The 125,604-nt window shown below is 36.4% G+C and overlaps 5 protein-coding genes across 10 annotated transcripts; 3 read left to right on the forward strand and 2 right to left on the reverse strand.

The window, feature by feature from the left end:
* The first annotated feature begins 4,263 nt into the window (after nt 1-4,263).
* On the forward strand, nt 4,264-15,675 carry ncl (nucleolin). 4 transcript variants are annotated; one of them, XM_079889883.1, is made up of 17 exons: nt 4,264-4,376; nt 6,298-6,396; nt 6,470-6,593; nt 6,680-6,811; nt 7,592-7,717; nt 7,831-7,947; nt 8,115-8,252; nt 9,364-9,453; nt 9,629-9,752; nt 9,838-9,974; nt 10,161-10,287; nt 10,370-10,500; nt 10,577-10,715; nt 11,854-11,999; nt 12,094-12,220; nt 12,467-12,744; nt 15,028-15,675. In XM_079889883.1, exons 1-17 carry the CDS (start codon nt 4,359-4,361, stop codon nt 15,084-15,086), a joined length of 2,112 nt encoding a protein of 703 aa, XP_079746009.1. In that variant the 5' UTR covers nt 4,264-4,358; the 3' UTR covers nt 15,087-15,675. The 4 variants fall into 4 exon arrangements, with proteins under 4 accessions (XP_079746009.1, XP_079746010.1, XP_079746011.1 ...); XM_079889884.1 differs by having other exon boundaries at nt 4,265-4,376; nt 8,124-8,252; XM_079889885.1 differs by having other exon boundaries at nt 4,265-4,376; nt 6,680-6,787.
* Nucleotides 15,676-19,069: 3,394 nt separating this feature from the next.
* Nucleotides 19,070-23,250, reverse strand: b3gnt7 (UDP-GlcNAc:betaGal beta-1,3-N-acetylglucosaminyltransferase 7). Its single transcript, XM_079890176.1, has 2 exons — nt 23,046-23,250; nt 19,070-21,264 (listed from the first exon to the last, which is right to left on the reverse strand). Coding segments are annotated over exons 1-2 (1,230 nt in total). The 5' UTR covers nt 23,048-23,250; the 3' UTR covers nt 19,070-20,036.
* A 15,705-nt stretch (nt 23,251-38,955) lies between these two features.
* On the reverse strand, nt 38,956-94,175 carry armc9 (armadillo repeat containing 9). 3 transcript variants are annotated; one of them, XM_079889694.1, is made up of 26 exons: nt 94,003-94,175; nt 93,540-93,625; nt 93,322-93,447; nt 90,311-90,481; nt 89,897-90,052; nt 89,568-89,660; nt 87,670-87,694; nt 85,915-86,072; nt 85,708-85,806; nt 78,157-78,192; nt 76,541-76,575; nt 75,932-76,043; nt 75,262-75,354; nt 74,001-74,091; nt 72,718-72,841; nt 71,263-71,402; nt 71,062-71,138; nt 70,080-70,154; nt 69,615-69,705; nt 69,164-69,228; nt 68,894-68,992; nt 62,862-62,971; nt 58,755-58,891; nt 57,034-57,142; nt 53,483-53,655; nt 38,956-39,596 (listed from the first exon to the last, which is right to left on the reverse strand). In XM_079889694.1, the coding sequence occupies exons 2-26, from the start codon at nt 93,612-93,614 to the stop codon at nt 39,574-39,576; spliced, it is 2,493 nt and encodes an 830-aa protein (XP_079745820.1). In that variant the 5' UTR covers nt 93,615-93,625; nt 94,003-94,175; the 3' UTR covers nt 38,956-39,573. The 3 variants fall into 3 exon arrangements, with proteins under 3 accessions (XP_079745820.1, XP_079745819.1, XP_079745821.1); XM_079889693.1 differs by having other exon boundaries at nt 38,957-39,596; nt 93,540-93,656; nt 94,003-94,054; XM_079889695.1 differs by lacking the exon at nt 78,157-78,192 and having other exon boundaries at nt 38,957-39,596; nt 94,003-94,172.
* Nucleotides 94,176-94,578: 403 nt separating this feature from the next.
* polr2h (RNA polymerase II, I and III subunit H) lies at nt 94,579-99,857 on the forward strand. Its single transcript, XM_079889696.1, has 6 exons — nt 94,579-94,728; nt 94,888-94,987; nt 95,711-95,794; nt 98,478-98,571; nt 98,836-98,919; nt 99,004-99,857. Exons 2-6 carry the CDS (start codon nt 94,915-94,917, stop codon nt 99,119-99,121), a joined length of 453 nt encoding a protein of 150 aa, XP_079745822.1. The 5' UTR covers nt 94,579-94,728; nt 94,888-94,914; the 3' UTR covers nt 99,122-99,857.
* Nucleotides 99,858-100,769: 912 nt separating this feature from the next.
* On the forward strand, nt 100,770-115,376 carry mfsd8l1 (major facilitator superfamily domain containing 8-like 1). The gene is made up of 12 exons (XM_079891382.1): nt 100,770-101,164; nt 103,487-103,672; nt 103,750-103,812; nt 103,892-104,011; nt 104,712-104,791; nt 104,870-105,173; nt 106,331-106,404; nt 108,257-108,470; nt 108,546-108,668; nt 111,500-111,630; nt 111,708-111,793; nt 113,467-115,376. The coding sequence occupies exons 1-11, from the start codon at nt 101,089-101,091 to the stop codon at nt 111,786-111,788; spliced, it is 1,452 nt and encodes a 483-aa protein (XP_079747508.1). The 5' UTR covers nt 100,770-101,088; the 3' UTR covers nt 111,789-111,793; nt 113,467-115,376.
* The last annotated feature ends 10,228 nt before the right edge of the window (nt 115,377-125,604 follow it).

The raw sequence follows: 125,604 nt of genomic DNA on the forward strand, positions 1-125,604 counted from the left end.
TAAACTCCGGGAGCAGGATTGAACACCCCTGCTCTACAGTAGGCTACTACATCGATATCTTAGAATGCACACTTTATTGTAGTATTTATTGTGTATGAATATTGATTTAGAATGTTACGAGTTGTGGAAAAATTCAGGAGAGGAATACAAAGCCACATCGATTCTCAGATAAATTAGAGTAGCCTAACCATGATGAGCGCATGGGGAACTGGGTTACTTTACAAAAACAGGCTATTTTTTTATATAATTTTTTTATTTTTATATTTTATTGGTTTGCCCTTTTGCAATTGTTTCCCTTTCTGGAATGTAAATTTATTTATTTATTTATTTGTATTTTTTTACAGGCTATTCTATATTTACTTTGTCTGCCTTCAAGACTCAGCTAAAAACGTATCTATTTATTATGTATTTTTGATAATGTGGCTATAAATGTTTGCAATGTGGGTGTGCAAATGTATTGTAAAGCGACCTTGAGCTGGGAAAAGGCGCTATAAAACTTCATTATCTAGTGGAAGCGTTTGGTACTGAAAGTGTTTCTGAAAGCTCATTTTTTTAGATATCAACCTCAAATTTGGAACACAACTTGGTTAGATTTATGGCTTTGATTTTCTCACAGTTTTAGAGTAAAACATGTTTTGCAAAATATATTTCATATACAATTTAAAATTCCAAAGCATTCAAGATTTACAACAGTTTAATTTGGAAATTTCATTCTCAGGTCTATGCTCAAAAAGTGATTGGATCAAAAATGGATCCATACATGTAATTTAGTACCATCAAATCCCATAAAAATACAAAATATGAAAACATTATCGAACTAAAATATAGTAGCCTACATTAATTTAATTGAAAGCAAATGTTCACATTGTAACGCATTCGCTGAACTGACACAGACTGATACACACTGTGCTGGTGCCGATCGATGTGGAATTGTCCGGAACTGTGTTGATGTATCATATTAATACAAGATGCAATTCCATGTTTCACCACAGATTTACAATGGAAACATGGGGGCGCTGTTGAGCTCCTAATGCCCAACCGGTCGGCCCAAACCATGCTCTACATTTAAAATTGTCTAGAAACTCCGAAAAATATTTGTTGAATAATTTTGACCACAAAATTAATTTGTTAATTAATACAAAGATAATTTTGGCCAACGATGCTTTTGGGAAACGCACCCCATAGGCTATAGTGTGTTTGTTATCAACAGTATAGGCTACGGACGCTTATAACTTGTGATTGTGAGTTTATATCTGTTATGAACTGCTCCGAGACACAAAAGGCTGTATAACACTGAATTTTGCATAATAGTTCCCCTTTATTAATTAACTTTGATTACTTAACATCATCAAATTAATCATCTGAAAATAAAAATTAGATTAAATATATGTAAAAACTGAATGATATTCTTGTACACTGCAGACTCACTCTATATCACGGCTTTTCAATCCTTTAGATGCCATGGATAATCCTAGTGCCAGGGACCCGGACCCCCATCCTAAAAGGCCTGTATATAGACACAAATATATTATCTTCTTCTCAATTTAAGATTACAATAAGTCTAATATAAAAAAATTAGTTTCAAGAGAAATTGTAACATTGATTATTTTCTCTATCTGCACTCCCTTCCAGAATATCAAGATCTCTTCACACTCCCACACACAGTGAAAGAAAGTACATTTAGGACATATGTCTGTAATATTCTTGTTGAATTTGTTTAATAATAATAATATTTTTTTCCAATTCTAACCATAGGTACAGTCGTGAGAAGACGAGAAAAAAAACAAAAACAAAAACATAAACATAAAGCCCAGCTCTATCATAAGGCAGATATAAAGTCTATTATTCCATATGAATTCAGCAACTATAGCCTCTTCAGTCTAGAAAATAATGTGCTTGGAGGTGCTAGAGGGATATTCAGAAGAACATATGGCAATACATTCATTTTTAATATATTTATCCTCCCTATTATGGGTAATGAGGTGCATCATTTGATGCATTATCAAAAACAGAATCATAATTTATTACAACAGCATTTAATACCCAGATATGTGGAGACTCTGGAAGTTTTAAACATAATAACATTTCTGCTATTTCCCCTTCTTCCTCATTCAACATCATAATAGAAGACTTTTAATTATTAATCCGATACCCTGATATTTCCCAAATATCTCACTGAGATGCAGTAGAGCAGGGGTGTATCCAGCTTCTTTAAAAACAATATTACATCGTCAGCAAAAAGAGCTTTTATGTTCAAAACCGGAAATATCTCTACTTCTTCTAATTGCGATTGCCTGAATGGCTAAGGCAGAGGAGAAAGAGGAGAGCCTCTAGGAATATGAAATGGCTTTGACAGTGTTAGTCAGGACATCAGGATTCTCATCACTGTAAAAAGTGAACAGTTGGATCAACTTAAAAAAATTACTTCAATTGGTAACACCTAAAGAATTTAAGTTTTCTCAACTTAAATTATCACGTTTTACAGTATAACAGTAACTCTCCCCGAGTCCATAACGAAAATCCCATTCAACCCTGTGTCTAATGACAACATTTATTTATTTGAATCATTTTTTTTATTTATTTTATTTATTTAGTTACTTGGTTCATGTTTATTTTTTTTTATTTTTTTACATTTTACACCACTTTGCTTTGTATTTAAATCAAGTTTTATTTATTTAGTTTTATTAAATTGTATTTATTTAAATAAATAAAAATATTTAAATTAAATTACACTTATTTTAAAAAAAAATGTTTTAAGAAATTTATATATTCATTTTGTTACATTTTTACACAGCCTTTCTTATTTAAATTAAGCTTTATTTATTTAGTTGCATCAAATGAATTGTATTTATTTAAATCAAATAGTATATATATATATATTTTAAAATGTTCTATATACTTTATATCTAATTAATTAATTATAATTTATTTTATTTATTTTTACTCAGCTTTTCTTATTTTTATATTAATCAATCTTTATTTATTTAGTTAGTTTTATCACATTTATTTTATGTATTTAAATCAAATTGTATTTATAATGTTTTTTATATATATATATATATATATATATATATATATATATATATATATATATATATATATATTAGGGCTCTCAAACGATTAATCACGATTAATCGCATCCAAAATAAAAGCTTGTGTTTACATAATTTATGTGTGTGTACGGAGTATAATTATTTTCTATATATAAATACACACACATGCATATATATTTAAGAAAAATGTGTTATTTATATATAAAATATTTATATATAATATAAATTATATATAATATAAATATATATACACAGTATATACATGCAAATATTTCTTAAATATATACATGCATGTGTGTGTATTTATATATAGAAAATAATTATACTCCGTACACACACATAAATTATGTAAACACAAGCTTTTATTTTGGATGCGATTAATCGTTTGACAGCCCTAATATATATATATGTGTGTGTATGTATGTATATATATATATATATATACATACATACAATATATATCAAATTAATTAATTAATGTATTTATTTTTTACACTGCTTTCTTATTTTTATTTAAATCAAGCTTATTTAGTTAGTTAGTTTCATCATAATTTTTTTTTTTATTTAAATCAAATTGTATTATTATATTTTGTTTTATTTAAAATGTTTTAGACTGTATATGCACAGATTATTTATTTATTTATTTTCACTTCAATGTAGTAGTATGTGCACATCCAGAAGTCTTGCACTGCTGCTTCCACAAATCTTACAATGTGCAGCGTTTCGACCCCAAAGGTCTTCGTCAGGCAAACTACAAGTCCCTGTGCAAGTAGACTATACTTGTTGTTTGCCTGACGAAGACCCTTGGGTCGAAACGCTGCACATTTGAATAAATTAATTATTTTGACTCCCATGTGGCCCCAGTGAGTCCCCGGACCCCAGTCTGAAACCCCTGAGTGGTGCAGGGATGATGACGTATTTGTTTTGCATTAAAAATATTGTGCGCGGCTTGGTTTCGGATTGATTGGCTGGATGGTGAGAGGACTGTTCTGTCCACGTTTAACTCTCTACACAAGTCCATGTAAATGTCAACCTTAACAGTCATATATGCCATGCGCGCCAGGATGCCGTGGCCCACCTGCTGACAAAAAGAATCACTGAATCGAAACGAACTGCTCAAACGAACCGACTCGCGGAATCGAGTACTACGGCGACGTCACTGGGCGGGGTTTCGCGGGCCGTACTAAAAGCGAACCCGCTCGCGCTCCTCTGTCCTGTAGCGAGAAGAACCACGTGTGACTGAACTCTTCCAGCCTGCGCCACTCTCACAGCTAAACCAGCTTCACAGCACAAACAGCTTCAGTCATGGTCAAGCTCGCTAAGGTAAGATCGCCTTTCTGGAACTATGCGATACATCACGCTTAAAATGCAAATTTTTTTTTTAAATATTTTTTTTATTGTATTGCTTGTAACGGGAAGGCCCACATGTGCGACACACGTATTTCCATTGTATGTATTTATAGCGTTGCTATGTAAACTCAAAAGTGCAAATTGTGTTTTAATGATAACTCGTGCCGTCTAACACGAGGTAATTTATATGTAATCTGTCTTTGTTTGTTTCCCCCGTTGTCCCGGGCTGACCACGCTCCTCCGTTTGGTAGGCCTCAGCTGAGACTCATTAACAATACGCGTTAGGTTTTAATTTTACACGTTTTTTTTAGTGTTGAGCGAGTAAATAAACCACTCTGCGCCGGTCAGCGAGGTTTGTAGCGCTGTTACCGTGTCGTGGTTTTGCGCGACTCGTGTGCTAGCCATGTGCAGCGATGCAGCTTGATGCTAACGCCTCCATTTTGGCTCTTTGAAGTGATCGAGCAGACATTTAACACGCTGCGTTAAACCGCGTCGCGTTGGTAATGCACATTTACGCGACTCACACGTGTATAATATCCCGAGCACGACGCGAGTATTGCTTAAGGTGAAGCCTAAGCATGTTATACGGAAAAAAAAATTATATTTACACTTATGGTAGCGCGCATGTGGGTTTTCCACGTGTAACGCGAACCCACGTGGGTTTGTTCACGCGCAGGTCTTTGCTTGTTGAATAGTCCTTTCAAACCCAAACTTTAACTTTTTAAACCTTTTTTTTTTTTTTTAACATTACTTTTCAGTTTTGGCATTTTAAGTGTATTTAAGTTTAGTTTAATTACGCACACAAACGTTTGAAATACAAAAATCAGCTTCGCGAGAGAAACACGTGGTATTTAAATGATCCACAGAATATGCAAATGTGTTTTGGCAATTTTGTTCGCATTACATACAAAATTTATTGTTTTTGATTAGGCTGCACCTCCAAACATTTGGTTTGCCAAATACATGCCATAAATGTGCATTCATGCAAGCACACACAACATAAAAGAGCTTTTGACTTGTTTAACTCTGTTTGGTGCATAAATATTACAATTTTAAATCTTATTTTCGTCAGTAATCTAAAAACAAACAATGGTTTCACCTCCAAATATTCGGTATTTCAAACGCCATTAATTGACATATTTTAAAGATTTATGTTTGTATGATATAGTAGTATTTGGCTTTTTAGGATTAGGAATGAGAATGATGTATAAAGTGTATGAAATATATGGCTTTTATTTTTTTTGATTTTTTTTTTGAAAGTTGTTCCTAAATTAAAGTGAAACTGAAACTACCAGCATGTGAGATGCGCTTCACTAATAAACACTCATACTCTTGCACAAACCTCATTCAGCAGGAAACACAATGTGTGCGGTTCACATGTTTTGTGTGCGTGACTTTAATCGCATTTTGGGCCCTTCGAAATCCTTTTTGCCCAGCTTTAACTTATGTACTTTGATTTAATGATTCAGTTAAATGTTAGTAATCAAAAAGCATCTCTAATTATTTGAAGCAATGAAACTTGTCCCAATTTATTAATCCATTAAATTTAATGAAAGCGGTCCTATGGCGTGCTTTTTACACAGTATCCGTGGGTTTTTGGTTTAATTTGTTCCATTTTCAATGATTTAATAATGTTATAGTCAAAAAGCATGTTTAATTAGTTGGATTCATAATGTAACCACTTGAGCAATAATAAAAAAATTGGCAATTTTCAAAAAATAATTTACATTTATGATTTAAAACATACATCTACACTAGGATTAAATGTCATAATTGTCTTTAAAGTTATGCGTAACTCTTATTTTGTCGGGTTTTTGTCAATACTTTTTGCGCCCTTTCATCCCAAACTTGCCGAATGGTTCCTGTAAATCCTATGATTTGTCCATGTTTGCAGGCAGCGAAGAAAGAAGCGCCGCTGAAGAAAAAAGCACCTCCACCTCCCAAAGATGTGGAAGAGGACTCCAGCGAGGAGGACAGCGACGAGGAGGAAGAGGTGAGGACTCGACTGACTCTGCAACAACTGCTTTATTTGCAGCATGATTCATAACCAAGTTTAATTCCAACAGGCTCCACCAGTCAAAGCTGCAGCGAAGAAGAGCGCCGCGCCGGTGAAGGCAGTGAAGAACGGGAAAGCCGTTGCCAAACAGGAGAGCGAGGAGGATGATGATGACGAAGACGACGATGAATCTGGTACGCACATTTTCCCATGATGCTTTTCTCAGCGCAGTGCTCTTTAATCCGAAGTCTAATTGGTATTTGTCTGCTCTTCCCGTTAGAAGAGGAAGCTCCTCCCCCCCCGAAGAAGGCCACGCCTGCTAAAGCGACCCCGGCTAAGAAAGCGGCGCCTGCTGAGGAGTCCAGTGACGAGGACGAGGATGATGATGGTATGAAAACACTGGCGAAGAACAGTATGTTTAATCTATTCTCATTTTGGAGAGCAGATATCGATTCTTAAATCCCAAGAATCGTTATTTGTTCAGTGTTTGGTGTGTGTGAGTTCACTAGCCGTCATTTGTGGCGCACCTTCCATCCAATAGATCGCAGTAAGATTATGTATGATTATGATTATGTACTTCATCTTGTTATGAAAGGCTCTTTACTGCTAGTTATAGCACCAAATGAACATGAATGGACATCTGAGGGAATGTTCAAATATATAGACGTCAATAAAACAGCTTGTAAACTTTACGTCACGTAATGTTATATTCGCCTCAGAGCTGTTCAGTGAACACATTTGTTGGTTAAAAATAAAAACTATTGCACAATCATTCTATTTTTACTAAAACACTTACTTATTGATTTATTTAAACTTTTATGACAGCCACTGTTTAAATGTGTATTGAGAAAGCAAATTGGGAGTGAAAGCCAATTATATCATTACTGTTTGTATACTAAAACATTGGTTTTAAAAATTGACTTGTACATCTTCAACTTTTTTATATATATATATATACACGTATAGCACATGTGAAAGTGACTTTGTTGGCCATGGTGCTTGACAATCTAATGTAAAAAGTGTATAAGTAGTTTAGAGCATTAGTAAGGGCTTCCCCCCTCTTAAATTTTACATTCTGCATCTGAATATCAAACGTATTGTAAAATGTGCCGATTCACAACCTTGGTGTTGTGCAATTTCAAGACGATGACATTCTAACAACTCTATTCGCACCATTTCCTGTCTTGTGTAGAAGAGTCAGAAGAAGAGGCCCCCCCACCCCCCAAGAAAGCTGCACCTGCCAAAGCCACGCCGGCCAAGAAAGCGGCTCCTGCGGCCAAAGCCGCTCCTGCTGAGGAGTCTGACGAAGACGACGATGGTGCGAACCGCTCTAATTATACATTTAAATATGATGGCAGGCAGTGTGAAGTCATTTTCACTCTGAACACGGCTTTGTTGTAAATCCCTGTCTAAACTTGTGTTCCTGATTAGATGAATCTGAAGAGGAAGAAACCCCGCCTCCTAAAAAGGCCGCTAAACCTGCAGCTAAAGCTAAAGCTCCCGCAGCCAAGGAGGAATCTGATGATGATGATGATGACGAAGATGATGGTGTGTGAACGGCTTTTTTTATTTTAATTAAGTTGCACATATTATGAACCACAAGTGACTTAATACTGAATGATTTGGATGATACTGTGGAGCGGATGTTTTTTGGTTTTAGTTTTTTACGTGAACTTTCTTACACTTTTCTCCATGATTTTGATTTTTTTTTTTAGATTCAGAAGAAGAGGAAATGGACACGACTCCTGCGCCCAAAGCCAAAAAGGCAGGAATGGTGAAAGCAAAGGAGGAATCTGAAGATGACGACGAAGATGATGATGATGAAGACGACGATGATGACGAGGAGGAAGAAGGTATGGTCGTGAAGTTTTTGTAACATTTTATTGTACTTCATACTACAGGGCCGTTGAATGCTTGAATCTGATTGGTTGACGAACGTTCTAAGGTGTGCATTATTTTCAGGGAAACGCACGGCTAAAGTAGTTCCAGGCAGGTCTTGACCGCATTACAGTTCCATATCACTTCGCGTAGTTAACGGCAATAACGGAAAATAGGATACAATTCAGATTACAATTCAGGATACAAGAAAAAAACATATAGCCCCATGCGCTTGATCTGGAATTTTCAATGTCTAGCTTCATAATCAATAGAAAAATGCAGTTTAATTTTAATAAAGTATATTCCTATCTATAATCAATAGAAAATTAAACTGAATATAGGCTAAATAAATGGATAGTCCTGCAGCACGGATTTTTATTGCAGATAATATAACAAAAAAATAATTATTGATGGGCCTTACTTGTTAAAAGGCTTTTTTTTTTCCATTTATTTGGCTAGTCTGTCATCTGTCAATAATAGAAAAAAAAAGAATGAAAGAATTAATTAAAACGATTTGAATTAATAAATAATAATACTGACATGCTTTTCTGTCTCATTATTGCAACATCTCTCTCTAATAACTGCATAAAGCCGAGCCGAGGACACACTTTAAGGCCGGTTATGAATGTAATTTGATGACTGATCATGTCCAAACTCGTGTTCAAAGTCGGTGTTTAAAATCTGTTGCAGTCGATGAACAGTCAGAATGTGTCAGCTAGTCGTGTGTCCTAGCATTAGTCTGCTATCAGTGGCTCAAACCTCCGTTACTAACTCTAAAATGACGTTTTGGAATTAGCAACGGAGGCATTGGATTAGATGCGTAAAAAATTAGTCCTACATACAAGAGCGTATTAATGACAAACTTTACAAACGTCTTGAAATACATAATCTGAACAATGTTTCGAGGTGTGGTAACTGTAGTATAAGCGGAATAATTGATATAAGCTCCGCTTCGCGTCGTGACCGCATTACCACCTCGGGTGTACATTATTTTTCTAATTCAACGGCCTGAAGTATTCCTTACTTAATGGTGCTTTGGAGTTTGGCAGTCTTTAATTTCTAAACCTCCCATGTTTTGTTCTCCAGAAACCCCGGTCACTCCAGGGAAGAGGAAAGCTGAGGCTAAAAAAGAGAAGGGAACACCGCCTGCTAAGAAAGTGAAAACTGATGGCGAGGGTGAGACTTGCGCACTATTCTTTAGTTCTTGCACATTTAACTTCATATGATGATCACAAGGGACTTAATACTGATGTATGTGATGTCACCTTTTATCAATTCTGATGCTGGTTTAAGGAGAAAGAGGTGTTTCCTTGTCGTGGTCTGGTGAACTAACTTTGGTGTATACTTTCAGGTTTCAGTCTCTATTTGGGCAACTTGAACTGCAATAAGGACTTTGATGAAATTAAATCTGCAATCTCCAAGTTCTTCTCAAAGGAAGGCCTAGAAATTCAGGATGTGCGACTTGGTGGGACCAAGTAAGGAGAATTTTAATCCTCTTTCAGTCAAATTCATGCAAAGGCATTGCAAGTGTTGATTTGACTCTTGAATTAACTTTTGCAGGAAATTTGGCTACGTTGACTTTTCGTCTGAAGAGGATTTGCAGAAGGCTTTGGCCCTCAATGGCAAGAAGCTGATGGGCCAGCCGCTGAAACTCGACAGGGCCAGAAGCAAGGAGGACTCCCAGGAAAGCAAAAAAGGTAATGTCCTACAGCTGACGCTTTGAACGTCAATCCAACCGAGTCTAGAAATGATGTTAGCTTATCAAACACCTGAACTCTCATGTGGATTCCTTGATGGTCAAGTACTGATCTGGATCCGTCGCCGCGCTATACGACAACTTTGAGTCTCCAGAATCCAACGTTTTATCGTTTTTCTTCCCTCAGAGAGAGATGCACGCACTTTGTTCGTGAAGAACCTCCCGTACTCAGTAACGCAAGATGATCTGAAGGAACTCTTTGACCAGGCTGTTGATATTAGAGTACCGATGGGCAGCAACGGTTCAAGCAGAGGGTAAGATTAAGCTGTGACTGTTTTAACAAATAAAACTTGTTTTGAGTAAATGGTTGACTGACCTCCTCAACTTTGGTGACAGAATCGCCTACGTTGAGTTCAAGACCGAGGAGATCGCCGAGAAGATGCTGGAAGAGGCACAAGGTGCCGATGTTCAGGGCCGCTCGATCACGGTAGACTTCACTGGAGAAAAGAGCCGGCAGGGCGGGAGATGTGAGTAACAATGCCATCTAGGTATCCTTGTTCCTGTTTTGTTTTTATCAATGCTAATGTGTCTCTTGTTTTCTAGCTCAATCAACCGGTGGTGCTTCAAACAAAGTCCTTGTCGTAAACAATCTGGCGTTCAGCGCAACTGAAGATTCCCTCCAGAGTGTGTTTGAGAAGGCCGTGTCCATCAGAATACCTCAGAACAACGGCAGGCCGAAGGGGTACGTCAGCGCTCAGTGTCTTTAAGGATGTGTAGGAGTATATTGATGCAGTATCAAGAGGAATAGATGTTATTAGGTCTCATGCACGTTCACACCAAACGCTAATGTTCGGCAAGAAAATTCAGTCTGGTTTTCGCATGATTTGTCTCGAGTAATGCGTGATAAAACGTCAGACTGGCTGAATAATGCAGTATCACACTGACAATGTTACTCTGGTACAAAAAGCATTTCGCAATATTTATTTTATTTTTCATTTGAGACCTGGATTCTTCCTCTATTTCCTGATATTATTTGGTAAATTAGTTACTTTGAGCGCCACCAATTTGCAGTTTTATTTTAACAGCAGCAGCTCTGGACATGTGACCTAAAGGCCAAAGTGTACTTTGAGTTTTATGCATACAAAAGGAGTCTGTGTACAGTGAGCGTGATGCTAATTTCATTGCAAGAATAGTATACGTATGTAATGTAATGGTACACTGGCCCGAAACCAAAGGGACTACAAACAACAAAATACTGGAGACTGCAGCAACAGCTCACATTGACAAGGTTGAGATGCAGGCAACATGAGTTAAAAAAATACAAAGACATTATCGCTCATAACTTCAGGAGAAAAATAGCGCAGACACTGAACAAAGGTGAAACTATCTAGTTCGTGCACGCTATCAAATGGAGTATGCTTTTGAAGGCAACACCTTTAACATCTATTTCCTGTGCGTGCGACTTCATTTCATTATCAGAATGGCTGTGCATTCAATTCTAAAGCTATTTGCGCTACAAAAAGTTAATATTGTAACAAAAAAAAGTTTGCAAATCAAGCCGCATAATTGTGCAGGTAAAATAACACTAACACCCAAAGACAGACACATTCAATTTACAAATGGCCGCTCCTGCTCTTACACTGAAGAAAACTGGCCAATCAGTCCACCATATTTAGTGGTAAATGTCTGTCCGTAAAGGTGTGGTGATGGCATACAAGTTTTCACGTCACTAATGATTGGCTGCTAATGTCTATTGAGAAAGTGAAATGTTTGAATTTTGGCTCTGAACATTTGTTTTGGTGTGATTAGTAGCCTCTTGTCGTTTTGTTTTTTCTCCAGCTTATTGGACTGGTTTTAATGTCTTGTTTTTGTTTTTCTAGATATGCATTTTTGGAGTTTGAAAATGTGGAGGATGCCAAGGATGCGCTGGAGAATTGCAACAACACAGATATTGAGGGCAGAAGCATCAGATTAGAGTACAGTCAGAGCGAGAGAGAGCGAGGCGGCGGAGGAAGAGGAAACTCTGGTTTGTAGATTTGCAGCTTAAAGTTTTATCCGTTTAATATTGTTTGCAAATGCTTAAGGATCAAAGTGCTAACTGCTTTTTCCACACTTTGTAGGACCTACAAAAACCCTGTTTGTCAAAGGTTTGTCAGAAGACACCACAGATCAGTCTCTGAGAGACTCTTTTGAAGGAGCCGTTGGCGCCAGAGTGGCCATGGACAGAGAAACCGGATCATCAAAAGGGTACGGATGTGTTTGATTCTCTCTCAAACCGTGGTTTTTGCTTCTCATGAGCTCCTCTCTGTCAGTTCAGTGGCGTTGTATGGATTCGCACGAGAAGTAGATTCAAAGTCACACTCAAACAGGTGTTTCCAGGTGTTTCATTGGAAAGTACCCATGTCTGATGTGAGACATCTTTAGCCGTTTCGATCCAGAAACCGCTGCTGGTTTCCCCCGTGAATGTTTACTGAATACGGTTTCCTCCCCCAGATTCGGTTTCGTAGACTTCGACAGTGAAGAAGACTGCAAGTCGGCCAAAGAAGCCATGGATGACGGAGAGATCGACGGCAACAGAGTGACCCTGGACTACGCCAGGCCCAAGGGCGAGGGTGGCCGAGGCGGGGGCTTCGGAGGCAGAGGAGGGTTTGGAGGACGAGGAGGTGGACGGGGGGGTTTCGGAGGCCGAGGGGGTGGCGGTAGAGGAGGCGGATTCAGGGGAGGACGAGGAGGACGGGGCGGCGGTGGAGGCTTCAGAGGAGGGAGAGGAGGTAGGTGTCAACTATGCAGAACACTTGATTGTGCCACATCTACAAAAGTCTGTAACCATTTCCAGGTGTCATACTTAAATTGTCCTAGAGTTTTAGTCCGATCAACATCATATTTGGTGCGTCTCATCTAAAGACATTTGCAGAGATCTTGAGGTTTCATGGCAGCCTGACAAAGTTTGTTTCGCCGTGAAACTGGAAGCTGTAGTAACTCAAGCATACCAGTCCTTGCCTAGAGACATCTGGGCCCTGTTTACAGCTGGTATTAAAGCTACACTGTGTAATTTAAGTTGATTCTTAGCAAAAAACACTTCTTTCTAAATGGTATGTGCTCATTAATGTGTTCTACCAACTAATCAAGTATTCTCATAAGCGTAGAATCTGCCATTTATAATACATACGAGCGACTCGCTCGAATGGCAGAAGCGCCTCCATTTTGAAAATACATTAGCTAAAGAGGGACATACCTGGAAATTCAAGCTTCGCCTTTCGCGTTTTTACACTCAGTGGCACCGTGACGAATGCGAGGGGGAGATTACTCGCGACTGCCGGCAGATTTGAAATAATGCGACCACCGTAGGAGTTAAAACGCCCTCGGAATGGGAGGGGCTAGAAAGTAATATTCAGTTGGTAGTCATAAACAATTTCCCAGCTAGATGGGAGAAAATCCTACACAGTGTAGCTTTAAAGATGTGTTTTGGTTGATCAGATCACAAGTAGACGAGGGAGACGCATTCCCGTTTACACCTGGTGTTTAATAGCCTAGAAATCTAGACGCACCCTAGCAGCAGCAAAATGTATTTTGCAGCCAGTGTAGTCTAGCAACTCTCTGTTGACATTCAAGCTGGAAAAACCAAACTCTAGTCAGGCCGATCACATCGTGTATAGAGTGGGTGGGCTTAACATAATGACTGCAGAGTTGCGACGGTTCCCTACTACTTGAAAACAAAGATGGCGGCTGCTGGCGAACAACGGTCTTTCGAATAGGCTTTGGCCGCGACTCTGGAGGACTTGGAGTTAAGCTGTTCTTTGAGAAGAGAACAAAGAACGGCACTTAAGTCATTCAAGGAAGATGTGTTCGTAGATTTGCCGACCGCATACGGCAAAAGTTTAACCTATCAACTAGCTCCGCTGTTGGGAAAACGCTCTGGTTGGTTGTAGCGCTATCCTATTGCGTTCAGAGGGAATTTGAAAGACAACCGTTTATCCCGCCCCTCGGATTGAGCCTTGCCAATGGTGAGTTGCCAGACCTAACATCTTGATGTAGGTCTGGCTTGCCAGGCTAGGTTTTTAAATCTCTTTAGTCCACTTTCAACCACTTCTGTCCTGATTTCTTCGAGGGGAGGGTCTATGGGTGGGTACATGTATGGGATTTTTCAGATCTTTTTATCTAATGGATAAAATAAGCTCACGCAATTTACTTATGAACAGCCGCAAGACCAGCCGAACGCTGTGAGTGCGTTAGAAATCAGGAATGGAGAGTATTGTATTTGTACCACATTGTTTTTGGTATGCTTTTCATCTTCAAACCAAACTTGGGTCTCCAGCCAAAGTTTAAATCCCGTCTGGCTAGCCGCTTCCCATAATGTCTACTCATTAGGTCAGTAGATGGTCTTTTGTGGCTGTTGAAACGCGTTCGAACACATGAGCGTTTGCACTACAAAAGCAACCTGGTTGACTGTTCGGCTACCTCTGGAAGTGGTTGAAAGTGGACGAGCTCAATGTTTTAGACCCCGTTTACACCTGTATTTAGCATCCACTTGTGATCCGATCGCGCATCTAACTACCAGCTGTAAACAGGGCCATGCATGTCAACATTCAGATAGTCATGACGCCACCTACTGGTTGCAGAAACTGGCGCACTCTCATAATCCTCCTATATTTACCCGTTTAAAAGCATATTGGGGCTTTCTTCACGGTTTTCCCGAGGCCACAGAGTGGCACTGACCTTGTATGCATGAGTTAATACAAAGTTTGTTTTGCCATGAAACGGGAAGCCGCAATAAACTCAAGATCTCTGCAAAGGCCTTTAGACGAGATGCACCATGTGATGTTAATCGGATTAAAACTCTAGGATAGTTTAAGTACGACACTTGGAAATGGCAAAATGCACAGAAAAAAAAGAACATGAACTGATTTTTTTCTGTCAGTTTGTATTAATGTTAATCACTACACATTTGGCAGTGTGCTGTTCTGAACATTTAGCCTTGGTTTAGCAACAAAACTACTAAATTATAAATTTAAGATGAAAATTAACTTTATTTTTTGTTTTCTTCTCCCCCTCAGGTGGACGAGGTGGATTTGGGGACAGGCCACAAGGAAAGAAGATTAAGTTTGATGATTAAATCTGTAATTGAATGAACTGTTTTCATTGCTTAAATCCACTTTTGTCAGAGCATTTCTAGGACATTCCAGAAAGCGTCAGTAACTGTACAGTGACCCCTGACCCCCGACCCCTCGCTCCCCATGAACTGAGAGTTCTGAGACGTCTCAACCATCCGCGTAAAAATGAAATGTGAATGTTGTAATTATGCTCTGCTGGTTTAGGTACATGTTGTACATGCTACGGTTTGTTTTCGTTTCTTTTGTTAGTGTGTTTTTTCCACTCTTCCCCCCCCCCCCCCCTCAATTTTTATTTAATTTCATCTTTTTTTTAGTTGCATTTTTAGGTGCAAGTTTAATGTGCAGTACCTTTTTAATGTGCAAAGCATATTGTAACGTATACATGGAGTTGACACCTATTTAGTAGTATTTAGAGATATAAATCTATATGAAAGTTTTGAATGTTGAAGCCGGACAACAGCTCTGTGAGGATGTCAAATTTATATATCCATTAAATTTGGCTTTTGTGACTAATGGTTTTTTTTTTCTTTTTCCAGTTCAGATTTTTCATAATGTAAAGAACCATTTTGATTAAACATGGTTTTTAAACTGTTTGGTTGTGATTTTTGAAAGTTGTGTATGTGTTGCAAATAAGATCTGCAACTCTATTCAGACTGATCTTAGACATTTTTAAAACTTTGATAATTCAATTAAGGACCCAACCGGTGACTTTCCTAGTCTGTCACAATGCAGGTTTGTGCTAATCACTCATTCAGTAAAGCCAACTAACGTCGATAAAACGTCGTTTTAATGCTACTGGAAGAACGTTTCTTCTCAACTATGAGAGAACTGCCACAATATTAGAGAAATACTGAAGAAAAAAAACCCTGTATGAAATATTGAGTCCTTTATAAGAAGACTACACTAGAAACACTTGCCAGAAAGCATGTTTTCCATCGATAAAGCATATTTAAATGAAATTGTTTGCTAGTTGGACAATAAGGGTTTTCAATGGGTGCTAGATAAGCTAATTTAACATATCCGTATGTTACAAATTAATGTCGGTTGTGTGAATGACAAACGCGAACTAATATGTGTGTCCTTTGACGGAGCTGATGTAGTCAGTAGAGCGACACAAGATGGCGCCGCTGCTTCTGTTGATCGAAGAGCGAAAGTATTTAATCGCTCGGGCGCTCCTTCACTACATCGCTAGTTATTTTTTTTGCTTTTAGTTACAAGACGATTACGAACTAAATTACACACAAAGTCTTCTACTGCCAAATTAAGTTATGAAGTCATAAAGTGTTTTAAGAGCATTGTCTTGCCCATAATCTCCTGCTGTAATGCTAGATGTCCAGATGAGGGCAGACTCCTCAAGACAGCTTTCCACAGCAGGAATAGATCATGTTAAAAACCAGTCATTGAACGTGTAGAGAAAAGAGGGCTTGTTACTGTCCCTGTAGCTTGTCTGAAGGGCAAATGAAGCTTATTTCTCCACAAGTTCTCTGTTTGTTATCCGATACAAGCTGTTTTGAGGTTGGTATCAAGCCAGTGATGGTCTGGGTTTCAAGCACTAAACTTTTTTTTTGTGTGTGAAATGTTTGCTTGAAAAGTGCTTTCTTTAAAATTGTCTTTTGAATATAATACAATAACGTTCACACCAAATGTAATTGTGTCAGCTGTCTGAATAAGTTTCGTGATGAATGAGATGTATTGTGTGGGAAACTACAACCACTAACACAATCAGCTATAATCATGACGTGTAAGCTCAAAATTGTGACATACATATGTGACATGCCAAGACAAGAAGTCATGACTTTCTGTGTTCATGCTATGACATCATGGAAAGTCATTATGATTTAGTGACATGAAATACATACTTCATCTATGACATTCACTTTTTGTATGTTATAATTTCGACTTTTTAATGTCATAATTTTGGACTTGGTATGTCATATTTTTGTCATACTTTTGACGACTTTTTAATCCCATAATTATGATTTAGTATGACATAATCAATATTTTTGTGTAATCATTTCTACATTTTTATGTCATAATTAAAAAATATTTTGTCCATTTTGACCATGTCATAAGTATTACTTTTTAGAATGTCATAATTTTAACTTTTTAATCTCTTAATTTGATTTATAATTTTGACTTTTTGTCATAATTTTGACTTTTTGTCGATTTCAACTTTTTAATCCCATAATTACCATATGGTATGACATAACTATGACTTTTTATGTCATAAGATTTACCTAAGTTTGTTGTCTCATGTGGCAGAAATGGCCTTCCATGGGGATTATTAATGAAGTTTTATATCTCTTCATTTTATTAAGGTGAACTTTGAAGTCTTTTTTTATAGATAACGGCACACGCAGACTTCTCAGAATGTTTCGAAATGCTGAATTATGCTGAACTGTGATGCTGACTTGCTGCTTTACACATATAGCGTTTGACGTTTAAAGAGTGTTTTTTCAGCATGTCAGATCTGCACTTTTAGATCAGGCCTTCACTGAAGAGTTCACAGCATTTCTTCATTTACTCTCAGAAAACAGATCACAGCTGCGTGTACCAACAATGTCTATTTCAAATAAATTTCATACTCCTCAAAAAACAATTGACACAATTGACTGAATTTTATTTTCTCAATGAATAATGAATGAATAATTTGGTCCTTGCCAAACCCCATTCATTCCTAACTTTAACGATTAGATCTAAGTAACTATGAAACTGCATTGCTTCCTGATTTCTCATTCGTGTGACATGGCTTTATGATTTCAGGCATAACTTGATCTCAGTCACCATTCATAGATACTACAGTATGTGCAAGTCAAACACTCTGGTGTGTCAAGATGTCTATCTAGCAGTTTATAGACCAACAGTATATACGTTTTATTTATTTTTTTTCGTTTGTTTGCTTTGCTGTGTTCCAGATGTTTGAAGTTCTCTCTTCTGTGTTGACTTTAAATAAGAACAAGAAATCTTACAGCATTTTTACTGTGTGTACCATCATCCTAAAAACATATACAGTGAACTTGAATTTTTTCTAGTATTTTAGACCATCTGGTTTTTGACCTGTATCTACTTTAACACTGTTTAGTTGCTGTAAAGTACATCTTCATTCTAGGAAAATATGCAAAATAATATCCTCATAGGCTAATGTGGGATTTATTTCAAAGGGTCAGAAGGGGGAAATGTGTTTACACATTAAGTAAATTTTATATATGCAATACTATATAAACCTATATTGTTTATATTTGACAATTTTCAAATATGTATGTTGAAATTTGAAGTGAATTTGGAAATTTGGAAATCAAACCTTTGACAAAATATTGTGTATTTATATGAAATATGTTATATATTATTATAATTTAAATATTTGAATTTTGTTGAAATGTGTACATTATGAAAAACTTTCACAAAATCACAAGCGGAGACAACGTTTTATATATACATTTATGTACACTTCTATGTTATACATTACTATGTGTGCATGTATATATGTGTGTGGGGGGGTGTATGTATGTATATATATATATATATATATATATATATATATATATATATATATATATATATATATATATATATGTATATATAAATATGCGTGTGTGTGTGTATATGCGTCCATGTATGTGTGTATTTGTGCGTGCATATATATATATATATATATATATATATATATATTAGTTAGATTAACCAATTTGACAGCACTAAATATTATATAAATTTGTTATATATTATTATATTTTAAATATATATTGATATATATATATATGAATTATGTTGAAATATACACATTATGAGAAGCTTTGAAAACCACTTTGAAAATCAAACCAAACTTGTTGAAATGCAATAAAATACACTTACACATACAATTTTCTAACTAATGCTAATTTTTTAACTTGAAGTCTTGAAAAAGACTAAAAATGCGAACTTTTCCCCCCTTCAAGGTCACTTACTTCAAAGGATATACAATCAAACACTTTGTTTTTCTTTATTTGAAGAAATTTTTATTTACAAATAATAATCCATTTTCACCTTAGTGTTCGTTCTACTCATATTCTACACAATCAGACCATGTCAGTTCTGATCACAAATGCAAGTGTTTTGCGTAACCTTCAAGTACAGTTAAATATCACACACCAGACTCCGCCCCTCTGATCCAAGGAGACATTTCATAAATTAAGTCGACATGTACATGTACCAGACAGTTTGCTGTTTCACAGTTTTAAAGTAAACCCTCTACCGAATGCATCTCGAGTCTATGGGCAAATCAAACAAAGCCAATGTGTAAAACACACAACGATAAGCTTTAAATGATGCCACCTCTTGAACAGCAACTAATTATGTAATGGAATTTTAAAAATGTACACCATTGCAGTAAAAAATAACAGTCTTATTGAATGAATCCACTCTGAAAACACGTGAAGGTAACATTCATCCACAGAGGGGCAGACTAAAACAACAACAGCGAGGTAGAGACTATTTCCTTCGATTTGGGACAATTACATTTAGTCTACATCAAGTCCTTTGACTTAAAGCAATTTGTTCACTCAAAAATGAAAATTCTGCCATAATTTATGTCCTTTTTCTTGTCTATACATTGAATGTCAATGGGGTCCAAAACATTAGACCACTTTGGCATTTTTCTAAATAAGTTTGGGTTCCACAGACGAGTCAAACAGGGTTGTAAACGATTTTCATTTTTGGTTCTGTAGCCTAAAGGTTCCCAAAAAAAAAAAAAAAAAAAAAAAAAAAACTAGGTTACCAAATGAACCCTTTACACATTATTTACACTATCCACATTACATACTACGTCATTTGGTACATAAATTAAAAATATCGTCCAGAAATCTCCTCAAAAAAGGAGTACTTTATCTTTGAGTCGCCTCAAAGTTCTCTCTCCGCAAGATCCTTCATTCCCTTCGCTCCGATAACGGATTCAGAAACACCAGCGAAGCCTCAGACTATAAGAACTCCGACTTCTGCGAACAGATCAAGTCACTGTTGACCAGTTTCCACATGTTTATTAGATCCGGCGGGAGCAACTTGTGCACCACTATCATGCTCTTAAAGAAGCACGGCTCCCGGTTCAACCGACTGGTTTTGTTCTTCACGAGCCCGAACGTTTTGAAAGCGTCGTGTTTTACCGGAGTCACCTGAAGCACCTCCAGGCACATTCCCAGAAACACGTCGTCGATGGGATAAAGCTCCAGAGTCTCGCACGCTTCGTAGAGTTTCCGCGCCAAGGGACCGTCCATCAGGAAACCTCCTCCGCCGGCGTACGGCGGGTACAGCGTCTTGTTATACAAGGCTTGCGGGATGTAATACTTGTTCTGCTTTTTGCGAATAGGCTTGGCTTTGAAGAGAACGTCTCCGACAAAGAGGTCCTTCAAGTCTTTACTGGCTTCCAGATACTCCAAGATGTTGGGAACGCTGACGAACACGTCGTCGTCTCCTTTAAAGATGTACTGGGTTCCTCCACAGTACGTGGAGAACCATTTCAAGAAGTGGATCTCCTTGAGGGTCAGGTTGAAGAAGCTATCCATGAAGTCCCATTGGAGGATGTCTCCGTAAATGTAATCCTCATATTCCAGGAGCTTCTGATGATTCGCACGCTCTTCAACGTTGGACGACGCTCCGAGAAGGAAAATGGTCTTGATTCGTTTCCCGTTGATCACTTGTTCTTTGCCCCAAGTTTGCCGAATGACCTCCCGCCGATCGTACTGCGTTATGACCGACTTGATGACCATCAGCAGGTCCACGTCTCCGGCGCACTTCTCCGGGTGGTTCATGAGGATCGGGAAGTACCGGCAGTGCCTGTAGAGCAGGAACTGCTTGAAGTTGGCTTCGAGACCCGTGAACCAGTCCGACGAGGAGAAGTTGAGGTTGATGCTGCAGTTGGAGGAGGTGACGTCCCAGCTCGTGGGCCTCTGCTTTTGGGTTGTCCTCGGACCGTCTGTGCTGGACTCCGGTTGTGCCGCGCTCTTCCAGAAGTTCACAGTAATCAAGGCCTTCCTCTGCAGCTCTCCGTCCGCCATGAGCTCCATGCGCGTCTGCCTCTCGATGCGGTCCGCCTGGAGGTCCTGCAGCGAGGTGATGTTCCCCCTCTGGACCACGGTGAGCGTGACCACGGCCAGGAAGAACATCAGGCTAATGCGTTTGTAAACTCGCCATCGCTCTCTGGTCGTCATCCTGGAGTCGGAAAAAAACGAGAATTGTGATCTCCTTCTAATCTAAAGCATGACCCAAACCCTTATTGTAACGTGTTACCGTTTTGGGTAACACTTTATTTTACGGTGTCCTTGTTACATATGTTACATGTGCTTACCATAGTAATAACAGTAAATTATGCATAATTACATGCAACTAACGCTCAACCAAACCCTAACCCTATGTAAGTACATGTTGTTAATTAATATTACTCAGTACTTAGATATATTGTTAACACTGTAACAATGACACCTTAAAATAAAGTGTAACCCCGTTTTGTTAATATTCTGTTTGGTTACACTTTATTTGGCAACACTTTATTGCAGTGTCCTTGTTGCATATGTTACATGTACTTACCATAGTAATAAATTATGCATAATTACATGTAACTAACCCTCAACCAAACCCTAATCCTACAGTAAGCACATGTAGTTGCTTAATATTACTCATTACTTAAATATATAATTACACTGTAACAATGACACAGTGTAACCCTTTATATTAAGGTGTCATTGATACAGTGTTATTATACATGGAGTTACTGAGTAATATTAATTAACATCATGCACTTACTATAGAGTTAGGGTTTGGTTTATGGTAAGTTGTTATAACTTCATTAAGAACATGTTACATATGTAACAAGGATGCTAAAATAAAGTGTTACCCGCTTTTTATTTTTTTTTATTTTTTTGATGGTTTATCGATATTATATTTAGAAAACAATATTAATATTATAAAATCCATAAACCAAAAACTAATAATATAATATGTGCATATTCAGTAATTGCATGTATAATAACAATGACACCTTAAAATAAAGCCGTATTAAAGCCTTGAAACATGAGCAAATTATATTGAGTTTCTTTCGAATGCAGCTTTACATCCAAACAATGGAAATATTGTTAACCTGTAATATGATCAGTGCTTGGCATAAACAAATTATCAGTTTCTTTTCCATGGAATGAAATTATGTTTGTCATAAACAGATCATTTAAATGAGATTATTATATGGCATGAGTCAAATCAGTTATTTGAATATTATATTATAATTGTCAATATTTAACATGTTAATGTAACATATCAGCACTGAATGAAGTGTATTTATATATGTCATAATATTTTACAGTACTGAATGAGGTGTGGATCTGAATATGGCAAACCTGCTGTCTTAGCCTAGATTTTATCATATTAATATTTTCTAGATCTAATATCGATTTCGATATCGAAGGAAAACTTCATCTAAAAAAAACAGGTAACACTTTATTTTAGTGTCCTTGTTAGTAACATGTATTTAATGTAGTTATAACAACTTACCATAAGCCAAACCCTAACTCTAAAAAAAGTGCAAGTTGTTAATTAATATTACTCAGTGATTAAATGTATAATCACACTGTAAAACGGACACTTTAAAATAAAGTGTAACCATATAGAACGGTACTTTACAATAAGGTCTGATTTGTTAACACTATTTAATGCATTAACCAGAACTAACTAGATTTAAAGCACTTATTAACCTTTCTTAATGTTATTTAACATATAATTGTCCATCGGTTGTTCACAGTGCATTAACTAATGTTAACAAATACAATTTTTTGACATAATACTATATTAGTAAATGATGAAATTAACATTAACTAAGAGATTAATAACTGCTATTGTTCAGTGTTAGTTCGTGTTAACTAATGTAGTAGTTACAAATGAAACCGTATTGTAAAGTGTTACAAACAACACAACAAACAAACACTTAACGAGCAAATACTCACATTCCGAGAGTTTGTCGTATATTATATTATATTAACCGTTATGTGAAACAGGTCTGGTGTTCTTCAGATGAATGAAAGGGTCTCTTTTTAGACAATCCGGTACATAGTTTCAATAAAGACAGAAAAGAAACGCGACAAAAAGACGATTGAAAGTAAGGAGATTCACAATTCACATGAAGATGCGAAGGCGAAGCACGACATCCTCGAAGCGCAGCCGCTCTCTTTTAAAGCGTGCGTGACTCTAATGCAAATGAGCAGGGCATGATGACTCCGCCCACCACACACGCACACGAGCACGCACACGCCCACGCGCACGCCCACTCGCAAAGCCAGCACAAAAAAATTGAAAATACAAAAAAAATTGAAAATACTTTGAAAATATAATATCGTTGCTTTAACTTCAGGCACAACTGAGCTAGCTCAAAATGAAAAGTTCATTTTGGTATATATATATATATATATATATATATATATATATATATATATATATATATAATTTCATAATATATATATATAACTCTCAAGGGTCAACTCTTTTGTTGAAAGAAATGCAAAAGTGGATTTTACATCTGATATATTTGTTTATACTTAATCTGAACCTGTGCAAATTTAACCCCAGTGGTCTGAAGTAAAAGTACAAACATTTCTCTAATATCCACCATGCTTAGGTCTGGATTTATGAATTGACGTATGTCAATACATTGCCAAACAGTTCTGCGTCAAACACTCCTCCTCCAGTAGTGGCTTTGCTTTATGTGAGTGCAAATGCAAATGATTGAATCAACAACAGAATAATACAAGAAGTACACTTACTCTGATGCAAAAACCTGCGTCATCGTTTTCTGGCACATTGAAATAACTTTGATATTTAATTATATAACATGTTTGATATATATATATATATATAAATAAGAAAAATATATATAAGAAAAAGATGACGCAGGTTTTTGCATCAGAGTAAGTGTACTTCTTGTATTATTCTGTTGTTGATTCAACCATTTGCATTTGCACACACATAAAGCAAAGCCTCTACTGAGGAGGAGTGTATATATATATATTAGTAATAAAGCTAAATAAAACAAGATTTATAGGTTTATCAAATGCCAGATTTTTTTTTTTTTTTACCATATATTGCTCTTTCAATATTTAAGAAAAAAATACATATTTTTTGACCATCATATATTTTGATACAAAAAAACAAAAAAAAAAAGAAAAAAAAAAAAACATAAAGTGTGCTTTAAAGTAGTATACCCTAAAAGGAATGATCAGGGCAACAGTGCATAAAATGACTTGGCTGAAGCAAGAAAGATTGCCCTCCCTGCAGTGCACAAGTGCGTTTAGCTGTTTAGTCATGGAAATAAAGGCAAAGGACAATATGAGGAAACCAGCTGCACATAATGAGTCACTGTCCAGGTGTCTGTAGAGTTGCCTGGCATGGGAACGAGTCAGCAACAGAGTGCAAAATGCAAACAATGATCATCAGATTTTGATTCATTTTACAAATGAAGCGTCATTGTGTTTTCAGTGAAGTGCATTGGCAGGTTTGAGAGTGTGAAGGGCCCTCAATGTCAGCGTGCTGGAGGACACTCCATCAGCCGTGTTTATCTGAGCCGGCGGTGTGCTTTACTGATAACAGACGCCCTCACACACACAATACACACGCGCCTTCTCACGTCCCAACCTGGGTTTACTTTCTCCAACCGTTTCTTTGGGTGCTTTTGTGTTCCTTGGATGATGTCCATTTTTTTCTGTTCGTTATGCGAAGGTCACATTAACACTTGGAATCTTTTGCCTTCATTTTATTCTTTTGTTGGCTTTTATGTTTATGGTTTAACCACTGACCCAGAATCCATCATAAAAATGTTCCGCAACACTTTATAAAGCTGATCCATCTTTAATGTTTTAATGTGTAGTTATTCATTAACGATGGAACAGTGTTACCAAATTCGGACCCGACCATCTGAATGATGCAGCAGAAATCGAGACTCATCAAGCTTAGGGCACGTTTACACGACAACGATACGCTTAAAATGGAGAAGTTTTTCCTTTGAGTTTTGGCCGTTCGTTTAAATTAAAAACGGAAACTTTTGAAAACGGGTTTCAAAGTGCAAGTGTTTGAAAACAGTCTCCGTGTAAATGGCGAAAACGTGAATCTCTGAAGACGATGACGTCATGCACATGCGTATTACGTGTTCAGTCTATAGTGTTTCATCGCCATCTACTGGCCTGGCAGCAGAATACAGCGTTTTTAGTCGTTTTCGCGGATTCGTGTGAATGGGGATCGTTTTGACAATGGTGTCGTCCGTACGCGGAAAACTCAAAGGAAAAACTTCTCCGTTTTAAGCGTATCGTTGTCGTGTAAACATGCCCTAAATGCATTGATTTGCTGCAATATGATTGGCTGATTAGATATTTGCGTTAATGAACAGTGAAAACTCTGAGTATGTTAACCCTGAAATGAGGGAAACTCTGAGTTTTCTGTTTCAGAATGGGAGGTATGTTAAACCTGAGAAAGCAGAGTAAGTCAAGCCCGTTTCTGAAAGAGAGGTAACTTATACTCAGAGTCAGTTACCATGGTAACTTACTCTGTGAACTTAACCTGGTCGGGAACAGGTTTTCTTCGGTAAACCCCGAGTTTCTATCGGTATCCTAGCCTTTTTTAAAGAGGAAGTGGTGTTTAAATACCTAATTCATTCTTTCAGTACATTTTTATTAATAAAATTAATCTTTTATTAATAAATAAAATATTGCTATTTTTAATGCAGTTTTTTTGAAGATGAAGTCTATATAACTCCTTAACTGGCAACTGAAAATACAGTAGATTAGAGTTACATAATGTAGTTCTAAACAGAATTAAACTGTGGCATTTACTGGAAATCACTGAACTGTTCATCTGTGCACCAGAAGTTGATGGACCGTCCTCCTGCTGTTCTTCCACACTGTGGGGGCGCGGGGGGAGATAATACCCGTTTATACTAAGATTTAAACTTATATTCTATAGGCTACTCCACATAAAAATGTGAAATAATCAGAATGTGTAGATTGTTTGATGTGTAAACACATAATATTAACATTACCTCTGTAGGCCTCTAAAATAGCCTATATAAAAAATTACACATATGTAAACCTCTTACATTTTATGAGGCCCTTGGATCTTCGGGAGTGACTGGCTCTGAAGTCCCTCCAGGAATTCCCTCAGCTGTAAATGCTGCTGCACTGCTAGACACTGGATGCTTTAGTTATTTAATATGTCAAATGTTTGTAAAGTCAGGTAGCCTACACCCATGATATGCTCAAGCCTTACTTGATTGAATTATGTTTTTATATTTAATTTTCAGCTGCTGCCATGTTCTTTTAATACCTGCAGGATTTCACCTACATGAACATTAAAATTAGGTTGAATAACATACTGTTCTTCCAGTTTCACCTCAGATATTATAACAGTTGGGCAAGTTACTTGTATTACTAACTACAAATGACATCTTCAACAGTGTAATTAGATTAATGTAATAATGACTATCTTTATAAAGTATTGGTCTAATTATTGCTAATTACTAAATCCCATATCAACCTCAACCACTTGAACAATTCAAGGAGAGACAAGAAACTGCACTTTTAATGCTTTCAAATAAACAATATACAATTGCATGAATTATTCTTGAATTGACCAAAGTGTGTAGAGGGAGAAGGTTACATTAAAAATATTCCTTTTAAAAATGTATGTTACAGAATTGTTCTATAGTCAGAGGTAGGCACAAATACATCAAAAACTATTTTGTTACAAACTACAAATACTGGCTCATGAAATGTAACAAAATAAAATACAAAATACTGATGTGAAAAATGTATTTAAATAAAATACAAGTAATTAGTATTTTGAAAATACAAAAATACTCCCACAATAATCTTAAAGGGTTAGTTCACCTAAAAATGAAAATTCTGTCAGTAATTACTCACCCTCATGTTGTTCCAACCCCGTAAGACCTTCGTTCATCTTCAGAACACAAATTAAGATTTTTTGATTAAATCTGAGAGTTGTCTAACTCCTCCATAGGCTTCTAAGACACTATAACTTGCTGGCCAAGAAAATGTATTAAAGACATTGTTAATATAGTCCAAGTGACTCCAGTGGCTCAATCTTAAGTTTATAAAGCGACGAGAATACTTTTTGTGCGCAAAAAAAACAACACAAAAATAACGACTTTATTCCACTTTTCATTTCCTTCTCTCTGGGCCTCGAGTTGGTTCACGTAGTGTTTTAGCGCAGCGCGTCTGTGTTACATGTCACCACGCATCACACACATGACCAGCGTCGGCCAATAGTGAGCCTACGTGTGACGTACAACACAGACGCGCTACGCTAAAACACTACGTGAACCAACTCGAGGCCCAGAGAGAAGGAAATGAATAGTGGAATAAAGTCGTTATTTTTTTATTTATTTTTTGCGCACAAATCTTTGTGCATCCTGGACATTGCCATTGCCAACATCAGACCGAAAATATGGCAAAATCATTTACTATGGTGATAAGCATATGGTGATTTTTCTTAAGTATTTAAGTATTTGAAATACTCTAAATACACTCCCTCAAAATATTTTGTTACAAACTACATTTTATTTTTTCCACAACTGCAAAATACAAATTACAAAATATACTAAAGTAATTAAATACGTATTTAAAATACATTTAATTGAAATACTGCCCATGTCTGTCTATAGTCTAATGCAATTACATCAGATTTAATTACAGAAGAATTAAGAGTAATCCCTTTAATTAAATTACAGTATTAATGTTCTAATACTGTAAAATTACAGTAATAATGTTCGTACTGGTGAGAAATATGAAGACCTCTTTTTGTCTGGCGCTGTTGCCATGGTGACTCATAATATCTGCGCTCCATTGATAATGGCTTTTTATAGTTGTGGTGTACGCGCTTAACTCAGAGTAGGTCAACTCAGAGTTGATTGAACTAACTCATTTCAGCTGTTCTGTAACCGAAAACTCAGAGTTTCCCATCTCAGGGTAAGTCAACTCAGAGTTCAAGTTTCAACTCAGAGTTGGTTGAACCTCCTTATTGAAACGGGCCCCTGGTGTACCTAATAAAGTGTCCGCATGAAGGTCTACCCCTAAAACTAAACATCAGTGGGGCATAAGCAGATCATACGGAAAACTGCAAATGAGATTTTACAAATTCATATGAATGAAGGCGTAAAATAGTCTCACAATATGATTGGCTTGCAAAGTGCATGTGATTCAAGGTAGCTGCATGACACTTTCTTCTATTATACAGAGGTTGCCATCTCGTCAGTGCTTTGTTTAGGCTTGGTTTGTAGGGAATTACAAACCTGCGCACATATATTCAAACGCACATAACTATAGAACCAATTCTTAATGCTCATGTGCACGCCATCAGCGTTTCTCACAGGATCGCGTTTAAAGTCTGTGTAGAGAGAATGGTGTCGTCTTAGCGGCCCCTAATTTAATAACAAATGATCGTTGCGACGGAAGCGAATCAATCAAAACTAACTTTAGCTGGAAAATAACTTTATTAAAGAACCGCTATAAAGCCAAAACAATCTCTGTTACCTTAAATTATACGTTTATCTCTGTAAAGCTGCTTTGAAACAATCTACATTGTTAAAAGCGCTATATAAATGAGGATGACTTGACTTGACAGAGAGAATCTGTGGACAATCTACAGACATCTGGGTCATCTGGAAGCCTTTGGTCTGTGTTTCACAAAGGAAGAAGATAACATTTGGCATTTGCACTAATATAACATGGATGCCTTCCTCTGGTCCTTCCTGAGCAGTCTCTGGCTGACGTAAGCACACACACACACACACACCAAGGTTATTATTTTTTTTATTTTAATATCATTTTCAAATTTCCGTTTAGTTTAAGTTAGTTTCATTAATGGTTTTGTTAGTTTTTATTTTGTGAACACATTTCTATTTAGTTTTGATATATTTAGTCTAATTATAGTTTAGCAGAGTTCACACAACACTTCCAGGTGAAGACGTTTAATTTCAGCAAAGTTTAATGTTTGCAGTGTACAGTTAACTCTTGTGAAAACCTCTTAATAATAAAAATAAAATAATTGTTTGAGGATGAACAAAGAACCAAACAAATGCAACTAAAAAGTAAACAATTATTCATTCATACTCTCATTCATACTAAAAATGAAATCTTGTTAAACGTGGTTAAAGCGTAGAAAATCCTTTCAAACATTATTCTACTGATCCATTTATGCTTTTTGTCTATTGCATCGTTTAAAATCATATACTCAATAGTTATACTCATATTCAAATGTTCTATTCTGACCAGACATTTAGTAGGCCTATACTTCTACTCTGACAAAAATACAAATGTATTTCTGGGCTATAGACATGGTATTTGTTTTTTCCGTTTTCTGCTCAGTGTGGTATCTTGTCTAACATGTGTGGTAGGCCTATCTTGTTAAGGCATACATCCCAAGTCTCCCGGAAGTTCGGGAGTCTCCCACATATTGGTAGCGGCTCCCTGATGCCTAGTCTGGCAAGCCAGACCTACATCAAGATGTTGGGTCTGGCAACTCACCATAGACACGGCTCAATCCGAGGGGCGGGATAAACGGCTGTCTTTCAAATTCCCTCTGCATGCAATAGGACAGCGCTTCAACCAACCAGAGCGTTTTCCCAACAGCGGAGCTAATAGTGGAGCGGCTAAGTGCTTATGTTTGGCAGAATTGTTCAGTTTATGTTACAAGCATGAAAATTGGCATGAGCAGTCTCCATGGGTCACTTGACAAGAAAATTGTCCGAGCCACTTGAAATTTCAAGATGGTGGCCATTTTTCAAGATGGCCGACACCTTAATGGAGCAGTTTAGTGATATAGTGGTTTATTTGGTGATACAAGCATGAAAATTGGCATGAGCAGTCTCTGTGGGTCACTTGACAATAAGCCACCTACAGCTACTTGAAATTTCAAGATGGCGGCCATTTTTCAAGATGGCCACCACCTTAGTGGAGCAATTAGGCTTAAGAAATCATTTAGTTGGTGATACAAGCATGAAAATTGCCATGAGCCTAATTGCTCCACTAAGGTGGTGGCCATCTTGAAAAATGGCCGCCATCTTGAAATTTCAAGTAGCTGTGGGTGGCTTATTTTCTAGTGACCATCAGAGACTGCGAATAACGTTTTTCCCCACTGTGCTATCGGGATGATTCGCCCTACTACGAGTTTGTTTACCAATCGAAATGACTTCGAAGCTGTTATATTAAGGTACAAATCCTGCATAGTGTGCCTTTAAAAGTTGAACTTATTTTGACTTGAGTGCCACATTTTTAGTGCGCCGTGTCATGCACGAGACGCGAGACTCAAGCGCAACGGTCATACATTGAAAAATCAACTAAAGTAGCGCAGTGGAATGGAAAAAAAGTGATTTAGTGAGCTTATTAATTACGAAAACGATAATTTTTTTTTTTTTTTTTTGCTAATTATTATTTTGTTTCAGTTCGTTTTTCAGTAACTTGTTAGTTTCGTTTAGTTTTAGTTTTTTATTTATGTTGAAATTTCTATTTTATTTCAGTTTACGAAAATGTTTTTTGACCAATAGTTTTAGTCTTAGTTTCAGTTTTCGTTTACGAAAATAACCTTGACACACACACACACACACCCCCACATTTCAGAGATAGATGTCCTACAGTCATGTTACGAAGCAACATTAAGCCTAAAAGCCTAAATCTAAAGCAGAATTGTCTTTTTTTCCCAGAATGCACGGCGATTAACTTCCTGGAAAAACTAAATGTTGGTCAATACACTATTTGTATGACAAAGGTAAAGTGCTCCAAGTCAGGTCACTTATACGGCTCATCCTAGCGCAAGGTTGAGTGTGGATGACATTTAAAGTACACTCCATTGTTCAGTGCATACGTAACGCACTACTTAGTGAACCTTTGTTTTCAACCATTTAAATCACTCGTGAATGCGCTGTTGTACACGATGATACAGAATCAGTGTTGCATGTGGATGGAGTGTGTGGACGTCAGCGGACTGTAATGATGAAATTTGGGTCTTGTAGACCATCCGAGAGCCGGAGCAAAACACGGACATGGGAAGTATCCTAATGTATATTTTCCACGTTCCACTCCATTTAGTGAACAGTTGAGTGTGGAAGCCATTCAAGGTACACTACTCCACTGACCGCAAGCTGGGATTGGTGCATACAGCGTGGGTTGCATAGGGTTGCATGCAAATGTTGTGCACAAATCAGCAGTCACGTGGACCGTTCCTGAGCCAGAGTGGAAGAAGGACGTATATATTTTCATCATTCTGCTCTGTCCAGTGCATACGGACTACCTAGTGGACCAAATGCTCGAATCACTGGTGCATACATTGTCCTTGCCACACGAGGATGGTGTGTGTAGTAAAAAGGTGGACTCTGCTGACGAAGACATCTGCGTTGCATTGACATGGATGAGCCGGAGTGCAACGCGGACATGGGAAGTATCTTTTCTTACATTTTCCACATTCCACATCCTTTTAGTGCACAGTTCAAAGCCCTTCAAAGCACACTCCACTGACCATGAGCACGGACTGACACATTTGGCACATGCGCACTACCTAGTGAACCTTTGTAGCAGAAGATACAGAGATTTTATGGCATGATTCATGTACCATGTTGGTTTAATTGTACACCAAGGCACTTCAAAGAATATGTCAAAAAATGTAGAATTCAAGTAATTTCACATAAGTTTCACATGATAGCTGCACTATAGTGTGACTGAAATGATTCATTGACCATTAAACATCCAGGTTTGAAACAACATAAGAGTGTTTCTCACACTTTACACAGTTAACACTGGGCCATGCTACACCCCGGGTAAACAGATCCCTGGGTTATCTTGCTTCACATTTCACACTGCACAAAATTGACCTTGGGGTTAACATTGTACATTTCTAAACCCTGGGTTAACGTCCTAATTTGCTGTGTCAGTGTCACTGACTGGACGAACGCCGCATGCGTTTCCCCATAAGCATTAGCAAATGCAATGTCTCGTTCACTCCTCTTAGGGAACAGAGGTTACGTGCGTAACCAGAGACGATATGTTACATAAAGGCTTTGTGAATACCCAAATTATGTATTGCCGACTGTACAATCAAGTTTAACCTGGGGCTGGTTGCATCAATCGCTAAGACTAGTCTTAAAATACTTTTTTAAATCAGTTACATAAAAACATAGATTGGCCTAATTTCATACAGAAAAGTAAGACCGACTGCCCCTGACTAACTACTAGTGGATCATACTAAAACTCAACATAATGGCTATGTTTATGGAACCGGCCCCAGAATGCTCTTTTCAGACTATAAAAGTAAGAATGAAAAAATCTATTCTTCACCCCAATTGTCACTCCTTTTGTCACCATTTGATATTATTTCCCATCTAATGCTGACATTAAGTCAAGTCACCTCTATTTATATAGTGCTTTATAGTTTCAAAGTAGCTTTACAGTGATAAGCAGCTTTACAGTGATTACTACATTACTACACTGTATGTAGTATGTTAGTACATTACTGTTTATACAACGTGCTGTGTTTCCTTCACTGTCCAAAACACTTGAATATAAGGCATGCGATTGGTTGTCTGTTGCTAAGCATCTAGTAATAACATTCTAATACTGCATTGTTTCACATTGTACAAGTTTGGCACACCGATGCGGGGTTAACACTGCAAAAGCGGTGTTAACTCTGCTCCGGAGCAGGGTTTCATTACCCTGGGTAAAAAGCATTGCTAACCCCACTTCTGAATTACAAGTGTGAAATGTTCCTTTACCTGGGGTTCAATGCGAGGTTTGGAATGATAATAACCTGAGATTAAGTGCAGGGTGAAAATCCCTAAATTGTGATTCCATTCTTACTATAACACTTTTTTGGAAGATGAAACCGCCATTAATATTTAAATAAAGGTTTTACAAATGTTCAGAATCACAGATCGAATTACAGTTTTTTTTCGAGCTTTTGTCTGTAGGGTTGTCACAATGCCAAGGCCTGCAGGAAATCTGCAAATGTAAGGTACAACACAGCTGAGGATTCAGATGTTTGGTACTCCATCATGCCGAGCTCAGCTTGAGTCATAAAAACATGTCCAGAGGGCTCGTCCCCTGTGGACAAGTCTAACCTCACCAGGAATTCTGTTCCAAAGAGCACAACGCTCCATAAGCAGGACAGTTTCCGCTAAAAGGACACTGCCATTCTTACCCTACCTTGACATCTCCTGATCTAGTAACTCTGCAACCTTGCTTTGGGATCTGCTAAGACAAGCCCAGTTTCGTCCATCATTAACAATAACTTTTATTGGACTTCCTCATTCCCAAGAGGCCGCAAGTCAGATTGGACAATATAATCTGTTGGGCACACTTGTCTGCCAAAAACTGGTGGCAAAGGAGTTGTTGTTTTAGGAGAGAGAAACAGAGGGAATTATGGTCCAAATACGGTCCATTTTCAGGTCAAAGGTGGGGGGTTGGGGGGGATACAGGAAAAATCCCCCTGAAGCACAGGATGCACATGGACAGACCATGACAGCCAGAATACAGCAGGAAATGGAGGGAGAACGAAAGGAAAAGAGGATTGTGGGACACAGCTGAAGTTAGATTAAATAATTCCTGTTTTTCAGTGCTGTTTTTTGTCCTGTTTGTGTAGCGCACCATGCAGGAAGCTGGAGAAACAGTGCTGTCGTCAGAACTGTTGGGTTTACACGTGTGGACAGTTAGATAGCAAAGCACTGCCAAATAAAACACATTAGTCACTTTAGTTAAACTACATTTACTGAAGAAAATGTGAGTGGTGTTTGCTTTGAAACTCACTGCCATTGCAAAGTGGGGGTAGCATTGCATTGCATTTGCTAGGGTGTCCTGGGTGATTGTTATAAACAACCCAGCAGTCCATTAGCTCTGAATGGATTTTAACATGTTGCTCTACATTTGCTTGAGTGTCCTGAATGGTTTCCGGCCCATGCCAAAATGATTGGCCCATGCCAAAAGAGCCCACATTAAAGTCTCTAGGGATGGTTCAGGTCCCTCCTTGACTATGTCGAATGGACTTTTTGCATGTTTTATATGCACTCACATTTACTTCAGGAAATGACAGTGTCATTGTGGACCTTTGATGTTATACTCAAACAAGCCAGTTATTGTTAGTACCTTCCTCTCTTCTAGAGAAGGTTGCTTAACATTCACTTACCATTTATTCAAATCAGGTACTTTTGTTTCTCACACTTCATAAACACGATATTTTGAGGGCAAACAGGTAACTCAATATGTGGAATAAGAGAACAAAAGACAGAAAGTGGATTAATGAACCCAAAATAGAAGCATTACAGACATGTGTTAGTGTTCGCTTGAGGTTTCAACACTGTTATGATTTGCGCAGATGTTCAGACCAACTGGGGAAAGATGTGACACACAGTAAGACTTCTCATCTGCTGCCAGTTGTGATCAAAATATTATGGGGAGAAAAAAACTGTCTGGTAGGAACGTTTTACACAACATAACCAATATAACAATTTTGACATCTAAATAAGCCTTTTGCCTTTAATATCTTTAAACGACATAAAAAGCACAGTCAAGAGTGCAGATTTGGTGGCTGCTCATCCATGATGTGAATCTCCCGTTCCACCACATCCTAAAGCTGCTCTATAGTATTGAGATCTGGTGACTGTGGAGGCCATTTGAGTTTAGTGAACTCACTGTCATGCTCGAGAAACCAGTTTGAGATGATTTGAGCTTTTGTGACATGGCCTGTTATCCTGCTGGAAGTATCCATCAGAAGATGATACACTGTGGTCATAAAGGGCTGGACACAGTCAGCAACAATACTCAGGTAGACTGTGGTGTTTAAACAATGCTCAATTGATACTAAGTGTGCCAAGAAAATATCCAATACACCATTAAACCACCAGCAGCCTGAACCGCGGATACAAGGCAGATTGGACCCATGCTTTCATGATGTTTACACCAAATTCTGACCCGACCATCTGAATGTTGCAGCAGAAATCGAGACTCATCAGGCCAGGCAACATTTTTCCAATCTTGTATTGTCCAGTTTTGGTGAGTCAGTGTGAATTGTAGCCTCATTTTACTGTTCTGAGCTGACAGTGTGTGTCTTCTGCTGCTGTAGGCCAATGGTTCTGAAACCTGAAGTAAAGGAAGTAATTATCAATTGGTTCCGATCAGTGGCTGATCATTTGGAGCATTCCTAGAAACTGTATGAAAAGGTTTTTCGTATCTATATTTGACCTCAAAGCATACAAGTTCCCTCTCAGGGGAGCGAGGACCTCAGGTTGGGAACAACAGCTCTTCTGCTTCAAGGTTTGATGTGTTGAGCGTTCAGAGATGCTCTTCTGCTTCAAGGTTTGATGTGTTGAGTGTTCAGAGATGCTCTTCTGCTTCAAGGTTTGGTGTGTTGAGCGTTCAGAGATGCTCTTCTGCTTGAAGGTTTGATGTGTTGACCGTTCAGAGATGCTCTTCTGCTTCAAGGTTTGGTGTGTTGAGCGTTCAGAGATGCTCTTCTGCTTGAAGGTTTGATGTGTTGAGCGTTCAGAGATGCTCTTCTGCTTCAAGGTTTGGTGTGTTAAGCGTTCAGAGATGCTCTTCTGCTTCAAGGTTTGGTGTGTTGAGTGTTCAGAGATGCTCTTCTGCTTCAAGGTTTGATGTGTTGAGTGTTCAGAGATGCTCTTCTGCTTCAAGGTTTGATGTGTTGAGCGTTCAGAGATGCTCTTCTGCTTCAAGGTTTGAGGTGTTGAGCGTTCAGAGATGCTCTTCTGCTTCAAGGTTTGAGGTGTTGAGCGTTCAGAGATGCTCTTCTGCTTCAAGGTTTGGTGTGTTGAGTGTTCAGAGATGCTCTTCTGCTTCAAGGTTTGATGTGTTGAGCGTTCAGAGATGCTCTTCTGCTTCAAGGTTTGAGGTGTTGAGCGTTCAGAGATGCTCTTCTGCTTCAAGGTTTGAGGTGTTGAGCGTTCAGAGATGCTCTTCTGCTTCAAGGTTTGAGGTGTTGTGTGTTCAGAGATGCTCCTCTGCTTCAAGGTTTGGTGTGTTGAGCGTTCAGAGATGCTCTTCTGCTTCAAGGTTTGACGTGTTGAGCGTTCAGAGATGCTCTTCTGCTTCAAGGTTGGATGTGTTGTGTGTTCAGAGATGCTCTTCTGCTTCAAGGTTTGATGTGTTGAGCGTTCAGAGATGCTCTTCTGCTTCAAGGTTTGACGTGTTGAGCGTTCAGAGATGCTCTTCTGCTTCAAGGTTTGGTGTGTTGAGCATTCAGAGATGCTCTTCTGCTTGAAGGTTTGGTGTGTTGACCGTTCAGAGATGCTCTTCTGCTTCAAGGTTTGACGTGTTGAGCGTTCAGAGATGCTCTTCTGCTTCAAGGTTTGGTGTGTTAAGCGTTCAGAGATGCTCTTCTGCTTCAAGGTTTGGTGTGTTGAGTGTTCAGAGATGCTCTTCTGCTTCAAGGTTTGATGTGTTGAGCGTTCAGAGATGCTCTTCTGCTTCAAGGTTTGAGGTGTTGAGCGTTCAGAGATGCTCTTCTGCTTCAAGGTTTGAGGTGTTGAGCGTTCAGAGATGCTCGATCTTCTGCTTCAAGGTTTGAGGTGTTGTGTGTTCAGAGATGCTCCTCTGCTTCAAGGTTTGGTGTGTTGAGCGTTCAGAGATGCTCTTCTGCTTGAAGGTTTGATGTGTTGACCGTTCAGAGATGCTCTTCTGCTTCAAGGTTTGGTGTGTTGAGCGTTCAGAGATGCTCTTCTGCTTGAAGGTTTGATGTGTTGACCGTTCAGAGATGCTCTTCTGCTTCAAGGTTTGGTGTGTTAAGCGTTCAGAGATGCTCTTCTGCTTCAAGGTTTGGTGTGTTGAGTGTTCAGAGATGCTCTTCTGCTTCAAGGTTTGATGTGTTGAGCGTTCAGAGATGCTCTTCTGCTTCAAGGTTTGAGGTGTTGAGCGTTCAGAGATGCTCTTCTGCTTCAAGGTTTGAGGTGTTGAGCGTTCAGAGATGCTCTTCTGCTTCAAGGTTTGAGGTGTTGTGTGTTCAGAGATGCTCCTCTGCTTCAAGGTTTGGTGTGTTGAGCGTTCAGAGATGCTCTTCTGCTTCAAGGTTTGACGTGTTGAGCGTTCAGAGATGCTCTTCTGCTTCAAGGTTGGACGTGTTGAGCGTTCAGAGATGCTCTTCTGCTTCAAGGTTTGATGTGTTGAGCGTTCAGAGATGCTCTTCTGCTTCAAGGTTTGACGTGTTGAGCGTTCAGAGATGCTCTTCTGCTTCAAGGTTTGGTGTGTTGAGCATTCAGAGATGCTCTTCTGCTTGAAGGTTTGGTGTGTTGACCGTTCAGAGATGCTCTTCTGCTTCAAGGTTTGACGTGTTGAGCGTTCAGAGATGCTCTTCTGCTTCAAGGTTTGGTGTGTTAAGCATTCAGAGATGCTCTTCTGCTTCAAGGTTTGATGTGTTGAGCATTCAGAGATGCTCTTCTGCTTCAAGGTTTGACGTGTTGAGCGTTCAGAGATGCTCTTCTGCTTCAAGGTTTGGTGTGTTGAGCGTTCAGAGATGCTCTTCTGCTTCAACGTTTGATGTGTTGAGCGTTCAGAGATGCTCTTCTGCTTCAAGGTTTGATGTGTTGAGCGTTCAGAGATGCTCTTCTGCTTCAAGGTTTGACGCGTTGAGCGTTCAGAGATGCTCTTCTGCTTGAAGGTTTGATGTGTTGAGCGTTCAGAGATGCTCTTCTGCTTCAAGGTTGGACGTGTTGTGTGTTCAGAGATGCTCTTCTGCTTCAAGGTTTGACGTGTTGAGCGTTCAGAGATGCTCTTCTGCTTCAAGGTTTGGTGTGTTGAGCGTTCAGAGATGCTCTTCTGCTTCAAGGTTTGACGTGTTGAGCGTTCAGAGATGCTCTTCTGCTTCAAGGTTTGGTGTGTTGAGCGTTCAGAGATGCTCTTCTGCTTCAAGGTTTGACGTGTTGAGCGTTCAGAGATGCTCTTCTGCTTCAAGGTTTGACGTGTTGAGCGTTCAGAGATGCTCTTCTGCTTCAAGGTTTGATGTGTTGAGCGTTCAGAGATGCTCTTCTGCTTCAAGGTTGGATGTGTTGAGCGTTCAGAGATGCTCTTCTGCTTAAAGGTTTGATGTGTTGAGCGTTCAGAGATGCTCTTCTGCTTCGAGGTTTGGTGTGTTGAGTGTTCAGCGATGCTCTTCTGCTTCAAGGTTTGACGTGTTGAGCATTCAGAGATGCTCTTCTGCTTCAAGGTTTGACGTGTTGAGCGTTCAGAGATGCTCTTCTGCTTCAAGGTTTGATGTGTTGAGCATTCAGAGATGCTCTTCTGCTTCAAGGTTTGACGTGTTGAGCGTTCAGAGATGCTCTTCTGCTTCAAGGTTTGACGTGTTGAGTGTTCAGAGATGCTCTTCTGCTTCAAGGTTTGACGTGTTGAGCATTCAGAGATGCTCTTCTGCTTCGAGGTTTGACGTGTTGAGCATTCAGAGATGATCTTCTGCTTCAAGGTTTGACGTGTTGAGCGTTCAGAGATGCTTCTTTGCAGACCTTGGTTGTAACGAGTGCTTATTTGAGTTTCTGTTACTTTTCTATCAGCAGAGACAAGACTGGTCATTCTCCTCTGACCTCTGGCATCAACAAGGCATTTTCTCCCATAGAACTGCCGCTCACTGGATATTTTCTTCGGTATATTTTCTGTAAACCCTAGAGATGGTTGTGCGTGAAAATCCCAGTAAATCAGCAGTTTCTGAAATACTCACACCAGCCCGTCTGACACCAACAGCCATTCATGCCATTTTCAAAGTCACTTAAATCACCTTATTTCTTCATTCTCAAGCTCAGTTTGAACCTCAGCAGATTGTCTTGATCATGCCAACATGCCTAAATAATATGACACAACAGGACATTTTATTTTTATATAAAATGTATTATATTTAATGTAAAAAAATATTCACAATCTATGACTTCAAAACACTTTAAAGCACAAAGCTAATTTTAAAATGGCAAAATATATATCCAAACAATAATCTGGTAGTTCAAAGTTACCTGTGTTAGTTTCCTCCATCAGGTCTATTTTACACAGCACAATCATGCAAAACAAACTACAAGTGAATTTGAAGTTGTACGACTCTGCAGGCTATCTGAAACAAGGTTACATAAGCTGCAACAACAATAAAACCATGAGTGCGATACAAAAAACACAATTAACATTGAGTGAAAACGCCTTCATTTTTTAATGTGTTTTTAAATACATCTGCTTCCTCTGAGTGAGGGTGGTCGAGGTTCACGAGGAACAAAGCCGGAGTGGAGCAGCAGGCGTTTGGAAGGTTGTGGGATAATGAAAGTACTTGTTGTGATGATTGCTGAAGTGCGTTGTGTTACAGAGGCGCTCTATGGCAGGGGCTGAAAGGTCCTCAGGAGCCACAATCCTCAGCTTTGTTCCACAGGCCCACGGCCTGATAAGAAATTTGGATGCTGTTACAGGAAGCTGGATGCTCCTCTGGCGATAGGCTTCTGCTGAAAGCTTCCCTTTTTCACTTTCTGTTCAACTGGCTGCCTGGAAGGTGAAAAGAAGGTGTGCAGTATAATAAACATGTGTGTCACATTTATAACTAGTCACTTTAATTACTCGTTAATGCATTCTTTTGCAATTTTGTTATCTCTTTAAATCTATAATTGCAGGTGATAAGTATAAGAACATAATTAAATGTAAAGGATCATATGGTGAAATACAATATGCATAAGAAATATCCAAAATCAAAAAACAACAAATATTTTTACATAAATTACATTTTCCATAGAGACTTTTTTTAAGAGCATTAAGTTTTTTTAAATTGTGAAAATATTTAACCAAAATATTCTCATTATTTTCCATTGATTTAAATCATTATAAATGCAATAAATACTAAAATAATGTATATATATATATTTTACAATTTAAATAATATATCACTATTTTAATGTCATTGAGAATTTTTAATACATACAGTGTGTGTGCACATATATATATATATATATATATATATTTTTTTTTTTTTACTAATAAACTTCTGTTAATTAAATTATGTTAATTGATATGAGGCTGAAATTAAATATAAATACAGTAAATATTAGTTAAAAAATTTAAATAATTCAAAATGTGAAATGTTGGCTTGGCAATAAACTGAAATAAGAATAACTAAAATTACTAAAATTATTAAATGAAAATAAATAAAAACTAAAACTGAAATGCAAATAAAATTGCAAATATATATATATATATATATATATATATATATATATATATATAAAAAGAAAGAAAAAAAATAAAATAAAATGACAAAAGCACGTAACGTGAAAACTGAAATCATAAAAATTAAGACATTAACATTTTTGTTCGTCAATATCAAATGTAAATTTGGTGCAATTCATTAAAAAAGTGCTATAAATGAACACAAATATAATGCTTTTTGACCCGTACATAAAAAAAGGTAATAATATTTTTTTTTCTACAATCGGAACAATGACAGAACAGAACACAACAGTATTTCCCTCCCCAAGTTGGACTATTTTGTTGTTTATTTTATCGTCTATTAAATTATTTTTTCATCTGCTACAACCATGCAATGTCTTTGAATCATTTTTATCTGAGGGCTTTTCTTATGTAATTTCTGTAATTAATTTGATTAAAAATAAAAAAGCCATAATTTTGAGACAAAATATGACCCATAAATGTTCTTGACAGGTTTTGTGAGCTTCACCCTTCTAGCAGTGATCTCACATTGGGTAATGTTGTATTCTTAGTTCAACAGCCATATTCCTTGTGGTCTTAACTGATCAGATTGTGGTCAGAACAGACACACTGAGTGCCTTTTCCAATTTGTAATATTACGATCGGTGAGATAAAAAGATGGAGCCCTTAACCGGAACTGAACATAATGTGGAGCCTTGACCATGTGTGCATTATAGAGGATAATTGATTTTCCAGTAATGCATCAGGCAGGAAGAAGTCACCATTAAATACACTATGGGCAAGTCTAATTCCATTCTCATTTCTGAAAGACAGACCTCATAGTGGAATGGATATAAAATGTTTGATATGGCCTTATAAAAAAAAATAAAATAAATAAAACATTTTTTTTTATTTCTGTCCTGACAACTGTCCTGAGTGTTTGGCATGGTATTGGATATGCCAATGTTAATATGTTTGTTCTTGGCGGAATAGATCTGCTACACTGCTGCTGATGTTATTGTTATATAAGTTTACTGATCGTTGGAAACGTCACGTCGTTGTTCTAACCGACGTTATCAGAAGAATCCATTCAACATGGCGGACACTCGCAAGTGACCAGAGCAAACTTAATGGAACAACTTGTAAGTCCACTACGCAATAATGAGTGTGTCTCTGTGTGAAGTGAATGAGTGTATGAATGATCAATCTGCTGAGTTGCTGTTGCCTTTCCATGTGTTTCATAGAAATCAGAGCTTGGCAAGAGTAAATCAACTGAAATACTACATTATACACATGTTCTACAATTTTATATAATTTTATAATACTAGTGCAAAGTGCCCGTGCAAAATCAGTTTTTGTTTGTGTTTTTAGTAATTGTTGGTTTGGTGTGTTTGAGTGTTCATTGTTACAATTACACAGCAAAAGTTCAGTGACATTTTTATTTGTGCATGGTAGAAAGCAAATACTGATACTGACATAATGACATACAATAAATGTGGAAAATTGAACTACACGATTGAGGGAACAGGCTACACTGTGAACTCAAAGAAAACGCTACACTTGAGCAAACAGTTTGTGAATAGGCTACTACAATAGTAGCGGATACAGATATGAATCATTTTGAGATTGTTACAGATACAGATACAAATACAGATCTTGGCTCCGCTGCACACCACGAAATGATGCATAATTGCATGCTACTGACCATAAACCAAACCCTAATCATGATTAATTATTACTCAGTAATTAAATGTATTACACTGCAACAAGGACACCCTAAAATAGTGTAACCCTGTAACTTTATACAGTAATAATACATGCATTTACAGTAAGAGTAAATTATGACATTGTAATGTCAAGACAGAATGACTGTTTTAATGTTACTTCGGTTTTAGTAAGTTACTTGCACATTACCACAACTGTTAAAATAAAGTTATGTGCGACAAAAACAACTTAGCAACCACACAACAATGCCCTGGCAACCATCCACAACACTTTACCAACCAACTAATAACCCTGTAAACATCTAGCAACAAAGCCAGAACACCTTAGCAGAACACTGCAGATGCTAGTGTTGTCAAAAGACCCGGTACTTCGGTACCAAGTCGGTAATAAAAAAATTTAAACGTCACGGTACCAAGTTTTCTTAAGTACCGGTGGTACCGAGGACCCGTTCAAACCCGGTTCCTTGATGCGCATGCATGCATGCATGCACTGAGCGCGTGCAGTTGCGCGTCCTCTTTATTAAAGCTGAGACATGGCGACCGGCGGTGCTGCTGATGTGGTGGCTGTAAATCCACTTGTTGATAAAGGAGGAAAGAGACACATACGGAAATATTTTGGATTAGGCTAATGTCACATTGCCATAAGTGGCCGTTCACATAGCGCGTTTTTTGCACGTGCAGATTCGTTATTCCAAATGTAGGCGCGGTCGTTTTTCCAGGCGCGCCTATGTTCATGGTTGCATAGCAACGACAGACGCCACGGGAGAGCAAGTGCTTGTGGAAAGGAGAAACTTGTCGATCTCCGAATGCAACGTTACATGAGGAGAGTAAAGATGGAAAGCTTTTAAGATTAGTTCCATATAAATTCACGGATAATTTGTTGTTTTGTCGTTAGTGAAAATCAATATTGACCTTGTATTTAAAAAAGGATCCTCATATAAAAACAATACTAAAATTCAGAGTAAGTTCATTTGCATTCGGAGATCGACTATTGAAACGGTGCGAACTGCGCTCTCCATGATGACGAGAAAGTATCAGCAAAGAATTTATTGATTTCTAGCCCTTTGGTACCGAAATTGGTACCGAGAACCGTGGATTTTCACTGGTATTGGTACCGAATACTGAAATTTTGGTACCGTGACAACACTAGCAGATGCAATCTAAAACACCCTATAAATCACCCCGAACACTAGCAACTGCTCAGCAACAACCCCGAACACATTAGCAACCACCCATAATACCTTAGCAACCACCCAAAACAACCTATCAATCACACAGAATGCCCAAAAAAAACACCTACAAAACAACCCAGAACACTGTAGAAACAACTAAGAATGCCCTTAAGCCAAAAAACACTGTAGCAACAAGTCAAACACCTTAGCAACAACCCAAAACACTGTACCAACAACCTAGCAATCAAACAACCGCCAGAACACCCTAATAACCCAGAACAAGCCCTAGCAACCACAAGGCAACAAATTAAACACCCTTTCCTTCACCCAGAACACCTATCAATCACTCTGAATGTGTTAGCAAAAACAGAACACATTAGCAACCACCCAAAACACTGTAGCAACAACCAAAGCCACTCTAGCAACAATCCAGAATACCTAGGCAACCGTCCAGAACAATGATCAATCAACAATTAGAAACCACCTACCAACAACCCAAACACATAGCAACCAGCCAGAACACTCTATCAATCAACCAGTTTTCTCTAGAAACCACTTACCAACAACCCTAGCAATCACCCAGAATGCTGTTTCAATCACCCAGAATGCCATATAAACCACCTACCAACGACCCAAACACCTAGCAACCACCCATAACACTGTATCAATCACCCAGAATGCCCTAGAAACCACCTAACAACCACCCAGAACACTCTATATATCAACCAGATTTCTCTAGAAACCACCTACAAACAACTCAAACACCTAGCAACCACCCAGTACGCTGTATCAATCACCCAAAATGCCCTAGAAGCCACCTAACAATGATCCAAACATCTAGCAACCACCCAGAACACTCTATAAATCAACCATATTTCTCAAGAAACCACCTACAAACAACTCAAACACATAGCAACCACCCAGAACACTCTATAAATCAACCAGATGTATCTAGAAATCATCTACCAACAACCCAAACACATAGCAACCACACAGAACACTCTATATATCAATCAGATTTATCTAGAAACCATCTACCAACAACCCAAACACATAGCAACCACACATAACACTCTATATATCAATCATATTTATCTAGAAACCATCTACCAACAACCCAAACACATAGCAACCACCCAGAACACTCTATAAATCAACCAGATGTATCTAGAAATCATCTACCAACAACCCAAACACATAGCAACCACCCAGAACACTCTATAAATCAACCAGATTTATCTAGAAACCATCTACCAACGACCCAAACACATAGCAACCACCAAGAACACTCTATAAATCAATCAGATTTATCTAGAAACCATCTACCAACAACCCAAACACATAGCAACCACCCAGAACACTCTATAAATCAACCAGATTTATCTAGAAACCATCTACCAACAACCCAAACACATAGCAACCACCCAGAACACTCTATAAATCAACCAGATTTATCTAGAAACCATCTACCAACAACCCAAACACATAGCAACCACACAGAACACTCTATAAATCAATCAGATTTATCTAGAAACCATCTACCAACAACCCAAACACATAGCAACCACACAGAACACTCTATAAATCAATCAGATTTATCTAGAAACCATCTACCAACAACCCAAACACATAGCAACCACACAGAACACTCTATATATCAACCAGATTTATCTAGAAACCATCTACCAACAACCCAAACACATAGCAACCACCCAGAACACTCTATAAATCAACCAGATTTATCTAGAAACCATCTACCAACAACCCAAACACATAGCAACCACACAGAACACTCTATAAATCAACCAGATTTATCTAGAAACCATCTACCAACAACCCAAACACATAGCAACCACACAGAACACTCTATAAATAGACCAGATTTATCTAGAAACCATCTACCAACGACCCAAACACATAGCAACCACCCAGAACACTCTATAAATCAACCAGATGTATCTAGAAACCATCTACCAACGACCCAAACACATAGCAACCACCAAGAACACTCTATAAATCAATCAGATTTAGCTAGAAACCATCTACCAACAACCCAAACACATAGCAACCACACAGAACACTCTATAAATCAATCAGATTTATCTAGAAACCATCTACCAACAACCCAAACACATAGCAACCACCCAGAACACTCTATAAATCAACCAGATGTATCTAGAAACCATCTACCAACAACCCAAACACATAGCAACCACACAGAACACTCTATAAATCAATCAGATTTATCTAGAAACCATCTACCAACAACCCAAACACATAGCAACCACACAGAACACTCTATATATCAATCAGATTTATCTAGAAACCATCTACCAACAACCCAAACACATAGCAACCACCCAGAACACTCTATAAATCAACCAGATTGATCTAGAAACCATCTACCAACAACCCAAACACATAGCAACCACCCAGAACACTCTATAAATCAACCAGATTTATCTAGAAACCATCTACCAACAACCCAAACACATAGCAACCACCCAGAACACTCTATAAATCAACCAGATTTATCTAGAAATCATCTACCAACAACCCAAACACATAGCAACCACACAGAACACTCTATAAATCAATCAGATTTATCTAGAAACCATCTACCAACAACCCAAACACATAGCAACCACCCAGAACACTCTATAAATCAACCAGATTTATCTAGAAACCATCTACCAACAACCCAAACACATAGCAACCACCCAGAACACTCTATAAATCAACCAGATTTATCTAGAAACCATCTACCAACAACCCAAACACATAGCAACCACACAGAGCACTCTATATATCAATCAGATTTATCTAGAAACCATCTACCAACAACCCAAACACATAGCAACCACCCAGAACACTCTATAAATCAACCAGATGTATCTAGAAACCATCTACCAACAACCCAAACACATAGCAACCACACAGAACACTCTATAAATCAATCAGATTTATCTAGAAACCATCTACCAACAACCCAAACACATAGCAACCACACAGAACACTCTATATATCAATCAGATTTATCTAGAAACCATCTACCAACAACCCAAACACATAGCAACCACCCAGAACACTCTATAAATCAACCAGATTGATCTAGAAACCATCTACCAACGACCCAAACACATAGCAACAGGGTCCGAAATTAACTTTTTGGCTCACCTGCCACGGGGACTGGTAGATGAAAAAATCCACCAGCCAAGCATATTTTTTACCGGCCAAAATAATAAACAGCCTTTTTTTTTTGTCACATATATATTCATTTCAGTACTTTTAATTGAGATACTGTAATAAGGTAGGCCTATTATGTTGAATACAAACATAAAAAATTGTCCAGAGCAAAATTTGAAATGTATAATAATAATAAAAAAAATCTATATATGAAGAGTTCAGATGCAAAAGCCTCTAAGTTGCCATCTGAAATTTTCTTCTAAAATGATCATTTTTATCAAGCTCATTTATTTAAGTTCAGTAATTTCACTTAAATGGCAATTAATAGGTAATTTTCATTGCCATTTAAGTGAAATTACTGAACTTAAATATACGAGCTTCATAAAAATGATCATTCTAGAAGAAAATTTCAGATGGCACTTAGAGGCTTTTGCATCTGAACTCTTCATATATTGTTCAAAATGAGAGAAATATAAATATTAGCCTACTTTCATTGGGGTGAAATAAAAATGTTTTTTGTCAGTTTTGTTTCCTGACTCATGTGGAAGGGAAGGCAGAACTTAGGCTACTCGGTTAAGTTACTTACATAACCTCGATTCCCTGAGAGATAAGGGAACGAGTATTGCGTTGCAAACGCTATGAGAAAACTCCTTTTCTCGAGAAAAGAACGGTCATGGTGTGTAAAGCAGAAGCAGCCTAGCCAGCGGCGGAGTATGCACGATCCGCGAGTGCTGAAGACGCTCTGCACGGCTGTGATGAGCAGGACACAAATAGGCGGCGACCGCTTCTTCCAGTCGCGGGAGCTTCACATATCCTTTTTCCTCAGCGCCGTCAACAGATAAAGCGTTAACTGTACGTACACACCGCCGCCGACTTAAGCTGCAAAGAAGCTCTGGCCGCCCTGTCAAGGACGCTTATCAAAAAGTACGGGGAAGCTTGACGCTCAGCCGCTCTGTGCGTGCGCGCGCGCGGCCGGGGCTATCTCTCTGCTCGTAAGAGGCAGAAGACCGCGTGCGCGCTGAAAATGTTATATTTTGGTATGAACATTCACCCGCCACTGTGGCGGATAGCCTTATGAGATTTACTCGCCAAACGGGAAATCTACCCGCATTTGGCGCTTGGCGGGTGTTAATTTCGGACCCTGCATAGCAACCACCCAGAACACTCTATAAATCAATCAGATGTATCTAGAAATCATCTACCAACCACCCAAACACATATCAACCAACCAGAACACTCTATAAATCAACCAGATGTATCTAGAAACCATCTACCAACAACCCAAACACATAGCAACCACCCAGAACACTCTATAAATCAACCAGATTTATCTAGAAACCATCTACCAACAACCCAAACACATAGCAACCACCCAGAACACTCTATAAATCAACCAGATTTATCTAGAAACCATCTACCAACAACCCAAACACATAGCAACCACACAGAGCACTCTATATATCAATCAGATTTATCTAGAAACCATCTACCAACAACCCAAACACATAGCAACCACCCAGAACACTCTATAAATCAACCAGATTTATCTAGAAACCATCTACCAACGACCCAAACACATAGCAACCACCCAGAACACTCTATAAATCAACCAGATGTATCTAGAAACCATCTACCAACAACCCAAACACATAGCAACCACACAGAACACTCTATAAATCAACCAGATTTATCTAGAAACCATCTACCAACAACCCAAACACATAGCAACCACCCAGAACACTCTATAAATCAACCAGATGTATCTAGAAACCATCTACCAACAACCCAAACACATAGCAACCACACAGAACACTCTATAAATCAATCAGATTTATCTAGAAACCATCTACCAACAACCCAAACACATAGCAACCACACAGAACACTCTATATATCAATCAGATTTATCTAGAAACCATCTACCAACAACCCAAACACATAGCAACCACCCAGAACACTCTATAAATCAACCAGATTGATCTAGAAACCATCTACCAACGACCCAAACACATAGCAACCACCCAGAACACTCTATAAATCAATCAGATGTATCTAGAAATCATCTACCAACCACCCAAACACATATCAACCAACCAGAACACTCTATAAATCAACCAGATGTATCTAGAAACCATCTACCAACAACCCAAACACATAGCAACCACACAGAACACTCTATAAATCAATCAGATTTATCTAGAAACCATCTACCAACAACCCAAACACATAGCAACCACACAGAACACTCTATATATCAATCAGATTTATCTAGAAACCATCTACCAACAACCCAAACACATAGCAACCACCCAGAACACTCTATAAATCAACCAGATTGATCTAGAAACCATCTACCAACGACCCAAACACATAGCAACCACCCAGAACACTCTATAAATCAATCAGATGTATCTAGAAATCATCTACCAACCACCCAAACACATATCAACCAACCAGAACACTCTATAAATCAACCAGATGTATCTAGAAACCATCTACCAACAACCCAAACACATAGCAACCACCCAGAACACTCTATAAATCAACCAGATTTATCTAGAAACCATCTACCAACAACCCAAACACATAGCAACCACCCAGAACACTCTATAAATCAACCAGATTTATCTAGAAACCATCTACCAACCCAAACACATAGCAACCACACAGAACACTCTATAAATCAATCAGATTTATCTAGAAACCATCTACCAACAACCCAAACACATAGCAACCACCCAGAACACTCTATAAATCAACCAGATTTATCTAGAAACCATCTACCAACAACCCAAACACATAGCAACCACACAGAACACTCTATAAATCAACCAGTTTTATCTAGAAACCATCTACCAACAACCCAAACACATAGCAACCACACAGAACACTCTATAAATCAACCAGATTTATCTAGAAACCATCTACCAACGACCCAAACACATAGCAACCACCCAGAACACTCTATAAATCAATCAGATTTATCTAGAAACCATCTACCAACAACCCAAACACATAGCAACCACACAGAACACTCTATATATCAATCAGATTTATCTAGAAACCATCTACCAACAACCCAAACACATAGCAACCACCCAGAACACTCTATAAATCAACCAGATGTATCTAGAAACCATCTACCAACAACCCAAACACATAGCAACCACACAGAACACTCTATATATCAATCAGATTTATCTAGAAACCATCTACCAACAACCCAAACACATAGCAACCACCAAGAACACTCTATAAATCAATCAGATTTATCTAGAAACCATCTACCAACAACCCAAACACATAGCAACCACACAGAACACTCTATAAATCAACCAGATGTATCTAGAAACCATCTACCAACAACCCAAACACATAGCAACCACACAGAACACTCTATAAATCAACCAGATTTATCTAGAAACCATCTACCAACGACCCAAACACATAGCAACCACCCAGAACACTCTATAAATCAATCAGATTTATCTAGAAACCATCTACCAACAACCCAAACACATAGCAACCACCCAGAACACTCTATAAATCAACCAGATTTATCTAGAAACCATCTACCAACAACCCAAACACATAGCAACCACACAGAGCACTCTATATATCAATCAGATTTATCTAGAAACCATCTACCAACAACCCAAACACATAGCAACCACCCAGAACACTCTATAAATCAACCAGATTTATCTAGAAACCATCTACCAACGACCCAAACACATAGCAACCACCCAGAACACTCTATAAATCAACCAGATGTATCTAGAAACCATCTACCAACAACCCAAACACATAGCAACCACACAGAACACTCTATAAATCAATCAGATTTATCTAGAAACCATCTACCAACAACCCAAACACATAGCAACCACCCAGAACACTCTATATATCAATCAGATTTATCTAGAAACCATCTACCAACAACCCAAACACATAGCAACCACCCAGAACAATCAACCAGATTTATCTAGAAACCATCTACCAACAACCCAAACACATAGCAACCACACAGAACACTCTATATATCAATCAGATTTATCTAGAAACCATCTACCAACAACCCAAACACATAGCAACCACACAGAACACTCTATATATAAACCAGATTTATCTAGAAATCATCTACCAACAACCCAAACACATAGCAACCACACAGAACACTCTATATATCAATCAGATTTATCTAGAAACCATCTACCAACAACCCAAACACATAACAACCACCCAGAACACTCTATAAATCAACCAGATTTATCTAGAAACCATCTACCAACAACCCAAACACATAGCAACCACACAGAGCACTCTATATATCAATCAGATTTATCTAGAAACCATCTACCAACAACCCAAAAACATAGCAACCACTCAGAACACTCTATAAATCAACCAGATTTATCTAGAAACCATCTACCAACGACCCAAACACATAGCAACCACCCAGAACACTCTATAAATCAACCAGATGTATCTAGAAACCATCTACCAACAACCCAAACACATAGCAACCACACAGAACACTCTATAAATCAATCAGATTTATCTAGAAACCATCTACCAACAACCCAAACACATAGCAACCACCCAGAACACTCTATATATCAATCAGATTTATCTAGAAACCATCTACCAACAACCCAAACACATAGCAACCACCCAGAACACTCTATAAATCAACCAGATGTATCTAGAAACCATCTACCAACAACCCAAACACATAGCAACCACACAGAACACTCTATATATCAATCAGATTTATCTAGAAACCATCTACCAACAACCCAAACACATAGCAACCACCAAGAACACTCTATAAATCAATCAGATTTATCTAGAAACCATCTACCAACAACCCAAACACATAGCAACCACACAGAACACTCTATAAATCAGTCAGATTTATCTAGAAACCATCTACCAACAACCCAAACACCTAGTATACATTTACTTCAGGAGAAAGACATTTACCTATGTGCCTCAATTGCAAGTGACTTTAGATAAAAGCGTCTGCTAAATTAATATTTGTAAGTGTATTCATGTCCAAATTGTAATTTACGCAGAATGGAACCCAAACCCAAATCTGATCAGAATAAAATGATTACTCAATTATATTACTAAGAATAACTTGTTAAACCAAGAACCCTTCACTTTAATCAGCTAATTAAAATATGTTAATGCACATATAAGGACGCCTTTGTCAATCTCCAAGACACACTGTCCTTTGACGTCATAACACACTCAGCTGTTCTGCAGCTGTGCTTCATACTGCTTGACATCTGTTCCAATAAAAACAAGAACAAACGACTGAATGCGAGAGTAAATAAATAAAGACACGTTAAAGTGTTCCCTTATCTCTAGTCAAATATCTCCATATTTGCATTAATAGTAATCTCTCTCTTTTTTAATATAATCTTAAATGACTTTCCTTCAAAAATTTACTTCACGCTATTATTTACTGTTCATAATTTTACTTTAATTGATCACTTCATGTAAAAAACTGAGCTTAAACTGTAAAAACTTCTGTAAACTAAGCTTTTCCTCCTGAAATCAAATACTCTGGGAACACCGGTCAACCTAAACTACTAGATTTCCATTAAACTCCTTTCATTGTTCAAATGTGATTTCTATGGGGATCAAGTAAAAGTACAAGGAAAACCATGTTTTATGAAGAACAGAATGAGAGTTTTGGCTATCAGACAAAGTGGCACTTTTTGCATATTTTCTGTTTGTAAATAGTGTACGAGTGAATGTACTGTAAAAAGTGAATTGTGTAAATGTTGTGTATCACAATATTAATAAAAATCTTACAAAATAAAATAATTAATTAGTATTAAAACGTAATAAAATTAATTAAATAAATCACAAATTCTAACAAAATTAAATAAAAAAATTAAAAAAAGTAATTTATTTTCAACAATTTTGTGTGTGTATGTGTGTGTGTGTGTGTTCTTGTTTAACCAACACTGAGAGAGCCAAATGTCCTTACAAAGATATTAAAATGTGAAAATGTTGACATTGTGGGGACATTTGGTCGGGCCCCACGAGGAAAAGAGCTTATAAATCATACATAGTGATGTTGTTTGAAAATGTGAAAATGTAAAAATGTGGTGAGTAGGTATAGGGGTAGGGTTTGTGTAAAATTTACAGTTTGAACAGTATTTCTAACAGTAAAAATCATTATGTCTATGGACAATCTACATAAAGATATAAAAACAAGTTTGTGTGTGTGTGTGTAAATAAATATACTGTAATATACACAAGTGTACAGCACAACTAGAGTCATCTGATTCCTGAAAGAATGACTCTTATGAGCCGGCTCTTTTTAATGAACCAAAAACATTCAGCACCATCAGTGTAATCTAATCTGAACAAATTAATCTTCTAATCTGGTTCTTTTTAGTGAATCAAATACATTATTGCAACCTGTGCAGTTTGATTCCTAAACAAATTACTCACATTATGATTCATTTTGTCATTATAACATTAAATTAATGAATGAAATATGTTACAGTACATTTAAAAAAAAAATTGTTTAGTTTGTTTTCTTTTTTTAGGTATTAATAATTTAATATATTGTTAAGGCCAGTTACTGGACTGCATTTATTTAGCATCTGAAAACACAGCAATTAAAAAGTTAGAGTATAAAACTTTAAATTGATTAACAAATAATTTCTCAAATTACATTTTTTCCCAAATTAGTTCTCAAAAGTATTTAAAAAATCGTTAACGCACCTAATAAATGAAGCAAAACCGTTAATGCGCCTGTTAAATAATTATAGGGTAATCTGAACCGGAAATGTTAACACTCTTTGACCATAGTAAAATCATTGTAAGTAATGGCCTGTCATCGGTGTGTATTTGCTTTATACATAAGAGCTCACAATGATGTTACACAACATATGGTACATTAGAGAGTACAAGTATATAACAAAGGCGTTTGTACTTATACTGCACACATACAAAATGTCAAGCAGCCATTGGATTTACATTAAAAAGGGATTCACAGGGATAGTCTTCAAACATGGGTGGGATTGGTGACTGATCCCATAGATAAGATAAATGCACACAAGTTTTGTTTGAGAGACGATTTTGAAAGTATTGGTTTTTATGGGAAAGTTGAGTGCATGACTCACTCAGTGGGCTGGGCCGTCCCCCGGAGCTTCCTGTCGACCCGGGCCGGCTGGCGCTCTGCTGGGGCTCGCTGTTGGAGAACTGGGGGGCCAGGCGAGACCTGCCAGCGCTGCCTGCGTCACTGTCAGGGGTGCGAGGAATCTTTGGCCGGCATGCAAAGCCCACGGTCTGGCCACTAGAAAGAAGAGAATGAAAGAGAAGCCACTAAGTTTACATTTGCAATTTGCCTTTCGTCCAGCGCTGCTCAGAGTGACTAGCAGACTCATTTGAATCCATTTGCATTTGCTTCTCAATCAAATGTTTCTAGCTGAGGGATTTTTTTTTTACAGTGAAATGAGACAAAATTAGGTTTTTAAAGAGATATTTTTATTTGTATAAAAAAGATTTCGTTAAAAAAAGCAGAAATAGCATTTTAGCTTAGCATAAAGCTAAATGTTCATGACAAGTTACTATTTACACTACTCAAAGTTTGCTTCAACAACCAACTGAGTGTAAAAAAACAACTTTTAATGATGATATGTGGATTGTTTTCATAGAATGAAGTGGGAAATATACTATTTGTAGCTTTCTATACGATGCTAACGGCTAAAGCATTTTTCATATAAACATTGCTTGAAGGATGATAACTAAAATGATTCAGATCTGGTTCTAAAACTCTCTCTAAATATAAAAGAATAGCAGAGTCGATGTATCAGAATGGTAATGCATTTTATGTATTGCTCTCTACAACTTTGGACACATAACGGTAATTAATATGATTAGCCTTTTCTTGAATACGTTATCAAACAGCTAATAATGTGTTGCTAATATTACACAAACCATGTTCCCGTTCGCCATCTCAGTCTGCCTTCTAACAATCAGGATCTTTGGGGTGGTACTCGGTGTGTTTCCACCACAGGGACCAGGGTCTAAATGAAGTTCTGGGTAAAAATGTCCTCCTCAGAAAACCCCTGCTCGAGAGGTAGTGCTTATTTAAAAGTTCAGGAACTTTCGGGGGTGGGACTTGGGCGCTGAACATGCCGATTGGTTCACGAGTTCACGCAGCATTTTGATTGGCTGACTCCAAGCAGCATTTTATTTCAACCACCATTTTTAAAAGTCTGTTGCGGAGTTGTTTGCTATTCGAATCAACAGTGGAGTTTAAAAAATACGTCCGATGGACCGCCGACGAGGTTCAAGCTTTATTAAGCTTATATGCGGAGGACGAAATCCAGCAGGAACTGGAAAGTCGCGTGAAGTCCTACGTCACCTGACTAACTTGCCTAATCCTCACGGTACTTTAGACCATGTTGGAAACGCAGAAAGCAACAGGTCTGGGGGTGAAAAAAGTTCCTGGAACAAATTGTTTTGGGTAATTTTGGTGGAACGGATATAGGGCCCTATCTTTCACCCAGCGCAATTGACTTTGTACACCAACGCATGTATCATTCCTATTTTGCACCCGCGCACAGTGGACTTTTCCCTCCACAGACGCACGTCGGTAAATTAGGGTATGAACTTGCGCTCCCGGGGGCGGTGCAGCGAAAAGAGGAGGCGTGTTCCGGTGCAAACGTTCCCTGGTGCTATTGTGCAGTTTCAGAAAACAATTCCTCCACTGACCAGGAAAAACCTAGTCTAAAGTCAGTGGCGCATTCTGCATGTTATTCAGATGCTATTTTAAGGGCGCATGCTTGGCCATAATCAATAGCCGCTTTCCGACCAAGTAGTTCTAGGAACTGTCCACTTCTAAACAGTTCTAAGAACTACTCTCCCCCAAACTCGGTTTTGCTGTTTGCGTTCGCACTGGCCAAGTGGCCATAGGAACTGGTAAGAGGGGTAAGGGAGTGACGCAAGCACGGTGACTTTTATTTTGACGGCGCGACATACCTTTATTTTGGCGGCGCTGAGAACGCCAGAGCAAACAATGCTCGCATTCTCTGTGTTTATTAGTTAGCGATCTGTCTAACAGTACTGTTTAATATCTTATTAGATAGAACTGTTATAGAAAGTAGACAGTATATGAAAAAAGGTTATTAGCCTATGCCGTGTGGTCGATGTCCAGTGTTGCTAGCTGGGCAGATAAAGATCATGTTTGGCTTGGTCCCCTCAAAGTTGCGTTGGATTTTCTCTTCAGCATAAAGGTTTAGAGACCCATCTATCACTGTTTTCCATGTTTAAACTTTGTATAGTTAGTTTATGGAGTATATAGGCTATAATCTGTGTGTTTACATTATAGCTGTTTTCAAAATGGCGGGTGCTGGCGTTCCGCGTGCGTTCGGTGAATCAGCGTACACTAACGTCACGGGTAGTTCCTATAGTGCTGGTTTAGTCCCTACTCTGAAGTTGGACCTAAATTAGTTCCTACAAATGGAGTTCCTAGAACTAAAATCGTTCCTAGTTCCTGCGGTGCGAACACGCCGGACATCCGGGTACTTTAGCCAATAGTTCTAGGAACTGTGAAAAGGTTCCTCCGGTCGGAAAGCGGCTAATGTAGCGTGTGCACAACGCGCATACAGTTTGCTTCTCTCATCCACACAGACGCAGCAGTTTTCATTTTTGCAAACCATCCATAATTACAAGGAAAAATATTCCACATGAGGGAAATCATTGTTGTGTCCATCAAGATGTGAATAAATAGGCATAAATCTAGCTTACACATTTACCCAAATTATCATACGCCTGTTTAACTGAAGCTAATTTGGGTGTGTTTCTCCATCCCCAATGTCACTTCTCTGTGTTTTATGGCCCTGACGAGAACGTCGGTCTCCTCGGCTGTGAACCGCTCCTGGCAAATCCGCCGTTATAATAGCAATCCGCCATGGAACAAGCGAGCCTGCTCTTAAAGGGAATGTGAGATGAGGCTCTGATTGGTTTATTTCACGTTACGCCCAAACCACACCTATGAGTAATGAAGCTACTTCAGACCACCCCATTTTAGATTTGTGTCGGGCGCAAGAGTCACTTATCCCGCCGGTATAATAGCAACAGCGCCCAAGACCCGCCCACAAAGTTACTTGCGTTTCGCGCTTGATACTTGCGTTTCAGATCGTTAAAACAGGGCCCATAGAGTGTCTTAAAAATAAATAAGACGATGAATATTTCAGCTCATACTCTTGATTGGCAGTTTGGATGAAAGTGTAATAATATCTTTACACAAGAGAATGTAGTGCACGTGTGTTCAAAGACTCATTACATGCACAGGTCTCCAGGAGTCAGGTTGGACAGGGATTTGGGAAGAAAGGTACCTGAATAAGCCCTTTGTTTAGCAGTTGTTGGATTCTCATGACAAACTCTGTCCTGTGGCAATGCAGACTCAAGGTTCGATGCCTCGCTCCCACCCCAAATTCCTTTGGTCTCTCTCTAGCTCGCTGCCTTCCAGAGCTAAGTTACAGCCTGTGACATGCTTGATAACACTGGATCCTGTGGACCTTTACATTTTAGATGTGCCATGCCACAGTGAGCATGGAATGTCGCACCCGGATCCTTAAACCTCTTGTTAATGTAAAACTGTTGTGGAAGATCCCAAGATGAGTAATGTTGGGCTAAAAATACGCTGAACGGGCAGCAAACCCACCTGTAGGATTGGCCGTTGGTGTTGTTCTGGCCTGGTGGAGGCACACGTCTCTCCGGGGATCCCGCGAGCCCCGATTCCACAGAGGAACGCCAGCATTCAGAATCGGAGGCTGTTTGGAGAAAGATTAGAAGACGTCACACACACCTCACATGCGGCTGACATCATTAACACACACGCGCCACAGTGAAGGACTTGAGAGCTGTTCACTTTCACAGGGAAATGCAAAGTGGTCTAGGAGAGATGTGCTATGTGGTTGCTGTTCGCAAGGAAATTGAATAGGAATTGCTGCTAAGAGAGAAAAAGTCAGTGAGAAATAAATTAAACAGGTGTCCCATATTTTTGATGACACAACCGCTACTAAGACAAATGTTAATTTCGACCAATTTTTGATAGAAACGATGAAAAGCTGTTTTTTTTTAACATAACTGTTTGATATTTTTGGTGTTTGTAGCTGCAAACAGCTTTGAACATGGCTCATCCAATCAGATTGTAGAACCAGCACCATTAATTTTATGGTGCTTTCCAAATGTTGGGTACACATTGACATCAGACGACTTTTTTTAAAAGCAAGGAACAAATCCCATATGTTGACCAAGTTCAAGCATTTAACCATGTTGCTTAAGTTATCAAGCATTCAACTCTGTTACCAAAGTTATCAAAATTATTAAACATTTAACTCTGTTTCCAAAGTTATAGTAATGACCAAACTTTGGTAACTTTGAATGTTTCGTCAACCGTTTCCAAAGTAATTAAACCCTGTTGAAAGTTTATATATAAACTTATAATAAAGTTATTAAAACAGTTAATTCAACTCTGTTACCAAAGTTATCATAAGTTACCAAACATTCAACCGTTACCAAACACTCAACCCTGTTTTCAAAATTATTAAAGATGATAAAATACCCAACCCTGATCAATTTTATTTAAATTATTTGAATTGCAAATTTAACAACTACCACCAAATAAGACTCAAAACTATTAAATAACTATTTATATTTTAATCAAGGCTAAATTGATATCTTAATGTAATGTTAAATCTACAACTCTGTTATCATTTTGAGCATTTGTGCTAATATTATTTGATCTTTTTAAACATATAAATTATTTACTTTTTAATGTTCTTCTTCTTACTACTATAAATCATTTACAATTTATTGTACGTTTACGATTTTACCAATTACATTTTTTTTCTGTTAACAATCACCCAAATCAATGATTTAAACTCTATTTAGACGGTCCAAACAGGGAACAGGGTTGAAAAAATTGCAAACCTGATAGAAAAATAAAATAAAATATTAATAAAACACACCTCCTCGAGTGGATAAACAACATTTTTGACATACATACCTTGATTCACTACTACTTATGTTTCAGAGGGAACGATTAAAAGAAAATGTCAGCACTTGCAGGAATGAACTCCTTCATATCTGGGTTCGTCTGAGCATTCTCAGACGAACCCTCGCCTGCAGCCACTGAAAGCCACATCAAAGTGATTTCCTCAAGCTGTGCATTTGGAAAGCGTCCATGAAAAACTGAATCATGGAAATGAAACGTTGAATATTTATTAAAGATGGAACTGTAATCTCATCTTTCTGAAGGGTTGCAAAGACAATGATATTTTTATTTTTCTGAGATAAAAGATAATTTTTATTCAGAGAAAAAACAGTACAAAAATAAATAAAATAGCACAAGAGCACATATGTAATATATGCCACACGTACCCAGTGTTTGGTGCATGGACTCAGCAGTGCTGGGCCGACTGCCGGTGCGAGTAGGGGGGCGGGAACTGAAGCGAGAGTGGGCGGGGCTTCCTTCACTTCTCAGTCGGGTAACGGGGTACACTCCGTCCCCACCAGCTCTGCATAGGCAAACACACATACACACACATGAAGACCTCCGATGCAAAAGCCTCTAAAAGCCACCTATGTCAAAAATGAGAATGATATTGAGTGAATGTTCTCTGCACATAGTATACGTTCATCAAATGCTTTCACTTCAAACTCACTAAATCACAGCCTCAGGCCATTCAGAAATGTCGGTAATTAGGTAGAAACCTATACATAGGAGCTTGATAAAAATGTTAATTAAAGAAAATCATTAGACGGACACATCTTCACATGCACAAATCAACATTAGCATGTCCAACATGGCAATGTAAATGAGTAGCCTAATAAGATTGTGCAGACAAAAATTCAGTTCCTATTTTGACTATAGGCACAAAAAAAAGTGTTGTAATTTAACTGATGCAACACTGAAAATGCTGACAAAGTTAGATTAACAGCAATTTGATTACTGTTCAGTCCAACAATATGATTTTGACATGCTTCAAAAATTGTATTTAAAAATTGTACACTACCAGTCAAAAGTTTTCGGATCGGTAAGATTTTTAATGTTTTTAAAATAAGTCTCTTCTGCTCACCAAGTCGACATTTATTTAATTAAAAATACAAAAAATAAATAAAAAAATATGTAAAAAATAAACACATTTCAAATAAATGCTGTTCTATTGAACTTTCTATTCATCAATAAATCCTGAATAAAATTGTACACAACTGTTTTCAACATTGATAATAATAATGAATGTTTTTTGAGCAGTAAATCATCATATTATAATGATTTCTGAAGGATCATGTAACTCTGAAGACTGGAGTAATGATGCTGAAAATTCAGCCTTGATCACAGGAATAAATTACACTTTAAAATATATTCAAATAGAAAACAGTCATTTTACATAGTCATAATATTTAACAATATTTAACAATGTTTCTTCTTCTTACCGATCCAAAACTTTTGACTGGTAGTGCATGTAGGTTAATATTAATGTTTATACTATGCATTGTTTGCATATATTGGTGCTTATAAATTAACATAATTAAATATACTGGCGGTGCAAAGTTTGGAATAATTACGATATTTTAATGTTTTTGAAAGAAGTCTCTTCTGCTCACCAAAGCTGAATTGATTTCATCAAAAATACAGTAAAAACAGTAATATTGTGAAATGTTATTACAATTTAAATAACTCTTTTATATTTGAATATATTTTAAAATGTAATTTATTCATGTTATGTCAAAGCTGAATTTTCAGCATCATTACTCCAGTCGTAAGTGTCACATGATCCTTCAGAAATCACTCTAAACTTGGTCTACTCCAAACGTCCTTCGGGGAGATGGTAGTAAATATATTATAAATATAATATACAATATATTATAATATACAATATATTATAATATATATATATATATATATATATATATATATATATATATATATATATATATATATATTATCTTTAAAAAACACACGCTCTGATAAATTCTAGCCCGATAAAGGGCATAAATACAATGTTGTTTTCTTTCATTCACATTTTTCTAAACGGCAAGGTCAAAACATTGACAGTCACGCAACCAATTGTCCGGGATTGTTCCCATCACTGATCCATATGCTTCATTAAGTAGAAACAATGAGGATATATCCAACTGAGGATGAAGTCTTGTATATCCTGCTTGCACATTAACACGTTATTTGACTTGAGGGCAGAACTATTGACTTCTCCCTTATTGACGACAAGGCCATGGGTGAACATCAACACATTTGCACTTCAGCTGTGAGCGATGTTTGAGGTATTCTGTTTAATTAAACATCTCTAATGACAACACTTTAATTGGTAAAGGAGAAAAATAACTTTTTGTGGTTACTGTACCAACAAGAAAGTGTAGTACACAGGAACTTATTATAGTAACTCGACATGCACAAGAACCATATCTGGGCGTGCTTTAAAATTTCACACATAATTTAAGAGTTTGTAAAATTCATTAGATTTGTGATGGACAGAGGAAGATTTCTGAATGATCCAAATGTTAATATGTGAAATACTTCATTAGGTTATACTTCGATAGGTTGATTTAACTGTTTCCTTATAAGTCTTCATTTGGTGTGAATCTATAACATCATTCCAATGTGAAATTCCTTTTAAGTAGTGGTAGACTAATTTTATAGATCCAAGATGGCATTAAAGTCGCAAAGTTGTGTACTTGTGTTACCGACTCAAGGCCTGTTCATACCAACACGAATGTTCGGCACAAAAATGCTGTTATATTTTGCGAGAAAAAAAAAATCAGAATCCAAATTCACTCTCTGACTGTACTAGGTGCCGCTTATAGAAAAGCTATATCTTAAAGCTATATCTTATATCGTAAATCTTAGTAAGTGGCCAATTTTCTACGCAGTGCGACATAAAACAAATCAGAACTACTTTTTTTAAAGCAAGGAACAAATCCCATATGTTGACCACATTTGTCAAGTTCAAGTATCCAACCCTGTTTCCAAAGTTATCAAAACGATTAAAAATTCAACTCTTTCATACCAAAATTTTTAAAATGACCAAACTTGAATGTATGATCGTCAACCCTGTTTCCAATGTTATCAAAACGATTAAAAATTCAACTCTGTTAACAAAATTATTATGATGACCAAACTTGAATGTATGATCGTCAACCCTGTTTCCAAAGTTATCAAAACGATTAAAAATTCAACTCTTAACAAAATTATTATGATGACCAAACTTGAATGTATGATCGTCAACCCTGTTTCCAAAGTTATCAAAATGATTAAAAATTCAACTCTGTTAAGAAAATTATTATGATGACCAAACTTGAATGTATGATCGTCAACCCTGTTTCCAAAGTTATCAAAACGATTAAAAATTCAACTCTGTTAAGAAAATTATTATGATGACCAAACTTGAATGTATGATCGTCAACCCTGTTTCCAATGTTATCAAAATGATTAAAAATTCAACTCTGTTACCAAAATTATTAAAATGACCAAACTTGAATGTATGATCGTCAACCCTGTTTCCAATGTTATCAAAACGATTAAAAATTCAACTCTCTTAACAAAATTATTATGATGACCAAACTTGAATGTATGATCGTCAACCCTGTTTCCAAAGTTATCAAAACGATTAAAAATTCAACTCTGTTACCAAAATTATTAAAATGACCAAACTTGAATGTATGATCGTCATCCCTGTTTCCAATGTTATCAAAACGATTAAAAATTCAACTCTGTTACCAAAATTATTAAAATGACCAAACTTGAATGTATGATCGTCAACCCTGTTTCCAAAGTTATCAAAACGATTAAAAATTCAACTCTGTTAACAAAATTATTATGATGACCAAACTTGAATGTATGATCGTCAACCCTGTTTCCAAAGTTATCAAAACGATTAAAAATTCAACTCTGTTAAGAAAATTATTATGATGACCAAACTTGAATGTATGATCGTCAACCCTGTTTCCAAAGTTATCAAAACGATTAAAAATTCAACTCTGTTACCAAAATTATTAAAATGACCAAACTTGAATGTATGATCGTCAACCCTGTTTTCAAAGTTATTAAACATGCAACTCTGTTAGAAACATTATTAAATAGTTACTTCAACCTTGTTACCAGATGTATTAAAATGATCACTCTGTTACCAAAGCTATCATAAGTGATCAAACATTCAACCGCTACCAAAGTAATCAAAAACTAGCAAATTCTCAGTCCTGTTTTCAAAATTAGCAAAGAAGAGCAAATAATCAACTCTGTTACTAAAGCTGATATGATACATTTTCTTTAAATTCTTTGGATTACAAATTTATCAACATCTACCAACTAACACTTGGCTCCGTAACTCATTTTGTGGCATTGACGGCATGTGTGAATGTTTGAGTCGGTCTGAACAGACGCGTTAACAGCCGTCGATTTGAATTAATGACCGAATTTTCACACCAAATATCCGTCCTGTTATGAGCAGGGGTTCAGAATGAGGTTCTTACATGGAGTTTTTGTGAGAACTGGGCGTAACCGGCCGCTGGAGGGGCTCGTCTGTGCTGTGAGACGATGGAGGATAGGATCTTCTCTTCATCTTCACCATGTTGGTCATTATCTACAAAGCACCAGAGAGACACTTAGCACACAAAATACAGCTGACACATCTCAAATTAATCGCAAAACCACAGTTTCTCAATGAATAATGTACATCTTCCTATCAATAGATTATGAAAGTGACAGAAGGGGAACAAATACTGTGTTTACATTGCCTGGCTGATATATCAGTCTACAACTATATGCACCCGAGACGCATGATAATACCAGGATTAGGGCCAGTTCATAACAAGAACGATAACTATTTGATAACTATATTAGCATCCTCACCATCAGACGATAACGCTGTTTATTGTATATGCGCGCTACATTTATGCTCGAGTTCTTTAACGCGGTGTGGATTCTGATTGGCAGTAATTGTTTTCATTGTTGGAAAAAAAAAAATCGTACTGAAAGCGATTAACTATTTTGTTCCACTGCCGTTATATGGACATTGCTATTCTCATAAAATTTGAACGATTATTAAACTTTATAGTTATCGTCCTTGGTATAAACAGGGCTTCTGATCACTTGTCACCACTCCTGTGTTCATGTGTTTCTTATTGAAACAGGAAGTTGGGGTGGGTCATATTGAAGGTTTTGTAATCAATAGCCATTAAGGCCCCAATATTCTCTTGTGATAGTTCTTTTTAGTTATTCAATAGGGGTTAAAATAAGTTTGAAACGCGTGACCAGCGGTATACTGTTAGCGAACATCCTGATGCCGTCCACGCTCTTAGATGAATATGTGTGCTGCACAATTTCCTCTCAATAACAAACTAAACACACAACAAAACTGACAGTTTTCGGTGAGAAAGCACCTGATCATAGCGATGTGGATGTTTGCACCAGCTCTGCAATTCAGCTCTCTTTAACTTTAATTACTACTATAAAGCTGCTCTCCAGTGTTCATGCTTTTACTCGCTGACGTTTGACCTCAGCGGACTAAACAGGAGAAATAAACGTCACATCTAAGAAGGCGGAGCCTCAGAGTCACACCCACCTATTGCATCATCATCACAGACCAATGGTAGTTCGAAGGCGTTTACCAGCTTTTGGAAAGTTCGCTTTGGCAAGCTGTTTCGAACTTCCAAAACGCACTCCAAATGAACTGGCCTAATTTTGTCCAAAATGATGTTGCACCAGTTCATCTTTTGCTTTGGCTACCATGTATATGTTGATTTCCTAAAAGAGTTTGTAGATTTTCAACGTCGATAAAGCACTGATTGAAATCAGAGATTTTAACATTCACGTACATAATAAAAATGATGCGTTAGGGGCTGTGTGTTTACAGATTTACTTAACTACTTTGGGGTCAAGCAAAACGTCACTACTCATCATTTTAATTATACACTAGATTTAATTATATTGCATGGAACCAATCCTACTGATATAGATTTTCAACCGCAAAGTGATGATCACTACCTTGTAATGTGCATACTGTGTACTGCTGATATTTGTCATATTGTGCCGCGTTATCATCCAGGTGGAACAATTCTCCCAAATACTATCGATAGATTGACAAATAACCTGCCTGATCTGCCTCAGCTTCTCAGTGAACCCAAGCACACAAATGAACTTGAGGAAATGACTAGCAGTTTTTGCACCATTTTCTCTAGTACATTGGAAACTGTTGAACGGTCAGATTAAAAAAGGTCAGAGAGAAAAGTAATGCACCGTGGTACAACAGTATTACTCACGCTATCAAGAGAGAAATTCTTAATCTAGAGTGCAAATGGAGACAGGCATTAAGGTGGTTTAGATCGTACCTATCAGACGTTACCATTTTGTCTATTTAAATGGGGAAAAATCTAAGATAATGTCAGTAAATTATGGAGTGCAGCAAGGATCTGTGTTAGGCCCTCTGCTATTTTCAATATATACACTCACCTAAAGGATTATTAGGAACACCTGTTCAATTTCTCATTAATTAAGGTGATTTAAGCAATTTTGAGCATGGCATGGTTGTTGGTGCCAGACGGTCCGGTCTGAGTATTTCACAATCTGCTCAGTTACTGGGATTTTCACGCACAACCATTTCTAGGGTTTACAAAGAATGGTGTGAAAAGGGAAAAACATCCAGTATGCGGCAGTCCTGTGGGCGAAAATGCCTTGTTGATGCTAGAGGTCAGAGGAGAATGGGCCGACTGATTCAAGCTGATAGAAGAGCAACTTTGACTGAAATAACCACTCGTTACAACCGAGGTATGCAGCAAAGCATTTGTGAAGCCACAACACGCACAACCTTGAGGCGGATAGGCTACAACAGCAGAAGACCCCACCGGGTACCACTCATCTCCACTACAAATAGGAAAAAGAGGCTACAATTTGCACGAGCTCACCAAAATTGGACAGTTGAAGACTGGAAAAATGTTGCCTGGTCTGATGAGTCTCGATTTCTGTTTAGACATTCAGATGGTAGAGTCAGAATTTGGCGTAAACAGAATGAGAACATGGATCCATCATGCCTTGTTACCACTGTGCAGGCTGGTGGTGGTGGTGTAATGGTGTGGGGGATGTTTTCTTGGCACACTTTAGGCCCCTTAGTGCCAATTGGGCATCGTTTAAATGCCACGGCCTACCTGAGCATTGTTTCTGACCATGTCCATCCCTTTATGACCACCATGTACCCATCCTCTGTTGGCTACTTCCAGCAGGATAATGCACCATGTCACAAAGCTCGAATCATTTCAAATTGGTTTCTTGAACATGACAATGAGTTCACTGTACTAAAATGGCCCCCACAGTCACCAGATCTCAACCCAATAGAGCATCTTTGGGATGTGGTGGAACGGGAGCTTCGTGCCCTGGATGTGCATCCCACAAATCTCCATCAACTGCAAGATGCTATCCTATCAATATGGGCCAACATTTCTAAAGAATGCTTTCAGCACCTTGTTGAATCAATGCCACGTAGAATTAAGGCAGTTCTGAAGGCGAAAGGGGGTCAAACACAGTATTAGTATGGTGTTCCTAATAATCCTTTAGGTGAGTGTATGCTGACACTAGGTATTATTATAAGAAAACATGGAATATACAAATGTATTATGCATTTCATCACGACCAGATGAATTCTCTAAATTATCTAAGTTGACAGAGTGTGTTGACTTTTTCTTAATTTTCTTCTATTAAATTCAGCTTAGACTGAGGTATTACTTATTGGACCAAAAACCTGTTCGCAGAATCTCTTAGAATACAATTTGCATCTAGAAGGATGTACTGTAACTTCATCCTCTACAGTTAAAGACCTGGGCGCTATATTAGACAGCAACTTGTCTTTCGAAAATCATATTTCATATGATAAAAAAACAGCCTTCTTCCACCTCAGAAACATTGCTAACCTATGGAACATGCTATCTGTTTCTAATGCAGATAAGTTAGTTCATGACCTCTAGACTAGATTACTGTAATGCTTTACTAGCTGGTTGTCCTGCATCCTCAATAAAGAAACTACAGTTAGTCCAAAATGCAGCTGCTAAAGTTTTTACCACGTCAAGAAAATATAGTCATATAACACCAATTTTATCATCTCTACACTGGTTGAGTTCCTTATCAATTACAAAGTATTGCTACTGACCTATAAGGCCCTAAATGGTTAAGCTCATTTGTATTTAACAGCGCTACAATCCATCACGCTCTTTAAGATCACAAAACTCTGGGCTTCTGATAGTACCTAGAATATTCTATAATAGTCCACTAAAGAAGGGAGGGCGTTTTCACATTTGGCTCCTAAACTCTGGAATAGCCTTCCTGATAATGTTCAGGGCTCAGACTCACTCTTCCAGTTTAAATCTAGATTAAAGATGCATCTCTTTAGCCAAGCATTCATATAATGCATCTCATAACCTAATGCTCCAGTTATATCAGATCAAATGCACATGATTATTTTTGCTTAATGTTACGAACAGCAGCTACGCTAATTACTTTTCATTTGCTTCTCTGTTTTATCTCGGGATGCCCATCCTAAGGTAAATAGAGAGTTTGTCAGCTCTAGTTTGGATTCTGATCCTATCATGAAGACTTCAGATGGCCAACACCTGTGAAGAGACAACGCCAACCCCTGCGAAGACTTCAGATGATGAATCACTCTGAATCAACATGCATCAATGCTATATTTTTCTATATGTCATAAGCTCATTGTTTTCTGCCTAACTGTGTGATTTGTATATGTACATTTTTGAAATGCATAACTTGGACACAGTCACCTCTGATAGCAGATCACTCTTAATTGTAATTGACATGAATTGAACTGAATTCTTCATTTACACTCAAAGTATATTTACGTTAGAGCAGTGAACTATGAATTGCTGCTGTAAAGTCACGAAGGATGCGTAACTGCTTTCAGATTTTTGATATCTTGAATGTTGTTTCCTTTGCGAGGGATTTAATTAATGACAAAAACGAAGGTGTGGCACTTATATTTAAGGGTCCTGACCATAGACTGTAAAAAACATGGACAAAGCGTCTGTGACGTCACCCATAGACTTTCTGAAGAACGGGTTTGAAGCCGTTTATGGGGGGTATGGGCGGCGCCATCTTGGAAAATCTTGGGAAATCCTAACCCCGCCCACCTTCTGACACAGCGCGCGTCACTCAGCTCACTGTGCTACTTCGGTTATCTCTGTGTATATTTTAGGCAACGAAATATGTTATAAAACACCACACTAACTCTTTTCGTTTTCATTTAAAGAAATCTTAAACATTATAGCCACACAAATGTGGTTCAGGCAACGCATATTGATTATATTCACTGCACATAACGTTTGCCTATTTATAAAAAAAACAAAATCTAAAACACACCTGCCTCTTTTCGTTTTAAATATAATATAAAAATATTAAACATTTTAATATGGTCCAGGCAATATGTGCATTTGTACTAAACAACAGATTTTGCAGTAAACAACATTACAGATCATCTTCGTTGTATTAAAATTTAAAATGACAAAACTCAACCCAGTCTCTTTTTGTTAAATTTCAGTTTTATCAATATTAGCCATTATAAAAGTATAAGTAAAAGGTAAAGTTACAAGAAGCTATACAAATAAAGCAAACAATTCAGTCAAACATACAAATTCAGCGCTCTAGTCTTACCATACAACGGTAAAGTTGATAGCTTATAAAGTTATGAAACTTCCCCACAGCCAAAACGATTGGCAGGGAACAAATTATAGATTTACGAGACCAAAAATCGCCCATTACATATACACAAGACGAATTATATCTCATGTTTAACCACTACAGAGACGCCAGAGTCCGCGGCAAACCTCAGAACGACTAGCCGAGGAAAGGCTGTTCCCGGCGGGGTACATGAACGCCGAGCGCCCGGTCATCGCTGGATCTCACAACTGGATACAATTTTCATAAAACTTTATAAATAAACCACAGATTTGAGCTTTAAACAACTACATTCTCGCCTGAAAAACTCTTAAAACTACATTTCATGATACAGAAACAGTAGTATTATATGTCAACTGTATTAAAAAATGGCGCTTCTTATGTTGTCATTCTCCGTGGCGCTGCCTTGTCAGCTGTCAATCAAGCTGTCAATCAAAGTTAACCACGCCCTTATTGTCATACATTTTATATCTAAATACGATCTAAACTAACGAGTTAGAAAAAAATTCACCCCCCTCACAGTTGTCAGGCACTCGGAACCTATCGAAAAATACAATAAAAGTCCATGGGACCAACCTGTAAAAACATGAATTTATGCTGTGAAAACGGACATTTTAACATGGGGGCTATGGACATTTGCTCCCTTTTGGGACCTGCCCCTAGCGGATTTTCGATGTATTGCAGTTTTTCGCACTTCTGGGTAGGCTTCATTTTTCAGATCAGAATGTTGCCGCTTGGTCCTGACTCTTGACCAACAAGACCCTTGTGTGTGAAGTTCTTAGCCTGGATTTGGTTTCTATCGTCATATAAATGTAGTGTGATGTTTTACCCCTAGATACTCGGTTGTGAGTAAAGACTCTCCGCTGAGCTCTTTTGGCTGAGACTGCAGGACTTCCTCTTTATCCAGGTCTGCCTCCATAACATCTTCCTGTTAACAAGATTGAAGAATTACAGACAGGTCAGGTGACTAAACAGTAAATCATCTGAACACCGCCAATACTAATAAAATAGCATTGATAGCCTTTCCTGTAGATTATAGGACGTCAGAAGTCGTGTTGAGCAATAATCTTTCTCAGAAGACAAGATTAAAGTGAATTACCTCATCATCATCGTCGTCATCATCCTCTTCATCGCCCGACTCAGGTTCATGCTCGGGAATGTCCGCTGTGTACGACAGAGTTATGAATGAAGGCAAATGAATCACTGAAATATGGAAATCCATCTGTCTTCATTTATTCACCCTCATGTCGTTCTAAACCCATATGACATCCATGGAACGCAACATATTAACAGTTGAAAGTGACAAGCATTATAAAAGTAGTCCAAATGACTCATATCCGTTATTCCATGTCATATGGACAGAGTTTATGATGCATTTATGGTGTTTTCCGTCCCTTTTGAAGCTGATAACCCAGTCCTCGTTCACTTTATTCTACTGAAAACGCTGGCCAGGATATTATTCAAAAAGGCACTTGGGTTGAGTAGGATGAGGACAGATATTTTGTTTTTAAGCGAACGTTTTTGAGGTGATCGGCTTTTTTTCGTCTTACCTGAGTTAAGCAGTTTGATGATGAATTCGATTTGTCTGTTGAGTTCAGGATTTTCTTCTTTACTGTAACAGCGTAGGGTCTCTTCCATACTCTAAACGCAACAACAAAATACTCACATTATTTGTATTCTGTGAAGTAACCACTTTCTTATTCATTTTTACCAAAAACATTTAAAATATATATATATATATATGTTTGACAGTGACTTTTCTGATTGGTGGATTTCACTTAAGGATAATGGGTAGTGTAGTATTTCACCAGGAATTTAACTATCAGACATTTTTTTATTTTTTTATTCCCTCCTTACTTGTGACGTCTACATGGGCACACATCACTGTTTAACTTTGAAAGGTTTGAATGTTATCGCTAAAGTAATGATAATGAATGGGATTTTTATGACTCAAAGAATTGGAGTCTAGGCTATATTGCCTAGGATTTGTGAATGAACAGTGATTAAACACGTACCATCTGTTTGGCTTCCTCTCGTATCTCTGGCATGGACAGGATGCTGTATAAAGCTCCATTCACATAGTAGCGAATCTATATTTACACACAAGAAAACAAATGCAATGGATCTTTGAAACTTTGGCATCTCAAAAAACAAAAAAAAAGCTTGAAATGAGTTTTGTTTGAAGACACTCCTGTCTTCTGTAGAGCATAACTGAGGAATTGTGAGACATTTCCACTAATTTTCCTGTTTATTACTGTAAAGCTGCTTCGAAACTATTAGTATTGTATAAAACATTATGACTTTACTTATAAATTGCGCCTATTTTTTATTTAAATGGGTGAAGTGGACTGGATATTAAAGGAAAATCAATTACTTTTATTTTTATATATTACTTGTTATTTTATTATTCTACTGTATTTATTACACAATGAGTTAAAAATGTTGGAAAAAATAAATAAAAGTATAGAATGTATATTATATACAGTATGTTTGAACCACAGCGAAGGTTGAATCAACTACAAATACAATATATTTTGTTGTAACACACACATATATTATATATATATATATATATATATATATATATATATATATATATATATATATATATATATTATGTAACATAATATTTGTTAGTTTTTTTGCTCAGCTTAATAGTTTATTATTAATAGTTATTCAATTAATACTACTAAGTTTCAATATTGCAATGAATTTTTGAGGCTGGTGAGCAAATTTCTGAATATAATATAAAGTGTAGGCTTGACTCTCCACTTCTAAAGTTTCAAAAAGGGAGTGAATAGTTCATGGTACATTTGCAAGACAAACTATTTTTAATCCAAAGTTGACAAAAGCCCTCTTATTTGAGAACAGGTTGACGTAAAAAGGACTAAGCTGATTTACGCCTTCAGTTTCAGTAATCATGAAGGCTGTAAGGGGAGAACAAGCACAAATAACACACCTTGTTTGTGGATAGCGGATGAGCAATTAGCAATGTACCTCATGGTTCTCATGTCCTAAGAGCTCCGTCAGCACTTTCAGGACGTGCTTGGCCATCTCCGCACACTTTTCCTTTCCTGAAACATGAGCGACATGAGTAAACATTGATTTGCTAAAATAAGCAATGCAAATAAAAGTCTAAAACAAAGGATGATTGACGCACAATACACAATGTCTTAGATTAATAATTCATTGTGTCACCTTTAGTGCGCAGGCAGAGGTTCATGAGGAGGGAGATGGTGTATTCAAGGGTGTAGTCGGATAGACAGTCGGAGTCGTGGAGCTCTTTGACCAACCAGCCAATCAGACCATCTCTGATCATAGCAGACTGTTGCGCTCGCCTGCTCACAGCAGAACATATACACACACACACTGAGCAGCTTTTAGGCTTTTAATATGATATATAATAAATAATAACATATATTTTTGTAAAGACCCCTTGAAATCACTTGAAGTATTTCCTGTTGAAACCACATCAATTTGTTTATTTAAAAAAATAGCCATTGGGTGTTTAGTACGGAAGCTTGTTTTCCGCCACAGAATAAAAAAAAAAGTTAAAATTGCAAGTCAAATCTTGCAAATTGCGGAAAATAAAGTTTATATATCGCAATTCGGACTTTCATATCGGATTTCATACATTTTTGTTCATAACTCACAATTCAAAGTTTTTTTCCTCAGAATTGCGTGCTATAATCTCAAAATTTTGAGATATAAATTTGCAATTAAAAAAGGTAATTGGAACTTTTTATGTCACAATTCTGACTTTTCTCCCAATTGACCGTTTGCCAAGACCCTTTAGTTACTGTTGCTATGTCTGAGACAAGCCACACCATGTTCTCACGCACTGAACAATACATGGAGGAGCAGAGAGGACACTGACAACACACTGAGACAGGACAGACCAGGTTACTTTTGATATGAAACAAAGTCTCAACTTTCAAATTTGGTCATTTTTTAAAGAAATTTAAACAATAAATAACGCTTTGTGGCTCCTTAATGTGTCTGACAGATCGCTGTAGAGCCTCAGTGCTCATGAACGATCATCTCTTCCTTCTAGTTCATTTATAGCATCAAATAAACATGAATGAACATCAGAAGGAATGTTGTTTTAACCGCGGAAAGACATCAGTACACTCCGTTTTTTAAAGTTCAAGACCACAGAGGTTAATCTACTAACTCTCCTGACTGCTTTGTCGGACAAAATGGCGGATTCGGCGGATGGCGGATTATGATTGGTCAGATCGCCTGTCAATCAAACTCCCTGCCAAGGGTGAATTGCGAGTATCTCGCAAATTTGGACTTTATACCTGGCGATAGCAATTTTCTCGCAATTCTGACTTTTTCTCTCGCAATTAGGAGTTTATATCTCACTTTATAACCCAATTATGACTTTTTTCTTAGAATTGTGAGATATAAACTCGCAACTGCAAGAAAAAAGTCAGAATTGTGATATAAAAAGTCACAATTACCTGTTTTTTTTCGCGGCGGAAACAAGCTTCCAAGATTAGTTTACGTCACAGCCATGAACCTACTTGCTAGTTTGTTGCAGGTCGTATTGTTTGAAAAATGTTTTTGACTGGACAAAAACTGGAATCGTTAATATTTGTTTTAAATGTTTCTAAATATATTACCATTTATATTAACAGAGTGACATACCTGAGGCTGAGTTTCTGCAGCGCCGCAAGCACGTTTTCTCGAGTTACAGACTCTTTCTCTTCAGTCTTCAGACAGTCAAACAGAATCCTCAGTAAAGAGGGTATCTGAGACAGATACATGCGTCCTGGGAGTGCAACAAGGCATAAGACCACAATAAACACGTTTCAGAACTAAAGACAGAGGTGTATATACAATTTATACAATTGCCATTGTAAATATGATGAACCAAAAATTTTGAGAATTGAGAACCAGAAATGAATTTAAATTTTACTTTAATCTGTTTGGGCCAGGGCCAAAAAACGTACTGGTGGGTAAAAAGGTAAATGTTTTACTGTCAATAGTGATAACCATCAATACAAGAATGTAGAGTAGCTATCAGAGCAACGAATCCGCGTGACCAACTTGTACACAGAGAATTATAGCGTGTGATTCCCAATTATGTGCATTCCTACATTTAGCCTGTGGAAATTTGACCAAACAACAGTAAATGTGACCATACCTTAAAAGGGTATTCTCAAAATGGGCTTTCAATAAAACTTGGCTGCCTATGCGGTAGATTGGCGAAACAAAAAACTGAAATATTGCTACATGACTAGAGAAAACAGAAAAACAGTCTTCCCTTTTGCCAAATAGGTAATAGACACCCATAATGCACTGGGCATGTTGTTGTCCAAGACCACTCCTATTGGATACGCTTGACCAGAGTCAAATACCGGCTTGCTTGAGTAGGAAATGCTTCTTAGCAAACTTTTAGTCACAATAATGTTAAGTATAATAACGAATGTTTTCATATTGTTCTTTATTTTCAGTGATAAACCTACTTTTACAATAAGTGTTCTGTTAAGAATCTGTCAAATCAACTGTCTGTGGGCGGGGATACAAAAATGAGGAAGTATAATCTGTAGTCAAGCGTCTAGACTTTTGCTGACAAATAAAAGTATATTTTTTAGGTCCAGGTAACACGGAGAACGAGTAAACATTGTTCATTTACACAGACTACCAACATTGTAACAGTACAAAGCGGATTGAAAATTGTAAAGTTCGAAAAACGTAAATAAAAATGCGAAATGGCGGAAAAAAAGGTGGAAATAACAAAATCCACAAGCTCAAATGATTCAGAGGCAGATTTTTGATTCTAGCCCATAGAGTTCTGGAGGTACATAACAACTTTGCTTATTATAGCGCCACCTAGAGCGATGGAGGAATGTGTGTGTTTATGATTGGTGGGTCCTTGTTTGCTTAACTGCTTTAAGGAACAAAAAGAAAAAATATTTTTCACTTACCATCACACAATGAGGCAAAGGCATTGATGAGTCTTGCCATATACTGTCTGACAATCTCATTTTTGGATTTTATTAGATGAAGAACAGTTTTCTGCAAAGTACACAAAACGATTATGTAAAAAGTTACTCTTGGTACAATGTGTTGTCTGCAAAGGACAATTTCATTTGTTCTGGATTACAGTAACATGAGATATTATCTTCCAGCCTGCACAAAGACCGAAAGATATCTGACTAGACTGTCCCACAAGGAACTAGATGACACTGACTGGAAATTAGTCAAGTCACGTTAACTGCTGAAACCTGATCGTCCACATTTATCATAAATACCTGAGATTACACATTTTAGAAGAGTTTGATACCTGTCCTCATCGTGAACTGCCAAAAGCAATCACGTATCAAAATTAATGTTTTCAATCGGAATGCAATTTGAATACACTGGAATGATATAAAAGGGGTCGATTAAAAGGGGTCTATTTTCAAAACTGATTTAGCATACTATCCAGGGATGCACCGATATGAACATTTTGGCCGATACCGATAACCGATTATTCTTTATATTCGAAAGCCGATAACCGATATATTGGCCGATAAATCTAAATCCAAATTATTATATACTTTTTGAGAGCCTGAATACAAAAACAAAAGTCTCACCCTTAAAATCCGTGTCCCAAACACACAATTATAATGTTCTCATTGTAATTTTATGTAGCCTATATGACAGACTAACTATATTTTCCTTTTTGAAGTGATTCCAATCATATTTCAAGCACTTCAAAAACATCATGTTGAACAGTGCACATCTGAGGTGTCTCAGCTGAAGGACATAATCCAGTATTTATCAGCTTTAATATATCTGCCTAATTTTCTTATTGGGCCGATAACGATAACATTAGAAATGAACATTTATCGGCCGATACCGATTTGGTGGCCGATATATTGTGCATCCCTAATACTATCCTAATATATAGTCCATACAGAGAATAGGTTAAACATGTTTTTATGTGGAACTCTGTTTAATTATAGTAAAGTAACAGAAAGAGAGATGTTCGACATTGAACATTGATAAGCATAAAAAAATAAATCTTTGCGTATTTGCATTGAGGCAGCATACGGATGTTAAGAGTTGGAAACAATGTGTCAAAATAGCTAAATACACGATATCAGCGCCCCAATAAATGATGTTATTTTAAATATTAGGCTATTTTAGAATTATAAAATGATCCAACATGCAGTTTTCCATGACAAGGAGTTTGTTAAGTACCTGTTCGGTACTGTACCGCTCCAGAAGATCATTGCTGATGAAGGCCTGTAGTATTGTGTCTCTTTGCTCACCATGAAGAGATCGAGTCAACCTCTGCCGACCAATGGAAAATTACAAGAAAATTGGCATGTGATGCGAATGCATATTCCATAGGACAGAAAATACCTCAAAGAGACTGAGATAAAACAACAAAATATCCCTTACAAAACTAAACTAACCCTTAAGTTTAAAGGATTTACATTTGCAGTTTGGCCATGCACACACTGCAGTGGTTCTTAGCATGTTAGCGATTGCTCAGGGATTTTCAGTGGATGTCAAAAGATCCCACTCCAAAATCTTTATTATTTTCTTGGGTTTGAGCAATACTATCAGTGATCCTTGACTTAGAAAACACCTAAGATTATGGTTGGGTGTCGTTGGAATTTTAACGATTCCGATTCTTATCGATTCCAATAAGGTAAAAAAAAACAACAAAAAAACCTTAAGATATAATTCATATTTATTCTAAGTCTTATTGCAAAACAAGACTCTTGAATGATTTAAAGTCATATTAAAATGCACACAAAGGAATCGATAAGAGGAATTGAAATTGTAATTTTATAACATGTATCCGATTCCCAACCCTGCGATCCCGCCAGCAAAAGTGCTGTTGTTTTTCGTTCTGAGTTACCCAGCGCAAAGCTTGAAGCAGCAAAGCCTTCAGTCGATCTGATCCGTTCACGAGGTCTTTCTTCAGCTTTTCGTAGTCAAGCGAAGGCAGCAACGGCACGTCTTTGGGCCTCCTGCGAACAGGAAATAAAAAAGATGACAAATCGGCACATGAGATCTCGCTCTTCAGGTTTCAGCTGCCAATTCTATGGAGTAAAAAAATAGTAGATCATGTTTCCAAGGTCTGGTTGGATTGCATTTACAAAATTACATTTAAATGACTTGGAAAGTACAAGATGCCAGAGTTAATAAGCTGGTTGAGATAATATTTTAATCAATTCAAAACATTTAAAGAATGAGTGTCTGTAAAGTCTGTAAAGTTTTATCGACAGCTGTAGATTTTGACATATCAAATATTTATAATATAATACAGCTAAATATATTTATATATACCATAATAATATTTTATACTTGCTTCGGGTCAATGAAAATACAGGGCCATACAAACGGATGTGATACAAAAGTGTGATCCACATCAAGTTATCAAATGTTTAGCAGATATACCCTCGATTACTCCCAAAACCACTTTCCACCAATCTTTAATCAATCTCAAAGTAAAAAAACAACTTACTGAGGTGCGACAGATGCCCTCAGCAGTGAGGATGCCTAAATCAAGAAGAAAAAAATAATTTGTTGATACATCGGCTTGCAAATAAAAACAAAATGCCTGTGTGTGTGTGTGTTAGTGAACTTTTCGCTAGTTATTCTATCTCAACGTGAGTATTCAGTAATAAACTAGCATGCGCTTTACAACAGTTGCGACCGCATGCAGTACGGGGGGGTTACGAGTACATGCAGTGAATGACCTGAAACAAATAAATGACCGGTCCGCAAAGCTGGAAGGTTCTAGGACGGGGCGTTAGTGAAAGGAATTCCCCAAGATCATTATAGCGCTGCACCTGCGGGATCTAATTTCCAACAGAGCAAATTCTGGCATCTTAAGGATGCAATTAGACTCTTTCCCATGGGGGAGGGATACACCGAAACCCAGGAGAAGGTGGATCGAGTGGGCATTATTTGGAGAATAAGGATTGATATCTAAGATATTCAGGTTCATGAGGCATGAGGACCTGTCAAATGTAAACATCCTTCTCAGATGGGCTGTTCATATAATGCAAGTTTGACTTCAAACTGGTTTGAGGAGAACATTCCGGATAGCCGGAGTTATTCATGCGAACATTCCTAAGTTTGGCCAATCTTAAAGTGTTTGCTTAGGATATTTGCAGCCGGTCTGCGTATGTGGATTTCACAATCAGGGTTTGCACATAATGAGCCTATCCTGGTTGAAGGAAGTCTCTTTTGCTCACAGAGGCTGCATTTATTTGTTAAAAAATACAGTTTAATCAGTGACATTTAAAATAACTTTTCGAATATGCTAAAATGTGAATGTCAAAGCTGAGTTTGCAGCATCATTACTCCAGTTTTCAGTGTCATATGATCCTTCAGAAATCATTTTAATATGCTGATTTGATGCTCAAGAAACATTTATTACTATCAATGTTGCTTAATATTTGATCAATGCCATGCACCAAGCATATTGTGTCATTATAAGAATCACAAATTAAAATGATTAATTATTGTTGTCGTATTGTTCTGTAAAAATATACAGGATGTTATTTTTTTAAGATAATAAGACTTGTGTTCAGAGAATGTTGAATTAATGTAAGTTGGCATATTACTTATTTTTGGTGTATTTATTTTTGCCGACTTCCTCCTTCAACACAATCCGGTGACTCATGTTTCTGAAGCACAAAACCTGGCACTGATAACAAGCATAGGCCAGCATGAGATTTGTTTATCTGATGCCTGGAAGTCAGAGATTATATCAAAAGGGAAAAAGGAAATATTTTTCATGATATGACCTGCAATATATAGAACTGTTGTCAACTCTGGGGAACAAGAGACAAATAAGTGAAACCAAAATACTAAGCAGTCTTCAAAGTATTCAGCATTATGTGCTTCCTTTGAGATTCAGCAACAATGTACATGCCTGTTGGACAAAGTGGATCATTCTTAGACTGAGCAAGAATGTACGTCCCATGACACTAAGGCGGTCTAATGGGAACTAGATGAACTAGAAGGCTTTGGGACGAAATACAAAGGAGGAAGAAGACAGGCAGAGCTAATGGTTACGCAGGCAAGACCAGCACGGCAGGAAGTACGACGATGAAACATTCAGCAACTTACATATCCATCATCATAAGGGCTCATAGAGTAATATCCCTTCATGAACAGATGGTCAGACACACACAAACAAACACAGGAAGATATGATTGAGGACACACTAGCTCCAAAAGCAAGTCAAATATCAAACATTTTAGGGAATGTCAGATTATCCAACCGGCTCTGAATGAGGAAAATGTCCGGTTTTCAATATTACAAATACTCATCACATACGTTATGTAACACTTTAGTTGCGTTACGTTAATAAATCATGAAAAAAACAAAACAAAAAAAACACACAGACTATATCCATAAAACCAAAACATTAAAAAAAGCTCCAATTAGTGTATCTTTAAAGTTGTGTCACATTAGTAAACTTTCAGTGAAATTTCTCAATGGTAATTCATTACTGTAATAATATGAAAAATATTGCTTTTAATTTAAATGAGCATTAATTAAAGTGACAAATACTACAACAATCTATAACTGTACATTTTTTATTCGCATTACGGTAATGAGAATTCGATTTCCATGCATTACGGTAATGACAATTTGTTAAGTAAATGTGCTTAATTGTTTCGAATATATAGTCACAATGCAAAAGTCATAATAGTTTTAGAATAAGCTTATTTTAGTTACAATATTTTAGTTTTTATTATATCTTATTTAGATTTTGGGGTAATACGCCAAATATGAATCACACTGTCTGAACACACAAGCAAAATTTCATTTGCGAATCTGTGCGTGGAAATCTTTCATTTGGATTACTATTGAACTGACTGGATTTCGTCAGCGAAAATTCACCGAACAGCGGTAAATGTGAACACAGAACGTGCTTTTTTAAATTATTTTTTTAATGTAAGAAACAGGGAAGTGAAATGATTAATAATGAAAGGTATATATTTTAGAACACATATGACACATATGAACATATGAAAAATCATTTTGCACTTAAAATTAAGCTTATTTTAGGATTACTATGATTTTTTGCAATTGTTAATCATTATCTTTATGATGATCAAGCACATTTCCTTCCAAATTAGTCATTACTGTAATGCATAAAAACCTATTCTCATTACTGTAATGTGATGACAAAAATACAAATTACATATTCTGGTAGTGTTCGCCACATTAATTTATGCTGATTAAAAAAAAAGAAGCTTTTAAATATTATTATGGTAATGAATCACCATTGAAAAAATATCAAATATAAAATATACCATTTCTGGATGCATCATGGTAATGAGTCTTTTTCACAAAAGACGTGAGGTACAACGATCAAACACGTTTGTCTAGTGCATGTTTACATAGAAAAATGATGGAAAAGCATGGGGGGAGGGCATTTCGCGAGATGGAATGAAAAAAAAAAAAAAAACTAGTTATGTGTGCAAATTCATAACTGTGGTGATTGAGTGAGTTGCAGAAGGTATGTCATGACGGACATGAGCAGATTTAAAAATTTTCGGTTTCTGTGCTCTCAACAAAATTGTATTTTGCATTTGTAACTACTTTCATGACAATTAAGTATTTTTAGTTGTGCCGTCCAATTTTTATTAACGTATAAAAAAAAATAAAAAAAAAAACATTACCATAATGCATCCAGACATTTTATTTTTGAGACTGTTTTGTATTCTCAGTGTTGATTCATTACTGTATGGAAAATAACATTTTGATTTTAAATTAAAGTGGCTAATACCACAATCACATATTCACAATTTGAATTACGGTAATGAAAATGACATTTTTATGCATTACGGTAATGTCAATTTGTAAGGAAAATATGTGCTTAAATGTCATGAATATAATCTCACAATGCAAAAGTCATAATCCATCTAGAATTAGCTGATTTTGGGGACAATATGATTTATTATACCTTTATTTTGAATTTGGAGTGAATTTAAGTCATTAAATGAGTAGTTCACTTTAAAACGAAAATTAGCTCATGATTAATTTGCCCTCAAGCCATCCTATATGTGTATATGACTTTCTTCTTTCAGACGAACACAATCAGAGTTATATTAATAAACACCCGGACGCTTCCTAGCTTTATAATGGCAGTGAATTGCAACCAACAGATTGAAGCTCAAAAAAGTGCATCTATCCATCACAAAAGTGCATCTATCCATCATAAAACTGCATCTATCCATCATAAAAGTGCATCTATCCATCATAAAACTGCATCTGTCCACACTGAAAAAAATGATTCTGACCCCTTGTAAATGTTACATGTTTTTATCTGGTTAATTTCACTGATTTTAATGTGTTAGTTAATCCTACTTATTTTGTATTATTAATTTTCAAATTCACTGCCCTTGTTTAAAACAAGTTAATTTCATTCAATTAAAAGTAATTAGAAAAAAATAAGTTTAATTTAATTTCCATATACACTGTAAAATGAATACGCTATATCTACTCAATAAAATTGTGCTGATTACAAGCAATATTATTAATTAAATTTAACACATTAGAATTGAGTAATAATTAATCAAATTAATTCCTTAAAAGTTAACCATTTAAATTTTTTTAAACAAAAATATCTGAATAACAGACAGATGTCAAAGATGAATTAAGAACTCTTTTTTTTGTATTGCCAACATTGAAGACACCTGATGTTAACAAGCAGAATCACTGAAGGAGAAAACCGTAATGTTAAAACCGTAATTTTAAGTTACCATCATGGGGATCAGTGTGTGTTTTAGTTGGGCTCTTTACCCTTAAACTGTTAACTTTAGATTTTGTTTGGCTGCTGTACCTGAGTTATAACAGCCAGATGAACAAATAGAAAAGGTGATCTGATGGTGTTGATAGTGATTTAACATTATCATTATTTCACAATCATTTGACCTGAATCATTGAATTCAAATAGAGCCCATAATATTATACAGCATAATATTTTTTAGCCTTTTCAATGAAATTCATATGATCAAATCAATTAAAAAAAAATTAAAAAAATAGTTTTTATGTAGGCACACACAGACATCAAGAATTTGCATATGAATCTCAGCAATGGTGACAAACAGATCACCTCTGATCATAAGCTCATTATTTATTCATGCAGCAATGCATGATGGGAGCCATGAATGAGTTTTGATTGGTGGCACCCAGAATGCACTGCAACATGCTTTATAATTGTCACCATTGTTGAGATTCACAGGCTGATTCTTGAAAAAATTGAGTAAATTCAACTCAAAATAGTTTAGCTAAAATTATGAATATAATTCATCTGAAATTACTTATAAAATATAAGTACAACCAATTTACAAAATATAAGTACACTCAAATTAAAAAATATATCTGGATTTAGATACATTTATTTCGTGCAACGCCTTGACATAATAAAATTAAGTAAAGTCAACATAACATTTTTTTCAGTGCATCATAAAACTGCTCCACACAGCTCCAGGGGTTTGATAAAGGCCTTCTGAAGCAAAGCGATGAGTTTGTGTAAGAAAAATGTACATATTTAACACTAACAAAGTCAAATTATAGCTTCCGGCCAAACGAACATATACACAGTGAGTCTACTTGCGCCTAATGCACAACTTGCGCAACTTGTGATGTCAGAAGTAGCGTAGTGTGTCATGGCGTAGTGTAAATATTAGCAGTACATCGCATTACTCGCATAAGTTGTGCTTTACACTTAGGGCAAATCCGTATGTTTGTTTGGCTGGAAGCTAGTTATTTTACTTCATGAAGTTTTAAATATGAATATTTTTCTTACACAAACTCATCGTTTTGCTTCAGAAGGCCTTTATTAACGCCCCTGGAGCTGTGTGGAGCAGTTTTATCATGGATGGATGCACTTTTATGATGGATAGATGCACTTTTATGATGGATATATACACTTTAATGATGATAGATGCACTTTTATGATGATAGATGCACTTTTATGATGGATAGATGCACTTTTATGATGATATATGCACTTTTATCATGGATATACACTTTAATGATGATAGATGCACTTTTATGATGGATAGATGCACTTTTATGATGGATATATACACTTTTATGATGATAGATGCACTTTTATGATGATAGATGCACTTTTATGATGGATAGATGCACTTTTATGATGATATATGCACTTTTATCATGGATATACACTTTAATGATGATAGATGCACTTTTATGATGGATAGATGCACTTTTATGATGGATATATACACTTTTATGATGATAGATGCACTTTTATGATGATAGATGCACTTTTATGATGATAGATGCACTTTTATGATGGATAGATGCACTTTTATGATGGATATATACACTTTTATGATGATAGATGCACTTTTATGATGATAGATGCACTTTTATGATGATAGATGCACTTTTATGATGGATAGATGCACTTTTATGATGGATATATATACACTTATGATGATAGATGCACTTTTATGATGATAGATGCACTTTTATTATGGATATATACACTTATGATGATAGATGCACTTTTATGATGATAGATGCACTTTTATGATGGATAGATGCACTTTTATGATGGATATATATACTTTAATGATGATAGATGCACTTTTATGATGGATAGATGCACTTTTATGATGGATATATACACTTTTATGATGATAGATGCACTTTTATGATGGATATATACACTTTAATGATGATAGATGCACTTTTATGATGGATAGATGCACTTTTATGATGGATATATACACTTTTATGATGATAGATGCACTTTTATGATGCACTTTTATGATGATAGATGCACTTTTATGATGATAGATGCACTTTTATGATGGATAGATGCACTTTTATGATGGATATATACACTTTTATGATGATAGATGCACTTTTATGATGCACTTTTATGATGATAGATGCACTTTTATGATGATAGATGCACTTTTATGATGGATAGATGCACTTTTATGATGGATATATACACTTTAATGATGATAGATGCACTTTTATGATGATAGATGCACTTTTATGATGGATAGATGCACTTTTATGATGATATATGCACTTTTATCATGGATATACACTTTAATGATGATAGATGCACTTTTATGATGGATAGATGCACTTTTATGATGGATATATACACTTTTATGATGATAGATGCACTTTTATGATGATAGATGCACTTTTATGATGGATAGATGCACTTTTATGATGGATATATACACTTTTATGATGATAGATGCACTTTTATGATGATAGATGCACTTTTATGATGATAGATGCACTTTTATGATGGATAGATGCACTTTTATGATGGATATATATACACTTATGATGATAGATGCACTTTTATGATGATAGATGCACTTTTATTATGGATATATACACTTATGATGATAGATGCACTTTTATGATGATAGATGCACTTTTATGATGGATAGATGCACTTTTATGATGGATATATACACTTTAATGATGATAGATGCACTTTTATGATGGATAGATGCACTTTTATGATGGATATATACACTTTTATGATGATAGATGCACTTTTATGATGGATATATACACTTTAATGATGATAGATGCACTTTTATGATGGATAGATGCACTTTTATGATGGATATATACACTTTTATGATGATAGATGCACTTTTATGATGCACTTTTATGATGATAGATGCACTTTTATGATGATAGATGCACTTTTATGATGGATAGATGCACTTTTATGATGGATATATACACTTTTATGATGATAGATGCACTTTTATGATGCACTTTTATGATGATAGATGCACTTTTATGATGATAGATGCACTTTTATGATGATAGATGCACTTTTATGATGGATATATACACTTATGATGATAGATGCACTTTTATGATGGAGAGATGCACTTTTATGATGATAGATGCACTTTTATCATGGATAGATGCACTTTTATGATGTTAGATGCACTTTTATGATGATATATACACTTATGATGATAGATGCACTTTTATGATGATAGATGCACTTTTATGATGGATAGATGCACTTTTATGATGGATATATACACTTATGATGATAGATGCACTTTTATGATGGATAGATGCACTTTTATGATGGATATATACACTTATGATGATAGATGCACTTTTATGATGATAGATGCACTTTTATGATGATAGATGCACTTTTATCATGGATAGATGCACTTTTATGATGATAGATGCACTTTTATGATGGATAGATGCACTTTTATCATGGATAGATGCACTTTTATGATGTTAGATGCACTTTTATGATGATAGATGCACTTTTATCATGGATAGATGCACTTTTATGATGTTAGATGCACTTTTATGATGGATAGATGCACTTTTATGATGTTAGATGCACTTTTATGATGATAGATGCACTTTTATGATGGATAGATGCACTTTTATCATGGATAGATGGACTTTTATGATGGATAGATGCACTTTTATTATGGATATATACACTTTTATGATGATAGATGCACTTTTATGATGGATAGATGCACTTTTATGATGGATATATACACTTTTATGATGATAAATGGACTTTTATGATGATAGATGCACTTTTATGATGGATAGATGCACTTTTATGATGATAGATGCACTTTTATGATGGATAGATGCACTTTTATGATGGATATATACACTTTTATGATGATAGATGCACTTTTATGATGATAGATGCACTTTTATGATGGATATATACACTTTTATGATGATAGATGCACTTTTATGATGGATAGATGCACTTTTATGATGATAGATGCACTTTTATCATGGATAGATGCACTCTTATCATGGATAGATGCACTTTTATCATGGATAGATGCACTTTTATGATGGATAGATGCACTTTTATCATGGATAGATGCACTTTTATGATGTTAGATGCACTTTTATGATGGATAGATGCACTTTTATCATCGATGGATGCACTTTTATAATGGATAGATGCACTTTTATGATGATGGATAGATGCACTTTTATGATGATGGATAGATGCACTTTTATGATGGATAGATGCACTTTTATGATGGATAGATGCACTTTTATCATGGATAGATGCACTTTTATGATGTTAGATGCACTTTTATGATGGATAGATGCACTTTTATCATCGATGGATGCACTTTTATAATGGATAGATGCACTTTTATGATGATGGATAGATGCACTTTTATGATGATGGATAGATGCACTTTTATGATGGATAGATGCACTTTTATGATGGATAGATGCACTTTTATGAGCTTCAATCTGATGGTTGCAATTCATTGCCATTATAAAGCTTGGAAGCGTCCGGGAGTTTTTTAATATAACTCCGATTATATTGTCTGAAAGAAGAAAGTCATATACACCTAGGATAGCTTGAGGGTGAGTAAATCGTGGGCTAATTTTCATTTTAAAGTGAACTACTCCTTTAAGTAATATGTACAGAGACTGAACAAAGAGTAATTTGCTTGATAAACAAATTGGATTTGGGTGCAGTGTGAACAAAGCCTAATATTTTGAATAGTTTTTGCAACTTTTTATCCAACATTCTGGTAGCCAAACGCATATAAAGTTGTATTCCCATCTAGGATTCATAAAAGCACAGAAACAGTGAACGCAGAGACTCACAGTGCCGGGTCTGGTGAAGTCTACACTCTGAGCAGCGCTCTGTCTCATGTGACTGTTGAAGAGCTGCATACACACACCCTGCAGGTACTCTGGGGAGATCTGCAAAACATCAACCACATTCCCTTGAGCGTTTTAGCTTTGTCATGTGCAATTATCATCCTTAATTTTTTAATTGTGGGCGTAATGTGGGTCTTGCTGTTTGCTTGCCATCTTTCCACGGACTGTGGCCTCCAGTGAATCCACCAGCTCGGCCGTGACGCCGATGAGGTTGTGATGGTCGGCCTGCAGCTTAGCGAATCTCCTCATGTAGATGGTGGCCTTCCTTTCTGCCTCAGTCACATGGAGCTGCATTTGCTGAATCACTTCTGGATGACAAAAAACACAAAGTCAAATCAGGGGTTGGTGTGCATGCATGAGGCAAAAGAGTCACATCAGGACAGAAAGTTAACAATTTCAGGGTATAACAGTGCATTTTAACCTAAATGAACACTAAAACAGCTAAATAAAACCATTATTATTGACACAATTCTACATATTCGTATTATTATATTATATTTAGTTCTGTCAAATCGATGAATCGCAATTAAACACATCTAACATAAAAGTTTGTAAAAATGTGTGTAGAAACAAACACACACACACATTTACAAACCTTTATGTTAGATGTGATTAATCACGATTAATCGATTTGACAGAACTAATGATATTATATTATAATATTATGTAACACTTTATTTTACAGTGTATTTGTTATATGTTACATGTACTTATGCAACTAACCCTCAACCAAACCCTAATCCTACCCTAACCCTATAGTAAACACATGTAGTTAATAAATATTACTGAGTACTTAAAGGGGGGGTGAAATGCTATTTCATGCATACTGAGTTTTTTACACTGGTAAAGAGTTGGATTCCCATGCTAAACATGGACAAAGTTTCAAAAACTAAGTTGTACGTTTGAAGGAGTATTTTTGTTCCAAAAATACTCCTTCCGGTTTGTCACAAGTTTCGGAAAGTTTTTTTCGAGTATGGCTCTGTCTTACGTAAGATAGGGCGGAATTTCCTTATATGGGTCCTAAGGGCACTTCTCCGGTAAGATCGCGGCCGCGCGCGCACTCGTAGACCAGAGCAAGAGAGTGAAAGCAGTTCGCCATCAAAGCGCCCTGCCCGGCTTTTGGGAAGTCAATGTCACCAAAGAAGTGTGTTTTTGGTTGCCAGGGCAAGACAACCCTGCACAGATTCCCAAAGAACCCAGCGTTAAGGAACCCGTGGCAGTTTGTTTTCCTGAGCATAAACGGAGTTGTGTAAGACTTTTGTTCCCTGCATTTCGACGATGATTGTTTTATAAACAAAGCCCAGATCTACGGATTTGCAGATCGTCTAATGCTTAAGGATCGAGCAGTCACAATGATAAAGGTTCGCGGTCGTGCGTTGGAACCGGACGGTGAGTAAAACTGTTTGTTGAACAAATGTCTCTGTGTGTTGTCACTAGCTTGGCGCGTTAGCACAGCTAAGCTTCGCCCACACGGCCCGCCCCCAGCCGCTCGGTTTTTTCCGGAAAGACTCGGTACAGCCTATCTTTATGTTAAAAATTTAATAAACAAAATACTTTTTGGAGATATGAAGGATGCAATATTACTCTATAGGTACTCAAGATTAACAGGAGATTGAGTGAAAATGAGCATTTCACCCCCCCTTTAAATGTATAACGACACGGTAACAATGACACCTTAAAATAAAGTGTAACCTAATATTATATTATATTATAAAAAATGTAATTACTTCCCATCATCATGATTTACAATGCGACTGGAGATTCAGGATTAAAACTACTTCCTCTATATGCTTCCCTCACCTTGTGACCAATTAATTACTTGAATTATATTAAAATTTAGCCTATTTTTGGGCTCTACCAACAATACTACAGTAACAATCTAGGAAGTGCTTCAGAATAACTCACCTTTGTTGCCTTTTCCACCATCGTTCTGGTTTCTTTGTGTTAAGGAGTCATGCCAACAAGTCATTTTTCATTTTGATGGATTCATGTCAGCAATTTTCCTTCCCCTTAAACACCATCAGTTTGCTCATTAAACATCATTCAGAGGACTTGTTTTCACAATCCACAGCCCATTGTTCTGACACAACACCAGAACATGTGCGTTTTACCACTATATACCATACACATGCACAATGTTTAAAGATTATGCAATCATAATCCTCAGGCTTTCCTATATTACGACAGAGGTTCAGCCATCAATAGCTGAGGTGGACAATTTATTGTTTATTGTAAAGCAGCTTTGGTTGATATCATAAATTCATTCAAAGGTGCATTGTTCAGCTGCTCTTTCACAATTACTAACTAAATGCTCTCACAATTACTAATGAAATACTCTCACAATTACTAATTAAATACTCTCACAATTACTAATTTAATGCTCACGGCTATTTCAGGTTTCGGGTAAACTATTTAAGGGCTGTTTCAAAGGCATGTATCACTTTCAATATGGCTTATAATTAGGTTCAGTGATTAAAACATTCCACTAATTGTTTTCATTATTGCTTTACAGTATACACACTGCCAATACTGCATTTTGTTCTGCTTAATATCTTTATGGAATATGTGATACATTTTTTTCAGAATTCTTTGATGAATAGAAAGTTCAAAACAACAGCATTTATTTGAAATAAAAAAGGTGTAACATTATAAATGTGTTTACTGTCATTTAAACGGCAGTTTATATACTCTATTAAAAATGATTATAATAATATCATTTTTATGGTTATTGAAACAGCATTTTATGACACTTCTTATGTAATTATTAGTATATGTACGTTTTAAGTGAGATGAAGGTTATAAGTCATACTAGTGCAAAGTGCCCGTGCAAAATCAGTTTTTGAGTGTGTTTTTAGTAATTGTTGTTTTGGTGTGTTTGAGTGCTCATTGTTACAATTACACAGCAAAAGCTCAGTGACATTTTTATTTGTGCATGGTAGAAAGCAATAATGTTAAGCGCATCAGACTAAAATATAATATTTAGAAATAAACAGTGTAGCTGAATTACAGATTCAGTTAACATCCACAAATGAATAAGCGCGCCACAGTGAACTCAGAAAAAAACGCTATGCTTGAGCAAACAGTTTGTGAATAGGCGACTACAAATGATGGGCGTAAATAAGATATAATATTCAGAAGTAAACAGTGTAGCTGACTTAATGTTTAGCTGACAGAGTGTTTATATCACACTAAGTGCTTCTTTTACCGATATATTTAACGATATCTTTTGTATTTCTAATCCAAACAACGTCAAACTTGGCACTGCACTTACTCGTGCCCGAAGCGAGACACCTGTCAAGTTTGAAATCCATCGGACTAACGGTTCGAGAGATATGCGAATAACACACACACACACACACACACACGTTTCTGATAAGATAGATAAGTAATCTAGAACACATTTATTCAATAAAATGGTATGTCCTCATGTCGCCATGTTAAGATCACATGACCAACAGAATACTGATTTATCTTCATTATCAGATACCTTTGTGCATTTAACACTACTGCTGTGTTAACCTGTAAAACACTGTTAAATGTATCTTTAAACCGTTCACAATGTACAACACTTCTGCTTTTTTCTGCTTTCCACATACAGAAGCAGTTACCATGAGATTAGAAAAGGGACATTCGATAAGCTTTAATGAGTCAATAAAAGTTAATAATTTTCATTGAAGAACCTTCTGAACACAGAACAAATGTAATTATTACCCAGGATTAATTAAAACTACTTTATCTAAGTACTTTCCACAAAACAAAGGTGTGTATATATATATATATATAAATGGGGGAAAAAAGGATACATATAAAGTCAAAAGCCTCGGTTTGTTTGACGCTTTCAGAGTCACTGAAAGAAACTTCTCCAGCCTTTCTCTCAACTCTGGCATCCAGGAATCCTATGATCAAGTAGAGAAAATATGACAACGCTTCAAAACTTCTTCTGCAATTGCTCAGTGTAACTGATGTTTGCCACACATAAATATTTGAATTTCTCAATATGCTGCTAGTATGATGTACCTATAAGACTGTATCTCGTATCCTATTCTAAGTTTTCAAAGTAATTTTTTTGCAGTGACTTTTAATCAGCTGGTGTTTTGGTGATTGTTAGTGTGTGTGTGTGTGTGTGTTGCACCTGGAAGAGCTCTTGGAAGGACGGGTGCACCGTGGGATTGGGCACAAACGGCAGGGCGTAGAAGGGCAGGAATTCAGTGGTCTGGCTCAGCGCCGCCCCTCTGGTCTCCAGGTACTGTTTGAAATGTGTGATCCTGTTCTCAAACTCTCCTTTATCCTGCATTACACAGTTATGTTTTCACATTAAACAAAAACTTAATTAGATTTGTCTGAAAGCCAATACAATGTCTATTAAATATTGATTTAAATCATGCATTTGACTGAACGAGAGGTTTGCTTGAATATGTTATTTTATGGGGACATCTGTTGGTCGAACAGCGTACATGCATGGTATATTTACCTATGTCAATACAGTCATTTCATTTAAAAGTAATAGGTCATTGTATTTGCATTACCAGAAATAAAGTGCCCTTACGTGATTTCCTACAGGAGATTTCAGTGGGTATATTGTAAAATGAATTTGTAAGTAGAATTCCAGTTTCTGTGCCGCTGGATCACAATCCCGAATCTCTGGAGGAATGTTTTTAGCCCACAGCTCAGAGAACACCTTATAGTCTCCATCATTAAAGGAGCTGAGGAAATCATCCTATAGGAAAGAGAAGAAAAAAACAAAATTATCAAATAATGAACTTTATTTATAAAAAATAAAAATAACAACTTTTCAGTTGCTTTTCTATTTTTAATCTTTTAAAATTCACAAATACTAAGCATTTTGGTAATGGACAAAAATAAATTAAAAAAAGATGTTCTCTGATCACTGAGTAAACATATTTAAATTAATTATATTTCGTTTTAAACTCTTATTCTTTTAGAAAGAAAAAAAATGCTTTGTAAAATGCTTGACAGGTAATGACAGCAGTGATGCAGCTTCAAGTTTGAAGGTTTTAAGTTTAAATGTTTTAAGTCTGAAATAGTTTTAAGTTTTATATTAGTAGTTTTAAAAGCTAGAATGTTTTAGAAACAGACAGACAGACAGACAGACAGATAGATAGATAGATAGATAGATAGATAGATAGATAGATAGATAGATAGATAGATAGATAGATACTGTAGACAGACAGACAGACAGACAGACAGACAGACAGACAGACAGATAGATAGATAGATAGATAGATAGATAGATAGATAGATAGATAGATAGATAGATAGATAGATAGATAGATAGATAGATAGATAGATAGATAGATAGATAGATGACAGACAGACAGACAGACAGACAGATAGATAGATAGATAGATAGATAGATAGATAGATAGATAGATAGATAGATAGATACATACTGTAGATAGACAGACAGACAGACAGACAGACAGACAGATAGAAAGATAGATAGATAGATAGATAGATAGATAGATAGATAGATGACAGACAGACAGACAGACAGACAGACAGATAGATAGACAGATAGATAGGTAGATGACAGACAGACAGACAGACAGACAGACAGATAGATAGATAGATAGATAGATAGATAGATAGATAGATAGATAGATACTGTAGACAGACAGACAGACAGACAGACAGATAGATAGATAGATAGATAGATAGATAGATAGATAGATAGATAGATAGATAGATAGATACTGTAGACAGACAGACAGACAGACAGACAGACAGATAGATAGATAGATAGATAGATAGATAGATACTGTAGACAGACAGACAGACAGACAGACAGACAGATAGATAGATAGATAGATAGATAGATAGATAGATAGATAGATAGATAGATAGATGACAGACAGACAGACAGACAGACAGACAGACAGATAGACAGATAGATAGGTAGATGACAGACAGACAGACAGACAGATAGATAGATAGATAGATAGATAGATAGATAGATAGATAGATGACAGACAGACAGACAGACAGACAGACAGATAGACAGATAGATAGGTAGATGACAGACAGACAGACAGACAGACAGACAGACAGATAGATAGATAGATAGATAGATAGATAGATAGATAGATACTGTAGACAGACAGACAGACAGACAGACAGACAGACAGATAGATAGATAGATAGATAGATAGATAGATAGATAGATAGATAGATAGATGACAGACAGACAGACAGATAGATGGGTAGATGACAGACAGACAGACAGACAGACAGACAGACAGACAGATAGATAGACAGATAGATAGGTAGATGACAGACAGACAGACAGACAGACAGATAGACAGATAGATAGGTAGATGACAGACAGACAGACAGACAGACAGACAGATAGATAGATAGATAGATAGATAGATAGATAGATAGATAGATAGATAGATACTGTAGACAGACAGACAGACAGACAGACAGACAGACAGATAGATAGATAGATAGATAGATAGATAGATAGATAGATAGATAGATACTGTAGACAGACAGACAGACAGACAGACAGACAGATAGATAGATAGATAGATAGATAGATAGATACTGTAGACAGACAGACAGACAGACAGATAGATAGATAGATAGATAGATAGATAGATAGATAGATAGATGACAGACAGACAGACAGACAGACAGATAGACAGATAGATAGGTAGATGACAGACAGACAGACAGACAGATAGATAGATAGATAGATAGATAGATAGATAGATAGATGACAGACAGACAGACAGACAGACAGATAGACAGATAGATAGGTAGATGACAGACAGACAGACAGACAGACAGATAGATAGATAGATAGATAGATAGATAGATAGATAGATAGATACTGTAGACAGACAGACAGACAGACAGACAGATAGATAGATAGATAGATAGATGACAGACAGACAGACAGATAGACAGATAGATAGGTAGATGACAGACAGACAGACAGACAGACAGACAGATAGACAGATAGATAGGTAGATGACAGACAGACAGACAGACAGACAGATAGACAGATAGATAGGTAGATGACAGACAGACAGACAGACAGACAGACAGATAGATAGATAGATAGATAGATAGATATATAGATAGATAGATAGATAGATACTGTAGACAGACAGACAGACAGACAGACAGACAGATAGATAGATAGATAGATAGATAGATAGATAGATGACAGACAGACAGACAGACAGACAGACAGATAGACAGATAGATAGATAGATAGATAGATAGATAGATAGATAGATAGATAGATAGACAGACATTTGACAGAAAGACAGACAGACAGACAGACAGACAGACAGACAGACAGATAGATAGAGAGATAGATAGATAGACAGATAGAAAGATAGGTAGATAGATAGACAGACAGATATATGACAGAAAGACAGACAGATAGATAGATAGATAACAGATGGACACACAGACAGACAGACAGACAGATAGTTTATAATAAGATAATAAGGCAAGTTCCTCCACTAGAACACTGCCGATGAGCATGTGTTGTTGTGTGTGAATGAGATCAGGAACTCTCACATGAGTGATGCTGGTTCTGGAGTCTCGGCGTGTCGCTCCGGAGCTTTTCAGGGCAGGTTTTCCTTTGCGTTTGATTTCCTTCTCAAACACTCTCGCAGTCTCTTCAAACTCGCCAAACTTCAGATACTGTAAACCGTTACATCACATTTGTCATTATATGTCCATATCTGTGAAATATTACTTAAATAAATAAACTGATAAAAGTGCTGTAAGCCCACCTCATTGATCATCGACAGAAGATCACTTTCACTGGCCAGATTCTCACCCATCTTTTCAGATTTTCTGGAGCTCATTGATCCACAATCTAAAACAACAAACCATAAACTTTAATAACACTGGAATACAGAGAAGAGCATAAAGAAAATATTACATCTCAAGACGAAGATGTCACTGCTAAATACTAAATAATACTTTTATAAACCCACACAAAACAAACAAAATACACAATTTGCTTTACAATTAAGTCACTTGAGAACTATTTTCCTATCTTCAGTCCAAGGCTAAACAAATAAATAAACCATATATATATATATATATGATGCTGAAAACACTACACATATTTTTAGGTATGTAATAATGAGTAACGTTAGAATACACATATAACGTATAACCCATATAGTTAACTTACGTTAGCTAGCTTGTTTGATAGCCAGTTTACAGTCTGAGTATAACAGAACTCACCGCATTAAGAATATTTTACTGTACAACCGTCGCTCAACATATCTGATGTGTTTTATGTCAAATCTGTCGAGACATATGTAGTATTAAAGATGATTTCCGCGGGATAAACAGAAGCTGTTTGGCTAACCGTGGCGGTAACCATGAGGAAGACGCTTTCTCATAACAACCGCAACGAAACTACGGTTGCCGGAAAGCAGTGTCGTAAATTGTTTGTAGTTTTACGTGAGATAAAATGTAGTCTTTTGTATTTTTCTCGATGGCTTGAGCGTTTTTTTTTTTTTCCAATAAATGAAAGTTATTGGTTTGTTTATTTGAGAATTGATTTATTATAATCAACATTGGCATATTTTTTAAAAATTATTTTATGTCGTGCAAGCCTTCTAAAAAGAAGTTATATTTATTTATTCTTATTTATGTATTACTTTTTCTATTTATGTAAATATATATATATTTTTTAATACGACTGTGTAATTTACTACGATGGCGGAATATTTATATTTTAGAGCAAAGTAAAATGATATATATTTAATCGTAGCAGAGAATGTCTATCGTAGTAAATCGCGCCATGAACCGGATGCAGTAGTAAGTCACGTGGCCGGAGGTGAAGCACATTGTTTCGCGGCATGTTTCATATTTGTGTTGAATGAGAAGAGAGTTGTTTATTTATACAGTTGTTCTCTCACATTTTTAACTGGAACGATATCACGCACACTATATCTGGAGAAAGTATGTCATATTTGCAGAAAAGCGTTTATTTAAAACGCTATGTATATTTGATACTAACGAGAGTGTTAGTATGAGGCTGTATGAAACATCGACATGCAATTCATTCATATTTTACAGAGTCACGTGCTAAATATTGCCCTCCTTGTTTTGTTTGACCAGGATAATACATCGCCAGTTTGAGGACAGATGGCTGGGATTCTGTTTGAGGACATCTTTGATGTGAAAGACATTGATCCGGATGGGAAAAAGTTTGACAGAGGTGAGAATATGAAATTAATGGTTACTACTTTAAGAAATACAATTTTTCTTTCGTTTTTTACAGCCGATATCCATTATTAAAGTAGTATCTATATAATAAACTAGTATTTACTTAACACTGGCGGCCAAAAGTTTGGAATAATCAAGTTTTTATCAATCCTATGTATTCTTATTGAGTAATATTTCACAATATTGCTGTTTTTACTATATTTTTGAGCATATAAATGCAGCAGAAGAGACTTTTTTTCACTTAATCTTATGTAAATGCTACATTAATAATTGATACTACTGAGCATTCAACATTAAAACAAAAAGTTTAAAATGAAGTACAAATAAATAACAAGAAAATACAAATATTTAACCTATTACTTAATATTTATTTGAATGTAAATGCTACTTTAATAATGGATTTTGGGAAGATAACAACTAAATAAAAAACATATCATGCCTGAACAATATTTGGTTTCGCCTTATTTCGATGGTCTATTTTGACACTCTTCTGACTATAAGTGACTTTGCACATTAGAGTATTAGTAGACTACTTACACTATTAACCCGAACCTAATACTCTACTAATACGCAAATGGCTGCTAGTTGACATGTAGTTGCAAAGTTACTGAAGAATGTCTAAAGTACTTTTAAATCAAACTCAATGTTGTCCAAATACACTGGCAATCTATAACACCAAAATATTAAAAATTCATATTTGTTTTGTTTTTATTAGTATCTCGTCTTCACTGTGAAAGTGAGTCTTTCAAAATGGACCTGATCCTTGATGTGAACATCCAGATTTATCCTGTTGATCTCGGTAAGTCATTGATGTTCAGTTGTCATATATATAAATAAACACAAAATTGCTGCTTCTTTTTATTATTTTTAATTTTTTTTATTAAACTATGTGTCTCTGTGTTTAATTAAATTCTATTATAATTAACATTTTCTTAAAGATAAAAAATGTATCTTTGCTAATGCTGTAAACTATATAGGGAGCCCTTAATTACACATTACTATAATATTAAAGGTTACAATTAACAACAGAGCCCAAATGATTAATTCAGTTCAACACTCAGATTAAAAAAGGTACTTTATAGTGCACATAAGGCAGGTTTTGCATTAACTCTTAAATATAATTATAAAAGTTAATTTTCTACACCAATTATTTTTTTTAAATATAATAATTTACACAGTGGCTGTCATAACTCACAGAAAGCACACAAATGTTGACTTCACTTTCAAGTTTTGTGCTTGGACAAATTTACACAAAAATGATGTCAACAAGCCCATCTCGGTGAGTATCCTAGCAGACATTACGTGAAAGTGAACAGTCGAGAAAGACAACGTGTGTGTGTAACAGTGTCAGTGTACTGAATCCGTGCATCAGGTCTTAAAGGTGTCATATTAATTTCAGCTCAAAATCCCCCCTCCCCCAGATCATTTATTATAACTTGTCAAATTTGTCCCTTTTTGGGTGTGAGGAAAATCACGCCGTTTTTGTGTGTGTCCCTTTAAATGCAAATGAGCTGCGGCTCCGCCTCCTTTCAAAAGAGGGCGGAGCCTTTACACAAGCTTCAGATACAATAACAAAACACGCGAATAATCTCACTCATCCAAAATCTCCGAAATAACCAGTGTCGAGTGCAGCCTTACGGAGAGACTCAGGAAAAGGTTCGACTTTTATACGCATATTTATATAGTTTGTAGAGTTACATTGATTCATCTCATCGACTTGTACCGGCATGTTTAACTTTTACACAAGTTGACACAGTTCCCTGAGGTCTAAATAAGACAACTGTGACATTTTTCTTTGGTCAAATAGTGTTCAGTGCTTGTCTGTGCAGCAACGAAAGTTTACATGCTTTGCTTTGGAAACGTGCAGATTAAAGGAGACATATCATGCTTTTAAATCGTTCCTTTTTACATATAAATCATACATTTGTAGTCTATATAAAGCGGAACTGCAATGCTTGGGTCTGAATTCCTCATTATTATAGCTCCACAGGCCCCTTTTCGACCCCTTTTCTGATGTGCGTCTGAGAGCAACTCGTTTTGGTGCGGTCTCTTTAAATACAACTGAGACACTTCATACCCCGCCCCCTCTCCAGGTGACACTCGGTTCAACTCCACCCCGTTCGGCCATTTTTGTAGTTTGATAGCAGAGATACGATTATCTAGCGGCACAGAAACTTTTTATTCACACGTTATTAACAAAATGTCAACAACGGAAGACTTGTCCAGCCAGCCTTACATGTTCGAGCCAGAGTCGGACCCGGAGCGAGATGAAAATGAAGACGACGAACCTGCAGAACAACGTCTTCATATGGATGTATCGCAATGGTGTGTTACTGTATTTACACATGAAACTTTGGTCTTCCGACCTTTTACCACCGTGTCGATTTATTTTGATTAATATGTGCGAGGGAGAGAGAGCTCTAGTTTGGAGACGGTGTCTTGTTTACACTTTCGCCTGGCTCCGAAGAGAGAGAGTACGCGCGACCGGGTCTCTCTCTCTCTGCTCGTTCTTTCAGTTAAACATGCGCCCTGTCACAAGCGCAGCAGTTCATCTACATTAGACGGTGTAATGAAGCGTGTGGGTTACTACATCCAACAACCGAACATTTGAACTTACCCTCTCGTAACTTCTGCATCTTTTAGCTTGGACTACAAAATCACAGCGAGAAATAAAAATGGCGGATTGCTCGAAGTGTTGGGCTGGAAGTCAATGTCCTTATTTGGCAGTTCCGCTGCAAATACTGTGACGTGATAGTTCACAAAACGTCATAGAGAACAGAAAAATCTGAACAGGTTGAAAAATATGACCAAAACAGAATATAAAGATATCAACGAAACACCTGAAGAGAATAATGTCAACTTTTCTGTACTTCTAAACACTCCAAATATACAACAAAATGCATTTAACGGCTAAAAAAGTGGATTTAGCATGATATGTCCCCTTTAAGGGACGTAATATTATAATAAGATCCCTTTCCTACGCCAGAAGCGGAGCAAAATCTGATCGGCTTATTTTTTACATGCTTGCAGAGAAAGGCTTACCGAAACAAACTTACTTGGTTATCACTTTTCATGTTTTCTGGGTTGGTAGATGCACCAGGGACCCGATTATAGCACTTAAACACTGTAAGAGTCCGATTTTCATGATATGTCCCCTTTAAAGTGACAGTAGCCTAATATTCCTGCTCTCTGTGCTTTTAATCAAACAACAGCAAAAGACAAGGAAATCCCTGACAGCTCTTGATTGAATAGCTTTTGTAACTTGAATAAGGATTAATCTGTAAATAAATGTTATTTTACATTTGATCTCTTTATTCAAACTTCTGGTACCAGAAAAACACTGTTTATTTTATTTGTATCTTTGCTCTGTTGTGTTTGTTGGTGCTGTTGCGTGTAGTTTGGACATTTGAACCGTACCGAAACCGTGACACAAAGCGAACTGTGAGTAATTTGAACCTAATATATACGCACCCTTTTCTCAGGTGACAAGTTCAGATTGGTGATCGCCAGCACACTGTATGAGGACGGGACGCCGGACGACGGCGAGTACAACCCTCAAGATGACAGACCGTCTAGGTAATCATGTGGTCATGATATAACATATGTAACTAAAAAAATTGACTAAATCAACATTTATTGGTTATAAACGCAATATGAAAAGTCTTGTTTCCCCTATTGTGACGTATATATCCCAGAGAAACGGCACATGATCATGAACAAATGTGGGCGGGGCTTGATTTTGTCTGTGGTTTGCTATTGGTGGATCTGATGTGATTGACAGGTTGACATAGAAAACTGTTATTTTAATGATGATATGTGGTGTTTGTTGTTGCTTTGCAGGGCTGATCAGTTTGATTATGTCATGTATGGAAAGGTTTATAGGATTGAAGGCGATGAAACCTCCACAGAAGCGGCCACACGACTGTGAGTGCTCTGCTCTAATGCTCGCTTCTCATTGTGAATGCAGTAAATGAATGATTGTGTGTGTGTGTGTGTGTGTGTGCACAGATCGGCGTACGTGTCTTACGGGGGCCTGCTGATGCGGCTTCAGGGAGATGCCAATAACCTGCATGGATTCGAGGTGGACTCCAGGGTTTATCTGCTGATGAAGAAACTGGCTTTCTGAAGGGTTTCCCAGCGCTTTTCCTGATCCGCCGGGATTCTCACTTTTCAGGACTGAGGAGACGACTTTTTTTTTTTTTTAACATGACGTTCTTTGATGAGAGACTGATATTGCTGATGATATCTGGAAACTGTGGCCTGTGGGAAATTGCGTAGAAAACATTTTGGTTATATGTTCAAAACATTTGATGAACTGTCCATGTGTTGGCCAACCGTTTTAATCCAATCCCTATTGAGTCACATTAAGACACATATAACATTTTGTACCTTTGTTTTCTTTTAAACTGTTTAATCAGTAAATGAGAAATTGTCTAAAAACGTCTAAAGAACTGCATCCTGGGCCTTGAGAATGAAATGACGTCCCAACACTGAAAGAAATGCAGTTTAATGTAATTTAAAGGGGAAAAAAGCGTCAGTGTGTGACACAGTTTGCACTGAGAGGCTCGTAATGGAAATCATAAGACAGAAGTTTCAGTCAGATGAGGGGCTGAATAACATATTTAACCCTTGGGTGTCTGTAGACAGTGGCAAAGAAGAGAATTTCACATTAGAGTTCGAAATATTTTTTGAAACGAGATATTTGAGCAACATTAAATGTCAAAATACACTTTAAAACTCTTATTTGTTATTTTCTAGATAAACATTTAACAAATTAAACAGTAATATATATATATATTAGGGCTGTCAAAAGATTAATCGCGATTAATCGCATCCAAAATAAACGTTTGTTTTTAATAATATATGTGTGTGTACTGTGTATAATTAAATTTGTATATATAAATACACACACATGCATGTATATATTTAAGAAAAATGTGTTATTTATATATATAAAAAAAATATATTTATATATAATATAAACTATCTAAATATATATACAGTATATGTATGCAAATATTTCTTAAATATATACATGCATGTATGTGTATTTATATATACAAAATAATTATACACAGTACACATTTATTATGTAAACACAAACTTTTATTTTGGATGCGATTAATCGCGATTAATCTTTTGACAGCCCTAATATATATATATATATATATATATATATATATATATATATAGAATTTGACTTTTTCAGTTAATTTATAAATATATGTATTTATATATAGATAGAATATAACATTTTTAATTTTTAAAATATACATTTTTAAATTATATATATATATATATACACACACACACACACACACATTTAACATTTTAATGTTTATTAAATCATAAATTTTACATTTTAAAATAAAATTGTGAATGTGTGTATAAAGTATATATATATACTCATATATGTAAACGTGTGTGTGTGTGTATATATATATATATATATATATACACACACATACATTTTTATATATTATTTCATTTGTTAAATGTCTGTTGCTAGAAAATAACATAGAATGTGAATTGATATTAGTTTTTTGACATTAAAAGATTCTTGCAAATTATTTTTAGTGTCATCAGACTTTTATAGAAGGAATACGGACATTTTGTGTTCAAAACCCCCTTTTTTTCCATGCCATGGCTATGTTTATAATATTTATATATATAAAAAAAGGTGAGGTTCGGGTGTGCGTACTTTTCTACATAATTTAGTAGTGGGTCGAAGACATTCTCTGGTCGAACTTATAATACCACCCGGAAGTGACGCCAGAGTGACGTTCATAAGGTGCATCTGTCACTGCGGTTACTGTTATTAAAATCACTGCGTTCGAATAATGCACGCTCGTGATCTCATCATAACTGACATGCGATATTCTGCTGAGTTATGAGAGTATATACATTAGCCCTGTGTGTGTGTGTTATCCTCAGTGCTGAAGTGTGCCCTCTCTAGTGTGCAGTGTGCAAGTGCTGTCTCTGAGCTGCAGTAATTGGTCGCGGTGTCCTGATCATTACGAGCTGCGGGACGAGCTGATAAAATGAGTCAAAGTCGCTGCGATAACCGATAAATGGTGTTAAGAAGAGGGTAACATGGACTATAGACGCAAGAGGAGACTGACCTTCTTCACGATAGGACTGATCTTCTTACTGAGCGGCATCGAGTACGGTGAGTTCACAGAGTTACAGTATGGCTAATATCAGTACTTTCTTTAAAATAATTCTGTATTAATGCTATTAGACGCTATTTCCACTGTAGAACAGAACAAGTGTCATTCATATTTACATACCGGTATACTTAAAGCTACTGGTAACTTACTCAACTCCACACTAGCATGACATTACTATGGTAACTTGCATCAAAATATTGATATAGTAACTTACTATGTCGTGTCGTGGCGCTTTTGTGTGTGTGTGTGTGTATCTCATTTGGATTCCTTATATCAGAATATATTTATACATAATAGCAAATAATGTTGCTAAATGTTTCAGATGTCATATGGAAATTCATAATGAATTGATTTGAATATGATTTTCCACACACTCCGCAGAATGTAATATGTAAATTGATTTAAATTTAAATGGAATTTTTCACGAATGCCACAAAATGTTGAATTTGAAATAATATTTATTCGGACTTAGGATTCTTAAATTGATTTTGATTAAATATTTAATTTGAATTTGCCTCGAGCGCCGCTCATTTTTGAATTGGGATTTAAATCGATTTGATTTGAACTCAAATGTGAGTTGAATCTACTAACGCTACACACTACAGGATGTTGAACTGACATTTTAGTGGATTTGGATTATAGGCCTAAGTACTGAACATTTATCTTTAATTTATTAACATATTTATTTAATTTATTAACATAATATTAACATATACTTGTTCAGTTAATGGGAATTTAACATAATATTATACTCAAGTTAATGGGAATTTAACATAATATTAACATATACTACTTGTTAAGTTAATGGGAATTTAACATAATATTATACTCAAGTTAATGGGAATTTAACATAATATTAACGTCATATACTTGTTCAGTTAATGGGAATTTAACATAATATTAACATGTCATATACTTGTTCAGTTAATGGGAATTTAACATTATATTATACTCAAGTTAATGGGAATTTAACATAATATTAACATATACTTGTTAAGTCAATGGGAATTTAACATAATATTATACTTGTTAAGTTAATGGGAATTTAACATAATATTATACTCAAGTTAATGGGAATTTAACATAATATTAACATATACTTGTTAAGTTAATGGGACTCCAAAGTACCATAGTGTTACCTTGGTAAACATTAAAATATTCATATTGCTATGGTTAAAAAGAAAAAAAAAAGTTCTTTGTTATTAGTTTATTTTATTTTATATGGATTCCTTATATACATGTCAAATAAATAAATAGGCCTAATGTTGCTAAATGTTTCTTAATAATGTAAATCCCCCTTCTTCTAGACTCCATGTAATAACAAGGATACTGTCTTGGATACTGTCACGTATAACGGGATGTCGCTAATAACCGTGACTGAATTGTTACTTGTTTCTAATACACTTGTTTCTTGTATAAGAGACCATTTCTGACATTCCTGTCTCAGAATCGCTCTTTGTGTTCAGAGATTCTTCAGATTTTTCATAATAGTGAGTCACAGAGGTTATATATAATGATAAACTGGCATTAATTAATAAGCTGACTATTGTCGTAGATTTTTTCCTAAACCTTAACTAAGTCTTAACTCATCTGACCTAAGTCCACCGGGGCCGTCTCCAATCGACGATCCCTAACGCCTCCAATCGACGCTTAATATATAGTCTCCCTAACTAGCCTTCTTCCTGCGCAGGAATAATCGACAAACAGACCTTAGCAAATGTCCTTTAAATGCTTTAATCACGGCCAGGAGATCTTCCCGAGCAGTTCTCAGGGAATCTCTCCCAAGAAGAAGCAAGGCCAGAGGATCTCAGACAAATTCCATTGAGAATCCCACCAGCTAACACGAATACAACAGTTTTTATAGAATAAGGAGGTATGGCAAAAATGTCATACTGCATTGCATAATTTCCCCACAGTTTGATAGTTTTCATAGGCAAACCCTTCTGTTACCAGGTAAAGCAAACTTCGTTTTAATGATTACTTCATTGTTAATCACAAGGTTCAAATTTAGTCATCTGTCTAGTTTCAATTCCCAAATGTGTTATTTATACACTCACACAACCAAAGTCAAAGGGGTATGGCAACACAACATACAGCATTCAAAAACACAGGACAGAACGTTTTAGTACATTGTGTTTCCAAGTGTTATCATGTTAGGCCTGAAAAGAGAAGTAAGGTTAGATGTTAGAGACATGGTTAGTTTAATATACAGTTTACTATTTTATCAGTTTTACAATCTACCACACTATCTATAAGGAAAATATTTATAATATCACATCAGATGTAGCAGTAATATTGACACGCAGATGTTTTAATTCCAGCTGTGATCTTGCCCACGATATGGCGGTATCTGCAGACGCTGGATGCGGCGCCGTACTTCCTCGGCCTCAGCCTATCAGCGTTCAGCTTCAGCGGGCTCCTCGCCGGGCCTCTGTTCGGCCTCTGGTCCGACCGCACGCTCGGCACCAAGAAGGTCATCCTGTTCGCCAATGTCTTCGAGATTGTTGGTAAGCCCGAACCTCATGGAGACTACGCTTGCAACACCAGTGGCTTGTGGGTAACATCTCTTTCTGTCTGTCTTTAGGTAATTTCTTGTATTTTATGGGATACTCCAAATGGTTATTGCTCGGCAGTCGTCTAGTTGCAGGTGAGGTTTCAATCTAATTTCTTTAAGTGTGTGTGTGTGTGTGGTGCTTTAGTGATGGAACTGGGTTCTGCTGTCCTAGGTATCGGCACTGGTGCTGGATCCTCTATCTTTAGCTTCCTGACTCGAAACACGGCCCCTGAGGACCGCTCGACCGTCTTCGCTGCGGTCATGGCCTGCCGTCAGGCTGGGCTTCTCATTGGTAGGTGCAAAACAACCAAACATGTGCAATAAACATAGTAGTCGATACCCTTTTAGATTCAGCAAACACACTCTTATGCTATTTTAAGTGTATTATTTTGTTTATTTGGTGTGATAGAATAAAGTTACATGCTTTAATGCTAAAAAACACATTGTTTATCACAGATTGTACATTATTGCATTACATTATTGTCGTATATTCCATGCGTTCTGGGGGTTCATGATAAGGTTTGGTGAAAAACACAAAATTTTATATATTTTTCAAAACAATTCTTGACCTTAATAAATAAATAAATATGAATATGTGAAAAAAAAATAATAAAAAAAAATAAATAATATATATATATATATATATATATATATATATATATATATATATATATATATATATAAGTATAAGTATTAATTTCTTAAATAAAAAAAAAAATAAATAAATAAATTGTTGTAAAGTTTAAGGTCAGTAAGATTGTTTTTTTTACTGCTGGGCAACGATTCATCGGATCCAAAATAAAAGTTTGTGTTTACATTATATATGTGTGTGTACTGTGTATAATTATTTTGTGTATATAAATACTTACACATGCATGTTTACATTTAAGAAAAATGTATATGAAAATGAATTATTTTTCTGGTAATGACAGCACAGTTTGGTGTTCATATACTGTTTTCCGAATGCTGACTTCGTCCTGTTTGTCTTCTAGGTCCTGCGTTCAATATCTTCCTCCGGCTCTGTGACTTCCAGGTCGGGCCTTTCACCGTGAACAAATACACGTCCCCAGGGGTGAGAGACGGAAGCGCTCGAAGCGTGTGTGGACGTTCGCAGACTCGCTCGCCCTGATGGATCTGTTGTGTTTTCCAGCTCTTCATGTGTCTGCTGTGGATCCTCCTTCAGTTCGTGGTCCTGTTCATGTACTGGGACTTCACTCCTCAAGACGACAGGCGTCAGATGAACGGAGAGGAGGAGGAGGAGGAGGAGGAGGAGGACGAGGACAATGAAGAGGGCAAGCCTTTGGTTGGGCCCAGTGAGCTCACCGGGTCGTACGGGACTGTCCCCAGTCTCCAGTCCAGAGCCTCTTCAGTGGCCAATGGAGAAGTGACTCATGTTCCCCCTCCACCGGAGGACGTCAGCTCCAGTCCCTTCAAGAACTTCAGTGCCAGCAGAGGTGACCGCAAAAATACATATTCTCAAAATCTGAATAATAACATTCATTCGAACAAGTCAATTAGTTTGTCTGTCCTAAAGTCGTCATGGAACAGAAGCTGCAATAGTGTTTTCTTCCCTATTGTGACGTATATCCTAGTGAAACGGCACATGAATTAGAACAAATGTGGGCGTGCATTTCAAAATCTTGATTTTGTCCGTGGGGAATTGATTGGATGGTGGTGGTTTGCTATTGGTGGATCTGATGTGATTGACAGGTTGCCCCGCCCTTGTCATCAGAGAAGAGAAGAGATGAGCTGCAAGAGTGTTATTCTGATTCAAGATTACGAGGAACATGAATAAATCATTTATTATAAATACTGAAATATTCCAAAAAACAAAAAAATTAATTTTGATTTCTAATGACCTTTAAGTTTTGTGTCCTATCACATATATATGAAACATTCTATAATGGAGTATTTTTTTATTATTATTATTGGAATTCGAATTGATTTGGATTTGAATTTAATTTGCCACACATTCCAGAAAATGTTGAATTGGAATTTGAACCAATTTGAATTGATTTGATTTGGAATTAAATAGAATTTGCCACAAGCTCCACACAATTTTGAATTGGAATTTGAATCCATTTTAATTTGATTTGAGCTGAAATTGATTTAAATTGTAATTGGAATCAGCATGTGTTCACAGGATTTTTGAGTGGAATTTATTGATTTGTGATTTTTAATGTCAATTGAAGTTTAAAATACACCTTTATCCTATGAACTGTTACTGTCATATATATATATATATATATATATATATATATATATATATATATATATATATATATATATATATATAATAAGCAGACAACTTGACTTATTAGTATACTAATAGGATTACTGTAGAATTCTTTTATTAGACTTTCAAAGCTGCTTTACTTAAAGGAGAAAGATCTTAGCTTATAAGATGTTTGTTTGGTGCTGTTGAAAAACACACTAAATGCTCAGATAAGTTTGAATCTCACTTAATATAAATTAAATCTGGAAACCTAGTTTGACATATTTTAGAGTTTACTAACTGTATAATAAAATCAGGTCATTGTACTGTACATTTCTGTATGTGAATCAGCTTGGCTTAATATACACTTGTGTGTTTCATCATTTTTACTTTCAGAGTTCCTCAGAGAGGAGGTGGTTGTGCTGTTGGCAGCTCAGTTCATCACACTGTTTAATCAGACCGCTCTGGAGGTGAACACACACACACACACACACACACACACACACACACACACACACACACACACACACACACACACACCTGCTACTTTGGCAAAATTCTGAATTTAACAATTGACACTTTCAATTTCATGTGTTGGAATTTAAATTGAGTTGGCCACGCTCAAACGTTGAATTGAATTGATTTTGTTTTGATTTGAATTTACCACACACTTCATATAATATTGAATTGGAATTTGGATTTGAAATTATTTTAACTGGAATTTGAATTTAATTTGCCACACACCTCACAATGTTGAATTTGAATGGATTTGGATTTGAATTTCATTTGATTTGAATTCAAATTTCATTTGCCACACATTCCACAAAATGTGTAGATTTGTTTCTGTTTTTTAAACTTGCCACAAGCTCCACAGAATGTTCAACTGAAATTTGAATGGATTTGAAATTGAATTGCAATTGAATTGAAATCACGGGATGCCCACATTTTGAATCGAAATGACACTAAATGAGATTTATTGAATTGTAATTTAGATTCAATGCAAGTTTTGTGGGAAAATGTCATCATTCATTTTGAACTAATTAATTTTATTTTGCAATATGCAATAAATTTTATTTGCAATCAATTTTATTTAGCAATATGTCACCACTTTGTTTTCAGTTTCTCTATAAAATGAAAGTTAATTTTACAGCTGCAACAGCTAATCGATAATGAAAATCATCGGTCACATCAAATTACAGCACTTAATAACGCATTTCTATGGACAAAATGCTTCTAAAAATAGCGGATGGATAAGGATTGAGCTGTTAGGTGCGGGATAGGTGCGCGATCCAAGCCGCCCAAAACATGAGAATTCTTCATTTTAAGCTTCAAGCTAATGCAAAAGCGCAATATTTGACAGATGCGTGTGCTGTTTAAGTTTCATCAGCGCAAAACTTGCATGTTACGGTTATATCCTTATCTGTAAATGTTACAAATACTCGCAAGTATTTCCATTTCTCATGAAGGCTCAGACTTCAGACTTTACCGAATGAGCGCCGGTGTCAAACACACAGGACGCATTACAGAGGACGACAATTAATATGCAGCGCAAAAATGTAAATTTTGCTGTTGTTGGTCGTTAAATTTAGGTTTAAAAGTCTTCATGTAATTCAAGTATTTTATGAGAGTAGTAACTGTAAAGGGATAATTGAATATAAATGTAAGATGTTTCGAACATTTTCAGGATAAAGAAATGACAGTAACAGGTTACTGTGTCGTGAGTGTGTGTGTGTGTGTGTGTGTGTGTGTGTGTGTGTGTGTGTGTGTGTTCCCACAGAACATTTCTCTATCTTTTCTTTTCTTTTTTTCCACCTAATCTTTTAACACTGAGTTTGTTTATAAATATATATATATATATATTATCTTAATTTTTAGTGTAGAGTTTCAAACTGTCATTTTGTTTTGTAACTCAAACTACAATAACTATAATGTATAGCATAGATATAGATATATTCTCTATATAAGTTTTCACAGCATTCAGTGGCACGTTTGTTTGAAGGAAAGCATTGGATGAGGAAAAAAGTGTTTTGTCAAAAAAAAAAAAAAAATGAATCGAAGTAATAAAAAAAAAAGTAATAATTGGCCAACTAATCGATTATCAAAATAATCGTTAGTTGCAGCCTTAGTTAATTTATAACATATATTTGCAATACATATAAATTAAATAATTTAAATAGTTGAGATTTAAATTGACAATTTTTTATTACATTTTTGTTTCTTCTTCCTTAAATTCAGATTTTGATTCCAATTCTGCATCCAATTTGTCGCCTCATTTCAAATTCAGCAGGTTTTTTACTACTAAGTGTAACGTTGTCCCTCCAGACTATGGTGACTCCTCTGACGCAGAAGTTCTTCAACTTCGGCGAGCTGGAGAACAGCATCATGTACTGTATATGTGGCGTGGAGGTGATCGCTGGGTTCGTGTTCGTGCGCTGGCTGAGCAAGCGCGTGGCGGAGCGAGTGGTGCTGGCCGTCGGCCTCATCCTCTGCAACATCTCCTGCGTCTGGTGCCTGATCTTCCTGGCCAATCCTCAGGGTAAGAAGGAGGAGGAGCTCGCCGTCTCGGATGCTGGGAAGTCCCACACGGCTCACACATGTTCCTTTGGTTTAGGTGGATTTGCGTGGCAGCTGGCGGAGTTCATCATTGGTGTTTTCCTTCAGGTCCTGGGCCTTCCTTTTGTGGCGGTTGCCCAGGTGTCGCTCTTCTCCAAAATTACATCACAGAAGACGCAAGGTCAGTTAGTAGTAAAAAATAAAGTAAAACGAAATGCATTACAATGCATTGAATTCTGAAATGATCACTCTTAGTGGCCTCCATCTTCGGTTAGTGGAGCTCTCTGGCTTTTTTTAAAGGGGTGGTTGAGTATGATTTCACTTTTTTAACTTCAGTTAGTGTGTGATGTTTGAGCATAAACAATATCTACAAAGTAAAATGCTCAAAATTCACATACACAGGCCCTCTGTGCCGGGAGCAGCGGCTCATTTGCATTTAAAGGGACAGACACAAAAACGGCGCGTTTTTGCTCACCCTCAAAAAGTGACAATTTTAACTAGGGATGTCCCGATCCGATCACGTGATCGGAAATCGGGCCCGATCACGTGTTTTCAGACTCGATCGGAATCGGACGTTACCTCCCGATCAGGACTCGGATATATATGTATATTCTCATTATTTTTTAACACATCTATAGTTATGCGGTGGCACAGAGTTACGCCGGTTTCACACTGCACGCGTTAGCAGAGTGTAAGCAGCGCAGGAACAGTTCATATGGTGAGCAGGGCAGGGGCAGGACTAGGGTTGCAAAATTCTGGGAATTTTCAAAGATGGAAACTTTCCATGGGAATTAATGGGAATTTAAGGGAATTAACAGGAATTTATGGGAATAAACTGGGAATTTTCAAAGTTGAGGGTTGGCTCTTCATAGGGAACTTAAATATAGTTGAGGAAAGTATATTTTAGCATAATCTTGACTAAAACAAAAAGATGCCATTCAAATACACTTGAATATCCATGCCATTCCTCAATCACATGCACATAGCACACTGTTTACTGCATGGCTATTGAGACCACACCCCCTACTGGCACTGTGCATGCCTCCATCACATGTACAGAAGCCCAAAGCACAAGACTATTGAAGGCACACATTTGAGCCTGTGGACTAAACAAAGTGAAGTAAGTTTTGATGATATTATGGGGAAATATTTTTATTAAATATTTAAATTGCAAATATCACATACAAATGTATTCATCTAGTAGATAGCAAGCTGATAAGTTAGATGCTAAATAAGCTAGCATAACTTTATTTACCACATAAGTAGGGCTGGGCGGTATGACGGTATATATCGTTACCACAGAAGAAAATGTCAACCGTAACAGATTGTTTTATTCCGTGTATACCGCGACATGTAAATAAGTAGGCGTGGTTAACTCGCGTGCAGCGTGCGCGATACTGAGACACTGATATTTGTCAAAGAAACATGAAGAAAGACTAAGAGGATCCACAAAAGGAATTACGTTTTCAAAATTAACGTGATATTTTCGGGGGGGAAGGTGCACACTGCAGAAGTCAACTAGAGCCGTGCAGCACACTGAAAGTTTAGAGAGGGCACATGCTCGCAACGGGGCTTACTTGACAACAAGTTCATATATCAATATTCTAACGAATAGAAATAACCTTAAATAATGTATCTATCCATCTCTTATGTGTACAGTTACTTTAAGAGTGGATGCGCAAGCGGTTGCCGTGGTAATGAATATTTCCAAAATTCCCCAGCTTAACTTCCCATGGAAATTTACCGGAAACTTTCCAGAAATTTACCGGAAATTTTCCGCCCCTTTGCAACCCTAGGCAGGACACGCGCGTTTTGCTTTCACACTGGCAGCTTTTGTCACGCGCGGCTGAACCGCGGGTTGTGTAGGGCAGGCTACAGACAGAGTAGGCTACTCTAATGGATAAGTTGGCATTGCTTTTTTCGTTTTCAAATACATTTAAGAATAAAGACTTGTCAAGAAGCTTATTTTATTAATAATTTCATATAACTTTTTGTTCATCTTTGTTTTTATTGTCATGGCAACAAGTTTGTTTTTGGACATTTGTTTTCTTTTTAAATTGCTGTTGGTCATTTGATTGACTGTTTAAAACACAATAGATATCATCAATGCACTTTTTGGATAAAACTGCGGTGTATTTTGGCCATGATCAATGTATTGTCACTTTAATTCAGCAAAAGCGGCGCAGCAGAAACAGACTCGGCGCCGAAACGATCGCGGCACTCCTGCTCTGCTCTGCTCTGCTATACGCACTGCCGCGCCGCCTCTGCGTGCGGTGTGAATGCTCTAAAGCCTGGTTTAATCTGGTAACATGGGCGGCGAAAAAAATACGCGCTGCACGCTCTGCTAACAGTGCAGTGTGAAACCGGCGTAAGAGTTAGGAGTGCAGTTCCTAAAAGCACATTACTGGCTTTGCAAACACTGTAGCACTTTTATTTTTTATTTGTTTACATGCCTGCCGGGTATTTTAAGTTGAGGTGCTATTTGTTTATATATTAGACTTTTTTATATTTACTGTTGCACTAAAGTCCAAAAGTGAAGAATTTATTTATTACTTGATTGTTCAAGCTACCTCACAGAAGTGCTCTGTTTGTTAACAGAGTTGTTGAATGTTAAAATAAGGTGAATTAAATAAAAAATAAGGAACATCCTGGATCTGTTTTTTCGCTCTTCTTTATTCTTTTTTTTATGTATTAAGTATCGGATCGGGACTCGGTATCGGCAGATACTCAAAATCAAATGACTCGGACTCGGACTCGAGGGCAAAAAAACCTGATCGGGACATCCCTAATTTTAACATGATGTAAAGGGTGTATTTTGAGCTAAAACTTCACATACACACTCTGGAGACATCAGAGACTTATTCTACATCTTGTGAAAAGGGCATTATACCACACCTTTAAACTTTTAGGCAAGGCTTTGTCAAGCAAAGTTCATCTAGACAGACTTTTCTAGTTTTTCTGGTTCTCTAATCAATGTTTGCTTAGACGAAGGCCTTGTTTGTTTGTTCTCAGGATTCAGTCAGGGGATCCGCCGCTCTGTCGGAGGACTGGCCACCATCCTCGGTCCTCTCTGGGCCGGCGGGCTGACCTCTGACCTCTATGTGATGATGGGGGTGATGATGGGTCTGCTTGCCCTGCTTACCGTGAGTCTTGTTTGGAGCATCTAGTTCTGTTCTCTAGCTCTGTGGTTAAACTATATCTCCTTGTGAATGATTGACAGATCATGATGGTGGTGTCGTATGAGCGTCTGGTGGAGCCTGTAACGGTGGACAGTCCGACAGGCGCTGAATCTGAAGACTGACACAGGTACTCCACACCTTACGCTTTCTATTGCCCGCGTCTCGCATTTTTTAGATGCAAAGACACGTGTGAGTGACCCCAAAATGAGAGAAAAAAAACAAGTTCTGTGAAAATGGTCTCATGCGGTTTCTCCTGTTTTGTTGTTGCCTGGAGTATGAAGGCACAGCCCACTTCTGGAAAGGGGGAGGGGAGCAGGAGCTCATTTGCATTTAAAGATACAGACACGAAAACAGCGTGTTTTTGCTTCCACCCAAAAATGACAGGAAAACTGTTTCCATTGCAGTTTTGGGAAATATTTCTTTTTCGAATTGCCTGAAAAACCCCCTCATGCGAGCGGGAAAACTTTTTTGCGATAAATGGGAGTTTTCGCGAAATTGACGTGTTTCCATCGGGCTTATTTTCAATTCGCGCAATTTGAAGGGTAATGGAAACGCGGCTAGGGACACCTGAGACTTATATTTAGGGGTTCAAGCATGAAATGCTGAAACCCTTTTGTAATTGTAAGGATTCGTAAAACGCATCGTGCAGGCCAAACCGTAAGGCCTAGAGACTTGAAACCTGGCCAGATGGTAGGCCTCAATTTGGGGACAACCTATCAGAGTATGACCCCGATTGGCCCATAGGTGGCGCTACAGCAACCAAAAGTACAAAATTGCTCATAACTCTTAGACCGTTTGTCCCAGGATCAAGTGTCTTACACCACTGTGATCCCTCAAGGCGGACAAAATGGCTATCTCCGATTTTGATTTAGGCAGGGAAAATTTTCTGCTATGTTGGATTTTGTCCAAAACCTACTTTTGCGAACTAGTCCCTGGTTTTTCACCCGATCGGAACCAAACCAGTCTAGGACAATTCTCTGGACTCTCTAGATCAATAATTATCAAAAAAAAAAAACGCTGAACTTTGGCATTTGGGTGGCTTTAACAGGGTCATTTAGAAAAGGGGCGTGGCAAAATACACTCAAAAGCCTATAAATCCCAAAGGAAAACTTAGAACTTCACGAAATTTTGTGAGCATATGTACCATAACATTCTGAACAAGCATGTAAAATTTCATGGAGATCGGACCATAGGTGGCGCTATAACTGTCAAAAAGATTTGAAAACCATATATTTCCTGTTAAATTGCCTGTTTTGGCTGTAAATGGTCTTTTCCATCTATTATGTCAGTGGTTACATGCTTGCTAAATAAAACATAATAACTTTTGATGCTTTTGTGCTTAAAGGCCTTAAAGGCCTTAATTGCTTGAACCCCGATAAATGCTGCTTGCAGCTTTAATACATCTTGTAACACTTACTCGCATGAATTAATCATGTTTTTCATCGAGTTTCATGCAGTTATGAATTTATTTAATATTCCTCACCTCCCCCTAATTTTATATAGAAACATAACATTTCCCTTGCATGTCAAAAATGATCAAGAAATAGATTTTAAAAATCACAGATTTATCACAAAGGAAATGTAAGGTGTAACTGAGCATATTGCATAGTGGGGTATTGTATGAATTTATTCAACATTAAAATGTATTCATTGACTCTACATCTCTTCTAAAAGGAACATGTTTTTTAATTAGTTAATTAAAATTCATTTCGATATTAAAAGAATGAAATTATTGAAAATAAACTTTAAGTAGTTTGGCAAAATGATCCATCACTAAATAAATGATTGATTTGTTTCTAGGTTTGTGCTGTTGTTGGTGAGCAAGCTGTTTACTGACACATTGACCTCCAGTAAGTGGTGTAGGGTTGATTCACCGGTGACGACTGGAGAGAATCTGCATTTACTGCAGGAATAAACATAAGTGGCAGTGAATGAAGCCTTCAGGAGCGGGGTAAGAACAACATGAGAAAAGGAAACGAGGAGGGTCTGTGCAGAGCTTTGATCAAGGCAAAGACTCTTCTGATGAATCTGAATGTACACTATATTTCCTATGGAAATTGCAGTAGATTAAATGTTTTCTGATTAAGAACGAACCGGCCACATTCCCAGGGAAAATCCGTTTATGTGTGTCATGATGTTTTTATAGTAATAAAGAGATTAATGCATTAAGTTTTGGGCAATATATTTTGGAGCTGCTGATTGATGATTGAAAAAATGATATAATATTATTACTAATGCGTTTTTGAAATGATGAACTTCACTTGGGTCATTTTTAGAAAGCTTCAGGAATTATTTCTGATGTATTCATTTTTTTTTTTTTTTTTTTTTTTCATTTGCTACTTTCAAAAGTCATATTTTACCACCTCAGGCCTGAAGTACCATAAGATATGTAGATTATAATTGGAAATAATAATAATAACCCCATTACATTTCTTTCTCAAAAATATTTAGTAAACCCTGTTACATGGGTTATATGTTGAACGTTACAGGATTGAAGATTAGAACATTTATCATTTAGGCATAATTTTCTTATACCAAGAACAATATTTGTTTCTAAAATCAATCAAACAAGATGACTTGATCTTGACATATTTTCATATCATTAAGACTAAACTTATTTTTTTAAATGTCAGCATGATGGGGTTGAATAGTTAGTGCAAGAATGCTGTGTAAAATCCTGCATTAAAGAAAACAGTGAAAGCACAAAATTGAATTTCAGTAGAACCATTTTTTTTCTTCTTTTTTTACAGAAATGTCCCTTTAAAATGCATCAGTGTTTAATAGGGACATACACATTGTACTATATTCAGAAAACTAAAACATTTATTGATGCTTGTGTTGATAAAATGTTAGATTGATGTTAACAGCCTGTTGAACTGTGTAGAAGACAGCATTACATCAACTGTACACTAGAGGACACCCTCAACCCAGAAATAGCTATCAGCAACCTTTACCAATGAGAAATATTGAGGTATGAATACTGAATTTAATTTCTCTCTTTTCCTCATCTGCGTCGGCTGATTGTAAAATGCCAGTATTTGTTATTAGTGAAATTACTATGATGATCACTACTATGCAACAACATAATACTCTGTCAATTAATGTTTATAAGAATGACATTTTGTTCTTTTTTATAATGAAATATTTTGTCATTCGCAAACGTAGAATGAATGTAATTGTTGTTTTAACATATTCAATATACATGTCATAATGTGTGTCATGAATTTAAGTATGTGGCCAGACATATAGCTTTATGTGGAATCAACCATATTTATTTATTGTTTATGTTTATTAATTTTGTTTTTTGTGCATTTGTGTTTTAACGTGGTGAGTTTATTAACCTTTCAACTTTTGATTCATTTACATTGGTCACACTTTATTTTGTCAGATTTTTATTTGATATTTAGTTTATCTAGTGGGTTCATTAATACAAAATAATGTTTATCCTAGACACACAATGCTCTTTAATAAAAAAATAAAAAAATAAAAAGCTTCTTTTTAATAGATATTTAAACATTTCCATGCCAGAAATAATGGAATCCGTGTCAGCCATAAAATGCGATGTTTGACTCATCTCTCCGATGCTTGCGGGGTTTGACGTCTTTTTTTCTTTTCTTTTCTTGTGTTAATGTTAATTTTCTCCCATGAAACCTATTTTTACCCCACGCCTCTTAATAAACTGACCTTGGACAAATGTTGCCAGGCCGGATACATTTGGATGATTCATTTCTCTTACAAATCTCCATTTTTATTTTTATTTTTTTTCCTGTTCTCTTTAACTTTATAAGAATACTAATGTTCCTATTATATAATATCACATTTTGGTTGATAATATTAATTAGCCAAAACTGTAAATACTTAGTATACAAAAATGTAATTTTTTTTGTTGTTGCATTTTTCTATTTATTTTCATTATAAATTATATTAAATGCAAAATAATTTTATATGAAAAGTTAATAACCCGATGATCATGTTTTCCAGCAAGATTTGGGAAATGTTCTCAAGAAATCTTTATTTTGTCAAAATTTTTTTTGACATTTTTCCGAATCTCGCAATTTGTTATTTCCTGGAATGAATTAAATATTAATATTAATCCCAGATTTTGCTGTACATCATTGGATAAAATGCAAAGTGTCAGTGCACTGCAAAAAAAAGATTTTCTTTCTCAGTATTTTTGTCTTGTTTTCCAGTACAAATATCTAAACATTCTTAAATCAAGATAAAGTTACTTTAGATGCTAAATGACAACTGATAGTACGTCTGATTTTCTGAGAAATAAAATTGAGTGAGTTTATCTGCAAGTGCAGACAAACAATATACTTAAAAATTAATTCAAAATGTTTTATTTTAAGCCTAAAACTCATTAAATTTTGATATGTTTTTAGGAAACAAGACTTGAATCAAAATACATTTAGTTGATAAGCAAAATGACTCAAGACATTAAGAATTTTTAGTTATTTATTGGAAAATATGACAAAAAAATTAATGTAAGAAAAACTTATTTTGGAGTTGGAGCTAAAAATAGTATAGCTTTGATAATTATATTTCTTATTATTAAGCTTTTTTCACAATTACAAATTAGTTCTCCTAAAACATGCAAAATTTAAATATAATATGTAAGAATATGTTCAATAACAAATATGAATATGCATTTTCACTTAAGCTGAAGAACACTCAAATGCTGAATGTTAGCTGTTATATGTAAATTACACTGGGCTTTAATGGAAGTATCAGGGAAAAAGTTACAATATTAAAAGAAAATGTAATATTTTAACATGAAGGATTTCTGTTTTCATCCATAAAAGCATGATCAAATATATGAGTGGTCTGTCATTCTGTAATAATGTAATTATTATTAAAAAAGGAATGCTTTGAAAGCGCTCTACATGATTTTCCAGCTCCGAGCAACAGGGGGCGCTGCGTTTCTGTGTGAAGAAACCGCTACGCGTCGCGAGTCGCTTAACGATGGGCGGAGCAAAGCGGTCTGAGGGCGGGGCCTATTCGCTGGCCTTTCTGTGAACCCTGAATCTAGACCGAGGGGGGGGGGGGGGCTGGTTATGAGGGAACGAAAATACGGCATGTTGGCAATGGCGAGGAATTTCGATTATGTTTTAGAGAGCCAGCTCTGGCCCGCGGGAGGGGTCTGACCGAGCGATGACCCGGCGATCGGGGTCAGAAGTTCAGAAAATGTCACGTCATAGCTGACGTGAAAGTCTGTGATTAGTTTTGAGCCCCCCAAAACAAACCACGAATGAAAAAAAAATCAGCCTTTACTCTTGCCCATGTAAATCTATGATACCAGACGCATGAACTTCAGATGAACCTTGCTTAATTCTTTCATTGGGACAACAAGGGTTTTGTTTGGGTTTATACTTTGTTAGAGATTCAACGTTTCAGAAACACTGGAGCAATATCGGATTTTGTCAGCTCATCCGAGAACTTGACCGAAGTTTGACCTCGTGCACAAGCGACAAATTCGGCTGGATTTCGTAAGCGTCACTAAGATGCCATTTTGTGTGCTTTGTGTTAACCTCAGTTTTCAATTTATGCACTTTATCATGTCAAAAACGCCACTATGACCAAGACTTTAAAAATATATTGCCGAGCGCACTGCACTATAAGCTTTTCAGGCAGACTTTATTAAATATTAAGATTATACAGTAGTGTTGGAAAATGCTTTTAAGAGTTGTAAATCAAGTAAGTGTCACTGCTTTTAAATAAACTATTACTGAAGTGCGGTGACATGCGCGATCGAGGGCTGTAGTCGAATATCCTCCTCGATAATGGATGTGAGATACATATACAGACCCTTTCCAAAAATATTAGAATATCATGGAAAAGTTTATTTATTTCCATAATTCCATTCAAAACGTTAAACTTCCATAGATTATAGATTCAGGGCCCACAACTTAAACGATTTCAAGTGTTTAGTTGTTTATTTGGGCTTCCAGCTCATAAAACCCACGAAAACAGGATTTCCAAAAATTAGAATATTACATGAAATCACACAGTAATTACACAGTGATACCATGGTCATTGAACCAGGTTTTGGTTCTTTTGGCAGTGTGGGCAGGTGCAAATCCTGCTGGAAAATGAAGGAAGCATGAAGTGCTCTGAACATGTCCTGGTAGACGGCTGCGTTGACTCTGGATTTAATAAAGCACAGTGGACCAAAGTCCTCTTTTCTGATGAGAGCAAATTTTGCATCTCATTTGGAAACCAAGGTCCCAGAGTCTGGAGGAAGAATGGAGAGGCACACAATCCAAGATGCTTGAAGTCCAGTGTGAAGTTTCCACAGTCTGTGTTGGTTTGGGGAGCCATGTCATCGGCTGGTGTTGGTCCACTGTGCTGTCCACTCAACGCAGCCGTCTACCAGGACATTTCCAGAGCACTTCATGCTTCCTTCAGCAGACAAGCTTTATGGAGATGCTGACTTCATTTTCCAGCAGGATTTGCACCGGCCCACACTGCCAAAATAACCAAAACCTGGTTCAATGACCATGGTATTACTGTGTAATTACTGTGTGATTTCATGTAATATTAAAAATTTTTGAAATCCTGTTTTCGTGGGTTTTATGAGCTGGAAGCCCAAATTATGTACAAATAAACAACTAAATACTTGAAATCGTTTAAGTTGTGGACCCTGAATCTATAATCTATGGAAGTTTAACGTTTTGAATGGAATTATGGAAATAAATAAACTTTTCCATGATATTCAAATTTTTTGGAAAGGGTCTGTAAATATTGAAATCACGGATAACGGGCTGGAAGATTGAGGGAATGTCGAGTGTGGTTAAAATTTTAGGGGGGAAAGTCATGGGTGTCGTGAAGGCGTTTGGATGCAATTATTTTTGTATACTAAGTTTTTGTAAATAAGTTTCTTTTAAAAATTTGTTATACAGAAAAAAAGTGCAATGTGATTTGCATTTTTATTTGCATATTGCATATTAATGGAGTAGTTTACCTAAACATTTTTTTTGTCATTTACTCATGTTTTTCTAAATTTGTGACTTGTTTTACACAAAAGGAGATATTTTGAAGAATGTACTCGCGCAAAAGTGTCATAGAAGTAAATTGTAAAAAGCATCGTAAATCCATCTGCTAAAGCGATATAATATATTTAGTTTAAGTCTTTCTGATTGTTTATAAGGGCGCGTTTACACGACAACGATACGCTTAAAACGGAGAAGTTTTCCCTTTGAGTTTTCCGCGTACGGACGACACCATTGTCAAAATGATCCCCATTCACACGAATCCGCGAAAACAACTAAAAACGCTGTATTCTGCTGCCAGGCCAGTAGATGGCGATGAAACACTATAGACCGAACACGTAATACGCATCGTCTTCAGAGATTCACGTTTTCGCCGTTTACACGGAGACCGTTTTCAAACACTTGCACTTTGAAACCCGTTTTCAAAAGTTTCCGTTTTTTAATTTAAACGAACGGCCAAAACGCGTACATTTTTTTTACGTTTTTAGTTGAAAACGGTGTCGTGTAAACAGGCCCTAACATGTTACCTGTTCAACGGTTGTAATTCATGAATGCTTTAAGTAAATAGAATAGAAAGCAAAGGTTTTTTTTAAAGACACTGAATCTGCTTCAAAAAATGAAAGTGTAAATGTATTGAAGTAAAATTTTACTGTAAAGCAAATGTACTGAACTAAACATTTTCTATTTATTTTTAAATTACAAAATTATTTGGACTCTAAAATTGCTAGAAAAATCGAAGCTATTCATCTAACCAAGTTATGTTCCAAATTTGAAGTTGATATCACAAAAATGTTGCCCGCCAAATGTTTTAAGTTATCGTGTCCATTGAAACGCAATGTCCAATTTCAAAGCGGTTTTCACAGGATGATTTCTGAGTGGTGGTAATTGCTATAATATTTGATAGGGAAAAATGCAATTAAAAAGTGTGGCAAAATTCCCACGAACCGGCTGTGTAAACCTCCGCTATCCGGATTCGTACGGAGTGGCGAAAGCGTAAAAAGCATTATAGTTATGCCATACTAAATCATACAATTATATAAACTCCTAAACCTCCTAAACACCAATTATATAATCTCCTAAACCTAAACATGAGTTTTATAGGAAAACAAAACTATAAAAGTCAAGTTTTCGATCGTTTTTTTTTTTTTTTTTTGTCAGCTCGTACAAATTAGCACAATTTGTCCTAAGAATGAGTAGAAACAAATCAGTCCCATTCAAGGAAAGAATCAATCAGACTTGAATGCGAATTGGATAAACCAAATCATTGAAAAAAATCATAAAAACAACGATTCTGTCGCAATTTTTGTGCGATTTTCTTCTTTTGTGTTTCACAGAAGAAAGAAAATGCGTGTTTGGAAGGACAATAGTCTCTGCATTATTGCCGGCGATGTCTAACGGGATCTCACAATCGTTCAAAACGGAGCGTAACCTCGTCCTCTTGATTATGAGAAAGTCTCATTTGTGCTCGTCTACTTTTGTCTTGTTTGATCAGTTTAGTCGGTGTTGAGTGGCAAACACTGTCCCAACAGCGGATCTTTTTAAACCAAACCATCAGGTCGGCTAAACAACCTTCATTAGTCCAGAAAACAAAAGCAGTTTGTGTAAAGTGTAAAGTTCCCTGCGCCGGCGGTGCCGTCGTGTCGGTTTAGTGTCAGTGCCCCCGTCCTGTCCGCGGGGGGGGGGGATTATCACCCCATCTGTGTGACCAGCGCAGGGTCACGCTGAGCCGCCGGGTCCTGTGCTCCTCAAGCCACCTCCGTTGCTAACCCTGATTAAGTTGATGTGGTGTTCAGTGGAGGAACAGTGTGAAAATCAGAGTCCCGGCGTGACCCACTGCCCTGCCGCTGAACTCAGAGAACACCAGAGCGAGAGAAGACACACACACACACACACATCAGACCTGAGAGCTTCACCAATGCACTATATCAGAGCCACAACACCACACACACATCAGACCCGAGAGCTTTACCACTATATCAGAGCTAATACACTCTCACAGAATTACTCCGAAAGCATTTTAACTTTGCAGTGTAAAATGTACTGCTATATTCTGTAGAAATAGATTTGTAGTTGTTTTGAGTGGTTTTTAAGTGTGTTGTCATGTGGTCTGCTATTATTATATTAGATAATAATAATAAAATAGTTATTTAATAATGATAATCATTAAGTGTGTTGTCATGTGGTCTGCTATTATTATATTAGATAATAATAATAAAATAGTTATTTAATAATGATAATCATTAAGTGTGTTGTCATGTGGTCTGCTATAATCATTAAGTGTGTTGTCATGTGGTCTGCTATTATTATATAGATAATAATAATAAAATAGATATTTAATAATGATAATCATTAAGTGTGTTGTCGTGGTCTGCTATAATCATTAAGTGTGTTGTCGTGGTCTGCTATTATTATATTAGATAATAATAATAAAATAGTTATTTAATAGTGATAATCATTAAGTGTGTTGTCGTGGTCTGCTATAATCATTAAGTGTGTTGTCGTGGTCTGCTATTATTATATTAGATAATAATAATAAAATAGTTATTAATAACGATAATCGTTCTAATTTTCGTCTTGGACTTTGATGAAATTATTGAAGAAAACTAACAATTTAACAGTGATTTTGAAATAGTCAAACTATATCATAAAATGTACTGAATATTATATCTATTTTTTATAAGTGTTGTTATACATATGTTTTTGTTATTATTATTATTATTAAATATTACTACTAATAACAATCATTAAATAACTATTTTTATTATTATATTAGATAATAATAATAATAATAATAAAATAGTTATTTAATAATAATAATCATTCTAATTTTCGTCTTTGACTTTGATAAAGAAATTGTTAAAAACTAACAATTTAACAGTGATTTTGAAATAGTCTTTATAGTATAAATTAATATATTTATTTTATATAAGTGTTGTCATACGTATGTTATTGTTATTATTATTATTATTATTATTATTATTATTAAATAACTATTATTATATTAGATAATAACAATTATAAAATGGTTATTAATAATAATAATAATCATTCTAATTTCCAGCTTGGACTTTGATAAAGAAATTGTTAAAGTACTTTTTACCACAATTTAACAGTGATTTTGAAATAGTCAAACTATATAATATAAAATGTATATTAGGTTTATTTTTTACTAGTGTTGTTATTCCTTTTTTTATTTATTATATTAATAATAATATGAAATAGTTATTAAATAATAATAATAATCCTTCTAATTTTCAGCTTGGACTCTGAACACTCTTAACACAATTGAAGTTTTTTTTTATTCTTAATACATTTTTTGGTTTCATTGTTATATAAGTATTGTTATACATATGTTAACGTTGTTGTTAAACAACTATTTTATTATTATGTTAATGTCATCATTCTTTAATAATTATTATTACATTAATATAAAATAATTTAATTTAATTATTTACTTTATTTTGCTAAACGTTTATAAATGGTCAATTATCATATTGTTATCAATATACAAGTTTAATAAACATTATTATTTTTATTACTGTTATTATGCTTAAAAATGATTGGTGTGTGGGTTCCAAAAAATAATAATAATTATTAATATTATTTGAATTAATTAAATAAACAATATTATTTTTAATTAGATTTTTTTTTTTATTAAATACAATTTTCACTGTTAATATACCAACAGCAAAAATACATCATTATGAACCAATTCATCTTTATGTATATGTGAACTGTGAGAAACATCGAAAGCTCACAGATAAAGAGTGAGAGAGCGCAGAAGTGTGTGTCTCGGTGTGTGTGTGTGCGGAGACATGTTCACATTAGAGCGCTGACCCGGGGGTAAATGTGCAGGACAGGGGCAGTTTGATGTGATCAGGCTGTGCCATGTTAAATCATTCATTAAATCCAATTAGCTGAGGTGCTTTTAATCGGCCCAGTGCTTGCAGGAGTGCGCTATACTCTCTTAAAAATAACACCAGTTAAAATACTCAACTTTATTCTAGTTTATGAGGCTGAAGAAATAAGATACTAAATATAGGCTACTTAATACTCTACAGTATTTCTAGAGCAATTCAATGCATGCACAAGATGTTCTTCGGAACATTCCCAAACTCGTGTACATTTTTCAATTCAACCTCTCGTACTGTAATGAAAAGAGTGTTGAATTCGAATAGAAGTGGTCTTGGCCGCTTTATTAGTGAACAGAGTCGTTCCATCTGACTGGAGATGTGTAGCTTTGCGGAGCCAATGTTTTCATTTTCTGCTTCATATAAGTGGAAAAAGGATCACTCCCAGAGATCTGACCCAGTTTTTGGTCTGATCTGTGCTGATGGAAATACATTATTCAGCAAGGAGGAGGTTGTGGTTGTGTAGCATGAAAACCGTAATGTAACACATACCTGTAAGGAGCCTGTATTTTCTGTGGTCCACAAACAACAGAGAGCAGGAAGAAATGACATGTACGTGTTATATGTTAAATCTATTTCTAGAGGTGAGAGATGCTGTTAGCACAAGTCGTGTGAAATGTTGAGATCAATATTTAAAATGTCAAGAAATATCTGAACCGACGGCTACATTTAAAAGAAGCTGCACATATTTTGATATGATTTATATTTCCATGTTTCAATTTTAATACTTAAAATTGTAAGTTATTTAATAAGTTTAAGCTTTCAATAATTTTAAGTTGTTTGATTTCCCTTTATTTTGAATTAAAATTAAAATTATTAGCATTTAATATATATATATATATATTTATAGTATTGAATTTTCTTGGGGCATAGATAAAATTGAACAAATTACACAGGAATAGTTACCCATAATGCATATGTGTTATGGGTAACACATATAATTTGTAAAATAATTCATAATAATTTATGAATTATTTCACAAAAAAGTCTCTATTTTGTGTATTTTTATATATAGAGAGAGTTCAGATGCCATCTGAGAGTGCCATCTAAGAAAATCAAAATTTTGAAATAATCATTTTTATCAAGCTTGTATATTTAAATTCAGTAATTTCACTTAAATGACAATGAAAATGATCATTCTATAAGAAAATTTCAGATGGCACTTCTGAAACTATATATATATATATGTGTATATGTATATATATATATTTATATATTTATATGTGTGTGTGTATATATATATTGGGTGTATACAGTTTTAAAAAGACAGACACAACAAATCAAAACAAATATTTATTGATATATTACTACAAAATACTTACTAAGCCTTTTTTATTTAACTCAGCTATGTTGAAATATAAAGATACTGGAAACATCTTTAAAGAATACAAACTATAAATTGCAAATCTAATGAATGTAGCTATTTTGTTTAGTTTTATCTTGATTTATTTCATTTTGTTTTAATTGTGATGTTTAGTAAAACACAATTAAACACCAAAGTTTGTGTTAAGTTGCAGTAACAATCAATACAGAAATCCTTGATGTAAAAAATACTGTTTAAAATAATGTAGCATCAAATTTTACAATACATTTTTATTTTGTAAAATGTTTTGCAATATAATTGAGTTTTTTAACCATTTTAAATGGTATGTTTTGTTATATTAATGTTCAGTAATGTAGCATTAGATTATGCAAGATTATGCTTAACTATACAGTCATTTGATAATTTTATTTAAAAATATACTTATTTATAATTGCAACTTAAGCCATGATGTGATGGTTGCATTATTCTGTAGTTAAAAAGGTCACTCAATACAGTTGCTCACAGATAGTGTTTTATTTGAAGATATTTAAACGATTATTTGACATTCATTAATTATGAATGATTAGTCTTTAGTTCTAAAGTCTACTACTAATTTACAACAAATTATCCACAATCTTTTATCTTTGTAAATGCACAAAAAAATTGTGTATTTAAATTAAATTTAAAAAAGAGCTTAAATTAAGATGTTAAGTTGCAGTATTTCCATGTTGTTATTCACGTCCCACTTTCAGCATTGCATGGTCTATATCCAAGATGACAGAATGTTACACAATTCCCCCAAAAAAGTAATTGTAGTTTCAGCTTTATGATATTTAACCATGTACAAACTGATTAGATGTCTTGAGAAGACCAGGATGGCCATGCACATCTATACCCGCAATTCTACTGTCATTCTAGAATCATATGAAACAAAAAAATCTACATGTTAACAGCCCACCTTTCTGCTTATACAGTCAGAAATGATCATTTAATTTTTTATATAGTTTGGTAGAGTAATTAAAGAGCAAAAACAAAGTGAAATTGGGCCTAGTACAGAGCCTTGTGGCACCCCTACAATATTTTAGTTACCACAGACCTTTACACTTCATTGAAAAGCCTAGCCCTACTGTACACTATCATGACTTAAGGTTTCCCAACTGTGACGTCTATGTAGATGTTGCTTCTTGCTGAAAACATTACTGCAACGTGCACTTTAAGGGCCACAGAAGTCAAGACTGAACTCTTGACCCCATCCAGTGATCCCGGTTTAAATATAGGCGAACCAAACTGCCGCAGTCGGCACGAAGAGCTGCCTTGGTGACTCGCGCTTACTTAAGGGCAAGAGCTTGGAAACATACTGTGGATTGGTGCCCTAATTACATCAACATGTGAGCGTGCTTCTTTTGGGTCACTAGGGCTATGCCAGCTGTGAGGCTGTCACTGATTCTTGCTCTTTCTATCTTTCTCTCCAGCATATCCTGGCTTTATTGCCTGGATTTAGGAATTGTCACTGTCACATCCTGTTTGTGAGTGCTCAGTGTATGATCTACAAGCAGATTAACTGCATATTTGGGCCAATGTTTAAGCCATCAAACTTCATAATCTTTTAATGTCCAAACCAAGGTCAGAAATGAACCAGGACTGGGGGCGAAAAAATGCCACAAATGTGACGGTAAAAGCCCTAGATATGTAAAATATGCCAGGAGTGAATTCCCTCTGTCTCTGTGTCATG

The sequence above is a fragment of the Squalius cephalus genome (genome assembly GCF_949319135.1).
Source record: "Squalius cephalus genome assembly, chromosome: 13".
Lineage (NCBI taxonomy): Eukaryota > Metazoa > Chordata > Actinopteri > Cypriniformes > Leuciscidae > Squalius > Squalius cephalus.

Bases quoted from the DNA above. Each gene is read 5' to 3' on its own strand.
- ncl (XM_079889883.1), top strand. The intron at 6,812-7,591 runs GTATGTTTAATC...TGTCTTGTGTAG, and splicing joins GAAAACACTGGCGAAGAACA to AAGAGTCAGAAGAAGAGGCC. The intron at 12,745-15,027 runs GTAGGTGTCAAC...TCTCCCCCTCAG, and splicing joins CTTCAGAGGAGGGAGAGGAG to GTGGACGAGGTGGATTTGGG.
- armc9 (XM_079889694.1), bottom strand. From the start codon at position 93,614: ATGAGCTCCAGAAAATCTGAAAAGATGGGTGAGAATCTGGCCAGTGAA. The intron at 75,355-75,931 runs GTAACTCAGAAC...ATTGGTCGGCAG, and splicing joins TGCTTCAAGCTTTGCGCTGG to AGGTTGACTCGATCTCTTCA. The intron at 58,892-62,861 runs GTAAGAACCTCA...TTGCCTATGCAG, and splicing joins AGTTCTCACAAAAACTCCAT to AGCTGGTGGGGACGGAGTGT.
- polr2h (XM_079889696.1), top strand. From the start codon at position 94,915: ATGGCTGGGATTCTGTTTGAGGACATCTTTGATGTGAAAGACATTGAT. The intron at 95,795-98,477 runs GTAAGTCATTGA...CCCTTTTCTCAG, and splicing joins GATTTATCCTGTTGATCTCG to GTGACAAGTTCAGATTGGTG. The intron at 98,920-99,003 runs GTGAGTGCTCTG...GTGTGTGCACAG, and splicing joins ACAGAAGCGGCCACACGACT to ATCGGCGTACGTGTCTTACG.
- mfsd8l1 (XM_079891382.1), top strand. From the start codon at position 101,089: ATGGACTATAGACGCAAGAGGAGACTGACCTTCTTCACGATAGGACTG. The intron at 104,792-104,869 runs GTGAGAGACGGA...TGTGTTTTCCAG, and splicing joins ACAAATACACGTCCCCAGGG to CTCTTCATGTGTCTGCTGTG. The intron at 108,471-108,545 runs GTAAGAAGGAGG...CCTTTGGTTTAG, and splicing joins CTTCCTGGCCAATCCTCAGG to GTGGATTTGCGTGGCAGCTG.